The following is a 102,306-nucleotide window of genomic DNA, read 5'->3' on the forward strand; positions in this document are numbered from 1 at the left end:
GTGCTCCTATTTCTTTGGGAATGGGAATGTGACACGTTAATACACAAATCTGCCTCCATTGCAGAAGGTCAGGGGGGTTTATGGGCTGGTAGTTGGAGTCTTCCTGGGATTTTCTCAGAGGTTATTTTCTGCCAGGGGGAAGGTCAGCAGCAGGTGGAGTGGGATTTCTCAATCTAAGTTGCAATTCCAGAAAATACTGTGGGGGCTGAAAAGCATGGTTTATAATTTGGGAGATAATTGCATGCCATTCAATTGACTTTGTACTTGCCATTTCTTAGAGTCTGGTAATGCTCTTCTGTCTTGCAAAACTTATCTGTAACACACATCCCCTGTTGGGTAATTTAGCTTCTCTTCAGAGGAGGAGCTGAGCTACAAGGAAAAGCTGGATGTTCGAGGGGATGAGTTTTTACAGGACTTGCTCTGAGGCAGATATTTACAGTTTTTCTTTAACTCTGTGTGTGTGTGTTTCTGTGTGCTTGCCTTAGCTGGGGAATCATCTCCATATTAAATCTGCACGCCCTCCAAAGGCACACAATTCCCATCAGCATCGGTGACAATTAAATATTCTGGTGAAGGAGAGAATAAACCCACCAACAGAAAATGTTATTTAATGACATTGTAGCTGCAGCACATCTTCCTGCAGAGCTTTGTGTAACCACACCAAGTAAGCAAAGAGAAATTGTTCTGCAACGTGAAGCATTTAAAATTTCATAAGCAATCTGATAAGAAAAAAAAAAGATACAAAAGCACCTTTTGAGTACCTTTGTATTTTAGGAGAAAGTTTTATGTCTCAGATTTTGGGGGTTTTGTCTTCCTACAAGGAAGTACTGCATCCTGCTTCCCCTTCGTGCTTTCCTACTCACCCACATTCCTTGGGGCTGTTTCTCATCATCAACACCTATTCATTCACCTGCAAATTTCAATCCCAACTGAATTTCTCCCTTGGCTAATTTCTGCTCCCTGCTTCCAGAGAGCAAAACTGCAGATCTCCCAGGGAAGCATCACCTTGCATTTCCTAGACCATACAGGCTTCATTTACTTTTAAGTTACCCCAGTTAATTAAGACAACACCTTCTAGGAGTGTGCTGAGGATCTCTTTGATGTAGTTTTCCTGCATCATTCCCACAGTTTTCCCACTGTTCCAATGCAGGGAAGCTCCTTGGTCATAAAGTACAGCAGAGCTGGATGGCACCGCGTGTAAATCTGCCATCATTAGGCTGGGAGCTGCAGTTAAATTATAAATTGTCATCCTAAGTAGGAAGAACATTTTTATGGATCCTGGCTCACCCTCTGCAGACTCTAGCTATTTCCAGTAACTGCCACACAGAGCACACTACAATTTGTCAGCTGCTTGGAAAAGGAGAGTTGAGCCTGGAGACTTAATTCCTTTCAATCTTCTTACAAGATATGATCCAATACCTCGGGGTGAAAGCTTAGGAGGGTACAGGGAAGCAATCCAAAGCACCCAGGACAATCAGAACGGACAAGAACCTCAGTACAACACTAAAACTCATTTCTCCAAAGGTCAGATGCACACCCAAGAAGCCTCTTTTATTTCCCTCCACGTTAGAGAAGTGGCAGAATAAGAAACGTTTGGAGGCTTGCCTGGATTGCTGTGGGAAGGTGTCGTGTCAGGGCTTTAACACAGACCACGTTGTCACATCCTTTCTAAAGCCCATCTCATGACAAGCAATCTTTTTCCCCCTCCCACATGGGACAAGCCAAGACATAAAATTCTGACAGACATGTTTGCTATTGGTGGCATCCTGACAGTCTTTTGGCTCTGGTGTGCAAAACAGCTGCAGAACAGAGGATTTTTATTACCACGGGAGCCTGCTCGGCAGCTGAAGGTTTTAGTGTGGATCCTAAATCACCGTTCCTGTGGTGCTGCAGATCCTTTTTTCCAAAATAGCTCCATATTTTCATAAACCCCGAGTGCTTTTACTTAAGGCTTGGCATGCTCACGGAACGGAGCCAACCTCTAATCAGGCAACGAGGTGAATTGTGCAGGGTGAGCCGATGAACAGAGGCAGGAATCAGGAAAATACTGTAAATCAGGATGCTTGTTTATAGGGAAATCCCAAAGGAAGAGAACTGTGAGTCCTCTTGGAAATCTCAGCTGCATTTAGAAAATTTACACAAAGACTTCACTGCTTTTACAGCTCTGACAATCTGACAACTCCAGCTCTCAGAAATTGTCAGGAAGGCACAGGCTGGGCAATTCCTCACCCTCCCCTCCACAGGCAGGTGCTGACACACCTGCACGTGGACCTGTCCAGGCTGCTTCCAGCCTTTGGAAATGAGAAACTCTTTTTTGCCTCCCTTCACAAAGACCACCCTGGGGAATTGAGCTCTGAGGGAAGGGAAGTGAAGCACTTAGCAGCAGCCCACTCAGTGTGGGTTTTTTTTTTCATAAAACATGATTTGACAAAATACTGAGTGCTAAAGTAGAAATATCCCTCACAGACTTGACTTTGCCATGGACCTATTTAATACTGGCACATTAAACACATTTTTACTTTACACATTGAAGAATATTAATTCTGCAAACTTAACAGCGACACAGTGAAGACATTATAAAATTTGGTAATGTGCAATAAAACCACTTTCATAAGTGCCCAACCATAAGGACATCCATTTTCTGGTTTCCTTCCAGCATTAAGCCTTGCACCCTTGCACCTTCAATTACAGAGCTTAGTGCCCATTTAAAATTACTCTATTTTGTCCACAGATAATTCCCTTTCATTTTGGCTGCCTTTTCCATTTGCCACCTGTTGAGTAATGGCCTCAATAATTTATTCCTTTGCAGCTTTGTTGTTTTTCCAGGGGAAGAGCTGAATTGTGGGGCAGGCACCCACCCTCCTGTGTGATAAAGGGGAAGAGGAAAACTCTGCAGCTCCTTGTGTCAGGATTACAGAGGGCTTTGCCATAAAGCAGGGGCTGGGCACTGCAGGGAAGTGTCTGCTGGCACCTGAGGGGAAAGCTTGGAGATCCAGCTTGCTGCACTGCTGAGAACCATCACTGCACTCAGAAATGTGTGGATGGAGACTGTAAAGCCAGGGAGAAATCATTCAGAGCAGGGAATAGGAAATGAGTAACACATCCCTGAAGGAGAAAGCACTTATTTGGAGGCAGAACTTTGCCTATGGAAAAGAAAATTGGAGTTTCTAGCAAACCATCTCAGGAAAACCAAACCCATGAGATGCTTTTTAGGGTCTCTTCCAAGCCAAACCCATCCCTGATCCTATGAATTGCCATGCAGAATCCAGATGACCGACCTGACGCCTCTGGCATTTCCCAAAAGAAGAAGCATATTCCAGTGTCTCCTCACAGCACACAGGTTTCATGAACTCTGTCAGAGGGTTAAACTTGTGTCTAATTTAAGAGGTGACTGCAATGTATTATTTTAGCAAGTGAGAGTAGGAGAAAATTGGCAGTGGCGCAAAGAGTGAGTCCTCATCCAAGGGAATTCAGTGGCACAGGGATTGGACATCCTACCTCAAGAGGTGCTTCTGCAGTGCTTGGAGCACAGGAGCAACTACCAGGTTTAAATACTCAGTGGTACTAAATGTTGGAGGAGTGCTGGAGGTGCTTTCAGACACGAGCCAGCTGCTGGAAGCCAAACCTGCCTGGCACAGCTTCATCAGGAATTCCCACCACTGTGGGAGCTCCTGGGGTCCACCACAGCATCACCCACAGACAGGGACAATCCTGGAGATGCTGACCCACCTGACAGCTCACAGAGGGGATTTCTTTTGGCTCCAGACTCCCTGGGAAAAGGGGAAAGCCAACACTCTCCCCTTCCAGGCGTGGGGCCTACACCGTGTGCACCTCATCACAATTAGCGCAACAAATTGCACCCTTGCTCCCCAAGCTTCCCAAAAAAATCAAAAGCTGTGGGAATCCAAATCTGATCTCAAAATGCTGCTCTGGAGCTGGAATCATTGAGGGCTTAAAAGCATAATCCTATTATGGTAACAGAGTTTAAACACTTTCCCTTATCCGCTGGAGCAAAGATGACAAGCCAGCACCATGACCAGATCTCCAGACCGGCCTGAAAACGCTCAGCAGGAGCCTCTGGAAAACCTGGGAGGAGCCTCTGGAAAATCAAGCCCCATGGCTGTACAGCCAGGGCAGAGGAGGTTCATGGCCACATCTGCACTTCTAGCACCACAGGAAGGAGAAAATAGGGATTGAAGGAGAAAACAGGGATCAAAGGAAAAAACTGTGTTAATCTCAAAAATCCCGAATCGCTTCTTCAGGAATAAGAAGCATAATGCCCTAAAACCCTTTGGCTGATCCCAAGAAACCAGGATGACTCAAGGGTCCTGAGTCATAGACCACACAGTAAAACCTGCTCTGCTGAAAGGAGCTGCACGGAGCAGAGCTGAAATAAGGCCATTAGGGCTGGAAATAAGAGCAGGTGCTTGGAAAATTCCAACAAATTTTCTCAACTGCTGGAGCTGAAAGCTACCAGAAAAGTTAGAGATGAATAACACAGACCTCAGAGTCAGGCATTGTGCCTCAAAGCAGCTGCCAACTCAAAATTTAATAATCATATATATATATATAGTGCCAAAAGCTTTTTTGCTTTTGCTTTGCTTTGTCTCCTCGCCGCATTTCCTGTCGGTGGTAAAAATCCCAAACTCATTGCTATGATAAAATCATGGAATCAGAGAATCCTTAAGGTTGGAAGAGATCTTTAAGATCATCAAGCCCAAACACTGCTATTAAAAGAAAAAGGGGAGGTGGGGAAAGCTCTGCCAAGAAATTAGCTAAGGTTTAGCCAAATTTAGCTAGAAATTAGCACGGTATTTAACTTCTCCTTTCCTCACACCTCTGAATATCTTGCAAATGTTTAACAGTGAATTCACAAAGTAACCTTTCATTTTCTTGGACTTTCTTGGCAAGGGGAGAATGAAGAGTGGGATACATATAGGTCTATAGGTGCAGAGTATGACAGGTTAAAAATAAGATCCCTCCAGTGCAAAGTTCCCCCGTGTGTCAGCCTTCATTTCCCTACCAGACCAGCAGTGAAGGAGGCACTTTTAATTAAGTGCAAGATAAGTATGGAAAACTGAGTTGGAGAAACAAGGAGGAATAGGATTATTCTAATCCAATGTGACATAATTAAATGCAGGAATCAAAGGCTCTTAGTGGCACAGAACTTGTTAGAGTCTTGAAGTGGGTATTTGCACTTCATTCTGACATGCTGCAGCCTCTTTGCAAAAACAAAGCTTTTTCAGAAGGGACCAAAGGGTAACAGAGATGTCTGTAAATCACTTGGAAAAAAGAAAATAAGAAAAAAAAAAAAACCTTAAAGCAATGTTACAGCAAAAGACTGTTCCTCAGAAACAGCCAGCAAAACAAAAGAAAAAAACCCCTGGCAGCACTGATGATGACATTATTTTGAGATATTTTTTCCCAATTGTGCCATAATAATAATAATAATAATAATAATAATAATAATAATCTTCAAAGCTACCAGTATCTGCCCTCTGCAAAGATGATTCCAGGGAATGCCTGGGGAACACAGAATTTAAGGCAGAAATGAACTCAAGAACTAGCACGTGTATTTTGTGTCCGAGCTCCAGTTTCTGCCTGGTTAGTTTTGGTGGGTTTGGAAGATGAGGGTGTGGAATGATTTTACATCATCCAGCATGACTGGTGTGGTTTGCTGCAGCTCAGGGATCTGCACTGCCCAGGGGATGATGCCCTGGAGCTCACTAACTTCTCACAGGCAGTTACTTATTTCCAGCACCACACCTCCCCACACTGGCCACAATAACTACATTTAATTCCAGGTATCAAGCTGAAATATTCCACTTGTTTCACTCGCATCCTTGCCTTCTCACGGAGCTTCCCCAAACCACAAGAGCTGCCAGCTGATGGAGACAATTTCAGCTTCTGCAGGAGCTCAGGAGATAAACAGAGAGGGTTGTCCTTGAGGTGCAACCTTCCTGCTCAGAAGGAATTCTTCTGATTCCAGAATATGCTGAGCACACCTGGAATTTTGAGTGGGAAAAGCTGTGCCAAGGTAAGGTCTCGAGTATTTGCAGGAATAAGGTTAAATCGTCCTCCGTGGAACACAGCTCCCACTTCTCATACCAATGAAAAGTAATCCAATTCATTTTTCCAGTAATTCAATACTAAACCAAATTCTGATTAGATTAATAGAAGGATGTCAGGAGCTGTCTTTTCAGGGTTGGGGTTTTTCTTCCTGTTTTGGCATTCTTTCCCTTTTAGCTGTCATCCTTGTTTTCTCTGCTCCCAAGAAGGGAAAAGAGGACAAAAGGTCAAAAAAAGAAAGATATTAGATTTCCCTACTATCCAAAAGAATAAAAGAAAACCCATCATCCCCAAGCTCTTGCCATGTTGTTTTGGGTTTTCTTTCACCTTCTCAGAAGAGAGAAATAGGGAAGAAAACCAGGCCATTTCTTTCCTTTTAACAGGCTCGGAGATGGAGTGGGAACACACAAAAATTTATCCTCATCCCTTTCTGGGTAATCAATACACCTGAAGAAGTGTTTGCTATCGATCTCCCAGCTCCTGTATCCTTGTGCTGGCGTCAACACCACATCCAAGGATCCTGGGTGGTGCATAAACAGCAAATAAAAGGCAACATGTCTGTTGTGATATATTGATTACCTAGCTGTAAAACCACCGGGAAGAGTTATCTGTGGGTGCCTGTCTTTTATTGCTGTCAGACGGACCATGCTTTGGTTGGAAGCCTCTTTGATACTCTCAGGGATCCGATATTTAGGGCAGACAGAGCTCTGGGAATAAATACTATGGCTCGTTTTAGCTGCCTGAGTATCAAACAGATTTTTCCTGGCAGGCTTTGTTTGGAGCGTGAGGAATCGTCTGTCTCCTGCTGTGGAAAATCTCCTCTCCCCACACAGAACAGTGACAGGATGGCTGAGGCACTTGGAAGATGTGTGACTATGGATGGGCACAGAGTGGCTATCCAGTCTGACAATCCCTCAGCACTGGGCAGGAAGCCCCTCTCCCACTGCATTCCCCCTAAAATAAATGTGTAAGTGACTCCAAGGTTGCCTGGACACGTGGATGTGGGCAAAGAAGGACCACACCCAAATTCACTAATTTAAATCTGCCCTCCCTCCTCTGAGCTAGTCCCAGACATGGGACACCAGCAGGAATGTGCCCATGACTATTAGAAAAAAAAGAGGGCAAAAGTGTTCAAAAGAGGACTTTGCATCCCCTCCCCTCTCCTGGGCTCCTCTCCCAGTAAAGCCAGTTCAGCTCCGGGAAGGCTGATGCAAAAGGGCCATAACTCTTGTCTGCCACCTTGCAGAGCTTAAGTGCTCTCACTAGCCAGGAACTGTGTCTTTCCCCCTAACTGAATTTACTCAGGTTCAAATGCATTTCCTTCCTTTTTTTTAATGAACTGAGTGTTTTAACTCCATCTCATGTAAGATGAGAGAGGCAACAGCAAGCAAAGCAGAGAGGCAGAGGCAAAGAGCCCCGTGCACCTTCTCCCCTCCCTGGCACCACCAGGCTCCCAGGGTGAGCAGCCCCACAGTGCCACCTTGCTCATTTATTCAGCAGCAGCTCCAGGCAGGGCAGAGCTGGATCATTTCCCTCCTGGCTCATACACACCACTCCCCACAACATGTAAACACATTTAAAAAACCACCAAAACAAGAAAACACACCCACCCCGCTCCCCTCAAAAGGCACTTTTCCACCATCCAGCCCTGGTGCAGACAAACTTCCCCATCCCAGCCTAGGGAATTGGCTTCCTGGGCAGTGTTCCCAGGTCTATAAAGCTCCCCAGTGCTGCCATCCACCAGCTTTCCCCCTGCTGACCCGTGAGAGGAGAGGGCTAAAAGTACCCAGGGGACTCTCAGAGAGCTCCTGGGAGCAGCATTTCTACACTCCTAAAACAAATCAATGTTATAAAGCAGCAGGGCAGAGCTGCCACGGGCAGTTTATGCCCTAAAATCTTACCAGGAGCAGGTTCTGTGCCTTTTCCAGGTGTAAATGTGCTGCTTTATGGACTTCCAGCTCCCTCCAGCCTCAGACACCTCCTGCCACCCTGCCCAAAAAAACCACCACCACACAGCTACAGGTGGCACCCCTGGGGACAAAGCTCACAGCAATCACTGAAACACTGCTCACAGAGATGTTGGCAGCCCAGGACAGGCTGAGGTTACCTGCAACAATCTGTTCCTGCTCCAGGACCCTGCGGATGCGCTCAGCAAAACCAACCTGAAGGGCACAAAAGATGTGCCCAAATGTTTCCTGCTGAAAGATTGCTCCTGGTGGCAAGGCCAGTTCTCCAGGGCAGGGCTAGAGAAGAGAGAGAACTTTTTAATGCCCTTTAAAAAAAAAATTCCACAAGCAGGAAAGCCATAAAATCCTGAAACTTGCTTAAAAAAAGACTGTTCCTGGATCATACAGCATTAAACTGGTGAACTTTAGGATGGTTAAAGAATATTAATATACAATCTGAGGACCACAAAATGTATCTATGCATTCCTTACCTGCCCACAAATAAAGCAGCAAAGATTGGGAAAAAAAACTTTGGAAGAAATCCAGAGAAATAGTGTAGCTATGAGCTGCAATCCAAAGAAGATTTTTGGATAATGAATTACTTAGAATTAAATTACTGAATTTAGGTTTTTAATTTTTTTTTTAATTCCTTAAGCTCAAAGCTGTCATAAAGCCTATGACACCGCAATGCCTGGAATACTTATAAGCTGCCAAAGAGAGAACCTGCCTTTATTTTTTATGGATTAATTACGTGGTGCCGGGTAGGAGGCTTTGCTTTTGTAGGGCCACCTGATAATCTCATTATAAAATGTCTTGTGCCAAGTGAGAAACTGTGACAAACCAGCCAGTGATGCTGCACAGGTACAGAGAGTGTTTGCAGAGCTGGTGTCAGGCGTGGTGAACCTCGTTCTGCTCTCTTTCCTCACCTCCTGACAGGCAGTGATGGGCACTTGCTCAATGTGAGGAAAGCAGGGCAACCACAGAGCCCCCCCAAAAGCCTGTTCACACCCACAGATATCCACAGAGCTACATTTTTTATTGGGACCCTGCAAAGCCTTGTGACATCGGCGCTGGGGCGGTGCCGGGATCTGCCCTGCCCTGCTCTGGAGAGAGGTTTGCCCGAACCCTCATCAATGCCAGGAGCCTGGAGCAGCAGAGCTGGAATTAACCCAGCCTCTGAGCCACCCTGCCTGCCTCAGCTCCTGGCTCCTGCAGGCTGAGCAGACCCAGAACCTGCTATTAAATCTGCCCTTTCATCGTCCAGCAGTTAGCCAGAACCAAAACCAGCATTCACCACACCCCCTCCTGGCCCAGCGAGAACTTCCTCGGGTTTTATTTGCTCTCTGATCCAGCAGAAATTGAAGAGGGGCTCTGAAAACAAAGCCACCTTTGTGGCAGCTGTCAGCAGAATTTTATTATTGTTTCCATCCTGATGGCTGTCGAGATAAAAGGAGGAGCTCTTTCAGATCACAGAATGGATGCAATTTAATAAGTGATCAACGCAGTGGTGGTGAGCAAAGAACTGGTACTGTTCTTTCTCCTCCCTTCCCTCTGCGGTCCAGCCATTTGTCTCTCATCCCTCACAGTTCCCAATGTTAATTCTTGCCTGGTCAGGGAGCAAACAGGAGCTGCTGGGCAGAGCCATGTCGCTCACTGTTGCCACAGTGTATGGTTTAATTCCTACCTGAACCAGGAGCTCTTCTGGAAAACAAAGATGATTTTCTGGAAAAAAGAATTGAGGTTGGCACACTTACTTTCCTTCTAATTAGTTATTAAATCCCCTCCTTTATATATCTCTTCAATAAGAAACAGCAGTATCTGGCCTCCCCCTGTGAGAAGGATGTCACAACCTGGATTTTTAGCATCATCTGAAACCCTTCACCCTCAGAAAGAACAATAAACCCCATTTTAGCCTCCTTATGGAAGGAAGCCAAGTGTTGACAGTTCAGCTGTGCCTGTGAATTATAGGAACAATCAGATGGAGACAAGCAGCAGATTTACAGCTGGAACAGCAGCATCCAGGCTCCCCTTCTCCACCCCCATCCAAACACCATCTGCCTTTGCCAGAGCTGGGAGAGCAGGGTGGGATCAGACGTGTTCCTCTGTATCCTGCCACCTCCTCATAAAACATGCCTGAAGAATAGCTCCCTGCATTTCCTACTGAGTTTCCTCATTTTGGGGGTTTCACAGCCCAAATTTACCTTATCCAAAGGTGCTTTTGTCCCCAAGGCCTCCATTAACAGATGCAGCAGCAGCAGGAAAGCGCTGCCAACATTCCAAAGTAACACTTGAGCAGCGAGCAAGTTACAAAGGTCCAAAGGTGACTGATGCATTCCCCAGCAAACCAGGGATGGCACCAAAAAGCTGAACTCCAGAGAAGCTGCAAAGGGACAGAGCAGCTGAACACCACCATTCCAAGGCAACAGGGAAGAGCCTCCCATCCCTGCAGGACAGCTGCTGGACGTGCCAATATTGTGAGAGGTGGGTGAATTGTTCCCTGAATAAAACCAGCTACTTTGGCTCCTGGGGAGGTCCCCTCGCACCCCACAGCCACTGGGCTTTCAGGTGGAAGCTGCTGCCAAACCAAAGAATCCTGGAATGGTTTGAGTTAGAAGGGACCTTAAACATCACCCAGTCCCAACCCCCTGCCACGGGCAGGGACACTACCCACTACTGCAGGATGCTCCAAGGCCTGTCCAACCTGGGACACTTCCAGGGACCCAGGGGCAACCACAGCTCTGGGCACCCTGTGCCAGGGCCTCCCCATCCTCACAGGAAGGAAGGAAACGATGCAGCTCAGGACAGGGCTGGATCTTTGACTTTGCTTTTTTCCCTCCTGCAGGGCCAGGCACATCCAGGCTTCCTACACACTGTCTGGTGGCTCCTAAGTGATCCCCTCGGGCTGCAAATTACTCCCATTCATGGCAATTTGCGGCAGGGCCAACTTTGGAATCATTTTGGGCACTGTAACACTTTGTTCTGTAAATGTTTACCCGGCACACATCAGCCTGCTCACTCCCAGCACGCCGGGAGAGCAATCTGCATGGGAATGAAAGGGAAATGGAGACAGGCTCTGCTGTACAGATGCTCACAGAATTGCCAGAACTTTGGATCCAGACACTCGGAAGATATCACATCGTTCCCCTGATTTATCTTGTGTTGTTCCAGCCAGAGAAAATAAAACCTTAAATAATTCCATCATTTTTGATGTCCAGCCTTTTATGAATTCCAAGGGACATTTTTGTGGGAACGCTTCCCACTCAGCTTCTAATTTGATGAAGGTTATTTGAAACATGCTGAATATTTTTTCTCCCTTTACAGATAAAACAGCCCCTCCAGGAGGACATGGAAATAAATAGCAAGTGAGGGAGAGAAACGGGAACCCTTCCCTCAGAAAGTAAAGACAGGATGTTTTGCATGCTATCAATTTTTTTTTCCCTATGGAATGCAGGTCTAAATGCATGAGGTGTTTGAATCCCTCTGTTAATTGAAGACTCAGAGTCAAGATTTAACCTACCAGGAACCTCATGGAATCTCACAGGGAGAATCTCAATACTGCACATATCCATAGGATTTATAATTAAGCTGCTTCAGACAATGCACCAACAAGGTTACTCATCCTTTCCACCAAAGTTCAACAATTTGGTCAAAATGTGTGGTTCCAGGCACATTTTCTGTAGCACAGCCTTCAGCATACTCAGTAGGACACTTCCTTGGGCTTGAATTCAAATGTAAAGATTGATTCTGGTTTAATCTTCAGGGCACACAGGAAAAGGGGAAAATCAGTAACCTATGTTAAGCCCTCATTATCCCTACATTTGACTAAGTTATTAACATATTTAGAGAGCAATGGAGGAACATTTTAACAGAATTTTTTTCCATCTGCTCTACTGGGAAGCAACAGCAATTAATTTTGAAAATATTTATAAATTTTTCTTTCCAATTACTCTGTGATTTGGAATTATTTGTAACCTATTCACTTCTGTAAATATTTATTCTTAAAGATGGTGATTTGGCTATCCATTAGGAAAAAGTAATTACTTTTCCTCATTTGTTCAGCCACTCTTAAAAAATCTTTTCAGAGAGGGAATCCCAGGATGGTTTGTGTTGGAAGGTACCTTCAAGACCATCCAGCTTCCAGCCCCTGCCATGGGCAGGGACATCTTCCACTTATCCCAGACTGCTCCAAGCTCCATTCAACCTGGCCTTGGACCCTTCCAGAGATGGGCCATAGAGGGAATAACAGAGGCAGCTGCTTCCCTGTTTTTGCCCTGGGTCTCATCCCTGGTGCTGGTCAGGCCCTGTCCTGTTTGCTCAGCTCAGGACCCCCAGTTCACAGGTTCACCACATTGTTCAGAGACAGGGAAGGAGGAAAAGCCTAACTCAGAACTATTTGTCCTGTTCTGGTACCTCCAGAAAAGACATCCAGAATTCAGACAGTGATCTGATGGAGAATACCCTCGCTGAGTTCACACAGAATTCCCCAGATTAACCAGGATAACATACTGGGGAGCAGAGGGATTTTGTTTACCCTAAGCCAACACCACTGCTTCACCCTAGGATATGCAGCCCTGCGGGTGCTGCGTGTTCCCTAATCCACTCTGGGCACTGCTGGAAGTATCCAGCAGGCTTTTGCCACAGGCACTGATGTTTGCCATCAGGGCAGTCCTGCTCATTCCAGAGGGATGCTCAGCCAGGGTCTCACTGCACCCCTGACAAGCAAACGGGCTCTGAAGGGAGAGCAGCGGGAAGCATCCCACAGCCCGGGCCGCTGGCTCTCTCTGCAGTTCCCGTTTCCAGGCGCTCTGAGCCCCTGGCAATAAGGCAGACTGTCATCTTCCTGTCACTGCTCTCTCTGTCAGCTGCCCCCGGGGAATGGGAATCAGATGGAAAGCACAGCTCTCACCAGGGGGCACCGGCACCGCCCTCCTCCTGCCTGACAGCAAATCCCCAGCTCTTCCATGCTGCTTGATTATCCCTATCAGAGGCGTCTCTGTCGTGCAGGCAGTGATCCAGGGAGCAGGGGGGATGTGGTGACACTCCAGAGGATGGTGGCAGGCTGGGGAATGAGCTGTGGGTCAGTGCACGGGGCACATTTGTCCTCACTTGTACACAAGCTTTGACTTTCTCTGCAAATAAAGGCACTGACTGAGGGCACTCTCCAGGTGTCAGTCCCGACTGTCCAACAGCTACTCCACAGTAACAATCCCAGAAGTGACCAGTGCTACGGGCTTCAAGGACAGGCTGGATGAGGCTTGAAGCCTAGTGGAAGGTGTCCTTGACCATGGCAGGGGTTGGAACAAAACAAGCTTTAAAATCCCTTTTAACCCAAACCATTCCAGGATTTTAGGATCTTACCTAAAGAAAAAGCTTTAGACCCTATTCCAGAAAGAACTGCAAATAGGAGTTCAGGGATGTAAATATTCCCCACAAAGGCACATACATCCTAACGTTTTCAGCCATCCTCTCCAAAACCATCAGGTACTTTGTCCCAAACTGCGAGGTCACCAGACCCCCCTTGGAGCACATGGAGTGGCTGTGGAATATGCTAAAGTAGCAGGAAAATAGCTGCAATATCTGAAATTCTGGTCATCTTAGGAGACCTGCCAAAGCACTTTGGCTCGGAGCTCCCGCCTCATCCATCGTGAAGGCCTTGTCTACATGGCAGCACCTGTGGCAGAGAAAAATCCCTGTCGGTGTTTTCCCTTCCAGAACAACATCCATCCTGAGCAAATGAACCTTTTTCTTACAATCCATCTGCTCCGGCCCCGGGATGTGGCAGAACACTTTGTCAATGGGGACGTGACCAAAACCATCTCCCACAGCCAAACTCCCCCATTCCCTCAGCCACCAACACCTCCAGGCTCCCCCTCCTGGAGCAGCATGAGATCTGTGGATTTATTTATGTTCCAACTGCCCTTCTGGGTACACCTTGTGTGGGAGGAAGAGCGATTGGAATGACTGCTGTAATTGAGCAGCACAGTCCATTCTACTTCTTTGCTATAATCGGGAATTCTGACGAATCACTTCTCCCCAAGCTTCTGACTGGTAAAATGATTTAGGACATCAGGATTTCAGTCAAGCAGGGTAAGAAAGGCTTTTTTTCCCCAGCCCAGAGCAATGGCCAGCACAGCCCCTCTGCATCGCTGTTTATTACACCTCATTTACTCTGATCTACAGCTAATACTGAACCCAAGTTCAAAATCTGTGAAAGTCACATTTCCCTACACAGGCAGGGCAAATTCGGCTTGGCAGAAGCACGTCCTTCATCCCCCTATCCAGCATCATTCCATCTGGGCTATTCTTGCCTCCCTTCGCTTAAAACTTGGGGTCTTATACTTTCTCTTTTCCAGCCTACACACCACAAGACTTGGAGCAGGGTATTTCATGGGTTTATTCTTCCCAAAGATGAAAAAATGGCACCATTCCCTCTGCCACTTGGGTAACACCTGGGTTTCTCCAAGGCTCTTCTCCAGCCACACCAGCTCCCACACTCTTCAACCTCCTCCCTGTAACTTTTCCAAGATATTCATCTGTGCCACAGGGGATTTCTTACCTCTTTATGCACCTCCATAAACTGGATGTGTCTGCAGCAGTGGAACACCAGGAAACGCAAGGCAAAATGACAAGGCTGCTTAATTTCACAGTCCAGTTCCCCGACATGGAGGACAGCCCCGTCTCCCTCGTGCATCCTCCAGCCTGGCAGGCCTACGGTGCTCAGCAATTTGTATTCATCAACCAACTGACACACATTTTTTAATGGATTACACTTCCAGCCTGGAGCCTATTAAAACATCAATAGACAATGCAGAAGTTATTAAAAACCCTAAACTCTGCCTCTGTCACTGCAGGTAACCAACATCCTCTAGCAGTGGTTTAACACACACACAGAGTACCCGCACCCAAAATATTTGGGATTCGCTTCAGAAGGGTGAGGATTTGGGGAATACCTCCACTGGAAGCAGCTGCAGCAAGAGAATCTGGTCCCCTGTGTTTCCTCTACTTTTTCTATTCTCCCTCAGATGCCACCACAGACCTACAGTTTTGCAGCTCCTGCCTTTGCAAGGCAGTTTTTCTAACAAGCTAAATGCTGCTGTGAGTGGAAGCCAGTCCCTGGAGCTTCAGGATATCCCCAGGATATCAAATAGCACAGGTAAATACAGGCAAATATCCTACTATATTAAGGAAGCCTGAAGCAACAAGCATTGCTGGAACAAAGCCATGTATTTACAAACAGAATAAGGAGGAAATGGGTCCTGGGGGAATCACAGGAATCACCCCACAGTACACTGCACTGATATGGCACCATGGATTGGTACATGGCTTACATGGAGATAGAAGTTGGAATTCAGCTCCTTCACTTCTCTGAGGGGCTGATTCATCTCTGCTGATGGAAAAAGACCTGAGGTGCTCAAGCTATAAAACCTGGAATGCCTTTCCCCCGATTTGTGGATTGGAAATGCATCTGAAATCTCAGAAGAATCATTCCCATGAGCAGCAAGGTCAAGCCAAGCAGAATTCCTTGTCAACCTCTCAAGAACTAACTTGCTTTTTAATTTCTTTTTCAAGCTACTGCAGAATCCATTTGGGTTGAAGATGGATGTCAGAGCAAAGCCATTAAACAATGCCAAGGATGCTCTGAACAACCTCCAAAGTCGCCTTGAGGAGGTCAGGGTGTTAATTCATCAGGAACAACATTATTTGTGATATCCCCTGATTTCCACTGTGATTCACTCCCACCTTTCCTGAGTTAGGGATGCACTGAGGAAAGGAAAACACTGAAATCTTAAACTAGCAACTATTCTCCTGTACTTAGTAGCTGATTATGAAATTTACTCCATACAATCTTATGTGAATCTTGAAAGGGAAAATGTGTTCAGAAAATGTGTTCATTTCCCACTCAGGAAGGTGAGAAATCTCTTCATTAAAAATGCAGGGGTTTAAAAACATTCCAAATTCTCAAATTAATCCTTGAGAGGGAGGATGCAGCAGAATCAAGAGCTGAGACATGACCTTGCAGACCTTAAAATTATCCCTGCCTAAGGTCGCCCTAGTTTGGCAAGGCTGAAATGAGACAAACCTGTGCCTTGGGGTTATGTGTGCATACATGGGTGTTACTCCCACATCCAAAACAAATCCCTGCCTGTCCATTCTGTGTAATTTTATCTCACATTTCCCTGCCATCACTGACTCCTTTGACAGCTGCACTTACATCTGAATTTTCTTTCTCTCAGATTTAAACCTGTGGAGCAGCAGCAGATTAGGGAAACAAGGACCATCCTTGGCATGGTGCAGGACCTGCAATTTCATCCTGGGATGGGCTGCTCCACTTGAATCCTGCCTTTGTGCTAGGGGCACCAAGGGGAAGCTCTCCCCAGTCCCTCAATCACCCCCTTGTATTCAGTCACAAACTGGACTCAGCACTACCCAGCCTCTTGCAAATCCACATCTCTCTCCAAAGGCACTGGGAAGGAAAGCCAGGGCAGGGCTGGAGCGGGATCCACCCAGAGCTGCAGGAAGTGTGACCGAGTCACCCAACCTCCACTTGGGCAGTGGTGACACCCTTCAAGCCTGCAATTATTATTTTTCAGGGAGATTCCCTGTAAAATAGAGTGATTTCCTGTTCTCCTAAGGAAAAAGAAACATTACCCTTCTCTTTCCCCAGCCTTCAATCCTGGCATATTCATGGCTGTTAGTTTTGCTTCTGATGCCTGGTTCTGTCCTCAGAGCATTGCACAACCCAGGAGATACAAATATGGGAAATGAGTGGGAAAACACATCTCCTAAACCACAGGGACACTTTGGCACAGGGGTAACACGTGGAAGACTCCACTTGATTTGTTACAGAGATCAAGGAACAGGGATAAGAAAAAGGATACTGCAGAAGGGCTCAAATCCCAACCGCATCATCTAATAAAAACATTTAATAAAGAACACATAACATCCAATAAAACCCCTTCCCAGTGAGGCTGCTGCAGCTCTCTGGGAGATGACGAAAATGCTGCTTTGCTTCCCTCCTTTAGTTTTTTTTTGAGGGGGGGGGGTTTTGTGGTTTTTTTTTTTGTGTGTGGCGGAGGCACGCGATATTTGTTTGTTGATGAGGGTATTCTGCAGGCCGCACAGCCCCAAGAAGCAGCAGAACCCCACTTTTCCCAAGAAGCAGGATGTGCATTCCCGGCTTGCAGGGATCGCGACGCCAGATGGCAGCACAGCCCCACCTATGGACGGCAGCGGGAAGAAGCGGGGGGGGGATTGGAAAACGAGGGGAAAAAAATGAAAAGGGGAAAAAGCGGTGGATGTCGAACAGGCTGCCTGCAAGGGAAACAGCTCTGCTAAGGGAATACCTCCATTAGGATGCTCCAGCTTCCAGCCCTGGGAAAATGGATCCCAAGATGCCAAAGAGCTGGCACAGTGGACAGGATACATGGATACAGATGTAGGATGCTGATACATGAACAGGGATGCGGACACTTGTTAATCCTCCTCAACCCCTCAAAAAACCAAAAATCATCTTAAAAAACCAGAAAAACACATTACTGTAAATTTCAAATACTGTCATAAACTGAGATTTGGAATCCCAAATTTTTTAACTTCAGGCTGAGTAGTAGATTTTGGTTTGGTCTAGGCCTTTTCAAGTGCCTTTTAAAAAGAAAAATAACACACTTGCTGAGGAAAGCCATCCTTTGAAACAGACAGTGAGAAGCCAAAGTGATGCTGGAAAACACAGAGATATTTCCCAGCCCAGAAATGCCCTGAAGTGAAGTGGAAAGGGTTTTCCAGTTCACATGTGAACCATGAGGGGCTGGCTGCAAGTTTATCAAGCTCCAGGGTGAAACTAAGAAGCACTTTCTTCCTGTGATACAATCAGAAAGCCACTAGCCAAAATCACAGAATCAATCATGGAATTACTGAATGGTTTGGGCAGGAAGAGCCCATAAAGCCCATCTGATTCCAACCCCTGCCATGGGCAGGAACACCTTCCACTACACTAAGTTGCCCCAAGCCCCATCCAGCCTGGTCTTGGACACCTCTAACTTTACCTTTCTGGTTTTGCCTCACAGAATAGTTATTTGGCTAAACTCCCTTCCCAGGCTCTTTCCCCAACTCTTTGCTGTGTAACCTCAGCTCCTCTCAGCCTTTGTCTGTCAGAGCAACTGAACAAGCTGGGAATCAGCTTTTCTTTCCTGGAATCTAGTGCCAGCAAACCCAGGGGTTCAGGGATGCTGAGAGAAAAGAGCAGAACTCCAACGACTGAGTGCTCGTGCAGCCTGTCCAAAGAAGGGCTGGGGAGACTCCTTCCCTGGGGATATTCAAAACCATCTGGACATGATGCCCTGGGGAGGGCAACTCCTGTCGAGCAGGGATTTTTCTGGGAGGTGGTTGTGTCTTCATATTTCTCACAGAGTGAGGCAAAGCATCAGGAGAAAAATGCAAATAAAGGCAGTGAGGAGACTGACGGGGCAGCAATGCTTCAACAGTTATGGGAATATTGGTGTTCAGCTCAACTGAACTTCCCCAAAAATGTCAATAAGAACTGTTCTGGCTCGCATGACTGGTCCCTTGCCATGGATAATAATCTCTCACACCACACCTGACATACCTTTCCAAGGCCCAGCACTGGGCAGGGACTGCTCAGGGCTCCCACCCAGCCCCAGCCCTGAGAACCAATTGTTCTCTACCGGGAAGTTTCTGAACCGTGCAGACTCGACAGTCTGAAGGAATGCTCCCTTGGCATCCAGACTGTCCCTGGACACTGAATGGGGGGGCTACAACCTAGCCTCCATTTTACATAGATCATAGTGGCTCAGGTAATTCAGCCTCTAATACAGTTCAAACTGAGTTTGTGGGCTAAAGGCTGGGGAAATCAGCCTTTAAAGAGTGACCAGAATTATGCATTGTTTAAATCCCTCCAGCCTGAACACTGATATTTTAACTTGGCCTGAACAGCTGCCCTCTGGTTGCCACCCACACAGCTCCTTTATTCCCCACTCCTGTAACTGGGGATGTAGACCATGTTCCCAGTCATGGTGTGAGAAAAGGGATGGCTCATCCCAGCATCCCCACCTTGAGGGCTCCTGCATGGCCCAGGGCACCTGCCTTCTCCTGCATCCCAGCCAGGAGCGCAGAGAACAGGAGATGAGGAGCCCCTACACAGGACACCACCCAAAATCAACCAGCAAATGAATAGTCCTTCCTGTCCTGGAGCAGAATGGGGAAAACTCAGAGCACTGAAGACAACCATTAAATAGCCTGGCCAGAGGAAAGCCACAGGGGTCACCTTTTGGGCAGGGCAATGACCTGAAAAAGGCACAAGGACACAGCAGAAAGAAGAACAGACACCCAGTACCACGGGGGGACAGCCCCAACAAGAGCTCCGGAGACATTCCACAAACAAATTCCTCATGCCATAGGATGGACAAATAAAGGAGAAGACCACACTCCTGCCCTTCCTCCCTCACCCCTCCAGAATTCCCTCTGTGTTTTCTCTCTGCCAACACACCGAGGTGTGCCCTCACCTGGGAAGCCACCCAGGTGGACATGTGGTGACTCCTATGACACAAGGAAGAGTGTCCAGCTTTCCCAACCTTTCCTCCCACACCCAGGAACAGCAGGACTGCCCAGAAACCGGCCACAACAACACATCTGGTGAAATGGTTAAGTGGTTTGGGTCTGTGGGACATTTCCTGAAGATGAAGAAATTACTAAGAAAGTAGCAACAAGAAAGTTGGTCACAGATTTGGGAATGATAACTTGCCCTAAAGTCGCTCTTACGGTATTTGATCAGTGATGTTGTTGCTTCTAAAAAGTTGTTCTACCTGTAATGTCACTGTAACCCTCTTAACTAGAAGTCTTTTCTATACCAGCCCCTCTTAATTTGATACAGCAATCCCATCAGGCTCCCATGGATAGACTGGAATGTTTCCTATTGTTACCTTGAGATGCTCTTCTCTTCACCTCCACTAAATGCACACTTAAAACACAAAAAAACAAAGAAACATAAAATTAAAGAAGCTGATGAATCTTTCAGGAATCCCAAATGTCATGTACAGGTAAGGATTCATTTGCCTTTTTGGGAAAAGCATGGAGTCACACAGTCCCACCCCTCCTTACATGTCATTCCTCACCCCCTGGTTTCTTCATTGCTCCGTCTGTTGTCGTTAGGCTGCTCTGAAAGAGACAAATAAACAGGGAATGACCTCGGGTTTACTCCCATGGGGTTATTTTTAACCTGGATCTTCTCACCGGGTTCGTTTGTGGTGCAGCTCCACACAAAGGAGATGTGTCTGCAAAAACGAGGAGCCACTTGCAGTGCACAGCAGGAGGGATGGCCAGTGGGAAGGAGTCCTTAAAAAAGAATGGATGAAGCTCTTTTACCTGAGTAACACAAGCAATGGGATCCAGGGAATACACTATTCCCCTTGCTGTATCCAACCATCAATCACACTCCAAGTTCTTAGAATTTCATCTAAAAAAAAACAAACTCCAGCATTTTTTTCCAGTAAAAGTAGCACAGATCTTAATTCATGCATCTCCTTGTCATGCTTTTCTTGGCACCACCAAAAGACCCAGCACTGCACCATTTCCCAGACCAGAGGCTGCAGAGCCAAAAACAACGAAAAAGAAAAGCTAAATAAACATTTCTTTCATCAAGAATCTCATGGGTGAGGCCTGAAGCATTGAAAGGTCTTATCTACAGTGAAATCCAATGTCCAAACTTAAATCTTGGCTTGGAAATGCTCCCTGGGGCGAGGCTGCCTCCACCCAAGAGCCAACAGAGCCCAGGGAGGACATACAGGATACACAGGAGCTTTCCAGACCAGCAGAACTGGGATGGAGCTACTGGAACAGCTTCTGGCAGAGTTATGGTGTCCCCAGGTGAGTTATCCTGGAAAGCAGAACCAGGAAGGCAGGGAAATGCCAAGGGGGCTTTGGGAAAGTGGCAAATCAACACCTGGCAAGCTCAGAAACTAACACACAGTAAAAATGCTGCTGAGAAAGGCTGATGTACCAAAAAGGGAAGATATAGAAACATTCAGATGAAGATCATAAAAGCATAAAAAAGCAAGGCACAACAGAGGAGAACCTCTTACAAATACAGGCAAATGTGTTAATTCCTTAGAGAACTCTATTTTCTCAACATACATACTTGCTGTCTCTAGGTTTCCCTCAGTGGGCATCTCCTGGAGCTGAGAACTCTTATCCTTGCTGTAAATCTCACAGGAGCAGAAAATGAGAATTTATTCAATGCCTCTATCTGAGATTATCGCATATCTGCTGCTTCATTTCAAGAAGCAAAAAGCTGTTTGTGTTTAGAATGAGAACAATTTCTTCCCATCAGGCTGTCACAGGAGTTCAGTGCATCTTTTTGCAGCGAGCTTGGACAATTACCAGGTGAGACTTGAGGAGCACAGACAACACAGAGACATTCCAGAGGGTGCTGAACATCTCTATGCCCACTGCAGCTCATCTCCAACCAGCCCCTTAAGTCCAAGCATCCTCCTAACCTTTGCCCCTTCTAGTTTTGAACACCTGCTCTAATTCTGCATTTTTTTGTAGCACCAACACACACAAACACACAAACTGCTGCTTATATCTCTCCCAGGCTAATTACACTGCAAAGCCCAGCCTATGCAACACGGTGTCAGGAGGAGAGAGACAAGGAATTCTTCCTGACATGGAAAGAAATATCTCATGGTCACCTACAGCTCTCTGGGATTTCCCAATCCCAGCTTCACCCAGTTGTTTTCCAAAACCCAAGATTTTCTATAAAAGAGGACACTGTCCATATTTATGCCTATGTGTATTCAGCTACACTCTTTAAAAGCAACCACCCCATTTTATGATATCTAGCAAGGCATTTTTCCCCCTAACAAATTAAACTCATAGACACTAAATTAAAATTTTGTCTGTTAACTTGTCCTAAATAAATCTTAAGTATGAAGGAATGTAGTAAAACATCTATAATACTATAAAGCTCTGGTAAAATATGATTCCCCGGACAAAAAAATCACAAGGGAAACAAGATGAACAGATGCACACAAAGTAACTCTGTGTCCATTCCTATCAGTACAGAAATGTACAAACTGAGATTATTTCAGTCTCTTAATCTGGAATAAAAGTGTCTGTAGGTATTCCCTGCATTAAGAGTATTTGGATGACAAAAATCTTGGTAGTCACCTGCAAAAGTCAAAGTCTAGGTTGTTTCTTCCCTTAGTAACTATTCCCCACCAGTTCTTACTCCCAGAGATGCCATTATTTCATTAAAATATAATTATACTGACATTTAACAATTAATGCTCCATGCAGTGCAATTCTGCTATATCAGTGCTTCTGTCTTCCTCCTAAACCTATGGAAGGCTGGTGTTTGTGCCTCAAAAACCCACCTGACACACTTGAATCCTTCAATCTTAGTCCACGCTGTTCTTTTAAGGAGCAAATCCTGAATTGGCTCAGTAATAACCCAAGGAAGGTTTGGCATTCCTGATCTGTTTATTTCCTTAACTACTGCTTAATACCTAAGTAATATAAGACTCATGTACCTAAACAATTGGATGATTCTGTCCCTTACTCCAATAGAAAATTCCAGAACATGAATTTCCAAGATTTCCCTAAATACTGTTCAACCTTCCATCCCCTCAATGTATGAGGAACTGAGTCTTTTCTATCCAAATTTTGTTTCATTACAGAGAAACCAAGACTACCCAACACAGTGTGCTTCTTCAGTTAACAGTGAAATGAGATTCAGCATTTGCTGGCCTGTTTGAGAAAACACACACACACTCATAAATAAATCAGGTTTATAACTTTCAAAAGGTGTGATTTTGATTAGGATAAGTAAGGCCCAACTGTGGTATTTTCCAATCAGTGGCACAGCACTGTCTTGGAAGATGAATTCAGTTTCTTCTAAGTGTTTTGTCTGTTCAATGCCTAATAACTACTATTGATCAGAGGGGTGACTAAAGCCTCAGTCCTGATACTGTGATGCAGTCTGGAGACACACAAGTATTTTTAAACCCTTTCTTTAGCATTCCTTCAGCCATTTGACTGATTTCAACACTGGCTGGGCACCAACAGCAATCACTGCTCAATTCTGTGTCTGAAACACAGGAACAATTTGCTTGCTGTGGTAAAGAGGGGATTGAAATAACCACAGTAACAGCTTGTGCTTGAACTTAGAAGTTGAAACACAACAGGTATTTCTAGACATGAGGTGGATCCGCCTCATCACGAATTTGGCAATACCATGAACGCAGCAACTGCCTCTTGCAAAAGAATTGCTGCGTGTTTGTACCTACAGAGACTACTCAAGAAATCAATCCATCATCCCAACTAACATCACTGTCAGCCCTGCTTTTCAAGTGAAGAGCTTACCACATACAGGGAAACAACAAAACACTGTGCCAGGTATGTACACCAACCTCAAAAAATTTGAATTGCTTTTAAGAAACATTTCTCTTTCAATTCAAAGCCCCAATAGGAAATGGACCTACACTCACCAAAAAAAAGATATTTTGGATTTCAAATACATACCATGCAACACAGTAAACATTGAGAAGAAAAGGTGTGTGTACCCCAGTAAGCATCCACATTTAAGTACACCACATATAATGGGTACTAGGAGACAACCAGCATTCAGCTGAACAAAAATATACTTCCAACAACAGAGTTTCTCTATTAAATCCATGTTTATTGCTTAAGTTTTATCACAGTGGAGATTAAATTATGCTTAATCATCCGGTCAGTGCTTTTGTACCTTCTTTAATGCCAAAAAACCCCCACATTTTAAACCAAGTCATTCATACACTCGAAGTCTTCTCACCATCCCACCATTCATCGCCTCTGTGTGCTCCTGTAGTCGCCACGGGCTGCGAGATTGTAAAAAGGTATAGCTAAGAGGCTTATATTTATAATACCATTTTTTTGTTCAAGTATTCAGAGAGCAGCACAAGTAGCTGCCCTGCATATTAGAAACGTATCTGCACTGTTATTTATTGCTGTAGGACCGAGGCTCCTGATGGAATGGTGATGAAATTTTGCATCACTGTGTATGAAGATGAGCTCAGCATCCCGTCATCATCCCAACTCCTCCCATGTTAGTGAGCGACACAGGGCAAAACGGGCTTCCCTCCTTTCTCTTTCAGCCACAGGACCTCGAACTACAAATAAATAAAGCATACACTCACAACATGTGTAGTGCAAATTCCAAGTAAACAGAATGACATGGAAATAAAACTCATAGTTGCCAACTTTGGTTGAGCAGGGCAGCAACGATTCCACGCCCGGCATTCCCGCCCTGGGAGCGCACACCGCCGCCAGCGTCCCGTGTCGGCGACAATGATTGAAGGAGGTTTTGGAGGCAGGGGGACACGGGGCCACCTCTGCACGCCAGGTGGCCAGGCCTCACCCTACACATGCCACCAGCCCCGGGCAGGATGGGTGGACACCGCCCACGGCGCGGAATTCCTATTGGCAACTACGTGGAACATGGATTGCGTGGCCCAGACTAATAGAAGGTAATATTTCTGTTTCTCCAGATACAACCATTGAAAGAGAACATCTACAACATTGCGATTCAGAAAGAACTTAATGAGAATTAACAGGAAAGACATTCAACTCTGGGGGAGTGCTGTGTGGGGGTGGTTCCCTTTAAACAAACCCCAAGGAGTGGTTTGAGTTTGCACAGCTCTGGGCCATCACAAAACCTTCTGCACTAAGCACAGAGCTAGATCTTTATAAGTTCTTTTTTTTTATTGTTGTTGCTGTTGTTTCACTTATTTTTCTTAATTATGCAAATCTATTTCCCACACAGCCGTATTTGGAACTGAAATAAGACTCCCTAATATTTTTGTGGCATAAATTCTGTATGCAGAGAAAGGCGACAAAAAAATTTGTCTCAGTTAAAGTTAGGACACACTGTAGACTTACTCAGGACCCTTTTCTCCAAAGTACTGTAGCGAGCAGAAGAGTCATGCAGCTTTATCAGTAAAACAAGTTCATATTTTTGCCATTTTTCTTCAGTGCTCATTAAGATTACTCCTATTTTTTTTAAAACGTTTGTTTTCTCAGTCCACAACTTGCTATTTCTCGCATAAAGACTGGGGGAAATAATTTGTGTTTTAAATAGCATTCTTACACAACAGGTTGAACCTTCCACAAAGGAAACAGAACTAGCACTAGAGAGTTCTCTCAGCTAAAAGGATGGAGATATTAAAATAATAAAAAAATAAAGGGAGAACACCTCTGCAAATAAAAAGAAACCTCTCCTCATTTGGGACACACACACCGAGCTTTTAAAAGCTGAAAATTCATAAATACGGTCATCGTATAGAATTTTAGAGAATTAAGGCTTCTAAAAACTTCAGTGCCAAAATAACCTCTCTGCATATCAGTATTAAGAATAAAATATTTTTCATTTTAGGTTGTGCTTGCCTTTTTTTTTTTTTTTTTTAAGACTTCTCTTAGTTCCATAGAATTTTGTCACATAATATTACATACTGAAGGGGAGTGTTAGAACTGCTTATTGAGGTTTTAAGTAGTTGTTAGACTAAGTTACAGCGATAAAATTCGATTACTGATCTGATTCATTACTACTTTACATGGGGCTGTTGGCTCATTTCACCTTTTTTTCATGCTTAATGTGGCCATTTCTTCTATACTTGCCATTGGGGATCCCGTTCTGGTAGTGTCCATTAACAGCGCTATGTTTGTCATTGGACCAGAGATGCTTGCTCTGCTTGCAGATTAATTTTGCCATCCTGGCCAAAACATAGTAAAGTAAGGCAGCACCCACTAGTAGGACCAAGGCAATATCCAGTAAGAAATACTGAAACAGGGAGATGCTGTAAACAGCAGCACGTAGATGCTGGGCTCCGTTGTGGCGCAGGATGTAATTGATCCAGTACACAGTCCGGTTCACGGGGTGTCCAGGCTGGTCCTTGTGGATCTCCGACAGCCTCCGCGCCCGCTGCCGGTAGCTGCGGGGAGGAAAGCAAACAAGGAAGAAAGGAAAAGCTGTCATCTCGTTTCACTGTGCAACTGAATCACCAGAGAAATGCCCAACAGTGAAAAAACATGGCGTTGATTTTGCAATAAACCATTTCCGCCCAGGTCCAGAGTTTCGCCCAAAACTCTTGGTTTTTCACCCCAGCAGCCAGTTTCTTCCTCTTCTGTCTGCAGCTTATTTATACAGGACTTGCCTTTACACCAAGGATAATTGCACAAGGGGAAGGTGATGCAACAGATGTTATCAAGATCACTATCAACATTCCCCCTCTCTGCTGCTGCCCTGCTTGCTCCTGACAGCAATCTCCTTTCCCAGAAAGACTCAGCTGCCATGAAAGAAGGAAGCATCAATAGCACCACACTCCAAAATTAGGGTTAGCCCAATACAATATACTTCCAGATAACACCTCACTAATATTAATCTGGATATGAGTGAGGCCAGGACAGGAAAATAGCACATTAAACACAATTTTTTTCATAATAAAATCACATAACTTAGAGTCACTCTTCCTGAACACCTCCCCATTCTAGCTAAAACCCAAACCATGTACATGTATCTTGCTCCAGGCAGCACCACAGCCAGACTGCTCGTGTGGAGTAATCAAGACAGGCACAAAGGGACCTTGGTCTGCAACACAGAATACGTTGGGACAGGTTTGTTCCCATAACCTCTGTGCCTTCCACATGGCAACTGCTACAAAGCAAGCAAGACAATTGAATTTTGGTGCTGAGCAACAAGCCCAGCACCCACACAGAAACCTCGGCTGTTGGGTAATCTTGGGAAATAGGACAAACACCCAGACTTGCCTCAACTATACACACAAATAATAAACCACATTTTTTTTCCACTGCACAAAGGTTTCATATCTACTCACGCACAACCAATTGCTCGTTCCATACCTGGGATCATTTATAACTTTTACTAGGGCTTCATAGAGCTCACTCTCAGTCATGGTCTTCCAGTTGAGCAGTATTCCCATCCCTTTGGCCTGCACACGGGTCATGGTGTCGTAATGGTCTCCAAAGAGGGGAATGCCCACCACTGGGACACCGTGGTACATGGTTTCAAAAATGCTGTTCAAGCCTCCGTGACTGAGGAAAGCTTTAATGTTAGAGTGACCTGGAACCACAAGAGGCATGAAGGTTACAAAATGCACTTCCATCTCCTTTATATAAAGTTGTTGAAGCACGTGGGTATGACAGATTTTTCTTCCTTTCCAGGACTGTCCTTTTAACCTTTCTTTTATTTCCCACATGTACAGCTAAAAATTCTGAACTTTCAAATACAGACGGCAGTAACAAGACTAGTATGTGTCATATGTTCTGCTTATTTCAATAAATTCCTGGCATCTTGTAAATTTTAGTTTTTCAAAATCTTCCTATCTAATATGTTTAGCCATGTTGATTTTTAGTAGTTTATTTTAAGCAGACAAGTGGAATTATTTCATTTCGTGTTGATGCATTTGTCTAGTGGACCATAACTGCAACTCAGGCAGGTTAAAATTACTGCAGCTTGTTCTGAAGTTCTACCTAAACCTACTCTGCTGAAAATTCCTCATGCATTAAATCATTTCCTTATACACTGAGAGAGAGAACAGCCAAAGTAAAGAAAGAAAATTCTCATGTGTATGAGTTGTGTAAAATGATTAATGGAGTAATTAATATGCATTACCTGCTCCTGAGGAGCTGCAGGTGGTGACTCCAGCAGGTTCAGCTGTACACATGAGCAAGGGGGAGCACACTTTTGTATGGAATATATTTTTTTTTAATGGCAGGACAACTGATGTCACACTCTCCCTTAAAGCTTCACATACCTTATTTGAGGTTAGCAAGACCTAACAATCACAGCAACAGCCTCACATGGTAGAAAAAGCAGCCTGCCTCAGAGCAGCCCTGTAACCAAAACAAATCTACCTGCTCTAGGAGTCATCTGCCTACTCACTATGCTCTCCAGCTCACACACACACTGATGCTTAATGCTAGTTAAGCTCCCATCAGAGCTGCTTTGGGAACACACAAACATCCAGAAGCAGTCAAATATTCTGTGGCCTCTCAGATCTGCAATGGGCTTAAGTACGCTTTGACAGGGAAGAGAAAGAAAAATAAAACCTCGAGTTTGATTTCCCTCTGAGAACCTGAAGCACCTCAGTTCATCAGAAAGGTTATCAGCTTGCATCACCTACCCAAGTTCTGGTGAAGCTTGTCTTTATAAAACAGTATTTACAGACTCCTAAAACTTACTCTGATGCTCAGTTTTATGACTCCTTGAACAGTCTTTGAACTTAGGGAAAACATGAAATTCAAATCAGGGAAAGACAATCAACAGAGAGGCCTTCAATTCTCTCTTCAGATCCTAATTTAATATTCTTGCTCCATGACTGGCATGATAGAAATTATCCTGGCTTTATAATAACTCCTAATTCAGTGGAGTACTTTTACAAGAACAAACTGAACTCAAGAGAGAATAAGCAATAAATAATGGAAACAGATACTCACCAAGGAGGTCATTTTGTGGCAACCATTCGATCAGCTTGGTATTGTTGCCTAAATTCCTTGGTTTGTTTCCTGAAAACCTAAACCAGTAACATGAAATGGAAACAGTTATCAACTCCTCCAAAGTAACTATTAAAGGATAGGTCTGTTTTGTTCATTAGTGAGGACTAGAACTGCAACTTCAGAAAGAACCAGCTACGCACTACAATTAAGCAAGACCTACATCTTTTACAATTTGCTTGTACTTTTGTAAGTCAAAAAAGGCTACATTATTTATGCAAAGTTATATAAAAGGAATTGATTATCTTACTGGTTTGTCCTCCCTAACTAGAAGGGCATAAAATCTACAAAAATCCCTTGATTTAGCATCATGACATTGAGACTGCCAAGCAGTACTCACCACTTTTCTGTTGAACACACAAGTTCATGATCTGAGGCACAAAACCAAACCCCAAATCCCAGAAAAGGCTCCAAATTACATATGACTGATGTATAAATACCTAAATTTTAATAGAAGGCTTTAAATGAAATTGTTGGGTTGGCATTAAAAAAGCTGTCCTCAAGAAAAATCCTCCAGATTTCTTTACTACAAAACACGGAAGCTTCCTAAAGAGACATATTCCAGTGAAAACATAGTAAAAGGACAGAAGAAAAGCAGTAAGATAAATTTGGATTATTAATTAGAAGCCAAGCAGTGTTGTGGGATTCATAAGGAAACAGTGGCTCTACTCCAAACTAAAACTGATGTCACCTTTACTACCATAGATTCTGTGCCACAGGCTGAAAAATTCACATTTTTCCTGTTCATTAGTGGGATTTGATCCTTGAACTACACAGAGCAGCAAGGACATCCCCTAAAATATTGTGGGGAACAGGCCACCAAAACTATTAATACAGCTCCAGGACTGTGGCAGGTTGTGAGACACCTACATGAGGTGTAAGACACTGAATATGTGAAAAAAATATGGTTCACATGAACACCACCAAATTATATCAGTGATGCTTGATGCAAAGCACAGCTGACTAAACTGTTTTTTGATTTTTACAGGGAATTGTGAACACCACTCAAGATGTTTTCAGAAGTAGGACAACTTCTTACTGATTCTGACTTCTGAAAATATCTCTTCCTTCAATTTCTCACAGAGAACAAGCAAGTGGAAAAATGAATAACAAACATCCGTGTTTACACATAAAAAAGAAAAAGGGGCCTTAAAAAGTGAGGGAAAGGGGGAAGAAGAAAGAAAAGGGAGGCTCTTAATCATCAGGTTTCATTCTTGAACCCTGGGGTAATTCTTTCATCAAAAATAGAGACAATATGTCCTAAATGTTATAATCTTTGCTTGTTTTCACTGTCCCCAATCCTTCCAAGGATATAAACTCAGCCGAGGAGTGTAACCACGCCTTATTGTGCCACGACAATAACTGCTTCTCCTTGTTACCAGGGTATTGCAGTATTTTCATGCCCAATGTTTTTCAGAGTGTCACATCACCTCTACCACCCAAAGCAGTCTCAACTCCAGCGGGAAACAAGCAAGCTCCAAATCACTCTAAGTTCATCCAACACTGCCTTTACCTCCAGATAACCCTCTGGGGCAGCCTTGCCAGGGCGTGTGCCAACTTATTGGCGATGTCTTCAGACAGGTACTTGACTCCAGCACCGAAGGAGACGAGGACAAAGCCATTCTCGTGAGCACCGTTCACCCACGCCTGCAGATCCTGCGGAAAACAAAGTTCACACTGAGCACTCGCAAACATGGCTGAGAAAGAGCAGTCACTGGTGCCTTCGTTGCCTCAGAAGCCAAAGTTCGCAAATCCCCAACATTCTAGAAGTCACCGAGAACAATGGCTCATGATTCAAAATCCAGGGCAGAGGCCACGAACAGAAAAACGCTTCCGTGTTTGTTTTAGCTGCACTATTACCCACCAGCGGCTTCAGACAATTTGTCCCTCCTTAACTGAGCAGCTGACACACATTCACAAGTTAACAGGCTGCATTTTAACTCGGCAAAGCATAAATAGACCCCATCTCATAGTATCAGCTTGGAAGCCCTGCACAGGAGAAGTGTGAACAAAGCCCAGGACTCATGAATGAAATGACACTGGAAATGTGTCATTTCCAGCCTTTAGCAAAGTGAGAGTGCTTCAAAAGCCTTGTTTTGCTTTCATTTATATAAAAAGAATAAACACAACTTGAAAGAAGCCAGAAATTCTAAAGACACTGTCAGTTTCTACTGCTCAAGGAGTAAAGAAAATGTACCCTTTTACTTTTTAAAGCATAGACTTAATTTCTGGGTTTTTCCTAACACAACTGTTAGCAGTGGAAACAAAAAAAATGCTACAACTGGCATATCGGTCAGATGAAGAGTACCTCATGATATGGTTTAATTCAGGTCTCGTCAAGTTTAAGCACAAGCCTGCTCAACACCAGTTCGGCAATAGGAAATGAGCAAAGAGAAAAATGAAGAGCCTTGCTCACAATGTGCCTCTTGTCCTGGTAATAAATAGGAGGGCAGACAGGAATGGAGTAACGCCGTGCTATCGTATCCGAGCACAAAATCCAGCACACTGCACTGGGGGCTGTGCACTGCTCTCTGCTGTAAAGCAGAAAATATTTCCATTTTCCTTAAAATCCACAGCTTGTCCTTCTCAGTGGACTCTCTGCCTTTTTTTAATTCATGCGGAGGGAGAGGGAGAAGGCAAAGGAGGGGAAGTGGCTCTGACCTGCCTCGAAGCTGAATCATTTATTAGGGGCTGAACTTATGACACCAAAGTTTCCAAGTGGTTTTGTGATTTATTTAAAGCTCGTCCTTGAATCCTACTGCAGGACCTAAGGCACGCTGCAAATGTCATTATATTACAGTCACTGTCGTGCTTCAACTAGTTACATCTTGAAGTCTTTCCCATCAGCTTTGTAAAGCTAAAGCTAAAGAGAAAAGAAGTTTTTTGTGGGTTCTAGGACAAACCATTCTGAAAAGCCCAAATATTCACAGGCCCTGGTCTTCACAGGGCACTCACCCAGCCAGAGAGGCAGATTCTTGGAGGTTTTCATAGTGCCTTCCTGATGACACCTCCCTGATAGAGGTGCTCAGGAAGCCACAAACAAGGTGTTGGTGCTGGCTCTCAAACATACAGACATGGCAGACCTCGGGACACAAAGGTCAGGGTAGCCTTGCCTGCAGTGACTGTGAGATGGAGTTCAGGATACTGAGGCAACATGGCAGGCAACAGCAGCATCTCCTGGACTGCAAGAAAGCCAATTCCAGCCTGGAAAAATCCCACGAGACGCAGACGTAGAAAGACAGGCTTGGGAGAGCATGTTCCAGCACCACTTCCTCCAAGCTCAAGCATGGTTCATGCTGATGAGCTGGAGGCCAGCAAAGGTGGCAGAAAGATAAACAAAGATGTAAAAAGAAAAGAAAGACAAAGAACACTTGAGTCAGAAACAGGTTCAGGTAGAATATCCAGGCACTGCTTGAGCAGGCAGGGATGGGGTTCAGAAAGCCAAAGCTGAATGTGACAAGGGACCTGGTGTCAAGAAGTTCCAAGTGCTTCCTGCTTTCTTCATTTTAGCCTTTATTGGTTTGGCCTTTGGCAATGCCAGAGCAGAGTTTTGAGTCTAAATAAACTGGACATAGATTGCTTAGACAGGGCCTGATAGGATGAACCCAGAAATGCCAGGTGTCGGGAAACTGGTGTGGAATGGGCGGTGAAACAGGATAAACAGCAAATGTCACTTGTGTTCTTAAAGAGGAAAATCCAGGGAGCAGTCTACTCTGCTTCAAATTGATCCCTGAAAGGGATGGAAAATAATCCTAGATCATCCTGGCATCAGAATGTCCTACCTGTGACTACCTCTCCTTGGCCAGGCACTTGATTTCAGCTGTTGGAGACAAGTCTGTTCTAGCTGAGAACTGTCTCCCGGTCTCACTGTTCCTCTGTGCTTTATGAGAAATTCTGGGAGGCTTCACAGGCCCCATGTATTCACAAAGTAACAATTACACTTCATTATAGAACCATAGAGGAGGTATAAAGATTCCCCTGTAATGGAATTCTTAAAATAACATTGAAAAAAATCCCTATGCGTAATAAAAAATAATGCTAAATACTTATAACTTTATGTAGGGGAATAATGATTTTAAAAAAGAACTTGACTATGTCACCTACAGATTTTTGCATTTTGCTGTGCAACAGCAAAGCAACATGCTCTGTGTTATGGTGGTTTCATAGCCGAGCCTCTGCAATCCTTTTCCCTTTGAAGGTAATCCCACTGGCTCAGGGGAACATAACATGGACAAAGGCAAATTTACAATCTTGACAGGCAAGACAAGATCCTGCCATCAGGCTGAAAGCATGGGATTTGTTCATCGTATTAAACAGGATTACATTAACAAAAATAACTGGAATACAAAATAAAATAGTCTACATCAACAGAACCACCATATTCAGACGAGAGCTGGATGATGCCTGGCCAGAGCTGAGGAACCTGATGTTGTCCTTGGAGTTTCTTTTGGAATGTTAAATTAGCAAGAAGGTAATGAATTCCTAAGGGTCAAAAACTGCTCAGTGCCAACTTCAGGAAGACCCAGAGTTTCATCTCGGCTTGCTGTGTTTTGACATCAGCTCAAAGATTCTTTCCTACACCAGATTTTATCTATGCTTTACATGGTAGTGCTAGCAAGAGGAATTGCTTACCTGCCCTCTGACCTGCAGCCCCTTTCCAACCTGCTTGCCCAGAGGGGTGCTGGACATCACTACTGTGCATGGAATGCAGAAAATCAACTACAGACTTGTCAGGATGAGGGTTCTTCCTGCAAACATCTGTGTCATTCCTGGCATAAAACAGCCTCCATTCAAGGGGATCACTACAAATGTAGGGAGCTGGGTAAAAACTAGGCAATGGAAAACAGGGAACTTACACTGCATCCTCTTAGAGCTCCCTGGGTTTGTGATCTTGATGAGTCCCTTCTTCCCAGGTTCCCCAAACTTACTGTAATTATTTCTGTGACAGCTTTTTAAACAGAATTTCTAAACAGAGAATCAAGTGAAACTGATCCCAAGTGAGTGGCATTGCCAGCCTTGGGTTCTAAGACACATCTGAACGTCCTGGTACAAATAGCCAGGGCATGGCACAAAGCCTCAGTATTTTCTTGTATTTTGCCTGTTCTTTTGTGCAGTATACAAGGTGTAGCTGTGATACCCACAGCAGATAAAGAGCAGGCTGTGCTCTTGGCACATCTCTGAAAGGGACTGAATACTTCAGCAGCACTGTGACTGTGGCTATGAATGTCACTTAATTCTTGCATGTACACTCCTAATGTTGACCAAAGAATCCGGGAGCAATGCTCACAGAACCTGAACACTGGCAAAGCACACACTGATGCCACAGAACAATTTTGGCTGCCCACAATTTCAGCAGCCTTCAGTCACCTTCCTACCTTCCCACTCTCTAGGGCCATATTAGCCATAACATCCCCCACAGCAGCCTCGATGAACCCACAAAAAAACCCTCAGAGACAGCCAAGTTCATCCCCCATGAACTCACCCCCTTCTTTCCCTTAAATCCACTTACACTTTTGACCTCCAGCACATTCTGCCCCGGCGATCTAATTACTCTCTGTATGAAAAGGCACTGAGTCAGGATGAGTCATTAGAGCCGCCCTCATTAAAATCATCATTCCCTGATGGGGCAGCAATTCACGGCTCCTGCCTTGCAACACAGCCACCTCCTTTTGCCCACTTTAAAGAATTTTCAGGTTTTCTTTTAACACAAAGGAAATTACCATTTTGGAGATCTAACCTACAGGGAAAAAAATCGGGGAAGGGAGCTTCTTACAGGATGAGCTGCTTTGAGCCTTCCTCAAACTGGTTCAAACGTCAACTGAGCACATACATGAGAAGTTAATTCAAACTTAAGATATACATCATCAGGCCATGCATTTCTTTTAAAGGCTCTTTCTTTCAGTGACTGGAAGAGAACACCTAACCCTCTCCCTCACCCCAAAATATAAGTAATTTTCAGGTTTTCTTTAAACTGAGGCAAGGGCTTTTTCTTCTAAGTCCTAGCACAGCCAAGAGACAAAATTGCCCCTCATTGAGGCTACTCGACAAACCTAGAAGTGACAGAAATAGGCAGCTGGCTTTCCCTTTCCAAACCAGCAATCACACCTTAAGGAATTTTAACCCCCAAACGTCGATGAACTTGACAGCAAAACTGCCAGTAGAAGTTCTGATGAACAATCAGAACAGACATAATAAAGAGCTTCTGTACATCATGTCCATTGAAAGTGCAGGCCTGGCAAGTCAATATAGCACATTCACATTCTGAACTGAACTGTGAACTGTATTTTCCAGCTCAGTTTTGTTTTTCATCCAGTTACAGCTTTACACATGGTCATAATAAAGGACCACCTAATGCACATATTATAACCAATTCAAATTGTCACTTGAATCGTTTAAAAAATAATAAATAATGCAACTATCACCCAATACCTATGTTAATAACCATTTTCACCCAAGTTATTTTAAGAAATAATAAAAAATGCATACTACAGTATAAAAATCTTTAAGGGCCTCTAGTCAGAACACTGTGCCCAAGCCTGCCAGGTCTCTGCTTGTTTCCATGTAAGTTCTGTGCAAATCCATGTCCTTTGGGAGAAATAGTACAGGACTCTGTGCTTGCATAAGGACAAGAAACACTTATTGATCCGTGCTGTACTATAGGAGCGAGGGGGGAGGAATAAAGAAATAAAATCCATCTTTTGACCAATGTGAGACAGGAATGCTATTGTGCCAGCCCCACTGTGTGGGCTTTGTTCTGCCTGGCTGTCTAATTAGCCATTCTCTGCAGGCCCCGGTGCTGAACACACAGCTGTGAGTAGGGAGTGAGGGCCCAGCTGGCAGTAACCAGTGGTGCCTAATACTGAGCTTTGTTTCAGATAAACAAAGTGCACAAATACAAACATAACCGGGTGTAATATCCGAAGCTTCCCCTGTTCAGCTGCTCCATTCAAATGTGCAATAGCACAAACGCCTGTTCTTCGAATATGGTTGCAAACCACCCTTTCCCCAAGGCAGAGCACAGGCATCCTATGCAACTTCTCCTATAAAATACTGCTTAGAGCAGACAAAACCAGATCTATCTTAAAATAAGAAGCCACATTAAGCCATCTTTAGAAAGGAGAAACTCACTGATAAATTAACAGAAAGGTATGAAGAACATTCTTTTGGGTGTCCAGACTTTTCTGCTGTCCTCTGAATAGTACTTCTCTCATGTGACAGTTAAATTGTGTATTAATACATTTTTATTTCAGATTTTACTAACGCAACATATCAGAACAGGTGGTCTAAGGTCATATAGATGCCCTTATACAACCTTTATCATCACAAAACAGGATCACAGCATATAACCTTCAAGTTATAAAAACCCATAATTCTACAGCAAACTCAGAGAAACTATCACTCCAGGCAAAGTAAGTTATTTGTATTTACTTGCCATGGATTTTAAGTCAGTCTAGCATGAAAAATAGGAGTTTTTATTTGCTTGGAGCAGCAAAGGACACAGAACAGGCCAGTGCACACCCAGGGCACGAGGCAGAGGATGGAGTCAGCCTCCCTGACACCGCACATCCAGCTGCTTCTGCTGGCTCCGCATCACCCGGCGCCTTGCTCACACTCCCAAGGTTATTTTCCACTGACTGAATTCCTGCCTTTTAAAACCTATGGCCACCAGGACTTGCTCCCTTCCAGATCACCCACCTTAATTAAGTTCTTCGTTCAATTAAGAGCAGACACACAGCTCCCAACTGGGACAGGATCCTCCCAAGCTCTCTTTTCCCTCTGCATTAATAACAAATTAATTATTCTCCTCCCTGGGCTTTATTAATGAGCTTTACCACACAAAAAGCACATGCAGTTAATACGCACAGAAATTTTTCAGATTTTGTAATTCATACTGGCACAGAGTAAGGTAACTCCAAAAACAATACCTTGTGCCCATTAAAGGAGAGTACTCGGATTGTGGCCTTAGACTAAACCTCTGTTTTCTTGCTGGCTAAATAGAAAGAAACTTGCTACCAGTTGGGAAACAAACTCTAAAGATCTGAACTGTTTCCTATCAAAACCCCAAGCAGTACTAAGTACACTTACCACATATTAATCTAACAATGTTGTTAAGTTTTTCAACATTAGACACAGAATTCAGCCCTTCTGAAATACAGACAACTTTTTCCTTTCAGATTTTTCACTAATTATTTGCTGTTGATATATATACACTGTGTATCTGCCTTTTCCAAAATACAAGGAGTATAAAACAAAAGCCTTTAAAATCCTAAAAAGCTTTCCAGTGCCTAAAATGTTGTATTTTCTTATACCAGACCTTTACTGCCTTTTTCCATCAGGCATCCAAGAGGGACAGCAGGTTTAAGTCCATTTAACTTCCAAGAGGAAAGTAATTCACACTCCAAACCAGAGTCGGGAAATGCAGTCCTCCAAGCCTCTGCTGTGTACCTGAGCCCCCTCTGGAGTTGCAGGCGTATCCAGTGCAGCTCCGGGAACAGGCTCTACCCAGAGCTAGAGGTCAACCAGAAAAGTGCCGCGCAAGGACTTCCCTGGTGCAAAAATCCATTACTCACCAGACCTCTGGCAAGCACTCTGGAAAGGCAACCTTGCCTTTCACATGAATGGGAGGAGTGGAAAACAAGGAGCCTGCCCTTCAGGAGAGGTTATTAAAATCACTGCAGAGAGCAGTGGGTGCAGCAGAGGGATCCTCAAACCCAGGACTCCAATTGAAAACCTTGCTGGCATTACCCCACAGGCAGCATTCTGTTACAAAACACCCCCAAAACCCACCTTCCTAAGCAGGAACAGAAAAGTTGATTATCAAGTGGAAATGCAAACCAAGGTCTTACCAACCATCTCAGCTGCTCCATATGGAGCAAAAAATTCTACAGGAGTTAAGAAAAAACAGTATTAAGTACTGAGACTGTTTTTACTTACTCTGTCTACAGAACAAGTTAAGAAGAAAATTGACAAGCAGCTAAATCATAAATACAGACCTCTATTTTACAGATACTGACATAAATCCACATGATAATCTCATTTAACTGGGAAACTTTGTCTGTCATTGTTCTAGTATGACACCTGTGCTCTGTGGATGGTAGGTGATAAGAATTCTGACCTGGAGCTTTAAATCCTTTAATCTAATCATAGCAATTTCTTCTTCATTTTCCTCTTCCAATAAAACAGCTTTCCTTTCTTCCTGGGGTTTAACTCCTCCCTTCTCTTTTTTTACAGCTTTATAAATACATGAAAAGTACACAATACATACACAATACCCATATATATTTTAATATTATGTTTAAACAAGCCATCAGTCACCAGAATTTTTTATAAAAGCCTATGATCAGCTGGCTTCCAAGCTTGTCTAAGACCCACATCCTCCACCCAGACTCCCCTCGGTCAGGATGAGCAGCAGAACACACTGCCTGCAGAATTCCCCTGGGAACAGCCTGGGAAGGCTCAGGAAGAGATCTCCTCACCAAGCTAGAGATACCTCATCCCCCAAAGCAAGGTATTAGCCATAAACAAATTACCCACTTCACCTTTAAGCAACTAGGACATCTGAAAAGCAGTCTTGATTAATGATTTTTTTTTTTTTCAAGTCAGTAATCTTAATAATTAGGTTTGCTACTCATAAATGTCAAGTTTTGAGTACATCCCAACTTCCCAAATTATAGGAATATGATACCCAGACTCAATGATATTACATAAACCCCAGGAATAAAGAGCACCCTTTAAAATAAATTCCCATCTGTTATACATGGGAGAAATATGGGAAAAACACTGGCTCATTATTTGTCCTCTATGGAGGTCATGCTTCAAAATTTTCAAGAGACACTCAGCTAAACCACTGCACGTTCCCAAAATGAATAAATCTTGTTGGTTTGTGTGTTCCAATATGAACATGAGCAAATAGAATATTTAAAACCACAAAGCCTGTGGTAGTAGTAGCCTATTGAAGTGTTGGGTTGCTAGGGGTTTTTGGGTTTTTGTATGAATAAAAAAACCAAAGTCACTTCTCTTGCTTTTAGCTTTCATCATCTGACCTATCCAACATCTAGGTCTGGAACTTCTGTTTTCCATTTCCCAATACAAAGAACTGCTTGAACTCAACAACTAACTATCCTGGACTGTAATGCATGAACCCAGAAAACTTGCTTTTTGATGGACAGCACAGGCTCACTGAAAGTTTGGTGCTCCTTGTTCACCTCATGGGATGCCAGCTTTATGCCTGGCATGTGCACCTGGAGGACCTGCCTTCCTCACTGATTTAACTTAACCAAGCTCCAAAAATCAACCCTGTGTCCTTCTCCCTGTGTCTTGCACTGAACAGACAGATGCTGAGTCACATTTCTTCCCAATTTTAAAATGCAGCAGTACAGCAGAACAGACATGGTTCACCAACCCAGTCCTGCTAGAGCAGCTGAGAATGGACACTACAATTTTAGGACTGCAGGTACCTGGAGAGCTCACACGTTTTCTTGTGGATCAAATCATCAAATTCTGGGGGGAGAAAAAGCTTTATCTAAAATAATTTCAGAGCCAAGATACATGATCTTACCGTTCAATACAGAATTTACATAGTGCTGCATCATCTCCATAATCCTTAAGACTTTTTGCCTCCCCAGCTGACAACCACATGCATTTTAGAACAGTTCTGGAATTGCTTCACATCACCAGAAATTTACTGGCCAAACAGGTCTGTAAGAACCATTCCCTGGACTTGAAAAATACTGAAATGATGGTACTACACCATGCGCAACAATCTACTTCTACACTTTGCAAGGGCTTACAGATGCATCCTTGAATCTGAATGAAGGAGAAAAACCAAGTTTAAGGAATAAAACATGTCTTGATTCTTCCACATCTTTTTCAATATACATATCAGTACCAGCTAACACACCTAGTAAACATACAACTGTCAGCAAGGCTCAGGGAGGGGAAAAAAACAAAAAAAAAACCCAAAATACTTTTTAGTGAAGATATTTCAAAGGCACCCATTTGCTGCATAGACTTTGATCTGTATGATAATCTCAGATAAGAGATGTTCATGGAGGAGTGAGGAAGTTCCTGTAATTATCTGTTGACAGCTGTGGCTGTAAGGACAACTTATTACTCCAAAATGAGAGCACCCTCCTCTGCAGCACAAATTCAGTTTCCTCATGGACTGAGTACTTCCCAAGGCAGCTGCCTGGAGCACCCTGGGGCTTCCTACCCTGATTCAGGGACTTACCAGGCTGATTAATGCCTAGTGTGCATCAACCTGGTCACAAGGTATAAATGCCAGAGCAGAGGTTTCCCTGCTGTTGCTTAAAAGGGTGTCCCTTTAAAAATCCAGCTTCATTCAGGTCCTTCTGGAGAAGTGTGGTGAGGAAGAGGCAGAGGAGCCTGTGATTTTCCTAATGGTTAATGACAGTTATCTGGGAAATACTGCCAGGGAACACTACACCCTCAATAGTTTAAATCACTGATGACCTTAAGGACTCCATAGCCAGTTTGTCTTTAGCTTTTCATCTTTTAGGACTAATTCTGTTCACACTGTCCTCCAAATAATTCAGCACATGGTTTTATGAGATATGTACACAAATCCTGGACTCTGCACCCATCACCTGTAAGTGAATAAAATTTCACCTGCATGTGGGATAAGTCACCTTAAACCATCTCCTCGCCTTTTACTGAGCAGTACAGGACACCGTGCAAGAAGCACCGTCCAAACCCAGTTTAACCAGTGAAAATCCCACACTGGCTCTCACAGAACACAACAAAAATCGCCTATGCGGAGCTTTGCAAAGCCACCATTAGCCCTCCCAGCCCGGCAGAGCAGAGTGACAGGGTGTGCTCGGCTTCATCCACCTGCAGCAGGGATCCAAAGGGACAATGTGCCAATCCCCAGGCACCTCAGCCGCTGCTTGTCCAGGTGAGGCTGTCCCTGCCTTGCCAAGGAGGGAGCTGCAAGGCACCGCAGGGAGCCAGGCAGAGCAGTGACCTCCAAAGGACCCGCTGCTCTCGCCGCTGGCTCCCCCTCCTTGGCACACCGATCACTGCGACTTCCCGAGGGACACTGCACCAAGAGCAGCCCGACACCCGGGCACTGCCCGGGAGGGAGAGCAGGGAGGAGGATCGGAGCCTTCCCGAGGCATCTGGGCAGGCTGCAACCCAAAGACAGGCTCGCAGTTCGTGTGCCACAGCCGGCGGCTGCAGCGTTAATCTCTACAGAGCTCAGCAGCAGCTAAAAATCATGCTTGACACAAGCTAACTGCAGGAGCAGCAGGGAGGATGTGCCCCAGGATTGAAATACTGATGCAGATGGGACAGCAAAGCTGGGTCAGGTTATGTATTTTAATATGTACACATAAACACATATACCTGATCCAGCTTTGCTGGTCATCTGTGTTAATATTATATTTTGTAATTTTCCCCCTCACACTGTTACACGACATGAATATTCAGCACCCACTGCTATGTGCTACCTTGAAAGCTGGGCTTTTCCAACTTTTCTTTCAAGTTCAAGGAACAGATGCAGAATCTGCAGAATCAGCCACAAAACAGAGTTAACCCGTCCCCTAGAAAGAAAGAATGGCCACCTTAAAAGATCTTGACCTTTATCTCCTCATGGAATGCTTGTTACTATCTGCCTCTTATTTTCAAGATGCTGCTCATGAACAGAAAGCTAGAACTTTTAACTTATGTGTAGGGATTCTATTACAGATAAACAAACTACTTGTTTACCTTTGGTGGGGGCGGGGGGAAGGAAAAAGCTGTTGGCAACACAGGGGTGCCACTACTGAGGTGCCAAGGTAGTCTGAGCAGGTATTTTGGACTTAAAAGAACACCCCTGATTTTTTTTCCCCAATACATGTCTAGCAGACAAAGTTAGGCTACTTACATGCAATTTTGTGAATTTAAGACACTGAAAAGACTTGTAATAACAGCTTTAGTGGGCAAATTTTAGCTGCTGTGTCCTGCTACGTGCTCCCCTTTCTAATCATCATCCACGGACAAGAAAATAACTTGAGAATGCTGCTGAAGCATCACCAATTCCAGCCCAGCACAGAAACATGAACTAGCTCTGCTTCTGGCTCACCTTAATGCACCAAACTGGAAGCTGCAGAAAATAAATTAGCCAAGGCTGCTGCCTTAGAGATGCAGCAAGAGCAGACAACAGCTGCAGCACACACTATCTGCACTTGCAGTTCTCATCTGCCAGGACAGAGGGACACGTAGCAATTTCATCCAATTGCTCAGCAAACAAACTGATTGCCCAGTAATTTACCTACAATACACACCACAGGGGTATGCATAACAGCTTAGGCGTGCGCAAGTGACAAGATCAAAGAGGAACGTGCTCACTTCGTCCCTCTCCCTCTCTCGCTTACAATGAAAACTCCTCCTTCAAACACTAAGAATGAATTGCCTGATAAAACTGAAAAGGTAAATCATGTCTCGGCTCACAAGTAATTATAGGTAGTTTCTTACCCCCTCTGTAACAAATATTTGCCACCACTTACTTGACCTACAGGTCTGTTTCAAGGTCACTCTAACTCCTGTTACACAGAACATCAAAAGACACACAACTGACAGCATTAACCTCATTGCCCAAACTGATTATGCAAATACCTTTTTTCTCTTACAGAAAAAGGAAATATCAGTCTGGAAAATGAAGGAAAAACTCAATCCAGCCAGCAAAGTTTTCCTAGAGGGAAAATAGGGATGATCTTTTAGACAGAACAAGGGTACCTTCAGTCTGCTCTCCCAGGCTATCTGACCCTTCCTTAACACAAACACATTGATGCACACGTGGAAAGAGCTGGTGAGAAGCAGCACTGCTATGGTCATCCATGCTGACACACCGGACAACAGACAATAGCACTTTTCATACAAAAAGCAAAGGCTGAAACAGCCATTTTAAGAAGCAAATTGTTGAGCACTGCAGGTCTACCTAGCCCTTCCTATCATCCAGCCAAAAGCATCCATTAAAAATTCCCTCAAATTGAAGATCTATTTGTTTATGTACACATAAACAGAAGTGCAAATGACATTGTTTTCTGTGAGATTGTTCTGCCTGCCACTCACCACTGTATTGCTCGACAGAGGCATTCTTGGGTATAACATATCAAAGATCAACTGAAGTAATCAAACTTAATAATTCATCTGTGCAGCCAGGATTTCTGGAGTCAGTCCAGTCACTATCACTGTTCAGTCTGAAGTTCTGAGCCCAATGTTGTGCACGTGCACAGTAAAAACTCCTGAGTGCAGCCTTAATGCTATTTATGCCAACTCTTATCTCCATTTCTCACTCAGTACAGTCTCTTCATGCTTATGTACTCGTAGTCTTAAAGTCACTCCCAAACCTAAGGTACAAAAACAAATACCATAAAAACAGCCATACCATGAAGGTACCTAGTACAACCAAACAGCAGGCTTCTTTAAGCATGAACAGTATTCATCTATTCTCCCTCATGTTCATTTTAAACCATGTCTGGTTAAAAGCTACTGATGGGATTTCCAAGACAGAGTGCACTGTTTTCATCTCTAGTGCAGCATTAAGCACCTCACTTGAAAGCGGAATACTTCCTGCATCCAAAAATTATTAATTTTGTTGAATTTGTGATCAAACAGTTCCCTTCACCACCACATGAGCTGGCTTCCAAGGAATACTTCATCAAGCAACAACAGAACAGGTCCCACCTGAAAAATCAGTGCTTAAGAACTGCCACTCATCACATGAGGTCAAGCAGAAAGCACAGAAATTACTGTAAAACTCAGCAAACCTTACTTCTGGCAGAGGGCTGGCCGGCTTCGTTAGGATTCCTCCCACATAAACAACGTTGGGTAGCGTAGGTCTTGGAAACTCCAGTGCTACATCAGTACAAAGCATCCACAGGCTGGATCCATGGACCAAGTCGTACATGGACCGCTCTGGAAGAACCTTGTGTTTCTGCATTATCCTTTCATATTTTGGCAGAACCAAAAAACTGACTCCAAATCTTGAAATAAGATAAACAACAGTATTTTTAATCCTCTCTAATAGGTTCATGTGATCTGTGAGCAGCGAGTTAAATTCTGGAACGTAGGACAGGGGAGCTGGAGCGCCCACTTCTGCTGGATACCAAAGGCCAGTGGAAAACACAGCGTACTTAACTCCTAAAAGATGGGCTATAACAAATCCACACATCTCATTGGGATCTACCAGGAGCAGGTCAAACTTCTCCTGTTTGAGGGCACGCATGAGGTTGCGGTTGCCAACGATCATGTCGCAGTTCTTGGAGTAGTGGTCCAGGATATCAAACAGTTCGAGGGCAGTCAGCCTCCCCGAGAAAATACTCCTCATCTTGGACTGGAGGAAATCATCCGAGGTGCTGCTGTTAAAGATCCCTGGGTAGCGCTGAAGTCTGTAATGATTAGATGGAGGAATCTCTCTGCCCTCAGAGAGGAGAAACACTGTCTGGTGACCTTGGTCATGCAAGGCTGAGGCCAGAGTCTTGAAAATATAAAGATGGCTTTCAAACATAATTGGCGGCACAACAACGATTTTGGCAGCCCTTGCTATCCCAACAGCACTCCACAGGAGAATGAAGGCTGGAGCGTACAGCTTCATAGCTGGAAGGAGAAATAAGAGCATTACATCACAGACAACAGGACAACATTTTGCAGTTTAAGCAAGCCACCCTTTCATTTGCATGGTTATGAGCACTTCCACTGCGAGGTCTTGTCTGATAGTTACCCACAGGCTTCAAGCTGTCCTCCCTCAAGCCGCAACTTCACTGTGATTTTAGCATAACATTTTCTGGGGTTTTGTTTTTACATAAGCTAACAGGACAGTGAAGATAGAGAACTTTTCCTCCTAAGATGACATGCAAATTCATGCTATGTTTTTCTTTAGTATCAGTGATGATCAGATACGTAGGAGCAGAAAGCAAAAAATCAGGCAGGAAGATGCTACCATTGACTAAGAACCAACTTTGAGCTTCCAAAAATGACATTCTGCTTATAAGAACAAGTGTAATAACAAGGAGTTAGTACTGCCTATGTGAACACCACAACTTCCACTGAAGCACTTTAACAGGTACTTGATTCTCAACCTACTTAAATCAGCACTTAAAGACCCACTTGAACGCCAGCCCTACCTATGCTGAAGGACCTCACTGCCATTCTAAATGCACAGTTCCTGACAGCAGCACACTGCTGGAGAAAGGGAAAATACTTTTCACACGTGGTTGGGTGATTTAAAATGCTGTACGCCACAGAGGAAAGCAAAGTGCCTTGGAAGCACAACAAGGACACTTCAGAAACTCCTCAGTCACCATCACCCTCCTAGGTCAGAGAAATGAGTACAAGCCAAACCAAACAATCTGCTCTTTCCTCGTGCCAAACCAATCCAGGTGGACGCCGAGTCTGTTGCAGCGTCCTTTATAAATAAGAACAACAGAAAACACTGCTACTCAGTCCTTGGTATCTCCCCCTATAGTATACCCATATAACCCTACTACCCCTCCTTGCTCCTGAGATTGCTCAGGACATTTTCTTAGTTAATGTTACATGGGTTACCAGCTAACAAATAGAGCATCTCATATTTTATAGCTATTTAAATGACATATCTATTTATAAATTACTGTGTTCCTATATGCTTATTATGTAAAAAGTTTAAGGGTTTTTTTGCGTTCTATTACTCTGAAGGATGTCCCTTTGAAGTAGTTGTAGACAGCAGTTAGGTCTCCCCTGAGCTTATTTTTCCCCCAATTACTCCTCACAGGACTTACTCTCTAGATCCTTCACCAGCTTCCCTGCCCTTGTCAGGGTGTGCTCCAGCACTTCCATATTGTTCATGAGGTGAGAGGCCCAGAACTGGACACAGCACTCAAGGTGTGGTCTCAAAGGGCCAAGTGCAGAGAGGGACAATCACTGCCCTGGCCCATGCTCACTTTTCCTGAACAGGACCCCACTGGAGGTTAACACTCCTTAGCTAAGAGAGGTGTTAGAAAAAGAACATAAACATGGCTCACCAATGAAACATTCAAGAAAAATGATTAATCAAACTCAGAAACATCCCATTACTGATTCAATCTCCCCATGCATTCCCACGGTATTGAGTTACTGCTCCTGTCAACAAGAGCAATATTACAAAACCATGAATGAAGGTGCAGGACTAGGAAACTCAGTTATGTTTCTATCAGCAGCAGAAATCAAAGGTTACAGGAGCCTAAGGGCTCGTGAGGATCCAACACGTTGCCACAGGCTAGCCCTACTTCCAACTCCTGATCTGAGGCATAGAGCACAGCAGAGACAATCCTTAGCCCTAAGGCATAGCTTCCATGGCTGGGTGACACAAGTGCCACCAAAAGCTATGAGAACCTCAGGATGTTGACAGTGTTTCCCCACTGCCTCCTGTCCCCACACTTACCTGGCAGCCAAGTTTTAAACAGGAATCACACTGCACATTCTACTCCTTGTGAAGCCATTATAAAGACTAACATAAAAACCTGGCAATAACTAAAATTATTTACCAAACAATTTTTTATCTTCTTGCACTGTATCAGTGTCAAGAGATGACACAACACACTCCCCTGGCAGTCTGTACCTAGAGATATCTTCACAACTGGTAAAACAATAATCACTTCTCAAAAACCTATTATGCAACTCCCCTTTTCAACATAAGCACCTTCCACAGGAGCTGGAAAATATATGAACAGGACCTGCCAAGCCATAGCAATATTAAACACACGATGCTATTAGAGAAATGCCGATTAAGTGACATTTTTACTGGGAAAAATGGCATTGACCTTCTATTGAACTTCTGGCAGGAACCTGCAGCCTCATCATTTCATACCCTGGCCAGACAGAAGCAGGGAGCTCAGGTTTGAATTCTGCAGGAACAAGGGCAATAGGTAACAGCATTCTGTAAGCCAATTAATCATAAGCCTAATTCCCATTTGGCAGACTGGACTGGGGAATAAGTGGGTGCCCAGTGCCATCAGCAGGGCATCAGCACACTACCACCCAAGCTCAGCTCCAGGCTCTCTCCCAGACACTCCCTCAGTCCAACTGCCCTCAGCAGTGAGCTCCCCCAGCACAGCAGGCATTCCCCCAGGACACTTGCCTATTCCAGTGGGAATTTCTGATTCAGCTCTTCTCCCAAAGCAGCAAGCAGTGCCCAGGCACAGAAGTCTTGAGACATTTCAGGACAATGCCAAGGCGGTGCTCAGCTGAAACCAGCTAATCACAACTGGTGCTCAGGGATTCTTCTGAAGTTCTACTAACTACCAGCTACAATCCAGCTGTCAACTCCCAGAACAAATCACTGGCCACAATATATAAAAAGGATCAACATCCAATGCAACTGCCTTCCATTTCTGCACACCAGGAACATGAAAAAGAATCTGTCAGGTATCCTGACAGAAAAGAGGAAAGTAAAGCCCAGAGACACAATGATGCATTTCTCCAGGATGGTTAACAATATAAAATTATTTTGTACCTCTATCTTAAGTCCCTCTTCTTAGGATCTGCCTCCATTAAACAAGACTGTTTCGGTGTCTGAGCTGGCATGCAACATCCTTTTATCACAGAAGGTGAAAAGGAAAATCCAAATTTGCTAGCACTTAAAAAATCCCAAAAACACCATAACACCCAACCAAATAATACCCATAAAATGATCCCTGAATTGAAGCCATTCCTTTCAGCCGAAAAGCCCTAAAAACAAGGATATGGAGAAGAATCAGACGCAGAGTGGCATTGCAGTAGTAAAACCAACTGTTCATTGTCAAAGGTTCTCCTATTGGAGCACAGCAAGAACAAGTTAATGTTTAACTTCTTGGTATGCCTTTAACTTTATGAGTAGCTGGTGTTGGAGAAGAATTAATGACCTCTGTGTAGGGGTTTTCAAATGAAAGAGGAAGCATGAGTTTTAAAGGGTTACAGAAAATCAAACACTCCTGGACAGACTGTTGGAGCAGTTTTCAGCTGACCAAAACACTTCTAAATTATAATTTTTTTGTTTTAAGGAAGTATTTTTCCATTCACCCAGAAGGACTAAGTAGAACCTACAATAAGAAGTGTGACTACACAGAAAATAATGACTTTCAGAAGAAAAAAAACAGGAGGGAGGATCTTCCCTTCCTTCTTCACAAAGCTCTGATACTTGAAGGTTGGACAATGTGGAAAATAACTGAATGACATGGAAATAAGTGTAGTGCTAGCTGACTTTCAGAATAATAATTTAAACATTAAGACTTAATGTAGTTTATATAAACATCAATCTTAAATTATTTTCAATAGATTCCAAGCAATAATTGGTCTAACAGTCAATTACAGTCCTACAACACGTGCCCAAGATTACATTTAGATTTGCTGCCAATCCTTAATAATCTGCTAATCACTGCTAATAGAACTTTTTGGCATGTTTGAGGGTTTTCTTCTGCTTTACACTCCTGGCTGCCTACCTGCTATTTCTGAAACTCGGAAATAGCTATTTTCAAGCCAGCAATACCATTATCCACATTTTCCTCCATCACAGAGAGAACCAGAGGCAGAAGAGCCTCTCGCTCACCTCCATCCAGCACAGCCTGAATGCAAACTGCTCCCACACTATCACTACTCAAAAGATGAAGCAGTTCTTATACATTTGCACATAAGGATATAAAGGCCTTTTTATTCACTAAGCAAGAACACTCCTGACTTCAAAAGCAGCAAAGGAAGTTTGACAGAGCTTGAGTTCAGTGATGCAATTTGCTTTTTTAAGTTCCTCCCTTCCATTCAGCCTTTCTTGAAATTTGCTAAGGTTTGCTGAGTTTACCTGGGCAGTTTGAGCAGGACCTCTGGCGGGAAAGGTGCCCTTCATCCCAAACAGCAGTGCTCCTCTGACAGCAAAGGAGCAATCTCTGAGCTGCTGATCACTCACCTTACCCAAAGGGCTCAAATTACTCATTACCATTCCACAGAGACAGCACAGGTTAAAGGAACAGGCTGCCACCTCTGCAAGCCCAAATCCAGGAGCTAATTAGCAATTAAATGTCTATGCCCAAATGGAAAGCTAATGTTCACATCCCAGGAATATTATTCTTTTTTTTTTAAAGGGGAAATGTAAGATTTTCATGTAATTCAGTAAAGTGTGCATACTACAAATCGCCAGAGTTGTGGTGCTAACACACAGATTTATTCCTTTGTCTTGCTCTCAGCATTGTCCCACTCCCTTTTCTACACCTCATTACACAAAACTCCTTATTTTAGAAGGAAGAACACGAACTCTGCTCTTGGAGCTGCAAACTCTCTAAAACTTCACTTTAGCATCTGAGCCAATTGGAACAAAAAGGCAGAAACACCCTTTTTAAATTCTATCTTTTTTCCGAAAGAGAGATGTATTTAATCAGCAACTCACATTAAACTGCAGAATTGATGCAGTTCCCACACAGGTAGAGGGACCTTGACCAGTTGTCAGTTACATACAGCAACCACCCATGCCAGGCTCCAGAGCCAGTTGCTTTTCTCCCACTAAGGCATATTTGACCTCAGTTATCCCACCTGAAGTCAAAAAACTGGAACCATGAGCAGGGCAGTATCACCTCAGGAGCCAATCCCACCCTACCATGCCCAACTGCAGCGCTCATCACAGATTAAACATAAACAGGATGTTGACTCCTCTCAAGATCAGATGCACTGTACCTGTAGGAAGAGACATGGTTGAAAGCATAGCAAGAGAAATGCTGAGGGAAGCTGCAGAAGAACTGGTCATGGAGAGCACTACAAACTGCCTGTGGGAGAAAACAAAAAAAAAAACCCAAACAGCTGCTGACTGCAGCTTACTACTGCTCTCAATAGAAAGGAAGCATTAAAACAGAGCAAGAAATGACCAGTGATCTCAGATTGTTGCTGACATTACCCCATTCACTGCTGTTCCAGCCCTGCCCACTCCAAACCCCACTGACATGAATTTCATGTGAAGTTCTGTTTGCTTTAGCTGCTATTAAAAACTGTTTTACAGGTAAAACATGATACCCATCCTCCAGAGGCTTGTGAACACCTCAGCTATACAAACACAGAGCCAAGCCCTACAACCCAGGTTGCACAACCAAAGGCCCTGTAAGCAAAGCCTTTTATCAAGCCCCAGATTGCCAGGAATGACTAACTGAAGGCACTTGCAGTAAGATAAAATGTTAAAAGACAAATAAAATATTTCAAGACAAAGAGAAGGTTTCACTAATACTAAGTACAGGATGATTCTATGCTAAAATGCACTCAACTGAAATCTTAGCTGTGCCAGCCAAATACATGTAGTTGATAATAAAGACAAAACACAAATACACATACACACAAATATGTATTGATTCCAAACCAAAGGAGTGAGCATTGGAAAACTCTTTCACACATCCTTCAACATGTCTAATTTTTCACATCCCCCGCAAACATTTTAAGATTTAATAGCAGTCCACCTCAGCATTTTTTTGCCAAGAACCCAGAAATGCTACCTGCGTGAGGAAATGCACTGACCAAACTATGTTTGACAGCAAATCTCAGAAAATAATTTTATCATGGAGACAGGAAGATTTCAATTAGTGGCATAACAGATGACACAAGTAAGGGTCTTCAAGCTAAAACTTGCCTCCTAACCATTTCTTTAAGCTGGGAAATGTAAAACATGTTCTTAGCCCACAATACTGTTTGCTGTGCTGTACATATTCCACAGGCAATCCAAAATATCCTAATCCTTTAGGAGCATGACAGTAAACCAGGCCCACAAGCTGACTCGAGGCAGCAAACAGCAGTTTAAGATCAGGAAGCCCTTGGTACTAAGTGACCTGCATGCTGAAAAGGAGCAAAAAAGCACAAGAAACAAAGAAATGTGCTGAGTCTCAGAGCAACAAATCAGGAAATCATCTCGGAAGAGACTCTGGTACCAGGTATTGTACATCCTTTGTGTTTATGTCCTTAAATTTTATCTATCACACATCCTGTTGCTAATTGCTGAGGCAATTAGTATGCTGCAATTGCTATTCTGTGTTGCAATGCTTTAGATGAGTGGTGTGATTTGGCTTTCAACCAAAGGCTCCTTTTTTCAACTAAATGAATAAATTAAGAAATTAGTAAGACACGTGTATCAACAAGAGCAGGTTTTTGCATTTGCTTTGTACAGTCTCCCAAACACTTTCTATCCAATGACTGAAGCATTTCCACGAGTACAAGAACATCTCATCCACAGGCAAAAAAGGAAGATTTACAGGCATTACAATCCTCTGTCAGACAAAGGAGCTATTAAGAAGGAGTCAAAAGGATATTCAATTTATGAAACCACTTTTAGTAACCACTTACTGTATGTGCAACAGGTTTTATCAAACACTGAAAGGTTTTACCTAAGCTTTTGTACTCAACCATGGTAGAAAAAAAGATTTTAGAAATCCTCACTTGACAGGTGGCATGGCAGAAAAGGAGCTTCTTCAAAATACAGGTTCAACAGCTTATACACAAAATATTTTCCAAAAGGATGCTAGCAGATGGATCTTTCAGAAGTTACATGGAAATACAACTCTTATGCAAGGCATTCTGTCCTGTTAAAACAACATTATAGCAAATGGCCAAAGCATAACACTCCTGGTAACACTTCGCCACTGGCTTTTGGAAAGAAGTGCTCTGTGATTCTTCATGGTTACAGAAAACTGCCCCAAGCTTCTGAAAGACTGATCATATCTAAAAATATTAAATACTTACAAATATTATCTTTATGAAGTGGTTATGCTGTAAATCTACTCAGGATTTCCAAATCTATTAATAGCAGTAATTTAATCTTTTAATCAAGTCTCTTATAAACCTGTATGCTTTGGGGTCATAATGCTGCAGTAGTGACTGTATCAGCCAAAACCTGATTTCCCTGAGAGCAAAAGATTCAAGTCTAATTAAATATTTTCATAAGGTGAACTGAGTTCCAACAGGGACAAGGCACCTTCCACTCCACATGACCTACATTCCTTAACACTCCACGCACTAAAAGTAAGCAAACAATACACAGTAAAAATTATAAACTTTATTCAAGGTCAGTATTGTACAAGCACCCATTTTCCATGTTCAGCCCAACTAACTGCACGGAATTGAGTTTAATCAAGATTTTAAAACCTGTGAAACATTAACCTCTGTGGACCTACCAGGTAGAGTAATCAAAACAAATCAAAAGACATTCTTGAGTCATTTTAATAACCCAAATAAAAGCAAAGACAGCAAGAACAGCCAGTCCTTTTTGTCCTGTTTTGCACTGGGCATCTCAGACAGGGCATTTCAAGATGCCTATAATTTGTAACACTTTACATAGTGAAGATTAGCAAAACCAAGCACTCACACATTGCTCCAAAAGCTGCGTGCCTCCCACCAAGGACAACCCGACTCGGTGTGCCAGCAGCTCGGATTGCTCCGCATTGGCGCTCTCCATGAGGCAGCTCTGCTCCTTGCTGCCTGTGGTTATCCCAGCCCTGGCACCTTGGGAAGACAACTGCTGCCTGCACACAGCCAAGAGCCATCTGTTTACAAGAGAGACACGCACGCTCCTGGTGGAGAGATTTGTCTGCTTCGTCCAACACGACGTGAGAACCTTGCCTGACAAATTACACCTCTTCCTTCTCATCTACCTGGAGCTCACCCACAACACGGTGTTTTGGCAACAACATTCAAGTCCCTTGACTAAGTCACCTCAGCTCCTGGAGACCCTCCCTCCAAGTACCCAGACCTGAAAGGCTAAGTTTCTCCACCCGCTGCAGCCACTTTACACCAGAAAGAACCAGAAATATTGCGATGATATCAGGGCTGGGGGTATCAACAGAGAGAAGCCAACAGGTTATTCCACATTTCCGGGGACACCTGTGCTGGTAAAGATGTTTTATACTGGCCCTGCTCCTGCTATGTGACCACTGTGCCCTGAAGAGCCCAGAAACAGAATAATTCACCACAGGACTAAGCGCTGAAAATAAAAGGAAACTTTCTGCCTGCAGAGAGGATGAGGCATAAGCACCACAGGAGCTGATAGAGACAAAGATGCCTCCACTTTAGGGTCAAAGCTGCCCATGAAGTCTTTGGTCTTGCACTGGCATCAAAAGACAGGCTGAAATAGCGGCTGAATTAAGTGCTAAAAAGATGGAAATATGCACAAAAGAAAAAACCTGACTCTGATTTTCAACACTTGAATTAATGGCTGGATGTCCTTTGCTATAATGGTCCTCTGAAGAAGGGGCTGGAAGAAATCGCAGTGCACTTTGCTGTAAGCCTAACTCATTGGTGCCTGTAGTTATGTGCTACCAATCACCCGAGCATGAATTTTGCCTCGTAAACAAGCCTCAGGTCCTGAGACAACAGTAGTTTTAAACTGAAACCCATTTTACTGGGATTTTCACTTAACTTTGATAATTATTGGGGGGATGCTTTGCTTTTCACTCCAGCTGGCTTCAGCTTGGTACAAGCTCTCCCTGGTCACGCCATCACATGACACCCAGAAGAACTCAATGAATTTCTTTGTTCCGTTTCTGACTTCATCCTATAGCAAATAAGCACATTTTAACAAGGCACACAAACAATCACAAAGGAAACTATCACAGGTTTGTTCCAGCAGTGGGAAATACAACCTGGAATAAAGTAAAAACACTTGCTTTCATCATGGTTTGCTCTTATTCAGCCCCATTAAAATAATTGCAGCAACACCACAAATGCCAAAAACATTTAGCTTATTCAGTCTGTTAATAGCTTCTGTTTTGAAATTGACAGGTTTGTTTTCTTCAAATTCAGTTGTTGCCTGTTGCTCTCAGACTTGTATTTTGAGTGCCTCCTTTGAACTATCTTCTAGTAGAATCTGGGCCTAGAGTCAGGATAAAAGCAGTATAACAGCTTTCCTCTATAGATAATCCTAAGATCCTGATTTTAAGAGCAAGATCGCATCACTTATCAGAGCTACAGGGTATAGAAATCAACTCTGGAATCTTCTAAAAGGTGCAAAATATACTCCAGTAAGGGTTGGGGCTTTTTTTTTTTTTTTGGTAGCTGTACAAAAATTTTTAAACACACATAAGCTTCTAAGCCTCATGCAAATTTCTAGCACCAGTAGTTGAGTGAGTCTAGAGTATAATTCAAAATAATTTCAAAGACAATCTAAGACTTAAGTACAATCTGTTAATTCACAAACATTAGGGACAAGAGAAAATAAATGCAAAGGTTACAAGGGGTCAAGACAAAGATGGTTCCCATCTCCAAGACTACAATTTCCAGAACAATCTGGGTATAAAACCAAAACAAATGAACAATAACCCATCCAGGTACATTACCAAGTAGTTCTACACATGCACGTGTCTGTTCCTACCCACTAAAATGGAACTTCCCAGGTATTCCTTTACTTCTGGAAAGCAACTAAAGCTTTCTCAACATTAACACTACATAGTAATAAATACCTGATGGGGGTTTAATACAGAAATAACTTCATAAACCGTATCGTAGTTATGTCATTAGTAAGCAGTTTAAGGCAAGACTGATTGTCTAATAAAATTATAGTGTGAGATAAAATGGTTTGGAATACTCCAATCTGAGTGTACTTCCATGAAAATAAAGCTAATTGATAAACAAGCAAAATAACTACCGTGTCACAAAGCACAGTAATTAATGGTTTATCATTAGGAGTGGTTAAAGAAATAGGACAGCTTTACTCCTGTATTTTATACACTCAGATGTGTTTTTCAAGATTCTCAACTTGGGAAAAAAAACCTCAGATAATCATCAACCATCCTTGGGCAAGTTTCCACACAAGTCCTCACAAGACTGACACCAGCAGCTCCCATTTACTTTTAGCCCCACGAGTCATGGGTGCCCCAAGCACTAGACTGGCCTATCCAGACATGTTACTGAAATACACGTGGAATTTTCCACTCTGCACTGCTGGGAAGCAAAATGTGTAGGGACAAAACTTCACACAAGCATTTTAAGCCACATTACTTACAGTAAAGTTCTGTGCCCAGGGACCAAACATCACACACATCACCACACACCCATCAAAGCTCAGTTTAGGGCAATAAAGTTTTTCTAAGGACCAGCAAGGCTTCATCAGGGGTGTAATTCTCCAGCAAAGCTTTGCTGGCATTTACAGAGCATTGATGCAAAGGTTTTAATTGAGCTATGGTGATTTTGGACCATGCCAAACCCAGAACTCCGGTGGCAGCAAGCTTCTAGCCAAGAACACTCCTGAGCAGGGTACTGCTGCAAGGTCCACCTCAGCACACTGTACTATCAAAAAGAAGTACTTCTGAGCAGATGTTTGCATTATCATCAATTGGTACAAGTGGCTTCCCAAGCAAACCTGCCAAAAACCAAACATTTAGGTCCTTGCAAACACCATTACACTCTATAACAACTCTCTCATTTAAAAAATCCCTAGCACTTCCAAATCTGAAGCAGATAGTACATCTGAAGCTGGGGTTGGCCACGGCAGCAGGCTCTGCTGCCACACTTCCCACCTCACCTCACAAGCTGTGCTTCTCATGCTGACAGCGGTACCTGGGGCATAACTCCTGCTCCTCACCCCAATTTCATTCAGAGAGATGCTCCTTCCACACTTACAGTGTCTGCCAGAAAACCTCACTTCACAGTGTCAAGCAGACCTCACTTTGCCTCAAATTTGAGTATTTCTTGGTTGAAACATTAAATTGGGAAGACGATGATGATGTCCTGAAAATAAAGTTAAGAGCAAGTTAGACCACATGAGTACAGCCATCTGTTTTCTTGAGGCCTTTTTGTTTCTTTTTCTTTGCTTCGTGCTAGGTTTTTATGATTTTTTTTTAAGCTAGTACTTAATTTTTGTTGAACGTTTTAGCAATACTTTTAAAAATGTGCATTTCATGAATTGGTACTCCTGGCATTAAAGCATCTTATTCATTTGACTTAACTAAAATAACTTTCAAATGGGATAGGGGCTGCAGAAAAAAAAAAAACAAAACAAATACAAAATATGCAACTGCATTTTAATCTAAAATCCTGGATGTCTAAATTTCATGTTTGAAGTTTTGGTTACACTTACGCACTCCATCTGCAGGTATAAGAAATAAGTCACTTTTTCCAGATTGATGGTGAAAGTAACTTCTCTAATGGAATATAGTCTTGAACTAAGAAACTTTAAAGGTCCTCCAACTTCTACATTCACACTGCTACCTCCCTCTAAATACACTGAGACACAGCCTTAATATTTGATTTTTTTTTTTAAGGCATGCTGTTTCTGCAGGGCATTAAGGCTCACTTTCAGAAGCTGACTCAAGACTTCCCATTAACTCCCCCTTTAGTTACTGATTAAGAGGGGAAAATACTCTTAAGTTGCTTATTTTTTGTGAAGTTGAACCATCCATTCATAGGAGGAAAGAACAGCACACAGCAAAGAAGAAAGCTATGCTTGTTTCCCTATACAAATAAAATTATGGGCATGACAAACTAGTTCATAGGCAGAGCTTGGGCTAAACACCATTTAGGTACTTATTTCTTACACGGAATAGCAGGACCTCACACCCTGAGCATTTTAACATGCGCACATCCAAGTGTCAGTGTCATAAAAGATGAAAAATAATTCATCAAAAGGTTCAAGAAACCTTATGTCAAAAGTCTTGAAAATTGCCTCCCAGCAAAGCTGTCCTGGGGGAAGGACAGAATTCTATTAAATGCTTCCAGTGTATTTTACTTCCTGGAAAACAGAGAGAAGAGCCCTCTACAATATCTATTCACAAACACTTGGAGCTGTTTCAGAAAGTCAGTTTTCAGCCCAAAGATACTCTCTAAAACAACAATAAACCAATCCATGCTGAATTTTTTCTGAGGACTAGAAATACCAACAACAGGAGGTGAATGATGTCAAATGCTTCTCATGTGTCAGCACTTCTCAAACACAGTTCTGTTCTCTTCACAAATATGACTTTGTAATAAACAGAAATAAAAATATTTGTTGAAATATGGAGCTGGAGAAAAAAAGTTATTTTATTTGCTAATCATCCCACAAATTTGATCTCACCACAAACAGCCCAATAGGCTTTAATACTGGAGTGGGATTTCTCTTGTGATTAAAAGACAAGAGATTTGACCAATAAGGAATAAACCAAGGTAAATTCTTGTACTGTTCTGAAGGGAGCAACCTGGTTAAAACAGCAATGTGGACAAAAAGCACTTGAAAGAGCCCTAGTGGATAACAGCAGGCAAGGTAGTCAAGGATAATAAACGCCGCAGTTTAAGTCAAAACTAATATATCTCCTGCTCAAGAACATCAATTAGAAAATAACCAAGTCAGGACAGACATTGTTACACTTTTAATTATCGCAGAACACTTTTCAAGTAGTAGGAAGAGTATTCCAGCAAACCACGTCCTCTGTGCACGTCTCAACAGGTAGAGAGAAGGCCACACTCAAAGCCGTGCCAGCGAGGCACAGTAGCCACGCACCCAGCTGCAATTGCCATCGATTCCATCCACCAAAACCAGCCCACTGCTTCATTAGCACTTACTCAGCACGCCACTTGCCTCCAATCCACTGGCACCGGCAAGGAGAGGACTCAGAGCTCAGGTGACATCACCCTGCACAATAGAAGGTTGCAGGACCTTTTCAGACGTCCTCACGTCCAGCCCTGGTTAATCCCATGGGTTTCTCCACCCAAATCCTGCTTTAGAACAACTCAACTGTTTAAAGGCACCCTAAGAAAATAAAATCTCCTAAAACACTGACATGATTCTCACCTCTGAGTCTCAATATTTAACAGACACATCACAAAACAAATAGCTTCTTTTCTTGGGTTCCATAAAGAGCTTCTGCTAACAGGAAACATGCAAAAAAAAAAAAAAAAAAAAAGGAAAAATAAATCACAAATATTTTGTGCTAAATACTCATTTCCCTGTATTTCACCTGAAGTATTTTCACAACAGCATGAAAGCTGTCTCAGAGCACAAGACTCCAGCACAAACTGGTTGGTCTTTTGGAAAAGAAAAGCCACTGCAGTATCCAGTGTTCGGCCTGGATCAATGACTGAAACAAAGGAACAAAAACAAGGAAACGTGAAGCAAAGGTTAATTGCACACTACAAAGTGTCCGTGCTTTAAAACTAGCTCAGCTAAAAATCTAAGTGCCCTTGTGTGATAATTGCTTGGAAAAGCAGGCAGCTTCAGACTGGAAACGTTAAGTGGGAAAACACTGGCAATGAAAGTCTGGAACTAAGTAATATCACGTGGATTATTCACAAAACGAAGTCATTTGGTCGTAACACAAAAAAAGAACTCAAAATATATTCATTTCAAGGTTTGTTTCGGGGGAGAGGACCTTCAAGGATGTCTACTACTAGAGTTGCTCCCTGCTGTCCATCCCCAGGGAACTCTGACGAGCACGCAAAACGGGCTGCGCAATTCCCAAAAATTCCTTGCTTTTGAGCCAGGGCTCAAAAGAGTAGGTTGTTTAGACAGAGACAAAATGCCACTCGATACCCGCTTAAATACCGCAACTTCAGCGATGTATCGCCCGGAAAGTTCACGCATCACGGTTTTCCTCCTTTTTGAGCTCAACCGGGAGGCACAGCAGCAATTACGCAACGCTGCTCCTTCAGAGGCGGCTGGACTGGAAACTGAGGGAATATCCAGGGAGGGCACTGCATCCCGGCCGCTCTGGGAGCCATCCCAGGTCTACGATGTCCCTCACACCGCGTCCCCAAGCCGGCAGCCGGGCGCCAACCCAACAAGGGGCGGGGGGGGGGGTCTGCTCCCACACGCCGCGGTGCTACCCGCGCTGACACCACGGCGGGGCGGCTGTCGGCGACAGCCCCTCACGGCGACGCCGAGTAGCAAACGGGGACCGGCCGAGAGCGGCCAGAATTCGGTGTCCGAAAAGCGGCGCCGTCCCGCGTCCCCCCCCCACCCCGCTCCGCTCCCGCCCTCAGCGCCCCGCGCGCGCCCCTCAGCGCCGCGCGCGCGCCGCCCCTCAGGGCTGCGGAGCCGCCGCCGAGGGACCCCCGCGGGCGGGCGCCCCCTCAGCCTCCCGGCTCCCTCTTCCCTCAGGGCGCTCCGAGTCCCTCAAGGAGCAGCGCCAGCACCTGCCGGGCTTCCCCGCTGCGGCGCCGGACGACGACCACGCCAGAGCCCGCCTGCCGCGCCGCACAGGTACCTGCGCGCCTCCCCCGAGGCCCTCTCGTCTCCCCGCCCGAGCGCCCCTCAGGAAAAGGGCGGGAAGGGATGTGTCCTTCTGGCGCCCCTCAGGACATGGCGCTCCCCCACACCCCTCAGCTCCCTCCTCAGGTCACACCGTCCCCTCGCTCAGAGACACTGCATCGACGCGGCTCCCCTGCGGCTCCTTCTCTCGGCTCTCGCCTCACGGCGCGGCTCTTCCCCTGAGCTCCCCAGTACTCAGCCCGACTTCCATGGCTCTTCCCCCCAGCCCTTCGACTCTCACCCCTCCCATCCCCTTGAACGCCTCTGTCTCCTCCCGCTACATCAGACCCTCCATCGCGGACCCCCTTCCCCTTGCGGGAAGGGAAGAGAGCGAAGGCAGACTGGGACAAGCAGCGAGGTGGAACGACATTCCCTCTCCGCCTCCCCAGCCGGCCCCTCCGCTCCGCGCCGCACCCGGGACCCCTCGGCACCGCCGAGGCCCCTCACCGCTCTCCCTTCAGGGCCGCTCCTCCGCGTCGCTGCCTCTGGTAAGGAGCCGACGACCGCAGCTCCGCTCGGGGCTCTTGTCCTTCACCGGGTCCGCCCGGCCCGGGCTGCGGCGCTGCTGCGGCGCCGAGAGCGCCGGGCCCGCCGGTGCCTCCGCCCGGGCTCTGCTGCACCTGCTGCGGGGCTGGGCTGCCCTGCGAGCAGAGGAGGCTCCCTCGCTCCGTCCTCCCTCAACTTCGCATCACTCCGGGCTGCCCCCGCTCCGCCCCACCGCATGCACCGGCGCTGCCGCTCGCCCCCGCGTCCGGGGAAAGGCTCGGCTGCCCTCCCGCCCCATGCACTGCCCCGCTGCCGGGACGGCGGGCAGCTCCCGGCACAGGGCAGGTCCCCTGTGCCCGCCTCTGGCGGGCGGGACCGGGGTCGCCTGCACCAATCAGCCCCAGTGCGGCTGCTTTTCGTTTCCAGCCCTTTGCCGTGGGCAGAGGTAACTTCTCCTGGACCAGGTTACTCCAAGTCACATCCAGCTGCTTGGTTAGTCAAGTAACAACTAAACGACGTAGTTATCACGGCCTCGCTCACCTAACAGGCTTTAAATACGAACGCTAATTATCCAATTGGTTTTGTGTGTGTGTGTGTGTGTGTGTGTGTGTGTGTGTGTGTGTGTGTGTGTGCGTGCGTGCGTGCATGCATGTATGTGTGTGTGCGTGTGTGTATGTGTGTTTCGGGTGGATGTGGATTTGGGTTTTTTCCCTCCCGTGTTATTTCTTTGTTATCTAATAATGATATATCAAAATGTAATAAAACTGTAATCTCATAGCTGACAGACAGTAAAGTTCTTTGAAACAAGATTTGCCCCTCACTTCTCACGCACTCTAAAACCCAAACTCCCCCCGTTTCTTAAAACTTAAATGTTCACTGGAGTTTTTGCAATGAGCTTTAAAGGACAAGAAGTGTCAGGTTGTCTTCCTGATTTGCTACATCAGGTTACTCCTTTAATAAAAGCGAATGTTTAAGTTTTGTCAGACAAAAAAAAAGCTAATGAAATTGGAATCATAGGTTAATAAAATAGCACGATAAGAAAAATGAACATAAGCTTTAAATTGATACCCATTTCAGTCAAGACAGCTTGAAAAATAAAATGAAACAACTTCCATTCAAATTAATCCAATTTATTTGGGGCATACAGTTTTCCTTTGCATTAATGACAGAGGTTTTTAAGAGCTCTTCTGTTTCTCACATATAGAACAAATCATTAAAGCTTCTCAGACCTCTAAATGTGGCAGTCGGTGCAGGTACCTTGGGAATTCTATTACAATTATTTACCAGACCTTTGTAAAAAATTAAAGGTTTCTTCATGGAATGTTGTACTGAAGATGTCTCACAGTGGTGGTAGCACTTTGAATTTAATTACTGTGTGCTATTTCATACTAGCTCAGGAGTGAATGTTATTTATTAAAGCTTTTGTATTATTCCCCACCCACTCTACTGTCAGCACATCAGACTTGCATGATTTTGTCATTGTTCTGCCTTCCCAATTTCCTACCTTGAGCAGATGAGAATAGGTCAAACCCCTTGAGAATAGGTTTTGTTGAAAATTACTGGGTTCAAGAGTTAATGATTTTCTCATAACATCCTACATTTATTGTAATGGCATCTTTCCTTGCTTTGTAATGGCAACTTGCCTTGAGTTTCCATCAACTCTAGGAGTATGTACATCATAGTGTCCTGTCTTTGCCTGTTATGATTCCATGCTAGTGCCAAATTGATTTTATTTCAAACTCCAGATATGTGCAAAATTTTGTATTTAACAATTTTGTATTTCTTTCAAAGTAAATATGAGGCATTCATTATTAGCTAAACTATGATTATAAGGTGTGTAAGGTATACAGCAAAATACTGAAACAGGGGATTTTCGTTTTTTCATATTTTCCAGACCCTAAGAAAGAAATTCTGTGTTGCAAAAATTTTGGAGTCTTAGAATCCAAAATTGTGATAAGGAGATCAGATTCAAATTTTAAAAATAAATATGAAGCATTCTTAATTTTTGTTACAAATTCACAGTGTTAATAAACACTTCAAAGCACTTTTGAAGAACCTTAAATTATTTTCCAAAGGGCCGCCCTCATATTATTTTTCAAGGCAGAAATTTAATGAATTTGCTTTTAATGTGAACAGTGATGTCATCACAGTTATTTTTACTGGCTGAGGAGCAAGAAATGCCTCTTGATGTGACATATTTCTCCGAGGTTGTGGAGTGCCTTCATCCAACAGAATGAGATTAGAACTTGATTGTGTTGGAGGAAGACAATGGTTCCCTGTTGCAGTTTCATCCCAGTGGAGTTTTTATCATGCTCATAAAAATCAAGAAATACTACACTGTTAATTCCAGCTTTGTGATTCTGAAAATCCAGTTAATTGAGCTGCACAATATGCGTAAGTTATATTGAAGATGTGTCCCTTTTGCATTTCTTCTTATTCGCACAGGTCTGGCCAAAGTGGAAGGAATTTCTCCAGTAGATTTCTGGATCATGATGATTCACATTGAGGTCTTTTAAGTGGTTTTTCCTCAGCCTCAGTTGTTTTGGCTATACATGCACATACCTCAAAAGAGTTTTTAAAGAGCAAAGTACAAGTATCACCTTCCTTGTAACTGATACCAATTGATATGCAGTCATAAGCAGCCAAAGTCGTTTATTTAAGTAAGGTTCATAGTTCTTTAGCCTTTCCAATATGCCAGAATGAATTGATCATCTGAAATGTATAGTACCCCATTTCACTGCAGGGTTACCAGACAACCAGCACTTCTGGATCTGCCTGCCTCATCTTTGGAACCTGCTCACAGATCCTCACAAAAGCAAGGAAAACTTAGAAATGAGTCTGCCTTTGCCGTAGGCAACTGTTAGCCTTACTGCCTCACACAAGTGACACTAACACACTAACACACCAGTTAATTCTGAGTGGGAGAACCCCTCGACTGTGTGTTGTTACAGCTGTAAATGGTGGCTCCCAACAGAGAACTACAGTGATCATCCCATGCTTTGTGGCTCGTGGAGGTGTGAAATGGTAATTCCTATTTAGCTGATGTAATTTGGGTAGCAGCAGACTATTTTTCTCCTAGGTGAGAAATCTGTGATAAGCCTGCAGTTGTTCTTTCAGTGCAGTCTGTGTAATTACAAAACACAATGTTCTATTTCCTGGGGCAAAGATTTTAACAAAGGAAGAAGGAATCCTTTATGGACAAATTTAGGTGAGACCTCATGTCTTATTTATTCCTTGCTTGGCAGTAAGTTTCTGAAGAGGTTTGTTGACCATGGAGCTAGGACACGTTAACGTAGAAAAATATTAAAACCATAAATCCCACTTTGCTATGCCTTGTTGTAAGGGACATTCTGTGGTTAGAGAAGGCACAGGGAAGAGCACTTAAAGCATTTGAGCAGATCAAGCAGCTCTCCTATGAGGAAAGACTGAAGAAGGTTGAACTCTTCTGTGTGGAAAGGGAATAGCTGAGAGAGGATTTAGTCAAGATCTGCAAAACCGTGAAGGGGGTAGAAATGACAGCTACCCAACTGCTTTTCGCTACAAGCTGTGGTTCCAGAACAGGCGAGAGTAACTGCAGCAAGCACCAAAGCAGGTTAAAGAGATGAAAGGCAGCTTTTCACGACAGGCAGCTGACCTTGATTTCCTTTATTACCCCCAGAAGTTAAAAAGGCAGGCTGATTGAGCAAGGTTAGTCATGGAACGAGCAGCTTTGTGAGTGAGGGCAGTTCAGCTCTGGAGATCGGCTTTGGCCCTGTTGCTATGCAGATGCAATAACTCAATATTGTGAGTGAGTAATAGGGGAAGTGGTTAGCAGAAGGGGTTATGCTGTCTCTCAAGGGTCTTTTCTTTTCCCACTGTTAGAAGCTGAATAGTGACCTGGAAGAACTTCACTAACTCTCAGAGTATTTTTTGTGTTGAGAGCTCTAGTCTAGGGATCAGAGACACCAATTAAGTTATTTTTTTCTCTTTTATTTTCTGCTTTAAGCAGAGTTCTGAATGTGAAAATGTAGTCAGAAGACTGAAAGACTCTCTGAGTGGTTTTCCTGTCAGTGGGTGGAGAGACTATGGTTTTGTAAAAGTTGCTTCTGGAAACTTAGACTCTGTTTATCCCAGAATATTTTCGAGTTCTAGAGTAATGCTGAAACACAAACAGGCAGGAAGTGTTAGGTATGGTGTAGGTGCTTCTTAGTTGAATTGAGTTGTTTATGTTATATGTTCTGGTGACTTTTTGTTCACTTGATGTGTTTTTTTTTATTGTACGCTTAATAGCAATTTAGTAATGGAGGTTCAAAACCTGTGACACTCCTTGTTTCAGTCCTGTGTTTCAATATTGTTTCTCTCTGATTGTGTAGTCACTTCTTGAGTAGCATGATAACATATGCTTCAGTGTGCCTTTAAAAAGGAATACAGAAACGGATTAAAGTTTCTGTTTATACTTGTGAGGGTTGCTTTGAATTCAATTTCATAAGATTAGTCATTAAGTGTGTAAAAACACTGCATGTGAAAACAGTGTCCTCTTAGTTGTAGTTAAAAATGTTTGCACATGTACTTGGCTGTTTTCCAGGTTTTTATCTTAGCAAATAACTAACATGTGTAGCTCTCCTCACCCCCCTTCAAAGAGAAGCCCTAGGACTTGATCTCTTTAAATCTGAAGAGGGAAAAAAAAAAAAAAACCACAAAATAGGTAATGGTGGTAGTCTTTTTTCAGCCTAAAACACCGAAAGGTATTCCAAGTCTATTACCTGGTGGGGGTTGCTTGTTCTAATTTGTTCTTTAGACAGGAAGAAGCAATTGCAAAAGGCCACTGAAAACTAGGGTAGTTTCAAAACGAGGCAAAAAAGTTTCTAAAATATCCTAGCTCAGACCTAGTACTAGTTTTATACCTAGCTTTTGCAAGAGGCTTTTTCAGACCCCACTGACATTATGTACAACTTCTAACAAGTATTGAGTTTAAAACCTGGCTGCAGAGCGAGCAGGCCCATCCAACAAGATGATTGATAGTGCTCTGTTTTTACTCTTCCTTGGGAGTAGCTTCAGGAAGCACTACTTAGTTTTGCATCCATGGTTCTAATTTAAAGTATCCCTAATAAGCTAGGGTTTGTGTATCTCTCCTGTGTAGAGTAGAAAAGGTTAGTTTGTACGTAATAAGTAAAATAATTAATAGTACCTGGATACTCTACTGAAAGGTGTTGCTGATTGACTGAAAGGAAAAAAAGAGCAGGAAAACAAACAAATGTATTGCTCCAGCGGTAGTGTATTGTGTTTGGTTCTTGAACCATTTCTCATTGATAAAAGAGCTCTTGCCACAACTATTAAGAAAACACCAAATGCCAAAGCTCTGTATAGCTTGTTTGTTCTCCTTAGCCCCTCTGGGCAGTAAGGAACAGAGTGAGAGGGCAGCATCTCAAAAGGGCTTCAGGGAAATAGATAAATGAACTGAGATCTGCTTGGTAACTCCACACTGACACAGGTGATAGGGGTGTGGTATGGTGTGGGCATGTTTGGTTTTCTGTTTCATAAATTACTATAAGGCAGTTTTCATAGCCTTGGCTGTAGTGTGGTAAAAGCTTGTCAAAAGATGAGTTATTAAACTCTTTAAATGAAGTTCTGTGTTTCCTTTGTGTCTCATGTAATTGGCTCCTTTTCTCTTTTTCCTTCTCTTTTCTTTTTCCTCTTCCTGTTGTCAAGCTCTACTGGGCCTGGTATTTTGGAGTCTTTTTAGTTGAAGATGACACTAAGCAGCAGTCTGAAAATATTTGTTAAATAGTATTACTGTTAAGTGTTTAACAGTATTTGTTAAACACAAAAAGACAGCTTGTCCTTCCTTCATTTGATGTGTTCTGCCTCCTCAGGTAGTGCTAAGCTCGACTTGGTAAATTAATTACAACTCTACCCATTGTACCAGTTCCTTTGTCAGAAAGCTGCTCTGATTTTAAGATGAATTTGATGGGTCTGTAAAAGTCATTATAGGACTGGGTTCTATATGAGTTAATAGTCCCAGCCCAGGAGGGCCCTCTCAATCCTGAATTGCTGATCAGGTATTGATGAGAACTGAGAGATTGAGATTAAGAACCAGAACAGGGCTCTCCAGCCTTCTTTTTGGGATGTTTGGGAATGGGGCAGAGATCCCGAGTTTAAGCTCCAGTGCCAGATGACTGATAGACATACACTTTAATAGAAAACTTGGGAGGGGTTGGGGACAATGACTTCCAGCAATAGGTAAGAAGCAAAACAACCCAAGTCTGGTGAATTCAACGTGCTATGGGAATCAAGTATGGCCACTGATGTGAGTCCGAGAGGGGATAGAATATGGCATTCCAGTTGCCACAAGCATATCTCAGCTCTGCAGTGCTTTGGGAAGCCAGGAACTTCTGACACTGACCTTATGGTGCAGCTGTGGGCCCTCACCAGCAGTGCTGGTTCGTCTTGTTGTAGCTCTGTTGTTGGGGGTGATGGGGAAGCTTGCCAAAGTCACTCTATGTACCTACCACATGCCAAGAAGTTGTTTCCCAATGTTTGGGTAGCCACCACCACATCCTCATGCCACATCTTCCAAACAAGTTCCTCACTTGTGTGTTTTATTTTGCAAGCCTTATGATGAGACTGCCATGTTGAAATAACTGCTTCAAATATCAGAGGAACTCTTTGCTCTTCAGCTGGAGAAGCAGGCTTCCCAGGAACTTGTTCTGTTTTTCTCTTCAATCTTTACAGTAGGAGACTTTCATCTTGATGTATTCCTTTCGGCTTTACCAACTATTTTTCCTCTTCTGTGCTTTTAAGTAGCCCTAGTAATAAAAGCCTTCTGTCAAGCTGTTTTCTGAATGCTGAAGAACCCTTTTTTACTTAGGTGTCCCTTCTGCGCAGAGCTAAGAAATGTATCCCTACTGTGCAATTCCACCATCAAAGTCTGTTTAAGAGACCACAGCCTTTTGCAGCTGAAGTTGTCTTTTTTTTTTTTATAGCTGCACCTTTTAGAATACCTGCTGGGTCATTTTACATTGTCCCTTTTGTGGCCTTACCATTTCTTGCTGGTTTATTTGTTTTTAAAGAGTGTGTCCAGTACCATTTCCTACAATGTCACGTTTTTCCTTGTTGTTGGTTTCAATTATTTCATGCTGTCCTTGTGCTTAAGGCAACCAGAAAGCTTGGAGGCCTGAAGTGCAGAATGAATCATTTAGGGCAGGCGATCGGCTTTGGAAGAGAGAACAAATTGAAAGTCATTTTCTCTCCAAACTGCTCTTGGTAATTTAGTTCCCAGTGTAGCATTTCTTCTTCCCTTTTATTTAGAAGATGAACTAAATACCAAGAGAAGGATGGAAAAGACACTTCTAAGAATGTCAAGAAAACCCATTTCCATTCCTCCCAAAACTAGGGAAAAGAATAGCCACATCAAATTAGAGCTCCAATAAGCTAAAAAGAAATTGTTAATTATACATGTAGCTATTAGAAGTCTATTGGTGTGCCATGTCATACCCCTGATGACATATTTGTTTCTTTCAAGTCAAAGGTCTCAAATGAGTCATTATATGTATATTTGTCCAAGGTCTTAATGAGTTCCTTATGTACTCGCTTTTGAATTTTTTGTGCATTTAACAATTTTGATGTAATTCTGAATAATGTAATATTAAAGGCTGCTTTTCCATCACAGTATTAAATAGAACAAGGGAAATATATTTAAGTAAGTAGCAAGTTTGTACAGAATATCGGCAACATGGTTTATACAAACTCTAGGAAGTTGGTTTTAAATAGTTGCCAAAAAAGAAACTAACATTTTGTATTATTGAAAAGATGTTCTCTCCTTTTCAAATAAGCATTTTGTCTGCTTTTATTTTCTAGGAATCTTCTCTTCTTGAAGGGGAAATTTGCCTTGAATTAATTCTCTGTTGATTTTCTTTGCTTTGTTTTTCATTAGTACATTCTCAAATAGTTGTGTGGAAATGCAGCTAACTAGCTTGTGTCTTTTATTTGTGGGTATCTATGCAACCCCATCTGTGCTTTTAATGCACCAGGTACACCAAAATTGGCTAGGAATAACCTAATTTCAGGCACATGTGTTGGCCCCAACTTGTGACATGGGGCAGAGCAGATGCTGTTTCCCAGTACGGAACTCTTCCATCACTCTGCAGCCCGGGGCTGATATCATCACATAATGATGTTCTTCCTGTGTTTGTCTCCTCATATCAGTGATCTTCGTTAGCAGGACCTCATCCTTTACTCAACCGTCAGTGATTTAATTGAAGCTATTGTCTCTAGCTGGGTGCATCCATGTTAAAGCCCTCCTAGGAACGTTGAATAATGCATTGGATGATTTGCTAAGGGAACCTGGATCTTATTTCATATCAAGAGTGTGTTAAACATATGCAAGGGCATGAAAATCTTTGGAGTACACTTCCCTTTGTCCCATTATCCAATTACTCTAGCTGTAGTGACTGAACTGCAGCTGATCAAAGTGTATGTTTAGGAAAAGTAAAAATCTGCCATCTCATGATTAGCCTTTCTTCTTATGCTGTTGTTCTACCAGCAGTTTTGAAAATTGGTTCTTTTATTGATAAGGCATGGTAAAGCTTGTTCAGTTTGCAGTTAGTGTGATTTTTTTTCTTTTTGTTGTGGTTGAGGGAGGGGTTTATACATTTTTCTATATGTGATTATTAACTGAGACTTATGTTTTTGATTTTGTGTGTTGTGAATGGAACAATGTACTAAAATCCATTATGGAGCTGTCATGTGTAAATTTGAGTATTTGGGAACCTTAATCCATCTTCCTTCTGTAGAAGTCTGCTGCTTCATGTTGCCCTTGTTGAAGTTTTGGAACAGCTTTGGAGATGGCTACTGGCTACAGTTACTCCAGATACAGGCATCCATGAGCATGTGAATCCTAAAATAATCCAGGTTAGAAGCTATGTCCAGAGGTCTAATCCCACTCCAGCCAGGAATTGATCATATTAGTTTTGGGTGCTTAGGGCCTGGCTACTTCAGTCTGGAACACTTGAGTATCAGGGTTCCACAGCCTATCTGGGCAACCTTTCTCAGTGTTTGACAACAATGATGGTTTTTTAAATATCTAGGCAGCTCTTGTTGGCCTTTGTGTCCACTGCCTTTGATGCTATCACTGAGCATTTCCCAAAAAGCCTTGATGTTCCTTGACCCAATCCCACTGTTCAGCTGAAGACAGTAATGAGTTCTCCCGTCAGCTCTCTCTTGAGATATAGGACACCAGAGAATCTAGTCACCTGCATTCCTTCAATCTTGCCAGAGTGTGGATTTTGAGTGAGAGTATGAAGATATCCCTCCACACCTACTGAAATCTTGGCTTGTTTTGCAATGCTGGTGCTGTGAGTTTGTGTGGATCAGAGATGGTGATTCCCAGAAAGAAAGTGTTCTTTATTTTTATTGGATCTGCTAGGGCTGGAAGGAAGACAGAATTCTCTCTTTGATTTTGTATCTATGAAATGGCTGGGAACACACTTGGGAAGGAACTTATTGCAGAGGAGGCAGCTTGACAGATGGAGTAAAGCAAAAAAAAAAAGATAGTATTAATGAAAATGAAGGCATTAGTAGTATCAAAACCAGTAGTTAAGTACAGGTGGTGCAGATGCAAAGAGCAAGTTGGAATTACTGTGTGGTGGGCAGGGGATTGCAGACATTACATCTTAATTGACTCAGGCTTTGTCTTTTTAATATCTCAGTAATGTGTTTGTGGACAAGTTAAGAGTGAAAAAATTAATACAGATATTGCAAGAGAGGCATCATGGATACCATAGAGTTTGATTTTTCTAGAGTGGAGAGAGCAAGATTATTGGTTGAAGGGGGAGGAGTTGTTCTGCTTTTTCAGCCGCTGTTTTGAATAATGAAATATTTATTCCCTTGGAGAAGAATAGCTGAAACAATAGAGCTGTGTTTATAGAAAAATGGTCATTTGTCCAGACTCTGATTTCTGGTTCATCAATACCTCTTTGTGAGAGGTACTTCCCTCAAATATGCCTTTGTTTCCAATGGAATGCAACCAGGGGCGTATAGTGCAAGCAGTCTTAGTTGGGCTGGCTTAAACAAACAATAAAACAGTGCAAAGACTGAAATTAAAATGTATATATTTGTTCTGTGCCATGTTCTATTCATTACCTGACTAGAGCATGAGGCAAATCAAAACATCTTGAAGCTTCCAGCTGGCTGAGTTGCATATCTGTACAGCAATGTTACATGTTTTTTAAAACATGATTAACGAGGCAGTTGCCAAGCTTTTCTTATGGTTTGTTTAACTAGCTTCTGAATGGTGGAAATAACCAGAAGAGTTCTCAATTCATGCCTGTTCATAAGGACAAATACCAACTTTTTTCCTTTTTTCCCCAGACCACTGAGCCCAGTGATCCAGTCTTATGCTTGGAGGGACTGTGACAGGTGGTAAGTGAGATGGCTTCAGGTCACTTTGAGTGTAATTCATCTTTTTTCTGAAAATGACATCTGCTTGCCCAGAGGGTGCTTGAGTCTATTTTCTTCTCTCCATGCCCTGGTATCCTTTGCTAGAAGCAGTTGAGAGCTCGGAATATTTATTACCACGTCATTGCTCGTCATGTCCCTGTTGTGATGACAGGGTGTGTTAAGGTTCCCTTTCTCTGCCAGAGAACCACAGCCTAGCCTAGAATGCAAGTTTAATAACAAAAAGCTATGTTTTTAGTTTGATTTGTTGTGCTTTTTTTCTCTCCGTTCTGGTGTGTTGACCTTGCCTGCTGCTTTGACTTGACTTGTTTAGTTCTCTTGAAAGCACCATCTAGTGGTACAAGCTTATTAAGGAATAGGTTTTCTTGCTTCTTTCTGGGGTAAATCTGTCTCTTGTTTTGTCTTTGCTAAAAATAAGGCTCAAGAGAATTTCTCCAGTTTCCCTTCCAGCCTAGCTCACATTTAGAAAAATTTGGCTGCATCCCCCTGCACCTCTATGGTGCCTTTAAAAAAATTTTTTTGGACAGGAGCTTAAGTCAAATGGGTTGATCTCCAAGAAGAAATCAATGGTAAGTGTAAAAGATGATTGCTTTATTAGAGCAAAAGGTGGTACTGCACTGTGGTTTGTTCTAGAAACAGAGATGAGTCTGCAGGAGGGGTGAGGAGAGCTGCTCTTCTGCCAACTGTTCAGGGTTTTTTCCCAAGGGCTTTATGCATATTTTGGATACGGCCAAGTAGTAAGATGTAAGGATATTGCCCTCTCTGCAGCAAGAAGGGTGGCATTCAAGGAACAATGAGTGCACCCTTCAGCAGGATGTGAAACAAGGAAGCTTCAGAGATTCAGAGAGAGCTTCTGCCACCTATTGCAGAGCAAGCAAACACCATGGGATACAGGGAAGGAAGTGACTGGGAGCCAGAGATTAAGGAACTGAAGCAATGATAAATCATGGAGAATATGAATGTGAAGTCAGTGAATCAAAAGCAGCTGACTACAGCAGTGCTAATGTGTGAAGAGTCAATTGAGAAGTCAGGACAAGTCATCAAAGAATTAGTGAAGTGACTTGCACATGTTGGTGACAGGGCTGGCAGTAGTTGCCGTGTTGGGTCCATATGATAGCCTGGGTTTAACAAGATGGACATCATTGTGCCAATAACTTATTTGTTCTGGTCACTGAACAAAACACAAATACATGCAGCACTGTGAAATGAGTAATATTTCATTCTAGAAAACAGAAGCAACATTCATGAACAACTAAATTTCATTAGAATTGACAACCACAGTGATGGGCAGATGGTGTCACACCTTGCTGCCTTGTCTGGATCAAACACTTTGTGTGACTGATAATGGGAAAATCTCTCTTGGAAAATTTCTCTCTCCCTTCCAGGTTAACGCTTCCTGCCCTTTTTAGTGTCCCAATATTACAGAGCAGCAGAGGCATCTTTGAATTTATTTTTAAATATCAAGGAAAAAGTATTTACTAATGCCCAGTAAATATGCAAATATGTAAGGGTGGCATCTTGACAGATCCATCATAAGGGACTTGTCCTGTGGGGTGATACAACCTGCTTGTTTGAGCATTTGGACAGCAAAATCTGAGTTTGAGCATCTTTAAATAGAAAGAGATTTGAAATCTTGTGGTTTTTGGTCCATGAAAATGACACATAACTACCCAAATAAAAATAATGCCTTTAATTTTTTTGATTCTAGAAATATTTTCAGCCTAACTTCATTCAGTTTTTCAACCAACTGATATGAGGTTTGTGGTAAAGTCAACCATCAGAAATGAAAGAAAGGCTGCTCATCAGTGTTATGCTTCAATATGAAGTTCTTGCTTACAGCAGAGCAGTGATGGTTTTCAAATAGACAGCTTAGCTTCAAAGATACACTTAATGAGCAAGAGGGAACAACTGTTTTGACTATAGAGGGAATGACTATAGACTGAAAATGAAGGTGAAACATATTTTTTGTCTGCAGTACATAGCAGCACCACCACTAAATGCATGGCATTAGTAACATAAATTGCATCCCATTTTATTCCATATTGTGACAGTACATGCCCAAAGGAAACACAGAAGGAGAAAATCTACAGACTGAAACAGGGAGGACAGGGGGCAAATTGTGGAAATACTTCATGCCTAGAATGTTGCTGAGGTAAGTGAAATTTAAGCATGTGAACCTTGCCAAAATACAAGTTACCAGCTCCTATTCCAAAATTGCAACATCCTGGCAGATGAAGCATTTGTAAATAGTGACATGGCTAGAAAGAAATGGATGCTGATAGTTGGGAGATATGATGGGATTCAATTTGCCTTAAGGAAAGGGTCATGTAGTGATGCAATATCAAATTATGTGTGAGAAAATGAACTGATTTAGATATCAATTGTATGAGATGGGAAGCTACAGTTCATGCCTGGAACTTCCTGTTGTAGACAGGTTATATTTACCTGGTCAAGTTTGAGAACATCTGGGGCCTGGAGCAGTGCAGGTAAGCCCTGAAAACCAAGGATCTCTGATGGTATTGTGCTGGTATTCTGCTCTTGGTATACCACACACACACAAAAACTCCAAACCAAAAAAAAAAAAACCAAAAAAAACCCCAAAACCCAAATATTAGAAACAGAAATAAAAAACCAGACAACCACAAACCAACAAACCCTATCACCACCAAAAAAGAAAATAAAAACAATTAACCCAACCAAAAAAAAACACACCACAAAAATCCACCACCAATTAAACAAAAAACCCCAAAACAAACAAAAACGCAACCACCAAAGATGCCAGAAAAAATAGCTTCCTTTGTAAGGTGCAATTATTTGTTCTAGCTAACATTTGATATACTTGCTGATTCTGACCAGGTTAAAGGCTAAATAAAAACTATTTATTTAAGTCCTTTTATGCCAGTAAGGTGAAGTAATCATTGGTGCTGTCTTTGGTTGTGTCTCTTTGCAAGTCAATCAATTAATTTTTTTTATTTCGTGTTTAGTCTGAGTTGAATTTCATCTGTGTGGTGGAATTTGCAGTATCCCACTGGCACCTGTGCCATGGGATTGTAGTTGAATAAGTGTATTTCCCAATCATACTTGTATTATTGTCTTGAGTTTTTTTTCTTGCCCTTTCTTGGAGTGTTCTGTGTAATGGCTGTTAAATTATTTTCTTTACTTTCTATAATGCTGCTGACTTCCTTTTGGAAGGGGAGATGTGACACATGCCCCTAATTTCTATTCCACTATAATGCAGCTGGGGGAACAAAGTGTTGACTGTCCACTGATTTGACTGTGTGAGCTGATAGCTTTTAAAACAGTGGGTTTATTGGCAAAGGGTTTCCCAAATGTGGTTTTAGTAGTGGTTGTATTCAGACTGACATAAAAAGTGCATATATTGATATTTCAAAGAACAGTCGTGCAATATATGTATACATTTCTCTTCAAAAATGGGTGAATTTCCAGAAATAGCTTGGAGCTATCTGCCATATAATGCACTGAAGACATATGTGAGCAGCAAGAAAGCAGCATTTGTGCCATGAGAAGTTAATTGGTAAGTAAAGTATCATTTCTGAGCTGTGGGCTCCTGAAGCAATTTCAGGTTTTGTACACAAAAGCTTCATCAGATGGATGCTATCTTCGATGTGTGTCTTTGTATGCAAAGGACATTTACATATAGGAGTCTGTAGTTTTATTGTAGTGCTGATGTGATGTGAATACTCCTTTTTACATACAGGGCAGAGCTCACATGTGGCCCCATTATCAAGTTTCATGTTAGGCAAGAAATTTTTGCATGCTCAGTCATCTTATTCTGGTGTTTTTTCTGGCTGCGTGGATTCACAAAGGTGACTTTTCACTGAGTCCCTGACTGTGTGCCCAGGGGTTTGCCTAACAAGACTACCTGTCCCTACGAGCCTGACCTCTCTTAGATCACCACAGCTATGGAATTACTATCTCAGTGTATTGTGAAAATCTTTGATTGGCACAGCTTTTGGAACATGTATCTGCACATCTCACTGCAAAGATCCCATTAGTTGTCTGAGGCACTGCCTTCCAAGTCCATGGCAATCAAGAAGAGCACGAAAGTTAACTTGGAAATTTTATTAGGTTCAACCAAAGATTTGGAGCCAGGATAAGCTGGTTTGGTTTTTGGGGAATGCCCCTTGCTCCATACAGTAATTTCAGGAACAGAACTTTAAAATTAATTTAATAGTGCAAGAGTTTCCAGCATGTAGTTGTCCAGGTAAGATGTAGGTCCATGGTCATTGTCTTTACTATGTGATGCTGTCACATGTTTTTAGATGGACTAAAGGAAAACCAAGCTTTTCTTTACAAGGAAAAACTTTGCAAGTTTTCGGTTTTCCTTCTTCTTTCTCAGAATCTTTCCAGTCACAGTTGTTGATAATATCTTGGTGTAAATGAGAAAAATATCTTCATCTGTTCATGTTCTCCTTAAGGGGAATGCTGTGAAATATGTGAAGCATTATCCATGGGGTTTCTCTATTCCTATGCAATTTCTCTTTTTATTATACTCTGTGATAATAAATAGATCCCTTTATTATAAGATAAGGTATCTCTGTTCCACTTCCTTTTTACTGGATCTGTTTATTCATCTTATTCCAGCTCAACCCATCATGCTATTGCTTCCATTTTAGCTTGTTTATAATTTCCCTGTCAGTTACATATGATAAATATATTTGTAAGAATCAGTAGCTGTATATGTTTAAAAAGATAATCTGGATGCAAGTGTTTAATCTTTTTTTGCCTTCATTCTGAAACCTTGTAGTGAGTGAAATTAGGATGAGAATTTAAACATAGAATCCTAAAATTGATGGTAACTTTTTTTGAGATCCTGCAAGGACTTCAGTGAGGATTAAATGTGGCCTTAACTCTGGTTTGGCAAACTTCCTGCCATAATGCATAGTTTTAAATATCTCTCAGACTCTGCAGGGGAAAGCAAGGGATGATATGTGACACTGTGTAAGGAATACTACAGTAACAAGCTCCTGTGAGCCGTGCTGAGTGTTCAGATTGCCTGTACAATCCACGTTCCAGGACATCAGGCACTGGGTACCACAGAGGCTGCTCTGCCTTTTCAGTAACTGCCACCTAGTCTGCCAGGCAAACTCACTGTGAATCACAAGGAAGTTCTGGAAAAATATTTGTTTCCTTTATTTATGGTGTGGGAACAGAAGCGTGCTAAACACAGCGCTTCATCTTCATGCTTGACGTGCCTCATCTTAGGCAAAAGGACTGGATTGTGTCATAGCCTGGCAATTGCCTTGGCAATGAGTGCCAGTGTGACCACAGTGGCTGGGCTGGCTTCTGCCCCAGACGGGTGTGGGGATGTCAGTGTGCTGATATGATCTCTGCTGGATTCACGTTCCACCTCAAGCAGCATCAGGGCAAGGGTCATGAGTGTGTGCTTGTGTCTGGACCACTGGATTCACAGGTACACTCTGGAAGCCATTTGTTTGTGTGCCAAAGCCTTGTGAGGGCTTAGAGCAGAAGCCTGACATGCTGCTGCAGTACAATCAGAGCTTAGGAAAGCATTAATATACTTCTGGTAGAAGCTGCCTTATCAGGCATAATTCAAGTTGCTGACTCCATGTACTTTGTGGATGTTGCCTTTGGTATACAAATGGTAAAATCATCAAGCTTGTAGCTTTAGTTCAAAAGGCTCCAGGTCATAACTCAGGAAATCAAGTTCTAATTTCTTCCTTTGCCAAATTTTTGTGACTCATTCAAATTACTTGATCTTTTACTGTCTCAATTTACTGCCTTGGAAATCAACATAAACTCACCTATTTTTTCCCTAAACGTTTTTCAGCCATTTTTGAGGCATAAAAGATAATGACTAATTTCAGATGTTCTCCTCAGTAGGATTGGGAAGAAGTGCCATTAACTTTGTGGTGTCATTCAGAAAAGTTGCTGAGGAGAAAAATGCCAAAAGTAGAGCTTGTATGATCCTCTGTGTATTGCGTAGTTATTCTTCTCTGTGTGTGAGAGGAAGAGATCCCCAGAAATCAAAGGTTATGTAAACCTTTTGGAGGTATGCTTTGAACATTAGGAGATTATTCTAGACATGTAGTAACCTCATATTTTCAGTGCTAAATACCCTTATTTGTTTAAAATATAAGGTGGCCAAAACTAAGAATCCAGGGGGTTTTCACAAGTATTTTATTGGAAAACAACTTGATATTAAAATATCATGTCTTGGACTTTCTCTGTTGAATTATAATTTTAAGGGTAGTTTTTTTATAAATTTAAAATCTGGGTGAGGAATGTGGTCGAAAATGTTAAAGCTAAGTCAGACAATGGTAATCTTTGGTATCGGGAAGCTTTCTGTGTGCTGGCATGTTGTTTTCCAAACAACAGATGTCTTTTAATGTCACTCATTAACCAGTTGTACGAGCCATTAAAAGCCCACTTGCCATTTTCCTAGCATTACTTTTCCTAAGCAGGACTCTGAGAAACCTTCAATTTACCTTAGCTATGGCTCTACAGAGCAGTCTGTGGTGTTTGTGCCTGGTAGGGGACAGATTGTAAAGACTGCAACCTTAAGTATGCTTGTGAAAATAGGAAATAATACATATTGATTATACAAAATAATAGGAAATCATAGATATTATTGTGGTTGTGATCAAAAACACCCCAGAATGGGCTAATTAGTCAGGCTGTTTGTAGATAATGAAGACTAGTTTTGTTTTTACAGTTTAGGTTTTTTTTGTCTGAGGAGTAATGTGGGAGTGCTGCCTTAGGTGCCTGGCTTAATTTCATTCTCATGTTGCATCTAATGTAGTAGATTTCTCTGTTACATGTTAAAAATTTGGCAAGTCCAAAAAGTTTATTTGCACATTGTCTACAGGGAGTGCTTCATACTCGCACAGATCCCAAACTGATGGTGATTTAATCTCTTATGCAAAGGAGAGACTATATAGCACTATGTCATCCAGATATCATGGAAAAAAAGGGGGTTTATTTTCTGGTTTTTTGACCTTAGGAAATTATTACTGGGAAGTCATTCAGCTGATATGATAAAGTTTTTCTGTGTAACAGCTGTGAAGTAGTAGCCCTAAAGATTTCCAAATGAATCTAAATATCGATGAGATATTTAGCAGCTTCCTCAAAATATGTTCTGTTAGAAAGGCACACTTAATGGGAGGATGAGCAATTAGAACAGAGATTAAGTACTTGAAGTTCTTAGTTTCTCCTTGTTTCTGAGCTTGCCAAGAGGATTCTAGTGCAAACCGAAATGAATGATGGCCATGAGAGTCAAGCAACTTAAACCACTTGCTGTGTTGGTAGTGATGACTTGTTGGCTATGCTATGGGGAAATCATGTTTATGAAGAGAATTTATGACAGCAAAACTGGGATCCTAATGTTCTAAGTCCTTTTTTATCTATTTTCCTTGTTGCAGTGACTTCTTTTAGGTTGTTTAGGAGCAGCCTACCTACTATTAGCTTGCTGGTGTTCAGCACATACACATGGTCTAGACACATTTGAAGTGCTGGTTTTAGCAGCAACTCATCAGAGGGAAAGGTGTTAAATCATCTTGAAGATTTTGGTTTCTTTAGGCCTAAGCGTGTGACTTTCACAGCTCTGTGTCTCTGGCATTGCATTAAGTATTGTTGCTCATTTTGTGGTATGGAGAACCATCTAAGAATGTTGATATTAAGATTTTCTCTCCCTCTCTAGATACAGATAACAGTACTGTAGTCTCAAATAGTCTGGATCTGCTATAGGAAAGTCAGTGAAATCACTTGTGTAACAGAATGGCTGTTAAATTTCAAAATATTTGTCAGGTGAGTTTAAAACAAAATAAGAAACATCTATTTCTCCCCATCAGATTGATTTCTTATGTGAGGTCTTTATGATCAGGTTTCGTTGTAATTAAAGTATTACACATGTTCAGGGAAAAATTTTGTAACATAGCCACATAGCTCTCAAAAGAGTGACAGGCTTGGGGGATTGTAAATTGGAAGTAAAAATACCAATCTGGGAATATATCTAAATGTGGTGAGGATGCTTAGAAAAAATTATTTTAAAAATACTAAAAATATGGCTTAGAATAAAAAGATGCTAAACTTTCTCACCTGCTCAGACAATTTGACTGTTTAAAGACACTTAATGTTCACAGCTTCTGCCATCTGATGATCATCTTGACTCTAGAGAAAGCTCCATTCCTCCCTCCAAAGAAAACCACCAAAAAACAAGAGAAGCTATATCTGTTCAGCTCAGCAAGTCTTCTAAAGGTGTCTCTGTAAGTATAGTGTTTTTAGGACACCATTGATTTTAATGCTGACCTCTGACTAGCTCAGGTAGCCTTTCCTGCCCAGAGTTTACAGCTGTTGGATGGAAGGACATAAAACTATGGTTTCCAAGGTATGACCTGAACTTCACCATTCATAAACTGGACTTTCATGGGTGTTGCCCACTATACAGCAGTGTAAGTCCCTAGGAGATGTTCTCTTACCTCTTGCATTTTATTCTTAAACTGTACTTTCCTTTCCAGGTCTAGTTCTCGGAGTTATCTGAAATAGTGCCATCTCAATATCTGCTTTAAAGATGGGAATGGAGATATTGGCAATAAAAAGGTAATGTTAGATCCACACACATTGTTAAGAGTTTTAGTATTGCCCCAAGTTAGTGGCACAGAACCTTCCTGTCCTCCTGCTTTGCTATGAAGTAAATTAATGAAATACAGATTATCTTGGATTTCAATATTGTTAAGCAGAAAAGTTTCATGTGCTCTTGGCTTGAACTGTTTTGCTGTTAGACCTGTAACTACCAATAATGTTTTTAACTTCTTGTTCTTTAATGTCATCCTGAAAAGATTTTTTAAAAAAGCATTGCTCTGATGAGCAGGTCAGTCACATCTATTAGAAGAAGTTCCACTTAAACATGGAATTCATCTGAATAATGTACCAAACATGGAAGGAATTCTTCTGAATAATGTACCTCCGCTTTGCATCTTTTCCCCATGCAAAGAGAAAGTGCTGTTTATGCAATAGAAGTAATATCCTTGTCTGCTATTGCTGTTGGGAAGTTTGAATGTCCCCTCTGGGCAAGTCCCACTATGGCCAAGGAGGTGCTCATGGCTCACTGGTAGTCCCGAGCTGTTGGAAACAGCTCTCTTGGAAACGATGCCTTTTTAGGGATAGCTTTGTGGGAAAGAGAGATGCAGAATTAAATAAGAAATTAAACAGAGATGACAATCAGCTTCTACCTTTCCCTGTCCATTGAGAACGATTGAATTTGGGTTTATCTCCTGTGAATAGGGTCTGTTGTGAAAACGGTGGTGACCCCTCCTGGGACCGCAAGTTGCTTTTAAATCTGTTAAGCATTAGAATATTGTGGCGTGAAGCTTGGCTTTCCCTGAGTGCTATCTTGCACTTGCTACCAGAGACAAGGCAAGGCTGATTCCAAAGGTACAGCACTGCAGCAAGTGAGGCTGAGAAAAAAAACAGCTTCATTTCTTAGGTGTGAGCAAGAGGGCTTGTAATACTTCCTGCTGTCTATGGAGCAGCAAGTGTTACCGGGACTCCAGGGCACGGAAACGGCAACCTGGCGAGTTCTTGCATCCCCCTGAGCTGCCGGCACCAACTAAAGGCACGCTGCTAGCCCCAGGCAAGCGGTGTGCCGAGGGCCTCTGAGCTGCCCCGGGAGTCCCTCATCCAGGGAGAAACGGCCATGAGACTCTAGAGTTGTTTGGAGACACTGCCGTTGCGCCCCTGCTATTGGCAGATCAAAGACAGCCCCTTCCTAAAAGACAGTTTTATTCCACAAGGGAAGCCATATATTTAGCTTAATTGTTATGATCATAGGGAGAAAAAAAATCAAGGTTATAACCACAGGGCACCAAGTGATGGGTTTTAGTGATGCAGTGCTTCAGGCAGGTGGGATGTGCAGCTATAGAAAGGCATTTTATCTGTTTGAAGAACTGCATAGATTTAATTGTGAACTTTTTCCTTGGGCTTTGGGGAATTGGGTGGGGTGTTTTTGGGAAGTGATGTGTGAGGGTAAGAAAAGGGGCAAGATAATCCTAAACGTGACTCATGATGATACGAAACTGTTTCTACTTTGTTAGTTTCATGCTGGATCTTTTTTTTTTTCTGGTACTTGCTGAATGTGGGATGTTTGCATTCCCAGCAATGTTAGTGCTTAGAAATTGAGTAGAGATGTTATTACACCTGAGATGTAAGATCTCATTTTAATGGGTAACTTATTGTACACTTTCCAGTTATTAGCAGAGATTCATCTATCACTTAAAAGCCAAAATACAGCTCCTGGTTTTCTATGTGGCAGCTCTGATCTGATACTAGACTTGTAATTTTATTGATCAGCTTTGTTATTTCTCTGTATTCCTCCAAAACAGGTTTCTGAATGGCAAAATAATTGTACAGAAGTGTTATATTATTTTTCTACAGTCACAGGGGTCTAGCATGTTCAGTTTTGGGGAACCTCAGTCTCCACCCAGAATTCAGTTCACGGATGTAAGTAACTGTTTAGTATAGAAATACTATTTGTGTTGGTTCAAGGGGAGGCAGGTGGTAGCTCTTGTTTGGAAGAGTAGCCTGAGGAACATGACAGATCTAGGTGATTATATCACAGAATGTATGCCCTGTGTGTGGTGTTCTGAATTTATTGCTGGTTAGTTTAGGGAAATAAAGAGAGAAAAGCTTTCTGTCAAATATATTAAATATCATATGTGAGTAATTGCTGTCTGATCCCAGATAGAAATACTAAAAAATGCCTTGTTTTCCCTCTGTTGTGAGTTGGCCAACTGCTGAGCTGTGGTCCTTAATTTATGGTCCAGAATTTTTTCTTACTCTTGCAGAGTTACTATAAAACAAGTGTAGGTCAAGTTACTAGGAAATTATAGATACAGCTGCACTCTGGTTGCAAGCACCAGCAGCAATGTGCAAGATAGTGAAAAAAGGATGCATTTTGGATTTGGAAATCCTGGTTGTTTCCAAAGGGAACAGGAAACACTGAAACAACAAATACATCCCTTCTGAAAGCTCACTCAGGCATGTGCTGGGAACTGCTGTCACAGCAAGAAGAACCTAATTTGAACAGCCTGAGTAGCACAATTGCTTACAGCATTGCAGCAGCCTCGAGGTCACTCCTCAAGGTCTCACAGCACCGTTTGGTGTTGTTAGGCTTTTTCTTCCAAGGAGCTTTGATGTGTATACAAGCTTTTCTGTTTTGTCTGTATTAGTAGCAATTGGGAAACTTATTCATTTTCAGAAAAACTGTTTGCACAGAAAATGGAATTGCTCCTTCTTCCTCGGAGAGTGTGTATTAGTGCTTCCAGGGCAGAGAGAGTCTGGCTGTGGGAATGGGGAGGAGGAACAATGGTTTCAAACTGACTAGAGGATAGTTCAAGGTGGGATATGAGGAAGAACTTTTTTATTAAGCTGATGAGAGAGGTTGCCTAGAGAAGCTGTCAATGCCTCATCCCTGGAAGTGTTCAAGGCCACATTGAATGGTGCTTGGGGCAGCCTGATCTAGTGGAAGATGTCCCTGCACATGACAGGGGGGTTGGAATGAGATGATCTTTAAAGCTTCCTTCCAACCCAAACCTTTCCGTGATTCCAAGGACCTCAAGTTGTTCTATCCAGCCTCTGGGCTGCTTTTCTGCAATTGGATTTTCTCTCTTTTAATTACAAACTTTGCCTTGGTGTCCAGTGTGATTTACTCAGGATAGGTCAAGATCATGATTAATGCATAATTTATATCTATCAGCAACAATCATTGCATTTAATAATAATTAGTAATTGCATTTAATTATTTCTGCAATTATGTGGTATTAAGGATAATGTCGCAAGGTAACAATTAAATTGAAGTTGTTTTTCCTGTAATTCAATAGCCAGTATTTTAGACTATTAAGTAGAATTTGAACCCTAAAAGAGAAACATTTCTTCTCAGCTGTGTTTTTGGATGATAGCAAAGCAGTATCTGGCTTCTGGGAGTGTCTAAAAATGCAAATGAGAGCAATAGCTAATTTGTTTTACTAAATAGCCAATCAGTTTTAGAGAAGCAAAGGTATGACATTTGTCTTCATTTTTCAGTAAAAGATGTTATTTGAAGAATAAGCATATTTATTTCACATTAAGAAGACTTGAAGGCTTGAGGCAATATGACCAAGTTGTTAGTGTACAAAGTACATGATCAATGTGAACGTTAAAAAAATCCTTTTACTGTTTGGTTTATTTTTTTCTACAGCATGTTTCATAGGCTTACATCTTGTTGATGTTAGCATTGCAGTCATAGCAGATACAGTTCTTATTTCCTAAAAATATGTGGTCATTGCAGAGCTAATACTGTGGTGTGTTCCCATGCAAATTTTGTTTCCGTAACTCTCAATCCTTATGGGGATGTCCAATGGAAAGTTATATGGCTGTGAAACTGAGAAAAAGTGGCATCTTCTCGGATTTTCTTACTGTTAAACGCAATGTCTGACCTGCGGATACCAAGTGATGCTCTGTATTGTGTACATTCTGTACAGGCAGTAGAAGAAGCAACTAAAGGAGGCCCAAAGAACTTGCTGCACTGTTAGTGCTCCACAGCAAACATGTGTTAGCTATGTTTTTAAGATCCAATCTGTTCCAGCCTAACTCGGATGGAATACAGGCTACTGAGGAATAGGAGTTAGCATTGTAGTTAAAAATAACAGTGTGTCATTTTTACTACTTTTGCCTCTTGGATAGGAAAATTACTGTCATTCCAAAGGGGCTGTGTTGGTAATATCCTATACACAAGTACTTCTCTGTGTACACAAAATATTAGTGATAACAATACCTAGTATAGAACATGGTATGTAGGTTCTAAAAGGAAAGTAAGATGGGAATGAAGATGGAAAGCTTCTATTCCTGTAAGGAAAAGCATAATCTGCTGAGCATCACACATTTAGAAACAACCATAGATAAAATTATTCAATATTTATTTATTGAGTTGATAAATTACTTGAGCTGTAATGGAAGCCCACTTGTGTTCTTCTGACTCATATTTAATCCAATCTAATTCATGGTCTCTGTGTAGAGGCCATAGTAACAGTTGAAATTGTGCAAGTATCTTCTGGCAACAATGCCATTATACCATAAGCATGTACTGAACCCAGCTCTGGTGTGCTCAGCATCAGCCCAGAATTCCTAGCCAGAGTCTAGGTCTGTTGCTGATAGACACCCCTGTGTGTAATGGGGAGTTAAATGTTCTCAGCTGTAACCAGAGTTCATGATGATTTGCCACTGCTGTTTTTAACTGTGCACTTAAAGATGGTCAGTGGCTAGGACCCAAGAATTGTTCTTCAGGGTTCATGGTAAGTCAAGAGGAAATTTGGGTCCTAAGATGAAACTTGTGTAGTTAATGTTTCTGGAAAAGAAAACCTGCAGATACCAGTGGGAAAGGAAAGCTGCATGTTTGTCCCCATAGAAACTGGGGATTAAATTTGCTGTTATTTATGGGGGGGGGGGGGGGAGGTACCTGAGGTAGGCTCTCTGGTGTGTGGCTTTTCTGGCACATGTGCTGTCATTCTACTCTGATTTGACAAACAGATTTCTAATCAATCATATCTCAGTAGATTATCCTTTTCTGCCTTTTATTCCTGTTTAACTTTGACCAGCATAGTCCAAAAATAGCTTATTAGCTGAAGAACTGTTATGTATAGAATGATGTACTTGGTCCCTGGAACTTGCAGAATCTATTTTTTACACCACTGCTTATGAATACACTTCAAATTACTGATACAAAATCAGTTGGTCTTTTTTCCCTGTTGTATTTATCACAACCATGTAATTATGGAAGAAGAGTTTCATGAAGCATGGCATGTCAGCAGTACTACTTAGGAGTAAAAAATGTGTCAAGCTCTGAATAATATGAATTAAATAGGAGATGAATTCTGCAAGAAGCTGGTCCATCTTGATATTCCCTGATGCAGTTCTCTCAGTCTAATCATTTGAGTGATGCTTGTGATTCAAGCACTAAGTATAGGCTGGGATTTTGGTTTCTGCTCCTTAGATGATGATGGGAACATCTGAGTAACAAGAGGTGCTGGTAGAACAGGATGGTATTTCTTCATTCCTCCCCCTGCCACCCCCCAACTACGCCTCCCCAAAAAGGACTCCTCAAGATCCATGTCAATCATAGAGGTAGAGGGTGAGGCCATGGAAGCAATATTATTGACTAACCCTGGACTATGTTCCTGCATATCCTGCTGGGTGTCCTTGGGGTGGGCCTTTTTGTGTCCTTTGGGAGTAAATCCTCACTGGAAGTCAGTGTTGCCCCATGAATCACAGCTGGTTTGTAGCCATGGGATCCGATACAGGAAGAGCTGAGCGCTCCCTGTTCCACTACTTTGTAAAAAGCACCTTCTGCTAAGCAGGTTGTTTTTGTTTTTTTTAATGTCAGAGAAGGTGGTGCTTCCCTCTACAACAGTTATATTTTGAAACAGAAATCTTCACAGAAAAAATATTGCTTGTTTGCAGTTGTGTGAAGTTTGTTTCTACAGGTTTTTTTTCTGAATACTCTAGGGGAGAAAAAAGAATTCATAAGCAACTTCAATGACATTAGGAAATTTCATAAAATGTATTAATGACAGAAGCACCCTAAACACTCATTTTCTTAATGGATTTTGCATTGCTTGTGTCCAGGGTCTTAAACCATGAATATAGGTTGTTTATTTAGTTTTAACACCTTCCCACTTTAATTCAGGTGGGGATAAAAAAAAGACAAAAGGCTCTGAGATTTCTTGAAAAGCTCCAAAGCTAAGAGGGGAAAACTAAGCATGCTCCTATTTTGGCTAAATCCAGCCCATGTCAGGAGTTTGAGCAAGGCAAATTGCCTTCACGTAGTTGATTTCAGTGTAATTTTTGGGACTCAAAACCTAGGTAGGTGTGATGAGTGTTGAGGCTCCTTTGTGTGGCAGGGTTAATTCCTCTCTCCAGAAGTTCAGGATTTAAAACCCATGCTAAGTGCAAGTAGCCTAGAACAAAGTGCTTTGATTCTGTGCTGGATTTTTTTTTTTTGTCTGGCAACAAAGAAACACATTCATTTTATGGAATGCTTTTCTCTCGCAGTTCTGGAAAAGCTCATTGTTTATTCATGAAGGAAGGTCAGTAAAGTCTGGTTAATCCAAGCCTTTCTTATTTCTAATTTATTTCCTAAAAGGGATGACTCTTGCCTTATCAAATAGGAAGACTCATAGGGAAAATCTCCGTGGCTTGCAGAAGGGAAAACAAATGGGAGATGCAAAGTGGGTATGTGTTTAAAGGAATTTTAATTATCAGAGCAGGTGGTATTTTTCAATTATTTTTTCTTTTTGATCACTGACATCAGTACTATTTGCATTTTAATTTTATTAAATGATGATGGGTGAAGAGATGAAAATTATACAGCAGGGGCAGTTTGTGTGCTTTAGCACTGTCCATTGGGAGAGCTGGTTCTGAAGCTCTCCTCTAGAAACGTGATCCTGAGGTTACACCAAGCTGCATCCTTTTAATAAGTGAGACACACTGATTCCCCTGTGGAGGAAGGAAGATATGTATGCAGGAGATGCCATGGCCTCCAAGCTGCTTGGCACACTGCAGTCTGCTGTTTCCTGAGCTGTGACTCTGATGGATGCACACATTGCCTTTGGATTTGTCCCTGATGTAATTTATGTGGCAACTGACTTGGCCTTTTTTTAACAAGTTGTTTACCTTGTGCGTTGCCGTTAAAAAATTAAAAAGCCTATTAGATAGTTTAAATAATTCAATTAGAAGAAACTAAAGGGCCAGAATTCTTTCTCATTCTAAAATAAAACACCAAACTAAAGCAAATTTTGACTTCCCAGCATTTCATCCTGACAAGGTTCTAGTACACAGTGACAAAATTTTCCATTCTCAATTATTAAAATGCAGTTAAGCAGCAATTCACAAGCATTACAGAACACCATCTACTGCTAATAACTTGTTTATAAGAGAATGTGTTAAGGCTTCAAGGTTAATGGAAATGTAGCCAATAAATGCTGATTTATTTGATTGTATTTTTTAAGGCAGCACTGAAGCAGTTTTCTTATTGACATTGTTAGTGCAGCTGCCTCTGTTTTGATTTGGAGTTATTGTTCAGTGTAGCTGAGAGAGTGAACTGAGACACTGACAGTGTGGGAGCATGCTTAGAGACAGAGATATCAAGTGAGCTATTTGAGCTGCTCATCAATTGTTAATTGTCTACTGATCCTTAAACCAGATACCTAAACTGAAAAGACCACTTTCAGCAACAGATGCAAATTATATGGATCCTGTAGGTGTGCAGGCCCTACAACATAAGTGGGGCGCTAAATATTTTATTATGTATTGTAGCTTTCATATCTGGGCAGTTCTAGTGTGGGCCTCCAAACCTAAAGTTGCTCTGAATTCATTTGTGATGAGAAGGTAACACCTGAACTGAAGCTGGATTAACAGCTGCATATTGGCTAGTTGTCCATAAATATATTTATTTGGATTTCCCATGCCAAATGCACTTCCTCTAGAGTAGGCCAGGAGTTGGAGACCTTATGTGTTTTCCATAAACTGGGATTTTTAGGTGCATCTTCAGCCATGTTACTATTAATGCCTCAAAGCAGCACAATGCAAGTGTTGCTCATGGTTACCAGTAATGTGGTTGAGGTGTTTTGGTGGAGCTATTTGAGTGAAACATGATACAGATGATGTATTTCATGTTTAAACTCCTTGGAACATCTACCTGTTTGCTTTCAGTGCTATGGGATAATGTGCTTGTGTTGTGAGTCTGCCGTGCCAAGTTGGAACAGTCCTTGATTTATGTCCCTATAAGCTCTCCACAGTTATTGTGTGTGCCAAAGGAGGGAAGCGCTGCTGGGAACAAGTTATGCGATTTTTAATTTTTTTGGTGACAGCATAGATAGTTTCCACAAAACAAGCCTGTGCCACTTTTTATATTAAGTAAAAAATGTACATATTTGTACATCAGATGTTTTTGACAGAACTGTGGCAGTTTGGGAGAAGAGTGGAAATGAAGAGAAGAGCAGCTTGAAGGCTATGATCTTTCAAGCCCCTCGAGTAGTCAGAATCAGTCTCAGACATCAGTGACTGGGCTCTTTTCTACCCTTGTACATAATTCTCTTGCTGCAAAGGCTGCTGGCCATTGGTGGAGTAAAGATATCAAAAGAAACATTACATTTTCCTTGTCCCTTCTTACAAATCAAAGACAAAACACCTGGCCCTGGAACATCATCTGTCCCACAGTAGTTAGTCTGTTGTATGAGCCCCTGGGAGCATGATGTTAGATCTGTCATCCTTGTGGATGCAGCAGTGCTTTTTGTCACAGCACAAGCTGCTCTGCCCTGGTGATCTGATGGAAAAGCTGTCTTTCTTCAAGGTACCTTAAAAGTCTATACAAATAAATAAGGAAGGACTGTGCCCCTGATTAGCAGTTTCATGGACAAAATAGCAACCTGACTGAAGTTGGACTGATTTTGTTGGTTTGGGCTTTTTTTTTGGAGTGAATTCTTGTCTTGATTTTTTTTGGAATGTGTGATTTGCAGTTTTTTGACTGTTTGGGGTCCTTTTTGAGAAGCCCTGGATTAAACGCTTGCAGTTCATCTCTCGCAGACCTTGTGATCTGCTTTTTTTGAGCTTTAGTTACAGGTGAGTTTGTTACTTTGAAAGTTAGGAGCTGATATCTATTAACTCCAGCCTTCTGTTAAGAACATTTTTCAGAACTTAGTACTCTTCTCTATCCAACATAGTATCAAAAATTCTATTATCTGCTTTTCTGTTACATAGATCTGTGTTTAACTGAAATCCAAAATCCTCTCTAATGTGTGATGTTTTTCAGTGCCCGAGATAGCAAATGCCAGCTTCATCTTTGTATTCCACATTACCTTTTCCATTCCTGCGTAATGAATTCACCCATTTTTGTACTCTTTTTTGATCCAGTATATTCACAAGTTTCTTCTTGGAGACAAAACTCAAAATTATAATTAGGACCTTAATTTCTGTCCATTTATTTGAAGACAGAACATTTAGCTAGTAAGGGGTAGTTGCATTTCTGCTTCAGTTTGCATATTGTCTTACAGAATCAGCTGTATTTTAGCTTGGCTGAATAAATTTTTAAATCCTTTGAGTATAGCCCAAAACTCAGCCAAGATTTCCTCCTGGCTGTGGTGTCATTCATCTGATGGTGCTGAGGAGAGAGTGCAGAAACAGCACAAGCTACAGCTGTCCTGTTCCTGGTTAGCTGGCATTTCATGCACCCACAAAACTTCCCTGTGGGGTACCCAGTCATGTCTTGGTGTGCTTTATCACCCAATATACTTGGCCACAACTTGGTGCTTTATGTCCCAAATGACACTTTTTTAATCAGCTGTTTCTGGTCGTGCATCTTGTCCTGGTTTATCACTCTGTAATCCCTGTGCTTAGTTACAAGCCTTTGCAACTCTTCTCTTTTCCAATGATGAATGGAGTGTTTTTGCTGCTTTATAGAATGTATAATATCAGGTAAGCCCTCCTTGTCTGACTCATTACCATTTGCATCTTGAGTCAAAGTGGGAGCTTCAATATCAAACTTATTTATCTGTACTGCAAGCAAGATGGACTGGGTATAGGATTCAGTATATTTGATTTTCTTGGGTTTCAGTGAAAAGTAGCAGTCAATGCCTACTATGTCCTTTCTTTAGTATCGGACTTCTAAACTCAGTCTTTGCAGGCTGCACTGTCCTTCTTTGATGTTTTTGCATTCTTTGTTCATTAGAATATTGAGTTTTTTGCCTCGCTGTAATAGGCAAATATTTCCTAGAAATTCAGATTTTTAAGTATGCAGAAATTTTTCACAAGCCTCAAACTGATGTCCCTGTGATTTGCAGTAGTTTCCTAAGAGCCCCTTAAAATACGGCTGTTGCTTGTTCTTATCAACAAAAGCTGGGGAGCTGGCACTTATCCCTCTTCAAAAGAAACAATCTGTTAATTGCCTTCCCTTCTCCTTTGATCTTCATGACCAGTTTTTCTTAACATTGCAGGACTTCTCTGAATTCTGAAATGAAAGGAGGTGTCTCATAATCGGTCTTAATGCTTTGTATAATTCTTGTTCCCCAAAGAAACCAGTTCATAGCTCAGCTGAGCAAATGTGTTTAAAAACACAATCTGGGTCATCTAAACAATAAAGCAGCTGGAAGTCAGCCTTTAGTTTTCCTTCAAAAACAAAATTTAGCAAGAAGCAGACCTCAGCCTGTGAATTTGGGTATGAGAGCTTTTTATCTCTCTTAATAGTATATCCTGTTCAGGTTGTACCCTCAGTAGAGAGGGTATGGGCTGTCCATGGGTTCCATTCAGATGCTGCTGACCTCCCTCATTGCTTTGGCAGTACAGATGAAGTCACAGAGTTGCTGACAGATGGATTTCCTATCACTCATCTGAGCTGAAGAGACACTGAACCAACAGAATCAACATCTCAATGCTACCAGGCTGCAAAAAGCTGCATCTTCCAGAATGACACCTTTGTCCTTCAGCGTTCATTCAAGGGCTTTTGGAAAACGGTAGCTGAGCATTAAAATAGCACAAAGATCCAAGCCCTCCGCAGAAGGGGAAAAACAGATTGAACGTAAAATGATACAGCATTGTTTTCTTTTATTTTTTTCTTTTCCCTTTCAAACTTACCTTTCTTTTTTTAGTGACATGGCTGCATTGTTGTTTGTGTTGTATGCTCTGCTTGGTGTCGTTGTAAATAAAACTTAAAGCTATGTGTAAGCAGGTCCCTTCCCTATGGCAACTGCAGCAATACACAATCCAGTTCAGATGTCATTCATCACTGTAAATAAAAGCATGACAGCTTACATCTCAGAAACTGATCCTCTTAAATCCCTTTCTGGTGAGAGTCCGTTTAATTTCACCTACAGCTGTTTTCCAGAGGAGTTTGATTGAAAGCCTTTTCATTCGTAACTTGCTGCAAATCACACGTTACATATGTGGACTTAAGTACAGGAAGAAAAAGACAGAAGCTAACCAAGTATTTCATGGAAGCACTTTGTTGCAGGTGAAAGCAGTTCTGGGATTCAAGTTTTGCAATACAATGAGAGATAACACTGCTATGTAATGCTTCTTTAGGAACACAGTGCAAATTTGACAAGTAAACGTGTATTTTGGACAATTCCTGAGTGACAGGCAATGAATGTGCATAACAGTGGAGCAGAAGTGGATGGAACTTCATTTGTGTATGATGATCATCTGTCTCTCAGTAAGCTGTGGTGAGTAAGCACAATAGCAGTTCCTACTATTTGGGTACTGGTGAGGGAGAAGTAGCAATGACATTCTTGTGTGCTTGTGTTGTCTGTGTGCCTTGCGTATGAAAACAATGCCATAAAGAACCACTTGAGTTTGACTCAAATAGGGTTAGCAGTGTACTGTTTGTTATAAATGGGAAAAGGAGCACTGCTGAGGTCTGAAGCGGGGAATGCAGCACTGAAGATGAGTGAGGTGTGTACCTAACCCTGCAGATGGATGAACTTCTTGTGCTGTTCCCCTACACCAAGCATTTTCTTGTTAGATTTCAAAAAGTGCAATTCATCTCCAAAAAGAGTTCTTATAGTTCCTTTCTTTGCAGTCCTTGTAAGCACTAAAAGTTGTGGAGTATATAGGATACTGTAATTAAACTAAACTTGTGTATTGATGGTATTTACCTAAACAATTTGAAGTAGTTGGACATTTCCCATTCTAGTGTAATTGCTACATTCCCTCTGGTGTGAGCGCTAGCACAGCTTTGTGGCACTTAGGTAGCTTTTTTTTCCCCTATGGCAGTCTGCATTTGTTTGCTACTCTTTTCCTAATGGGATTCAGTCTGTCAATCAGGCTTGAAGCAGTGGAGTTGATGCAAGGAGGACAGAAGTGTTGTTATTTAGGCATCAGGTAACTCATAACACAAGTTATGAGTTACTTAAGTGCCTATTGCTGTAGTACACCCTTCTTTCTTGTGTATCCATGAGAGGCAGAGAAAATTGTGAACTAAGATTAAATTATTGCTTTATCCTTGTACTGTATTATGTTGCTAATAGGCATCAAGTTGTGAATGTAATGTGTGTGACTGAAGCCCAGTTTCTACCATGAAATGAGCCAATGGAACAGTTGAAGTGCTGGCATTTCTTGCTGCTGTTCTGCTCTCTTAAGGTAACACATTTTAATATTCCTAGCCAATAGCTACATTTACTTTAATGGGTGAAGGTTAATTTTAGGCTGTATTTGAGTTCAAGGACTAGGTAATGCAAATTTTTTTTTTATTTCTTAAAGAGCTCTAGGATTACCTTGAGGTTCTCCCCCCCCCCCTTATTTTATTACACTGTCTTGAGATATTTCTTTTGCTACATATCTACACATTCCTGTGCATCCCATAAGTAATTTTTACAGAACTCTAAGCCACTGCCATAGGGACCAGTGTGGTTTATGTGACTCGATTAATTGAAATTTTTAAATTTCTTTTTTTTTCCTGCACTGAGGCACAATAAGAGATTGGCTCTAGCAATTAGGCTACCAAGCTTCTATGGTTGTTTCTTACATTTTGTCTTGCTTGCTTACAAAAGATAGTTGGCACAGGTGAAGGTGCACAGCTGATGTTTTTTTTCCAGCTGTGAGTGCAGACAAAAAGCAGGTTTGAACTTGCAGTCAGTAGGCTTGGTGCTGCCATGTTATGGAGCCTTTGATACCTAGTAATAGGAAAAGAGAAGAATCAAGATGATGGTAACTTGCTAGTTCTGTTGGTAGGGAACTAGCAAGTTCCCTAGAATTGTGCTTTTTCTAATTTCTGTAGTATGATTCGGTGGTGTAGAAATGGGGTAACTCCAACTGATGATATAACTTTGGGGTGAATTAGTTCACCTCTTCTGGCTGGTTCCTTTGCTCTTACTAGGGTTAATTTTTCATAAAGTTTATAAACATTTGGTTTAAGATCAAATTGTATACTGGAGTAGGCTTTCTAGTGCTCTTTTGCCCTGGGAAATGCAAAAGACGCATGTATTATGTGACCTTTCGTTTCTGCTGTTTTCGTAATGCAAGTAAGACTTCAAGAGGCCAACAGGGGAAGGACAAAAGTAATTCAGCTTGGAGAATGAAAGGGGCTGTAGAGTTTAAAGATCACTGATGGATTTGATTTGACAGAGCAGGAAAATAAATTTGAAGCTGTGAGCCTCTAGAACCTGTTCTGAGTGTTGGAATGAGAGGGGAAAGAAAAGTGGTCACCACAGTGATGGTGAGCGGATGCTCTTAACCTGCTGACTGACTTCTGCTATGGCTGACAGAACAGTTCTCACTCACTTGCCATTGGAAGCAGCTTAGGGACACCTCCCTTTGGTCTCTTGAGCCCTACCTTGGACACACTTCCATATGGGGAGTCCTCTATGCCTGGGACAGAACTGCCAGGGACCCAGTGAGAGCAGCTGACTCAGGAAGTAGTTTTCATTACAAAATGGGATGAACATGAGACGAGGAATAGCGCTGGTAGGTAGGCAAAATACCAGCTGCTCCCATCTCAGGGCAGATGTTACCTGGCCAGGATGATGCCAAAGCAGCAGGGGAGCATAAACATTAAAAGGCTGATAGATTTTCTTATAAAGAAATGCTGAGCTGGTTGAAAGAGGAGTTAGAGGCACTTTGACAGACACTTGGCTTTACAGTTCATGGGGATCTGAGACTTTTTGTAATGAGAATTTCTGACTTCATAGGATGATGTCTGATCTTTAGATTCCAAGAGCACTTGTGCTGTGGATGTGGGCTGCTTTCAGACTAGCTCATGAGCTACAGCTTGCCTCTGGAGAGCAGAGGTGCTATGCTACTGCTATGGTTCTGGAATACAGGTGCATTTAAAAATCGTTCAGAAGGACGTTATCAAAGTGCTTGTATTCTGATGAATTTGTTTTTTCAAGTTCACACTAGCACAATCACAGTTTTAGAGAAAAAGAACCCGGTAACAAGATACATCAGGTATTGTTAAAAATGCACAAGCAGGAGGAATGCAAGAAATTATCTGTGAAATTACATCAAGTAAAGTGGGCAAGAATCAGGGTTGTTGGTGTTTTAGAGAATGAGGAGTGTGCATTTATTGTCGTTAAGGAGCAATGTAAAAAAGAAGTGTGTTTAAGGGTATTTTAGAATTCTTGATGGCTTTGGTGAATTTGGTCTGAAATCAAGCATGACATATGTGGTTATTGGCATCTGTGTTGTTATATGCACTGCAAACTTGTGATAGATAGGGGGTCTCCTCCATACCCTGCTGTTCTGTCCTGTCACTGGGCAGTGTTCTCTGGTGCTTGGCAGTTTATTTCCCAAAATAACTTCTGCAACTTGCAATTCTTCCCTCATCCTTTAATGTGTCAGTTAGATTTATATTTTTCGGGATGTTCACCAAAGCGATGCCAGCTCCTATCTCTAACATCAGCACTGAGGAATGCACTTCTGGGTGCTGCTTTCAGTAGAACAGGAAATGTGAGTCTTTAACGAGAGGCAAAGCCTTCCAGCTCCGTGTCAGGTGGTTCTTCCTTCGCTTTGGGCTTGTGCCAGGATGTCTGCTTGATCACTTAGGTGAATACTGTAACTTAAGCTCCTTTTCAGTTCCATATCAGTCAAACATTAAATGTTTTGACTGTGTTTTTGCCTCCCCCGTGCTTGGCTGTTGAAAACTATTCTGTTGTGTTTTTCCTCTGCTGATTTATACTGTTCAGCACAAGTTGGTTTTCAGAAGAATTGTTTCATAAAATTGTTCTCTTAAGCCACTTCTAAGAAACTCTGTAATCCTTTATTGAAGACGTTACAGGTGTTTTGTGTAGTAAGAAAAATACTATAAGTGTATAAAAAACCCTAAATATTATGTCCCAAATAATGTTATCACAAATATACATAGGCATACATAAGTATTAATTACAGAAGAAAGTGGTAGTGCCATCTGTTATAACTGCTCTGCATTCTAAAATCCTGTCTTAGAGCACGTCATAGTATTTTCTCTCTTCAACTTGAATTGAGATTTTTTTCCATGCTTTTCTAGAATTGTAATGATATGATTGTGGCTATGATATGAAGGTCACTTGAAAAGAGGGATCAGGAAAAATACCCTACTTTGCCAAAGTGCAAGTATAAAATGTTGAGAATCAGTAAAGCTTTACTACTTCTATTCTGAAAGGCATGAATTTGGCATTTGATAGTGGAATAGTTTAATAAAAAAATATATATATGTCCAACTTGACAGATTTTTGCCCTGTAGATATAGAAGTGCCCAGGCAGAGTCGCAAAGAGTGTGGCTGCTACATTCTGCCAGGACTGGGTGCTGTATTCACCACACCTAGGACTGCAGTCACTAAGACACCCTTTCCTGCAATTGGATCCCCTGATAGGCAGAGGTGATTGTGGCACTGATTGTTTGTGGAACAGAGATCCCCTGGAATCAGTTTCTGCCTGTAAATGAAGACTCTGCTGTGCCTTATGCATACGAGAGAACAAAATGAACTTCACTGCTCTATTATTCATCTTTGGCTTTGTAAGACACTCCTTTAACTGGTTTGTGGCAGTAATATATGTTTGCTCTCAGGCAGGTACCTGTTCTGCTCTCATTATATACTGAGGAAAGTGATTCCAAGAAAATGAGGGAGTTGGTGGGGAAAAAAAAAGCTGGAAGAGCTTATAGGGACTGTGGCATTTCCCTGCCATCGGTGTTGTTCCTTTTTTTACTGATGAATTGGCACAATCATCATCAGGAAACTAGTGCCAAAAGCTTTCTCTTCCAAATGGAGAAGCAAGAAGGCAATTATGGAGTGAGCCTGTCACAGGGATTTGTCACTGCTTCTGAGAAAGGGTTTTATTTCACAAGGTTTAACTAAGGAAAATATTCTCTGTAGGGTGTGTCACAGCATATAATGGATGACACTTGACAATTGTTCTTGCTGCTGCTGCCCTGCCTGCAGCTCTGGTGCTGTTCCCTACAGGCCTGTGTGCTGTGGTGTTCCAAATCCCAACTAATCCAATAACAAATCAAATTCCTGAATACACAAGGTTTAAGATTTGTCTGTTTTAACTACTGGGGGACTTTCTGTTCCAAAGTTGGTACACTGAACAGGAAGTCATCTCCTTGAAATGATGAGGATCCTCCAAACACTTCCCATCTAAGCACAGTAATTGTAACCCACCATGGTTTCACCAGACAAAACTCATAGGAATAATCAACTTGGAATGTTAGAAATTCCAAGTATAAAAAGTATAAATGAAGTGCTGTATTTTTAACTGTGACTAAAGTTTACCACTGAAATACTACATGGAGTTTTTTTTTTTTCCTGATGAGATTTGTGTTTGTGTCGATGTATAAGATACAAAAGTAGTGTGGTGTTCTTGTTAGAGATTTTATATAGCATTTGGGAGGTTATACTGCACCTTTGCTCCTGACCCATGAATGACAAGTAGGGACAGGAAGAATTGAAAATTAGACTAAGAATTATGTCCAGTAGACTCAGATGATAAGAATTAAGGAGCATTAGGGAGTTAGCCACGTCCACAACTTAGGTGTGCACTTAGCATAGAAAACTGGCTATGCTTATCTGGTGAGAAATTTCAGTGTAGGACACATGTCTTAAGTTACTTTGATTGAATTAAAGACAATTTTATTAAAAACAAGACAAAAAAATGGTGTAATGACTTGGGCAAATGCAAGAAATGCTGCAAGATGTTCACAAGGAAATAAGAATGAAATCTGTAAGTCACAATAGTGGAGTGATGGATAAAGGTAGTGCAGGACACATCTTTACATTGACAATAACAGTGTTACCTTTATGCAGTCATCACCTGGAAATATATAGAAACAATTTTTTTTTTAAGCTACCAAAAGAATTGGAATTTTTCTTCTGAGCGCTATGTAGCTCTCTTGTGTCCCTGTATTACCACCCTCCGTGGTATTCTATTACACTATTGTATCCCGTTGAACTTGCTGGAATGCATTATGCAAATCTGTGACCGCTCCTTGCATATCAGCAAGAAAGATCTCGGAAGCGCAAGAGCTGCTGCTTAGCTACGACAGCAGTCAGAGCAGTCGAGCACTGCCACAGTCTGCCCCTTGAGAGCAGGGTATGGAGAACACAGGGGCTGGGCTGCTGGCCTACCCTTAGCAATGCAGAACAGCCCAAGCCTCTCATGGTCTGAACAGCAGCTATCAGTGACCAAAAGCGGGAATTCTCCCCGCGACTGGGACTGTTTAAGAGAATATTGTAACGCGCATTGGAGGGGGTGTGCGTGAATGGGGAAAATGAACCAATGCTTGGCGTTGACAGGTGGGCAGATCACAGTTCTTTTTGTAATGTTGCACCCAAGCTGATGTGCCTGGTTTTGGGGGGGTGTTGTGTCACAGCTAGGGATGGGGTAGCTGGGTGTTTATAAACCACATATTGATTTGCTATTAGGTGGACACGGCTCCTGATTGAGCCATGAGCTTATTGAGCTATGACATGTCACTTATCACAGGGTATCGCACTTACCACACTTCTCTTGCTGCTGTGTGCGCCAGATATTCCAGTAATGTCTGAATACTCTGGCTAGGAGAAGTCAAACCTTGTGGCTGCTGTTGCTGCAGCACATGAGTGTTTAGACTTGATTGTCATCAAACCCTGTTGTGCAGTTGTAGTTGCTGCCCTCGTTGATGTTGTGGTGAGAGAATTTGCCAAGGAAATTCTGTGTGATGCACCTCCACACAGACTTGTGCCTATCATGTGGGGTATGAAATCACATCCCAGCATGGAGGTCTCTATGGATTCCCAAACTGGAATGGGGATAAGACTTGAAGGTAGCCCTTCCTGTTCCTGTGCAGTGATCCAAGTTCTCAATACTCTGTGGTACAGTTATGGGAGATGGGAGCTATGGCATTTGTCACTGATAACTCATCACATCAGCTCTGCAAAAAGGATTTGGGGTGATTTCTTAGCTACTGTGGACACTGAAAAGGTGATGAAAAGCCCCTATAATGCAGGAGAATGTTGTATAAAAAGGAGTTGCATGTATTGTTCCTTAAACCTTGTGTATAATTTACTTAATTTGTAATTATTGTGGGATACTAGTTAAGCCCTAAGAAGCATTGATTAAAAAAAAAAAAAAAAAAAAAAAAAAAAACACACAATTTGGTAGCTACTTGAATTTAAGAGAAATAGCAGCCATGGGTTAATATGAATAAACCCTGTTCCAGCCATAAGCAATTCATAGGGAGAGTGTACTTCATTATGAGCTTTTTCATTGCTCAGCTTGAAATGCTTCTTGCAGCATCTCTTGTTTGCAGAGATTTTGCAAAATGTAAAGTATGATGCCAGAATTGATGATGATGAAACTCCAGCAGTTTGTATGTTGTAAGTTTGTGCGTCAAAACCAGCATGGAGATCAGAAAAACATTGGAAAGGGATCGACACTTAAAGATCAGTGGGCAAGGCTGCAGCTAAATTGTATTCATGTGCTTAGGCCAAGCAAAAGTGTTAGGTCAGCTTTCAATATCCTGTAAATGTATTGTCAGCCTGAGCCTTCAGAGCTGTCACAGATCATGGACAAGGTACTGCGTTCAGCAAAGAGATCAGTTGCAAGTTCTGTTCTTCCCAGCTCATTAATTGTAATCGGCGATTGCGACAAGTCGGTGATTCACAGCCCCCTTGGTGTCTAGCCAAAATCAGTGCGAACAGGAGAGTCGAACGCAAAGGCGCTGATACACTTGATGCCCTCTGTTTCAGTTCCTGTCATTCGCAGCAGTAGTCAGGGCTGCTGCGCCGAGAGGGTGCCTGGGCTTGTGACAAAAGCCTGCTGGAATCGCTCTTGCTGTAGGGGTGTTCCTCTGCGCGGGTCACTGAGCAGCCGCAGTGCCACGGAGACCCTACCCGCTCAGAGCGGAGTGGCACGATCTGTTACCGGCTGCTCGTGGGGTAGCCTAAGCACACTGATCCTGCTGGGATGTAAATGAGGTGCTTGGGAGCAATCACTGATTTTCTGTTAGTTCATTATATATTTCCACCCGTTCTGGAGAAGGCTTGTGTAAAGGACGGGACTCTGTGGCGTTTACATTGCACTCCTGTCCTCTTTCTACAGAAAGCATTTCCTTGAGCACAAAGCAGCGCTTGCCCTTAATGTGAAACGACAGGGATTGTCCATGCTGGGTTCGCGGTACAAACAGCTCCGAGGTCCCACAGCACGTTTGGTTCTGCAGAGCTTGCAGGGTTGCCACAGAATCTAAACAGTCACATGTGGTTCTAGTTCTGGAAGTTGCTTAGTGCTCTCAATAACATAATTGCCAAATGAAATACCTTTGGGAAAGGTGTTGAAATTATTCTTGCTATGCAGTGGGTTTCTATTTCTTCAGAAAACCCCAGTCTTTGATTTTAGGCTCTCATGACCTATTTGCCAGCTGACTGTGGATGTACAGAAATTATTTTCTCTGCTCTTTCTGTTTCCATGCCATGTATGATTCTATCCCTAGGAAAAAGAAATGGGTCTTTAAAGTTTTGGGAGCTCTGGCCAGGATCTCCAAAACCATCAGCCTGACCACATTGGCATTTCCATACTCAGGCGTGCGTACACACACACACACACACACACACAAGGAGGCTTCTACTGAGATGCTTGTCATTCTTCTGCAGTTCATTGCAGTAGGCTGCAGTTGATGCTGACTCTCAGAAGCCTGAAGAATGTCCTAGCAACACACATTCCCTCCCAGCCAGTGGGAGTGGGCTTTTAGAGGAATGTAGGTGGACATCCCCTGCTGCCTAACCCTCCAAAGAATACACAATGTCTGCATTGGAGACAACTTGCATAATCAGGCAGTTTTGTTTTTATGAAGGGAGTTTTTTTTCTCTTCAGAACTTGATCGTTTCCTTTAAGACCATGAACATGTATGTTCTTTGGTGTCTTGACAGACTTACTGATCCATAAGTCAGAAGTCTTGGACAGTGTTCTCTGGTGCAGTTCAAAATGCACTTTAGTAGCTATATTTGCCAGAAACAGCCACCTATTGCAGCAGGTATGCTGAAGGCATTTGCTTTAACTTGGAAATATAAAAGGGGGAAGAGAGACAAAGAAAGAAAGAATTGACTGTAGTTGTAGAAGGGAAGCTCAATGCTAGTCAGTAGTAACCACTTGTGAAAAGCTTCTTCTGCTTACTATAACAAACGTTAAATGTGGTGGAGGTTGAACTAATTGTTTAGTTCCACCATACAAAAAAGGAGTGGGTGTCCTGGAAAACAGCTCCCTGCCAGTGTCCAGAGTGGAGCAAATGAACTCAAAAAAATGTGTGTAGGCCACATGGTCATCTGAGGATTTGTTTTGATTTTCTTAGTCCTTGTATGTTGCTTTGTTGTCCGCATAATGTGATAAGCTGTTTTTCTGTCAACAGGATGGAATATTCTGAACCACTAATTTAATGAAGATTTTTATTAGATTCCATTTGCTTCGCAAAGATTAGAGAATTAAGAAATCAAGTGATAAGCACAGCAAGGGAGATGAAATGGGTAAATGACAAGGGGAGAGGCAAAGGGGAAGGGATAAATGTTCCTATCTATTTCCCTGGGAAATCTTAATCTTGGCAGTCTGTGCATATCCAGTCCTTCAACAAGTGGAAAGGACACCTGCCTTTGCATACCTCACTATAGTGAGATAGAGTAGTTTGTTTCTGCAGCTGCACAGTTCCTGCTTCGCTGGAAATAATCTTTGCTGTCACCCTGACTGGGTGATATGGAGCTGGTGGTGTCTGTCCTCTGCTTTCTTTTATGAGCCTTCTTACCAAGTTTATTACTTCTGTCCCTTGACTGAGGTTGCCTGTGCCTAAAAAACCCACAAGAAATAGAGGCAGAAAGAAAAAGCTCTTGGTGTTCTTTATTTGTTTAGGAACCCTGTCTAGTGACACCAAGGACCCAGTAGTGTCATACTAAATTGTTATTTCTGTTCTATCACTCATATTCTGATACTCTGCATTTTCAAACAAGGACCAAGGCTTAACTAGCAGTGGTTTGGTCTGGGTTCTGAGACAGCTGCTCTTAAACTAATTACAATGGGAACAAGTACAATATGAAAATCAAGTATTTGTTCTGATCTTTAGCATCTTGTATTACTTAGCTCACAAGTCAGTAAGATCATCAGCTGGTTCTGCTGCTTCATGAAAAAAAACATGCAACTTGCATAGCAACCCCATATTAAAATGCTTATTAAGAAAATAAGTACAAGTGACACAAGACACAAGAGCAAACAGGGGGTTGCAGTAAAACACCAGTTTGTAATTTTCCATGCTGTCTCTCCACTTGGGATGTCAGTTGTACTGCAAACACTTCTGAAAATGCCAAGCAATAACTTTAGATTTAAGTAGGGAGTGGCTGAATCCAACCCATCTATAATCCATGATCAACATCCACATAAGAATTAAAATCATCATGTAATTGCACTGGTGCTCTCAATCTTTTAATTTCTTTTTTTATGGGCTGCATCCTATAATGTTGAGTGGCTCTTGAAAGAGGTTAGGGTGTATTAGCCTTTGTCCACATGGCCACTTGTGGCAAACCCCCATGTTCCAGTTCCCAGCTCATCCAGATCACACACTTGCCTCCAAGGATTGTTTCTTCCATTATCTTGCATGTCTGGAGAGCTATTCATTTGTTTGTTCTGCCCAGCACAGAATAAATGATCAGGTCAGATTACAACACCAAGTCAGGATGCTCTCAGGGTGTGCATCCAGCATCCGGGAACTGCAAACCCTCCCAAATTCCCTTATCTAAATGGTGTCATAGAAAAGGAATGTCATCCCTCAAAAATGCTGTTAACTCACCAAAACAAATTACTGTGTGTTCAGTGTTCTGTATGTTATTGACTAAGAGACCTTCCAATGTATGTTTAACCTGGATGTTTTTTCCTTTTGGAATAAAGCTGCTGGAAGTGCCAGAAATGTGTACGTGCACCATGGGTGTGCTCAGGTGATGCAGACCAGTAAGTCATGGGCGAGGTATCAGAAGATCTTGGGTGTTTGCAGACGTCAGAGCAGAAGACCATGTGTCATGGAGCAGCCTGATGGAATGGGGATAGCTCTGTGTCCATCCATGAATAAAGGTTGATTTATGTGCACATGGGAGAGGGGTAGAAGGAACCAATGCAGCAACACAATCCACATGAGTGTTACAAAAATTGGTAACAAACCATCCCAAAAGCATTATTATGTAGGAGGGAAGGTTCTGGCCTGCAGCTATATGTCAGGGAATAGTCATTCCTGAACCCACCACTGACCAAGGCAGATTAGATCCTGAACTGTTAATGGAAAATCATGAAAACATTGTTGTTTCTATCTAGTGTTTTCCTTTTCATATGTTTAAGTGCTTATTTTGAATACCTTTTCCTTATTTCCAGAAAGAGGAATGTATGGCTATCATATTACTCTCTAGTAACACTGTTGAATGTATGCCAGTTTACACAGTATTGAAGAATAGGCTTGAACAGAAACCTCAGAAATCTGTGGATTTGGTTGAAGTGCAACTCTGCCTTACATATAAGAGCATGTGAGTGTTGTCTCAAATGTACAGGCACTCCTCAGACATGACTTTTAGAGTTATAACAAAAATTATGTTGATTTAGTAACTTTACTGCTTTCTCTCCTTACTGATTTCACAGTGAAGAAACAAAGATAGAAATCTTTGTGTTCCTTCAATACACGAAGATGCTATTTCTGAGATTATCTGGGACAATAGGTATGATAATACCATTTTAGATATGGGGTAAGTTCTGGACTAAAGGGAATATCTATATTCTTGCAAATACTGGGGTTTTCCTTACTGTAACTTCTGGACAGGCATTTAAATAATACAAGTTTTTATTGGTCAGTTTATCATAACTGTTTAAATGCTTGATGTGTATAAGCCAATATTTCAGAGCACTTTGTTTTCTGGCATTAAAATACCTATGTAAAATCCAAGTCCTTATCTGTAATTAATAGAAAAACACTTCTAATTATCCTATGTTGCTATTATTTTTTACAGCGCTCTTGTACAACCCCATTACTCAGGTTACTGATGAAGATCTGGATTCAGCTGCCCTGCCCTGATTTCAGTTTCCAGTTCTGACATGGGATGGCTCCTTTTACAGCTCCCTGTGAATAGTCAGGTATGTATGAGTTCTTGCTGAGTAGGCTTGTGTGGTACAAAGTATACATTCTGGTATTTACCAAGTCACAAATGTCAACATCACAAATATTCTACGCCCCCGTGCTACGGAAAAAAAATGGTTCTTTGTGAGGAGAACTGGTTCTGTCTTACCATCTGTTTCTTGGAATATTTTAGGTATTCTGTAATTCAGAAATAATTGAGCAAGTCAAAATCCTTGAGAACGAAGGACTTCTAGTAAACTAAAGTTTTGTTCTTAGAAGTAGTAGGGATAATTAACTTCAAAGGAGTATAGAATGAGGTTCTGGCTCCTTTGTACACTGATTAGGTAAGAGAGGTGTGTCCTTGAGGTTAACTCTGAGTGCAGGTGAAGCTCTCATGAGAGTACATGTGAAAAAGGGATCAGAATGCTTTGTCAGATTTGCTTTTAGGTAGCAACTGAATATGCTGGACAGTTAAGAGGTTTCCCAGTATTTATTTAGGATAAGTACCTCCCAGTCTGCTGTTATAGAATACTGCAGCTCAGAGCAACGTGGACCAACCAGTTAGAAAA

At 42.4% G+C, this 102,306-nt stretch overlaps 2 protein-coding genes across 8 annotated transcripts; one reads left to right on the forward strand and one right to left on the reverse strand.

Annotated features, from left to right (window-relative positions):
* Positions 1–23,682: 23,682 nt before the first annotated feature.
* On the reverse strand, positions 23,683–59,323 carry UGT8 (UDP glycosyltransferase 8). 7 transcript variants are annotated; one of them, XM_085579395.1, is made up of 7 exons: positions 59,182–59,318; positions 57,051–57,351; positions 43,345–44,168; positions 30,085–30,227; positions 28,515–28,591; positions 26,919–27,138; positions 23,683–25,990 (listed from the first exon to the last, which is right to left on the reverse strand). In XM_085579395.1, exons 3-7 carry the CDS (start codon positions 44,164–44,166, stop codon positions 25,627–25,629), a joined length of 1,626 nt encoding a protein of 541 aa, XP_085435521.1. In that variant the 5' UTR covers positions 44,167–44,168; positions 57,051–57,351; positions 59,182–59,318; the 3' UTR covers positions 23,683–25,626. The 7 variants fall into 7 exon arrangements, with proteins under 7 accessions (XP_085435521.1, XP_085435520.1, XP_021387169.1 ...); XM_085579394.1 differs by lacking the exons at positions 57,051–57,351; positions 59,182–59,318 and adding exons at positions 51,886–53,070; positions 55,036–55,241; XM_021531494.4 differs by lacking the exon at positions 57,051–57,351 and having other exon boundaries at positions 59,182–59,323.
* Positions 58,043–75,973, forward strand: LOC144246236 (uncharacterized). The gene is made up of 4 exons (XM_085579559.1): positions 58,043–58,405; positions 58,467–59,712; positions 69,568–69,618; positions 70,182–75,973. Exons 1-2 carry the CDS (start codon positions 58,043–58,045, stop codon positions 59,667–59,669), a joined length of 1,566 nt encoding a protein of 521 aa, XP_085435685.1. The 3' UTR covers positions 59,670–59,712; positions 69,568–69,618; positions 70,182–75,973.
* Positions 75,974–102,306: the final 26,333 nt, after the last annotated feature.

Source organism: Lonchura striata, chromosome 4 (assembly GCF_050655825.1).
Source record: "Lonchura striata isolate lonStrDom1 chromosome 4, ASM5065582v1, whole genome shotgun sequence".
In the NCBI taxonomy this organism is placed as follows: domain Eukaryota; kingdom Metazoa; phylum Chordata; class Aves; order Passeriformes; family Estrildidae; genus Lonchura; species Lonchura striata.

Bases quoted from the DNA above. Each gene is read 5' to 3' on its own strand.
- UGT8 (XM_085579394.1), bottom strand. From the start codon at position 52,063: ATGGCTCTTGGCTGTGTGCAGGCAGCAGTTGTCTTCCCAAGGTGCCAG. The intron at 30,228-43,344 runs GTAAGGTTTGCT...TGTTTTCCGCAG, and splicing joins CGGCCAGCCCTCTGCCAGAA to GATCTGCAGGCGTGGGTGAA. The intron at 28,592-30,084 runs GTAAAGGCAGTG...TTACTGGTTTAG, and splicing joins CCCCAGAGGGTTATCTGGAG to GTTTTCAGGAAACAAACCAA.
- LOC144246236 (XM_085579559.1), top strand. From the start codon at position 58,043: ATGTATCGCCCGGAAAGTTCACGCATCACGGTTTTCCTCCTTTTTGAG. The intron at 58,406-58,466 runs GTGTCCGAAAAG...TCCCGCCCTCAG, and splicing joins CCGAGAGCGGCCAGAATTCG to CGCCCCGCGCGCGCCCCTCA.